We start from the raw sequence: 144,179 nt of genomic DNA on the forward strand, positions 1-144,179 counted from the left end.
CTTGGAGCGCGACCACCTCTGCCCTTTGTTTGTGGAAGAATGAAAGGGACAGTCTGCGCTTGTTGGGAGAGTTCAGTCCCTTGACATTTAGCGTTAGGAATTTAGGCATTCGAAAGGTTTAAGGGGGGTGGTAGGGAACCAGCCAGTGACTGCGTGGGGGGCATACTGTCCTGGGGGTGCTGTGGTGACGGTTTGTGCCATCCGAGTTAGGGGGGGGAGGGGGCAGGGAGGAGGGGGCAGAGAGGAAGGGAGAGAGAAGGAGAAAGGGACAGAAAAAACAAAAGGGTCCTGTATATTGGACCCGCATGACTACTGCAGGGGAGAGGAACAGGGGGGAACTCGTGCAGTAGTTTGTAGAGGTGTGGGGGAAGGTGACCTGGCTCTCGACAACGGGGGGGGGGGGAGAGCAGGGCCGCCACTTACGTATGCATAACTAGGAAGGAAGGCATAGTGGGGGGGAGTCTAGCATACTATTTAAATGTTAAACAAAAGGAGAAAAAATGCAAACATACCATATATTAGATTTTAATAAACCTAGAAAGGAAACCAGCAGCAGGTTGTATGAGATTAACCTGCCTCAAAAGTTACCAAACATGTAATATGAACAAAACAATAACACACAGTTAACTAGTGGCAGCGACAATATAATTAGTGGACTGACGTCCAACGTCCTGCTTTGCTAAATAAACAATGGGGGAAATACTTATCACAAAGTCCTCATCCCAGCGGAGAGAGAAGCAGGAGGAACGGCTGTAATGTCCACAAAGCTTCAAATATCAACAGGTGTAAAGAGTAATTGGTGTTCAGGTATCGGTCCATTCCTGACGCAGGGACTGCGGGCGTCTCGTTTCTTGGGGGTCTTTGACCGATATGTCCCACTCAAGTAGGAGTTTGATCCCTGCATCCAGGGAGGATACATTGTAGGTAGCGTCGTCATGGTATATTATCAATTTGACTGGGAACCCCCAGCGGTACCAGATATCCTTGGAGCGTAGGGCCGAGGTGATGGGGGCAAAGGCTCTCCTGTTGGCCAAGGTTGCGGGGGAGAAATCCTGAAATAGTTGGAGTCCACCCAATACATCCGTGTTCTTTCGTTCGCGAGCCGCTCTTAGTAGCTGCTCTTTCACCGTGAAGAAGTGGACTCTGAGGAGGGTATCTCTGGGTAGGTCGGCCGAGACCGTCTTCGGTCTGGGGAGGCGGTGGATGCGGTCGATCAGCAGGTCTTTGGGATCAGAGGCGGGGAGGAGTTTACGGAACAGGGAAACGGCATAGCCTTCAAGCTCAGAGTTGGCAACTGAGTCGGGAATGCCTCTGATTTTTACGTTGTTACGTCTGGACCGGTCCTCTAAATCCGCCAGCTTAGACTTGAACTGGGTGATCTCCTGTTGCTGCAAGTCGTAGGAGGATATGAGGTCATTGTGGGACGCAACTAGTTCCTCCACTTTCCGCTCTAAGTGGTCTGTTCTGTCACCAATTGCCACCAGCTCAGTCTTAACCTCCCGTATGGCGAGCTTGAGGTCCTTGGCTATCTCTGCCTGGAACGCAGAGAAAACCTGGCATAGCGATTTCACTGTTACCGGTTCATTCGAGGTAGCATCAATACCCGCCACTGCAGATGTGGGAGCCAGCTCTTCGGTTACTCCTAGGGGAGAGGGCATCTGTTTCGGAGGGCTGTTATGGGGTACCGGGATCTGGGAGGATCTTCTGGAGGACATGGATATCCTCACCGGCCCAACGGCCTTGACTTTCTTAGAGGGCATATTGGCGACACCGGTGCAGTGAAACGGGGGAGAGATGAGGGGTGGTACCGAGGGGGGTCTCAACTCCAAGTTACAATAGCATAGTGGTAGCTAGACTTTAGACGTTAGAAAGTGGCAGCCATGCCAGCAGGGCATTCACATTTAGGCAGGTAGAGAGGGAGCTTCCACGGTGCCCTCACACTCGCTGGGGGTGGTGTTACCGATACAGGCGTATGGTTGGGTGGGCAGGGGACCCGCCAGGTATTCAGAGTCAAGATGTGGCTTTGGAGGTGGTTCCAAAATTTGAGGGCAGGTATGGGACAGTGCGGGTCCACACTGCCAGGCCAGCTGAGCAGAGAAGAGGGACGTCGGGTACGGGCCCCTGGGCTCGGGCCTTGTGGTGCAGCGGAAGAGTCTGATGGGGGTGCTGGAGGCGGGGGAGGATTTATACAGGGGGCTATAAGGGAAGCAGGGATGTTGGCTGTGATGGGAGCCCTGGGTCAGGATGAAAAATGGCAGCCACAGGTGGATTAAGGGCTCATCCAAGGCCCCACCTCGTTCAGGGAGCTGTGGGTGAGGGTGTTGAATCTCCCCCAGGGGGGTACTCACTTTAGACAGGGGGGTCCACAGAGTCCTGGCCGCGTATGGGGTCGGGGCAGTCAGCAAGACACAGCCCGCCTCTCCTGGGCACAGTGTCAGCGCTGCCTGCTGTTCTCCCTTCTGGGAGTGCTGCGGGCGTCCGTTCGAGCCCAAGTGAGCCCAGGTGAACGAATCCGGGGGCTGATGAGGGTGAGGGGTGCCTCCTCAAGTGATTTCCGTCCCCCCTCGCGTTCCGGGAGGTAGGGGAACCAGGAGTCCGCCGCGCCTCCAAAATTGAGGCCCCGGCTCCGGGCGCCGGACCAGGCCGCAACCCGCAGAAGCGTTTAGAAACGCTTCCCGGCTCCGCAGCAAGGACCCGGCGTGACCGGAGGCGATGGGGCAGCTAGCGGTGTCGGTTGGAGGGGATGGGGTCCCGCGAAAAGCTGCTTTTAGACAGCAAACGGTGCCGGGCAGTGGGAGCGCTTCTGAGGCATGTCTGGTCCGTTGCGTGCCAGGCCACGCCCCCCCAAGCCAATTCATTTTTAACTACTGTGTTAGAGGATGCATTTGAAAAATGACAGTTAGTAGCTGATTTTTTTTGGTAATTTATCTCTTTTCACACTCCAAAGCTTAGTATATCTTCATCTTATGTTTGTCAGGACATCGTCAGCTTACAAGTGTGAGGACACAGAACAATCTCTAGCTAATCAGAATGTCCTAATGCTCACTGCAGTACAGAGTATTTCATGAGACAATGGCCCTTATTCTATTTCACTCAAAAAGGCAAATTCCTTCTTAAATGGACAAAACCATGTGCACTGCAGGGGGGCAGATGTAACATGTGCAGAGAGAGTTATTTATTTTTACACTGCAATATAGATCTCACTTTGAAGTAAAACCCCACCCAAATCTAACTCTCTCTGCACAAGTAACATCTGCCCCACCTGCAGTGCACATGGTTTTGTTCATTTGAGAAGAAATTTGCTTTTGCAAGTGATCCAAAATAAGGGCCAATGTTGCTAATTTTAAGGGCCTTATTCTGGTTGGAGCGGCCGGGCCGTACGCGTACGTCCCGGGTTTTTTTATGATCTGCGCATGCGTACATTCGCTAATGCGCAGGCGCGACCACTCACCCACGCTTACGGACGGGTCTCTACGTGCGAAAAAACCTGTACGCGAGTGTACGGGTATTGGGGGCGGCATAGGGGCGTGAAGAGGGGAGCGGACGAAATAATGAGGGAAAATGGGCGTAAATATGGGCGTACACGGGGGTGTGCACCAAAAATGAGCGGTGCTACTACCGCACGATCGACTAAGGCACCGTTCATTTCGGACACAAAACAGGCGGCCGCCAACCGCCAGCTCAGACCACCCCTACAGATACCGCATGCCAGCGTGCGCCTGGGTTTGCTAATTAACGCTGATTCCTACTCAAACACATACACCTGAATGTAATAAGCAATGCTGCAGTCTATTAAGTCCAAACCATGATTTCACTGCCTGCAAGCCACACACAGCACTCAAACACATTGGAAGCTTATCTTTCTATACTTCTCTACATTTAAAGGTTTGTTTAATTTAAGGTAAGAATCTTTTTAAGACCTGCTTATATATGCTAAGGTAGGTATTTGCTAAACAGTTAGACACATTCACTACGTGCTTTCATAGACTTTACACAGTAGCACACTCAATCTACACAAGTCGACATGTGTCAACGTGTTCACTCTAATACAAACATAGGTTTTGTATTTAGGATACAATAACATAAACCACATCTAACACCTACAAAGGATGTTTCAGCAATGTTTTAAGCCCATGACCACTATTTTGCACATTAATTAATTCAATCAATTAATTAATTTTCATAATTATAGTTGAAAGGCAAAATTTGCAGGTCCATATATATGAAGGGTATGTCAGCGTACACGGACGTACGCTCACTCTCACGAGCGGTGACATAAGCTGACTTTTCTATTGTAAACAATAGGGACCCGTCCGTGCAAGCTGGCGTACGCTCAGATCTCCGCAAGAAGGCGGTGGGAAGACGGACGAGAGACGTCCGTAAACGGCGGCGTACGCTCAGTTGTACGCCAGTTGACGGAGTGTAAGGGCTGGCCCGTCCGTGTACGTTGGCGTACGCTCATTTGTACGCCACTCCCCTTCTACGTTGTTTATGCCCGTACGTATACGGCTGAGTTGTGGGTGGACTTAACCCCAACGGCCGCGTGCGGCTAGCGTACGTTAATAGCGAACGTACGCACGTTTGGCCGCTCCAACCAGAATAAGGCCCTTAGAGAGAAGCGTGGAGTCCATGCTCTCAATAGTCGTGTAAAACAACAGAAAGCTGAAAACAGTATGGAATTCGGGGCCACACATGACTGCAATGCTGTGAGAAGATGCAGAATCTCCCCACACGCATGCGAATCGATGTTTTGCATAAACATCCGTACGCAGCCTGTGTGCGGGGACAAAATCATTCGATGGTTGCGACTTTGCAAGCGTTCGCAGATCTAAGATCTCTGGTGTCTTAGATCTGCGGGCTCCCTGTAAGTAAAGTGGGCGGACAGCTAACATCCGCCCCCTGTGATGTGGTCCATGACACGGGTGCCCGCCCCCTGGACCACATCTACATGGTAACGCCCAGCGTTTTCATGGGAACGCCAATGCCCCATGTCCGCACTGCTAGGTGCAAACAGGATAGCGAACAAGCAATTTGATGTGCCCGCTTGCACCAAGCGGCTGCACATGCGCCTATGTGTGTATACACATGCACAGTTGCACACCATCGCTCTCTTGTGCAAATGCGCAGGGGAGTAAATGCAACAGAATGACCTCCTATATGTAGCTGGGGGGAGGGGAGGGTGATGTCATTACTTCCTAGTGATCTCTCCAACTTCACATGCACTTTAAGAGTGGGTGGTATAAAGTTCTAAACAGTATATGGAATGGTTGGCAGCCTTGATCGTCTCTTTATCACTGTAAAGGCCCCCATACATTAGGCCGACTTGTCCTTAGGACAAGTCGGACCCAATTCTCCTGTGAGCCGCCCGGCAGCTCCCCGGGAGGCTCACATACAATCTGTCACTTGATGTGCCAAATTTACATGTGATAAATCGCTTGCGATTTACCACATGTAACGGGGAGCTGCGGGCGGTGAGGAGCAGGGGGCAGGCGGTGAGGGGCAGGGGGGGCGCCGGTGATCCTGGGGCGCAGGGAGCCGAGTAAGAAGCCACTGCCGTCAGCGGGAGCAGTGGGGGCAGCACAGAGTACCAGGGAGGGAGCCGGGCCGGGCAGGAGAAGGACTCGGGAGCAGCAGAACACTTAAAAAAAAAAAAGCCCATACAAACGCATAGGAAGCCATTGATTGGCTGAGACCTCTCTCAGCCAATTAGCGATTGGCTGAGAGAGGTCTCAGCCAATCAATGGCTTCCTATGCGTTTGTATGGGCTTTTTTTTTTAAAGTGTTCTGCTCCCGGCGCCACTCGCGCTGCCTGGCAGCGTCTTCTCCTGCCCGGCTCTCTGGTACTCTGCGCCGCCACCCTGCTACCGCTGACGGCAGCTTCTTCTCCTCCTCTGCCGGGCTCCCTGCGCCGCTCCACTGATAGCTCCGCCTGGCTCTGGTAGGTCCCCCCGCCAGCTGCAGTCCCCGCACAGCTCCGGGCAGCACATAAGATTTAGAAAATCTTATGTGCAGCCCGTCCGACCTGCCGACTCCGATCCGATGCGCACGGGGCCGCGCATCGGGTCGGAGGTCATGTCTCCATATGCGATTTGAGCCGATTTTATGGCCCGATTCATACGAATCGGGCAAAATCGTGCGCAAATCGCATAGTGTATGGGGGCCTTAAGTGACTGAACAGTGGCCCTTATTCAGATCTGATCGGAGTACAAATTTGTTTGGAAAATGGGCAAAATCATGTGCACTGCAGGTGGGGCAGATGTAACATGTGCAGAGAGAGTTAGATTTGGGTGAGTGATTTTGTTTCTGTGCAGGTAAATACTAGCTGCATTTTTTTACATTGCAATTTAGATTTCAGTTTCAACATACCCCACCCAAATCTAACTCTCTCTGCACATGTTACATCTGCCCCACCTGTAGTGCACATGGTTTTGCCCATTTTGAGAACAAATTTGTACTGCGATCAGATCTGAATAAGGGCCAGTATGTCTAAAGTTCATGTTCTGTATTTCATGGCCTTACAACAGATCAAGGACCTTATTCTGGTCCACAGGCATCTCTGCAAATTTCGTAGCATTGCGTGTGGACTAAAAGCCACCCGCCGCTCGCAGGTTCACCCCCCCCAGTATGCCGGGTTTTCCGCACAGCTGCAAAGGGATGTTGGGATGGCAAAACATCCCTTAGCAGCCTATAGGGAAACACGCACACCATTCGATGGTCAGCGACCATCGAATGGTGTGGAAGGTGCACGCAGATCTAAGTGACTCTCAGGTTACTTAGATTTGCATGCACATTTGACAGGAACTGTGCGGGCAGCAGACATTCGGTGATGTCAGCTGCCCGCGACCCGCATCGCAGGGTGATTTCCATGGGAATGCCCATGAAACGCTGGGCGTTCCCAAGGGCGGATCGCCCGGCCCGCCACCCCATGACCCCACCCACGGTCTTGGGTGCGTTTGGCTGGCGAACACTCTTTGTTTTTAAAGAAACATTGCATGCGAGTAGGGAGGCCAATCCCAGGATCGGGATCGGCGGGATCCCGGGATTCAGGCCTAAAATCGGCGGGATTTGAATCCCGGGATTGAAGCTTTCAGTCCCGGGATTTCGGGATTAGTATCCCAGTGCTAAATGAATTTTTTTTCCAAAGCCGGGCAGCGCTGAGCACTTTAGAATGGCTCAGATGCTGCCCGGCTGTCTGCTGCGTACCCCCCGGTGGCTGATTGGTCTGCTCCGCTGTCAGTGTCATGACGGCGCCCAGGCTGCGCAGCGTGACCCCTGACATCACGCCACGCTGCGAAGCCCGTCCGCCGCCATGCCTGTCAGTGCACTTCAGCACAAGCACAGTCGCTCAGCCGCCCGCCCGGCCGCTGCATGGATGGACGGACGGACATCGCTCCTGCTGCTGCCTGTCACCATACCTCTGTAAATGACAGTGCAGGGCAGGGGGATGAGGAAGAGTGGCGGGCGGGCAGGCGGGGCGAATAAGAGGGCATTTATATTGATATTTGGGGGGGGCAGTCATTTTTTTTTTTTATTAGGGAGGCCAATCCCGGGATTCCCGGGATTGAGCATTTTTCAATCCCGAATTCCGGGATTGAAAAAATGCCCCGGGATTGGCCTCCCTACATGCAAGCGTGAGGACCAAAATAAGCCCCCAATTGTGTAAACCAAAAGTAACATTCCTAGAACAGTAGCACATAGAGAAATACTTATAATCATTTTACATAAAATGGTGATGGATCACCCCACAGTTTATGATCTGATTGTTGGCGTCTAAAGTACACAGAGATAAAAGAACGTATGTTAAGGTCAATATGTGATGACATTGGGATGACAAATATCAGGTTTTACTGGGAAAGTGCCAGTGATATAACTACTTGATTACTTTTTTATCAGTATGAGTGACAATAAATAGGACACGTAGGCCTGATTCAGACCTTTGCTGCTGTTCAGAACCCAGCAAACAGGTAGCTGCCACCCCTCCTAATGCATGTTTTTGCCGCACTTCCCCGCCCCTGTGCACGGCTGCGAACGCGTACGCAGCCGTGCACACAGGGGGGAAATCATTCACCGTCTTATTATTTCCCCCCTGCTCGCAGCGATGAGTGAGCCAGGACTCACTTGGCACTTTGAAGGCTGTGGGGAGGAGGCCGCTGCTGATATCAGGGGCCCTCTCATTCTCGACTGCAGGCAAATGCCTGCGTTTTCTGGGGAACACCCACAAAATGCTGGTGGCATGCCCCCAAACGCTCATAGGTGTCATCATTCGGGTAGCTAAATATTTATTTCTACCTTCCACATGTCTTCTAAGAATGTCTCAGCGTTACAGACCTGGGCCAGATGCACTAAGTATCAAAAGTGACAAAATTGAGAGTGATAAACAACTAACTAATCAGCTTCTGCCTGATATTTTTCAAACACAGTCTGTGACATGGCAGGAGCTGATTGGCTGGCTGTTTATCACTCTCCATTTTATCACTTTTGTAGCTTATAGAATCTGGCCCTCAATCTATCAACGCCCCTGATTCAGCAGTCAATGCTAGTATCACAACGCAAGGGAATGGCAATGTGTTGGGACAAGAGTGAAGTGTAATAAGAAATAACTTTTATAAATATCTCTAAAATAAATACTAGACAGACATATACATTAAACAGACACAAATTCAAACTAAATCAGAAACACTTGTTAAGTTGGTATGCCGCAAATATAGGGTATTCTAGTGGTTCTGCCTCCAATCTCTAAGCTACTAAGTCAGTGGTTCCCAAACTATGTGCCGTGGCTCCCTGGGGTGCCTCAGGGCAATTGCAGGGGTGCCCTGGGTTGGTGGTCCAGGACCAACTAAAATTATTAATGGTTAATTATTTATGAGAAAAACCAGCGCTGGTGGCTGCCAATCATAAAATGTGTACAAACAGAAGCAAATCCTGCCCTTTACCACATAACTGACCCTAAGAATCGCATATAAACCCAATCTAATAAATAAAAAATTGGCCTAGGGGTGCCGTGAACAAATTCTGATACTCTAAGGGCGCCTTGATTAAAAAAAGATTGGGAACCCCTGTACTAAGTTATTAGCTAGCGAAAAAAAAAAAAAAAATTCCCATAGGTGTCTAGTTCAGCCTTGAAGAATGTAACAAATGTATCAAATAAAATCAGTTCTCCACAAGGTATACAGTATATAACAAATGTATCAAACAGTGGCTACCACAGAGTTTATTGTAAAGAAACACTGTGTCTGATAACAGATTGAACTCCGCCTGTTGTTTGAGCTTGAGGCAAAGATTACATATTATTTACATGTATTTATTTAAGCACAGGAAATACTTTAACCCTATATGCTCTGGTATCTACAATTAACCACGTTTAGTTTCAGAGTGTTTACAGCAGGCATGTCCAACGTTGGCCCTCCAGATGTTGTGAAACTACACATCCCAGCATGCTTTGCAATAGTTTTAGCATTCTCTAATAGCAAAACTGTGGCATAGCATGCTGGGATGTGTAGTTTCACAACATCTGGAGGGCCAACGTTGGACATGCCTGGTTTACAGGGTAACCGTAAAGGTAAACAATAAATTTAACCAGTGACATTTTTTTGGAGAGTATAACAAAGAGACAATTATAAATTAATGTCTATGGCTCTTAGAATATGCCATAATTTTGTTCCGCAGCAGAGGATAATTAAATAGTTAATATACAAACAATTTTCAGATAATTCTGGTGCAGGTACAGGTACGTAGAACTAGAATAATGCTAAAATCATAGAGTAGGGGTTGCTCTTTCTCCTCCCCTAAAGATTGTAGGCAGAAAAGAAGAAAAAAATCAGAGAAAGAAAAGAGAGAGTGGGAGAGAGATAGTTAGGAAGAGAGATAAAGTATAGGTTGAAATATCCCTGTTGGTCCTGGATGTGTGTTTTCTAACCTATTAATAAAAGTTATTTCTTATTACACTTTACTCTTATCCCAGCACATTGCCATTCCCTTGCGTTGTGATACTATCATTGACTGCTGAATCAGGGGCGTTGATAGATTGAGTCTTTCACGTCGTGCTACCTCACTCCATTTATTTCTCATAAATTAGAAATTACATCACATAATTTCCATATAAGAGTGCCCCAACAAAAAAGAGTCTTTTCTTCTTTTCCCTCAAACAAACATACTTTCCCTCCACAGACAGACCTGGTCGCGGCCGTCTTGCCTGGTGTCACCTGAAATCCCTGTCAGTCTGATTCCAGCATCATCACATGGCCAATCACCTTCCACCTGCAGGTATAAGAATGCTGGGAGAACCCCTGCAATCTGTCAGTGCTTTAATTGTCTTTCTAAAGCTGGCCATACATCTACAGATTTATTGTCCGATCTGGCTGGTTGTAACACAAAAACATGGTAATGGATGAGAGCAAATGACAGTTGACCATTTGCTTTGAAATGCTGAAAAACTGGCAAAACCTGTCATTCAGATACTACCAGGTTTTTGTGGCCAGGCCAGATCTGACAATCAATCTTTAGATGTATGGTCAGCTTTACAGTTCAATGTCTGCTGGCGCTCTCCAGGATTCCAGCTCCTGAACTAGCTACCCACCTCAAAGAGACCAGTGTCTCACTTCTTCAAAGGCACCATCTGACTTTGTCTATGCTCCAGCATTTCTTCAAATACATTGCTTCATTATCGAATGTCCTTCTGACATTGACTTTTCAGTTTTTCAGCATCGATAGTTCATTTAACATTGATTTTCTTCAGTGCTTCAACACTGATCGTTCATCTAATATTGATTATTCAGTACTTCTTCAATACAGTTCTTCAAACATCAAAAGTCCATTTAACATCTTCAATTCTTTAGTATTTATTCTTCAGCTCTTCAAGTTCTTTTACACTGATTTTTCATCCAAGATCAATGCCACAGAGTATGTATAGTCCCAGTAAATATCAAACTAAAAGTGACAGGTACCACGCTCCTTTCCCACCCATAACCACGCCCACTTTCATGCCCACATCCATGCCCCTATTGATATGTACTGGAGATGGATTGATATAGTTTAATATAAAAAAGATGGTTGTTTTGAATCGCTTGTCACAGAACGCCACGTGTCAAAACAAGAGTCCGAAAGAGTCCTATTATAACGTATTAAAACCAGGTAGTTATAGCGGTATTGATAAATATTATGAAGCGGTTAAAAATAAATTTAAAAGAAATGACGTAAGTAAATGGTTACAAGAGCAAGAGGCATACACATTGCACAAGCCGACCAGAAACAACTATTAAAGGACTATGATCTGTGTATCGGGGATAAATCAACAGTGGCAATGCAATTTGTTTTTGCTCATAGACCTGGCAAAGCACAACGATGGTATTAAATATATATTAACTATCATCGATATATTCAGTAAGAGGGCCTGGGCCGAAGTCTGCCTGCTAAGAACACTACAACAGTCGCTAAGGCTTTTGAAAAAATATTCCAGCAGGGGGATGTGCTGAAGAAGCTGCAAACCAGGGTATAGGAAAGGGGTTTTGGGAGCCGCACAAGGTTATGCCCACTTCAAGTGACAGAGGTCAAGTGAGACCCCCAGTGCATGCTCTGTTCCCCATGAACAACATGACAGCTGTGATCTAACGGCAGTGAAAGAAGCGGTCATCTATACTTCCTTACTGTCACAACGTGAAACCTTGCTCTCACTCTCATTATTGAAGTCCTCTGTAGGAACATGACTTCATAAAAGCAGAAGGCAGCACAGGTACCACTAGTGCCATATTTTCTCTCCATTCACAGCGCTGTACGCTATCCCTATCCCCATACTCTGACACTCTCTCATTGGAGATATCAGGAAACCCTCTTTATTGCAATGTTGGTTCTAACAACAGTACAGAGGGACCACCAGATTCCCCTATAGCAGAAGTGTTGCTACATCTCACTCTGACCCCACAGCACGGGAAGGACTCTCTCATCCTGAGTCCAATACACGTTTGCAAGACTCAGTGAAAGCAGCAGGTCCTCCCCGACTTGCTAGAAGGTCATTCTTAAATCACCAATACTTGGGATAGGGTGACCCAATATTACTATCGGACTGTCAACAGTTAATGGACACTTGTGAAAGTTGACACAGTTTATCCTTTAGAAAGTTTATGTGATCTAACCTAATAGTTACTGTGTATGGCGGAGAAAACATAAACTTTATTACATGCCCAAACACGATTGGCACAATGTGTTATTTCTGATTAACCAGTTTGGATTAAACTATTATTTGTGGCAAAATCATATGTAAAATGTATAGAAATTGGTGACTTACCGACCTGAGCAAACTGATTATGTTGTATGCAAATATTTGTCTTGATTAATGATTTATCCAGGCGCAACCCTACGCTGCATCTCTTGGAGACAAAGATTGATCCAATTTATTTCAGGTCTGACGCAATTGGGCACAATCTGTGGTGAAATTTATCTGACCAACCAAATTGGATAGATCAATTCCTACCGACGTACATTATTTATGCATATACTTGCCCCAATTGATGTTTTTGTTCAGCGCAACCCAGCGCAATCCATAGTTATAATCTGACCACCCAGATAAGACAAACCTTTTGCATTTCAGATATCGAAGACATAAGTGTATAGCAATAGGAACATTTTGACCCAGTCATCGGGTAACCTGCATATTTGGGAGACCATGTAGTTTTGTATACATATATGTGTTCCAATTGATGGTACGTTCAGGCACAACCCGGCACACTCCATCTCTGCACGCTTTGGTGACAGAAATTGATCCAATTTATTGCAGGCATAGTGCAATCTGGCGCAACCTATTGCTAATATCTATCTGACCAACCAGGGTGGATAGACAGATTGGTGCATTGCACCCATAATCGTTTGTTTCACTTGATTGTCTGTTTGGCGCAACTCTGTGTTATCTATTGTCTTAACCAAATCTGATCAATCAGATTGGACGAACCGAAAATTATCTGACTAATGACAGATTTATATACTGTATACATATTGGTTTGCTTTATTTATTGGATTGTCTGGTCGGCGCAATTTGGCGCAGTCTATTGTCCTAACCAAATCGGATCAATCAGATTGGACAAACTATTGGTTTGCTTTATTTGATTGTTTGGTCGGCGCATTCGGGCGCAATCTATTGTCTTAACCAAATCAGATCAATCAGATTGGACGAACTGAAAAGTATCTGACCCAACTAGATTGGACCAACCAATTTCTGCCATTTAACACTTGGTGAATATTGCAGTCAAAAAGGGAATACTACCCTCATAACATTTTTTCTTATTACTTTTTCTTATTATTTTTGCCTTCAGACCATCCCTAGTTTAGGATATTTTTAGCCAGACTAGGCACATCCTTCCTAGTCTAGGATACTTTCAGCCAGACTAGGCACATCCTCGATCGCTAGAGCCCTATAGTGTTTAATAGTCACAGCTAAGAACATATAGGTTCGAATATTGTGTTTGACACTCCAATACCACTATAGTAGAGCTCGCGCCCATATTTCGCATTGCATAGCGTATTTCTTCAAAGGCTCACTGCAATCTATACTTGTTTGTTGAACATATATGTTTGTCCTGGTTGTTTTGTTGGCAGCTAATTAGTGTGGTTACCCATTATATTTTAAAATCTAAACAGTAAAAGTTAAGTTTTAATTAACTACATATTTCCAAGAGTGCCCCACAAAGAGAGTCCACTTTCCCTCTCCTTTTCTTTTTGAAGCTGCAAACCAGTAACGGTAAAGAGTTTGTAAAAAAAGTTAGAAAAATTTGGAATTCAATATTTCTCAACCAATAATGATGTGAAAGCAGCTGTTACAGAGCGCTTCAATAGGACTTTAAAAACGCGAATGTGGCGTTATTTCACTGCAAAGAATACCTACAGATATATAGATGTTTTCCAAGATTTCATAATCAGTTATAATAGCACTTACCATAGAACAATTAAGTGCGCTCCAAGTTCTGTGAATGACTCTAACGCGCTGAGAGTCTTCAAGGTGACGTACAGCGATTACTTTAGAAGTAAGAAAACGCCCTTTTGTTTAGCAGTCCGTGACCACATCCATATTTCCAAATATTAGGACACATTTCAGAAAGGGTACGAAATTTTTTTTTCTAAGGAAATATTTGTAATATGCGGTGTAAACACTAAAGAATTTAAGCCGCTTTACAAGTTGGAGGACCTCTATGGTGAGACTATAACCGGTAGCTTGTACCCAGGGGAGTAACAAAGCATACCAAAAAACTATAATAGGGTTTACAAAGTGGAAAAGATTTAAAAAAATAAAACGGTCAGAGGCCGAAAATACGCATTAGTTAAGTGGTGCAGATACCCTGTAAAATGTAACAGTTGGGTCGCCGAATCGGAGATAAACGAAATATAAACAAAGGGGGAGATGGATGACAAACCGTTCTACATAACGTTGCCGAGTAATGCCTCAGCCGATACCTTTCCACAAAACAAGATTTCTGAGTATACGACAAAACTGGCAAAGCCGATAGACTTAAACAGCAAATGGGAAGTAGCTCTTACAGAAATACAATACCCCCACACCTGGAATACAATCAATGTACACAATTCCATGTTGAAGATAACAAGATGGGAAGGATTAATCGGCACGGCCACAAGGATATGCGTTAAACCAGGGTTCTATGAAAGTATGGAAGTCATAATCAATGCATTCAATGCTGAAATTAGACGGCATAAACTGGATGGCGTTTTAAAACTATGGTACAGTACGAACCGCTTGAACGATCCATATTCTTCGACATTAAGACTATGTATCATATCACAGCCAGCCCTAAACTGACTAGAATACTGGATTTACAACCTAAAATTAATTCTTTAAACCCGTGCGCATCAACGGCGGCCAATATACACTGTTCGTGTACACAGATATTATCGAACAACAGAGGGTCGGTGATAGTTATGTACCGCTGCTGCAGACTGGTGAAATAAACGAGATGGTCACTGTACAATACGAGAAGCCCGATTACGTGCCGTTGTGCGAAACGCATTTTGACACCATAGCCCTAGAGGTAAAGAACGATCAGAACGAGAACATTTCATTTAAGTTTGGGAAAGCATATATGAAACTACACTTCAGATGCCGCAAAGCCGAATTTGATTAAATAGCATGGTCGCCGTAAAAATTATGACAATCCAGCGTTCTACGCGCAATATTATAAAAATCAAGCCGCAACGGTTTACCCGGCTTTCACAGCAGCGTATATATGTACGGCTGCGGGCTAGTCGGCATTTTTCAAAGCCTGTTCAGAAAAGCAGTACCTCTTTTCCGAAGAGGTCTGGATTTGGCAAAACCTCACGTGAAGAATGCAGTGCGCAATATAGCGAAAGCCACAACTGCCTTTGTGAAAAGATTACACAAAGCGAATCAAGTGAAGCAAGATGGATCTGGGTTAGTTTATACGAGGAAAGGGGCGGTTAAAAGAAAACGGAAGCGTTCAACACAACTTCCGTCTTGGTGTATGCCCCTTTTAAACAAAAGCCAAAGAGAAGGGTTGGCGATGTTTTTTTAAGAATGTCTTTCATGCTCAACGAATTCATGGAATGCGCAAAATCTGAGCTTGACCTTTTTGATGTGCCCCCAACGCAAACCAGCGTATAGAAAAGTCTATACGTGGAAGTTCAACCTTTAGTGGCGTTATCCTAGACCGGACAGTCAATGTGATAATTTATGCTTTATTTGATAATATCATCGAAAGTTAATCAAAGACGTGATGAGCTGTATGATTATCTATAAATGAAATAAATGTTATATTTTTTGCATATTTTAACAATAGTCATTTCACAGCAACAAGATGAACACATTGCAGATAAACTGCAATCTGTACACAGACCCAACAACGCGATTATACTTTAAAGGAACTTATCCGTATGATATGCCACCTACCTGTAAACTGTTGCAATACCCCTGCGCTTTTGTAATCAATACGCATAACAGCAGAGAACCGCGTGAGCACTGGTTGGCCATTTAGTTTAACGAAAGGCGCTAATGTTACTTTTTTGATTCTTACGGCCCAGCCCCTGACAGCGCCCTATTCCCAAAGCCTGTAATACAGTTTTTGAATGTGAATTGAAAAAGTATTTACCATCAAAAAAGTCAGTTGCAAGATGTTAAGAGCACCGATTGCGCCCACTATTGTATATACTTTATATTTTACATGTGTAAAAATTAAAAATATTCGGATGTCCTTGCCCATTTTAACAGTGATACAAAACGTTGTTTGAGTCATTACACGTATAAATATGTACAGGCATGTTGTAACTTGTAACCAACGTTGTGTTTAAAGCATTTTTTGTACAATGCTTCATAAATATGGTGATTATAATAAACAATATTGTTTTTAACTGTATAACGTGTGATTCTTCCATGACCGTTGATTTAGAATTTCTAAATCAGAAATATATTTTATTGGTTCAAAAAAGCAAATTACAGTGGTATAAACATTGTAACAAATATTGCCCTTCATGCGTTTTATGTACAATACACCATAACTATATTGATTATAATAAACAACATTGTTTTTAAACCTAATACATAAATTATATTTACAAAGCATTTGTTTTGCAATACATTTAATATAACACAAGAGAATGACTTAACGCAATACAAACATCATAATACAAAATATTCACACAAGTTAATGTATAAAAACAGTATAAATAATTTTATAAGTTATAGGTTCATCCACTGTGATTCCTAAAAAAAATTTATGGATCTTTTCCTAGGTAACAAGTATCTGTGGGGCGATGTTAGCCCCGGGGAACTTAAAACATTTATACGGCTTTTTTGAAAGGTTTGTTTTGGGGTGGCGGTGATTAAAGAATCATCAGAGTCAGTGAAAGCCTCTGCTTTTAAACGGTTAAGCTGGTCTATTTGAGGCATTACCAAGGACTGCGGATGGTATATTCAATTCAGCCATAGCGCGCATAAACTCAGGCCAACTGTTAGGCATCTTATGACTCGATACGCTGTGATTTTGTGTGATGCCTCTGATCAAATCTATCAAATTATTAACAGACAAAAATCCCCTTCTTCCTCCCTGTCAACTGCTTATTACCAGACATAAATTCCCTTCTCCCTCCCTGCCAACCGCTTATTACAAGACCTATGTTCCCTTCTCCCTCCCTGCCAACTGCTTATTACCAAACATAAATTCCCTTCTCCCTCCCTGCCAATCACTTATTACTAGATATAAATTCCCTTCTGCCTCCTTGCCAACTGCTTATTACCAGACATAAATTCCCTCCTGCCTCCCTGCCAACCGCTTATTACCAGACATAAGTTCCCTTCTCCCTTCCTGCGCACCTATTCTTGCCATACATACATTTCCTTCTCCCTCCCTGCCAACTGCTTATTACCAAACATAAATTCCCTTCTCCCTCCCTGCCAACCTATTATTGCCATACATACATTTTCCTTCTCCCTCCCTGCCAACCGCTTATTACGAAACATAAATTCCCTTATCCCTTCCTGCCAACCGCTTATTACCAAACATAAATTCCCTTCTTCCTCCCTGCCAACCTATTATTACCATAGATAAAGTTCCTTCTCCCTCCCTGCCAACCGCTTATTACTAGACATAAGTTCCCTTCTGCCTCCCCGCCAACCGCTTATTACAAGACCTATGTTCCCTTCTCCCTCCCTGCTAACGGCTTATTACCAAACATAAATTCCCTTCTCCCTCCCTGCCAATCACTTATTACTAGACATAAATTCCCTTCTCCCTCCCTGCCGACCACTTACCGTATTTGCCGGTGTATAAGACGACTGGGCGTATAAGACGACCCCCCAACATTTCCACTCAAAATGTAGAGTTTGTTATATACTCGCCATATAAGACTACCCCCTCTTCCGCACACCTCCCTGTCACTAGCAGCTGTCTGGTCCCTTGAGTGGTGGGTTTTGCTGGGGCAGGACAAACCTATCAGGGCAGGTTTGTCCTGCCCCAGCATAACCCACCACATAAAGTTTTAATACCCCCTCATCTGCAGCTTCCCTGCAGTGATGCCGCTGTCCTCATTAAAGGGTACCTCGGTATTCATTAAAGGGTACCTCTCCTCGGCCCCCCTCCCCCCTTCTTATGCATAGGTACCGTACCTTAATAATAAAAGATAGAAGTACAGTATTTGTCTGCAGCGGTGTTTTCTTCAGCCTAACGGCCTGTCAGATTGCGCATTTGATGTCGGCGGCAGGCTCGGGTGCTTTCGGCGGGGTTCGGGGGGACTTGTGTGCCTGAGCGCTCCCGAGTCCCCCCGAGCCCCGCCGAAAATGCCCGAGCCTGCCGCCGACGTCACTGCCAATCGCTTATTACCATACAGAAATTCCCTTCTTCCTCCCTGCCAACCTATTATTACCATACATAAATTTCCTTGTCCCTCCCTGCCAACCACTTATTACCAGACATACAGTAAATTCCCTTCTGCCTCCCTGCCGACCGCTTATTACCAGACATAAATTCCCTTCTTCCTCTCTGCCGACCACTTATTACCAGACATAAATTCCCTTCTGCCTCCCTGCCAACCACTTATTACCAGACAGATTTCAATGCCATATTATAAAGTTCACCTATTGCTTACTAGCAGGTGAAGATATTTTGGTTGCTATACTTACGAACTTTACTAATGCTACTAGTGCAATGTTTCCCAACATATCTATGGGGTGGGGGTACACTGCAGATTGGTTGAGATTTGCCCAACTAGCCATCCACCGGGAGCTACAAGCGCTGCCCTCAGACATCAGCATTCATCTGCCCCATGATGACATGAGTGTAGGAAGCAGCAGCATTAATATTACGGGCATTAGCGGGAACCCTGGAGTTGATTTTATATAGTGTAGCGAGCCACCGAGTCCAAAGCGTGGCAAGCTTACTTTACATGTATTTCGCTCGCCTCGCTGCGCTCGCCACGCTATCTAAAATCAACTCCACGCCGACGTGGATAGTGGGGGTATGAAAAGGTCGGGAGGACGTCGCTCGCCACGCTTCGGGGTGGCGTGGATAGTGGGGGGGTCAGTGAAACCTCATTGTATGTCATACAAATGTATAGCTAATGGCATGGCATCGCATGCAATTTTTTGGGAGGTGCAATGCAATGCAATCCCCTAGGGCCAACAGAGCAGTGAATAAATTACATAAAAAATGGCATCGCATGGCACTATAATGGCCCATGAGATGCAATGCAATGCGATTTTGCTACGGAGAATAGCCCTGTATGCTTACAGCGTATTGGGTGCACTGCTAGTAAACAAGTACCCTGTTTTCTTCTAGAAGGTGCTAAATAAATAAGCAGAGCCTGGTTGCCCATAGCAACATCCGATGTGAAATAGAACTCCCATCTTAGTCAATTTCCCCTAACATCTCTAGCTGTCCCCTTTAGGTCAAAAACATATGAACCTCTGTGAACTCCGTGCACTCGGAACATACAGGCAGCAGCAGATGCGCAGCGTATACAGTATCACGCAAGTGGCTGCTGCCGCCTCAGCACCGCGGACAGCGCATGCGCGGAGGGTACGCCTTCCGGAGCTGGCGTGATTCCACCTGACCCCGCCCCTTAACAACGTGAGAGCGGCGGCGCGACTGTATCGTCCAGCGAGTGCATGACGTCGCGCTGTCACGTGCTCCCGTCCCGGCTCACGTGGTGAGAGACTGCTGCGACCCCGCCCACCCCTCCCCCGGGCCGCCCCTTCTCCCCGGCCAGCAGCAGTACTCTCTGTCAGTGTCTGTATTGCCGCCGGCTGCAGGCAGGAGCTGGCAGCAGGGAGAGCAGCGTGACAGTGATCACGGCGGCTGCTGCACGTGAGAGCGGTGGCCGCTGCTCAGCAATGATCCGCCATGAGGGCAGCAGGAAGGGAGCCGCAACGAGGAAGTCCACCCTGGACGGCCAGTGCTGGGAGGAAGCGGAGGCTGCGAGCGGAGGTGCCGCCAGCAAGCCCCTGGCCCGGGGGGAGACCTCCAGGAGGACCACCGAGTCCGAAGTGTTCGATGACGGCACCAACACTTTCTTCTGGTGAGGCTGCTGCTGGTCCCGGTGTCCCGGCGCCACCTGTGGCTCTCCTGCTGCTGGGGGACTACACGTCCCAGCTTGGAGGGCTGTCAGGCCTGCCTGGGACTTGTAGTACCTTGTGCTGGCTAGTCACAGTGTGCTGCCATCAGGCCTAGACCTGCTACCTGTAGAATCCAGGGCATAGGGCTGGTGCCGTACCCTAGGAGCCCACTTCAGCTGCTGAGTGACCGGTGCCGCTGCTGCATGTATGTGGCTACCTTGGCTTTAGAGCAGGCATGTCCAACGTTGGCCCTCCAGATGTTGTGAAACTACACATCCCAGCATGCTTTGCCACAGTTTTGCTATTAGAGAATGCTAAAACTATTGCAAAGCATGCTGGGATGTGTAGTTTCAAAACATCTGGAGGGCCAACGTTGGACATGCCTGCTTTAGAGCAGGCTTGTCCAACCTGCAGGCCCTCCAGATGTGCTAAAACTACACATCCCAGCATGCCTTGCCACAATTTGGCTATTAGGGAATGCTAGAATGATGGCAATGCATGCTGGGATGTGTAGTTTTAGCACATCTGGAGGGCCGCAGGTTGGACAAGCCTGCTTTAGAGCTTGCACTTCTCATACAGATGTGCATCTATCCTCTGCCATGGCTGGAGCACTGTGGACTATGCAAGTTATCCCCGGTACAATCCAGCATGAGATTTTGACTATATAGTAGATCGCACAGGTTTTTTCCCGTGGCAGCACAAATCGAAACCCAGATAGACAGGGCAGCAATGACTATATAGTGCAGATCTAATGCAGATTGTATGTAAAAAGTACAGAGATAACGAAGATTGTATAGCACTCGAATCTTAAGCCGAATAGCAAGGTAATCTCACCGTGTACACACCATAAGAGGGACTAAGTAAAAACCGGACCCGGATAAGACACCGGAACGCCGGACCAGACATCAAACTCTGCATTCCGGAGCTTATAGTGTCTGGTCCGAGGGGTGTCCCATGCGGGGGGTGTCTTGTCCGGGGGGATGCCTGTGATTGCTCACACCAGGGACATGGGGAAGGGGAGATTACAGCCTCCCCGTGTGGTCTGGACCGTTCCAGTTTTTATTACACCCCCGGACCATGCGGTGAGGCTGTATTCTCCCCCCTCTCCTCTCCCAGGTGACAGGTGCGAGAGCAGCCTCATCAGATGGAGCACCCCCGGACAGGACACCCCCGGACCGGATACTACAAGCTCCGGAATGCAGAGTTTGATGTCCAGTCCGGCATTCCGGTGTCTTATCCGATTCCGGATTTTACCCATACCCCCATAAGAGACTTCTTTTCTTAACCAGTGTCATCTGGTACACACCAGACCATTCCCGATAACGATATAGCGCATACACACTGATATCATACCCTCGCTCCTTACATGCACCACTACGACATTGAGCTGCATGTTACAGAGGATGGAAGATACATTTAACGATAGTGTCCACCCTGCCATCACTGGGACCCCCATCAAACATGCAGTCGCTAACCATATCGATCCTCAGGAGCGCGCATTCTTAACAATATTGTGGATACACACTGAACGATATGCATGACAATATCGTTCATTTAAACTAGGAAAGTGTACCCAGCTTAAGCAATCTTCCAAACAATGGGGCAGATTTATTAAGCTTGGTGAAGTGATAGTGTCTGTTTTTTTATCACCGGCCAATCCGCTCCTACCTGTAAAGTTACAGGCTTGGTTTGAAAAATGACAGGTAGGAGCTGATTGGCTGATGAGAGATTGTAGATCAATACTAGTGACCTGTGCAAAGTATCCATCAGCTCATTCTCTGACTTTATATACTGACTCCTTTGCCACGAAAATGCTTATCCTAGTAGATCGGAAACTAAGCAAATGTCTATTTGTGAGGGTAATGTACACAAAGCACAGGAATAGCTACCCATGGTGGAGCATATAGTTGTATGAGGATATATCTGTATTTCTGCAAGAAATTACCTGTCTGTGGTCCTAGTGTATAAATGAAGGCTACAGTTAATGTGTTCCCAGGGGCCCCTGAGGGCCGGAGCTGACAAGTACTGCCTTACAGCACTTTGCATCTTTATGTAAGTGCAGTTTGAAGCAATTCTATTTGCCAATAGTTCCTATATTGTTCCGGACAGTAGAAGTATTGTGCTGCACGTCTGTGGTGTTATTTATTGGTGGCTAAATAGGCTTTTCCCTGCAGCTGTCATGTAACCGTGGGGAATGTCGTTGACTGGGCTGCCAGCAAGTGCGATACATGTACTCAGCCCACAGCCTGTCGGCAATAGTGGCGAGTTTATGCTTAGGGGAAGGTAAGGAAGTGCATGCACGGTCTCTCTGCGGGCAATGGTAAAACGCAGGCCGGGCATCACCTCTGTGATATGGTACACGTGCCGCAATCCGTGCCTCATTTCTAAGCAACCTAGTCAGATTATATTGCCCCGTGTGTATGCCCTTAAATGTTGTTGGGATTTTCCTGTATTTTATCAGTTTCCTTCATTTCATGGGTATATGGTCGTTGAGTTGACACACCAAAAGTCGACATGTATTGGGTCAACCACTGAAGGTTGACATGGGTGGAAGGTCGACAATGGGTTTTTCACTTTTTTTTTTGTGCCGACAGGTGGTGTTTCATGCCCTATCATCCACTAGGGAGCGGAGGGAGGATAGATTAGTGCCGCAGCATGGCGAGCTATGTGAGGGGACGTGGTGCACAGATATGATGTCTATGTCGGCATTCAGGAGGAAAAATTAAAAACCCATGTCTACCTTTTGACTGTCGACATACCACTTGTGTCAATCTTCCACCCATGTTGACCTAAGGCATGTTGACTTATTTGAGGTGTCGACATGACATGTCGTCCATCAATGGTTGACCTAATGCATTTTGACCTTTTAGTTAGTTGACCCAATGACCCCTACCCAGTAGATGAAGTGTATTTATGTTCCAGTAGACCTATGAAAACTGTTGGGCTGTCACAAGTGCTAAGGTCATTGGCTAAGTCGAGCTGTTTGTTTTATTTGTTTGTGTTTAGTTTTTAACCACAAAGCAGCAGAAGAATGAATATAAATGTGTATCAATGATTGTGTGTGTGTGTGTGTGTGTGAGAAGTGGTTGCGTGGTTCAGTTTTTAGCAGTATTTTACTCTTACCTGTACAGCGTTGCACAGACTTGTAATGATGGCTGCTGATTACATAAATTATGTCATGAGACTAGGATTGTTTTAAAACCATTTTAAATGCACCCAGTTCATGTCTATCCCATATTTTAAGCAGTTTATCTTTGGGGTATCTCAACACAAGATCTATAGTGTATGGAGGCAGCAATGTACAATTTAGTTTTGTACTTATTTTTAGAAGCCACTGTATTCTATGAGGTGTAGACAATGCAGCGCCGAGGGGGGTTTGTATGGCAAGAATGGCTTGTTTTCAGTGAGGAAAAGCCATCCTCGCCATCCAACCCCCTCGCTGTATTCAATGTTTTCCAGAATCCTCATCAGCAAGGATCCCATTAAATGGCAAAGTGTGCCGCAAATGCAGTGAGTCCGCTGCAAATAGTGGCGAGCCACGGTGTTTTGATGTCCACACTCACCGTTTCCACCTCCACTAAAAAAGGAACCAGCGAGGTGGAAATGGCGAGCCAAGAGGAGGGCGTTGAATCCTCTGACGGCGAGCTATCGCGCTGCGCGCTTTCAGAGCATTGAATACCCCCCTATAGGTTGACACTTTGTACAGGGGATGCAGACTTCAGAAACTGTACTTTTATTTTATTTACAGAATTAGTTTTTTTCACTATGTTATGGTGTGTACACACGATCAGATCACATCAGGACTCGCATCGCACGGCATGCATGGAGTGGCACAATTTACACTATATATCTTGGCTGCCCTCTCTAGTTGGCTGCCGATTTTCGCTCACATGGAAGCGCGCATCGGCAGCGCATCGGGCTCCCAAGCCCTAAAAAAGCACGCAATCAGCATGCGATATGGCTTCCGATGTTCACTATATCGGCAACATCGGAAGCCGTATCGCACTGTGTGTACACACTATAAGATTTGATGTATTTGTGAATTATTCAATATTTAGTTTGAAGTTGTCAGTGCCGGTGGCAAGCTTTGTTTTATTAAACAGTTTGTGTGGGTGACTGTGCTTGTGCACACAGTACCAGCTGCTGGGCCGCTTATTCCCATCCCTGCCTTATACAGTCACCTTTCTTTTTTTGCAATTTTACCCGTGATAGCCAATTTAGAAAAAAAATTGGTTGCAGGATATTCTGCGGACAATATCCCGATGCTGTTTGCAGAGAGTGGGTCGTCTTTGGGTGGCTACTGATGCTGTGTGCAGAGAGTGGGTCATCTTTAAGTGGCTACCGATGCTGTGTGCAGGTGTTCTGTGGGTGACTGTCAAAGCTGTATGTTGGGATCAGATGTAGTGTATGTGTTCTGTGACCATGGTGAGTGACAGTATAGATTGTGTGGATAGTAAATGCAGTATTATCCCCTGTACACACTACGATTCCTGTGCCCACCGATATCTGCATCTCTGGGGTGCTAGCATCAACACTTGCCGATTGGGTGTTGTTGCAGGGACAATTCTGCAGCATGGCTCCCATTGAGGATGTGCTCACTTATAACGACCTGCTGGAGCCCGCGCCGGGTATTGTTGTAAGCATACACACTGGGCAATATAATGAATTACATCACACAGAAGTGTCGACATGCGCAATGTCTATGGCCCTCCAGCTGTTGTGAAACTACAAGTCCCATCATGCCTTGCCACAGTTTTGCTATTAGGGAATGCCAAAACTATGGCAAGGCATGCTGGGATGTGTAGTTTCACAACAGCTGGAGGGCCACAGTTTGGACATGTTTGACCTAGTATATACTGGGCTTTAGGGGTAGTGCAGATTAAACTAATTGAAAAATTCCAGTTGCTTAATTAGTTATTAGGGGTGCGGTTCAAAGGATTCCAGAGCAAGGTCTGACCAATTTTCCTAAATATGATTTTAGGGAAAATCAGACTTTCTCTGGGGTTGTGACAAAAAACGCTGATTTACAGTAATTCCTATAGAAATCACTGTGGCTTATGATCTCCTTCAGTTGAATAGGAAAAACCTGTGCACCACTGATTGTGCCTCAGAGTCCTGGTACGTATTACTGTATGTGTAAGCTAACATCCTGCCCGTTAGAGGTAAAGGTGCCCATACACAGTACAAATGCTGGGTGCGATGAGATGCGCGCTCCTGCGCACATCCCATCGCACAGCTCAAAAAGTATGTGCTAGATTGCATTGGAAAACATATGCGTTGCGATCTACTCCAAATTGCATACAATAATTGTACCGTGTATGGGCACCTTGAGTGTCCCTGATGGACTGAATCTGCTACATAATCCCGGAGCACAACACATTGGCTCAGTTATTTTAGACATTGTGGTTGTTTGAATCACCGGATTTCATTCGCTTTGATGAAACCTAAAGGGCACAATTATAGAAAGGGTGAGGATTTTGCATTTGCTTCTAAAAAATTCCCCCAATTGCTCCGGTGCTACCTCCATGTTGGGAAAGCATATCCCTTTCAGGCTGGTTAACACCTTGGAAGTACTGTCTATTTATTGGAGATCATCTCCAGGGTGCACAAAAAATAAAGTTTGTGCGCAAAAAGTCTGTTTCGCGAATCCAGCCTCACGATCAACAAGTCCTAGTCTACAGCAGTGATTCAGGGGACGTTTTTTGTGTGGAAATTTCCATGTCCTCCTTGCACTTTGATCCTGCCTAACAGGACCGGCTGCTCCTCTCTCAGGTAAAAACACTCTAAAATCAGTGCGCTCTATAGTGTATGAATCAGTTTCAAAAAGATTTCATTCAGACATTGAAAAAGACAAAGGCTTAAAACATGTGGTACGTACAAACCTACCAGGGCAGTGATGAATATTGCTCTTTTGCGAAGGACATTGTTTCGTCTTGATTGCCCTTCAGCCTACATTACATATTGATAATGGCTGTGGTGTATAGTTGCATCCGCACAGAATTAACTGGTATTTATGGTTTTTGCCCAACCCGGGTTGAAGCTTGGTCCTGTGTGCGGCATCCATTCACTTCCCAGGTGGGGCCTGGGGGGGGGGGGGGACACGGTGGCTGGGGGCAGCCCAGTAACTTACCTTGGTGCTGGGCTTGCCCCCAGCGCGGAGGTCCGGGGCGTGGCAATCGTTGGTCCCTGCGCTTGGAGATGATGTCATTGCTGGGCTGAAAATTGCTTAATACATACACACTAAGCGATTTTCGCCCGTCTAAGTGATTTTTCCCCGGGAGGAAGCCTTTCCATAGCAGGACGCTATAGACAGCTGTCCACCCCGTCACTCATCTGCTGGCAATACCAGCAGATGAGCTGCCGGCGACAATCCCGGAGCACTTATAAGTGATGATCACCGGGTCGTACACAATGGGCGGCTTTTGCGCTGAAACTGAAAGCTGAGCTCAAAATCGTCCAGTGTGTATGTAGTGTTCATTCTAGAACCTGCCATATTTGAAAACCCATGCAGTTCCTCTTCCCTGCCTGGGTTGTCGCTGTCTGCTGTAGTGCTTCTAGCACAGTGTGGTCTGTATATCAGCACTTATATGCAATCCAGATCTGTGCTAGAAACACCACAGCAGATAGCGACACCCCAGGCAGGGAAGAGGAACTGCATGGATTTTCAAATCTGGCGGGTGCTAGAACGAACACTATGTATGTGCCTTAAGTCAGGTGCAAATGAAGTGATTATTAAAATATTTAATGTCTGTCTATTTGAGCTGATGTCTGTCCGGCTTTGAGCTGAAAGCCGCTCAAACTTGTTGTTTTGAGCAGCTTTCAGCTCAAAATCGCCCAGTGTGTATGGGCCTTTACCAGTTTTGTTGCATAGGTTAGCGCTTAAATGCGGCTGTATCATTACAAATAATTTGGCCATAGCCAACTATGTAAACCAGCTAAGAGCGTCTGAACTTCCCTGCTCTGGTGTTTGTAGTATATACTGCTATTTGGTGCTTCATTTTGAGTAGCTGCAGCAATGTTGTGCATGTATTGCATGAGGGTAATGCTCTGCTGATGGCAAGCGTCCCTAGAGGGTAATACAGAAACTGTGTTCCTCTTGCTGTAGAAGAGTACAGTATAAACCTGTATTATGACTGTAAATCTGGTGTCCAAACCATCAATTTATTCTTTAATCTACACTTTATAAATATAACCTGTGACAGAATGTTAAACCCGGTCTGATCTAAAGACACCTATGTATGATCACGGTCTTGTAGAATAAATGCATTGATGGGGTATCATGGCAGAATTGGTCCTATTCATCATTGAGCACGAATATTGCTGCTACCATTGAAGTCACCCAGCAATTGGAAATGTTTTCCTGATATTCTCCAAAACCCCCAATTGGGGTATATTTACTATGATCAGAGTTCTATTGAAGATGGGATAATAGAATCTGGTTTGCTATGGGGAAACATCCCATCTACAATAGAACTCCCATCTTAGTAAATTGTCCCCATTGTCTCCATTTAAGGCCCCCATACATAGAGCCGACTTGTCCTAAGGACAAGTCGGACCCAATTCTCCTCCGAGCCGCCCGGCAGCTCCCCGGGAGGCTCACATACCATTAGGACTTTGATGGGCCATTTTTTACATGTGATAAATCGCATGCGATTTATCACATGTAAAAAAAAATAACGGAGCTGCAGGGCGGTGAGGAGCAGTGGGGGCGGGCGGCTGGGGAGGAAGCAGCATGTTACTAGATCAGTGCTGGGGCGGGCGGCGGTGACAGTCAGTCTCCACTGTCTACTATAGCGCTGTAGCTGGCGGGCAGCCGCGGCAATTACAACTTTAAAATAACATGTCAAATGACTGCCCGGCTAATGATTGGTTGAGATAGAGCGCTCTCAGCCAATCAGTGCCCTCCCTCCGCGGCCGCTGATTGGCTGAGAGCGCTCTATCTCAGCCAATCAAATGCCGGAGAGTCATTTGACACATTATTTTAAAGATGTAATAGCCGCCGCTGCCCGCCCGCTACAGCGCTATAGTAGACAGTGGAGACTGACTGTCACTGCCGCCCACCCCAGCACTGATCTGGTAACGCGCTGCTGCACCCCGCTGCTTCCTCCCCAGCCGCCCGCCCCCACTGCTCCTCACCGCTACGGCGCTGGACAGTGACTGACTGTCCAGCGCCAACTAATTTATTAAACATCGTATGTCCCGCCGGTCCGAACCCTGGGGCTGGGTCCGATACGCACCGGACCGCACATCGGACCCGACCCCATGTCATGAAGAACCGATTTGGTCTGATTTATCGGGCCGATTAATCGCAATCGGCCGAAATCGGTCCAAATCTGCTCGATGTATGCCCACCTTTAGTTTGTACTTATTTGTTCTCTAATGGAAAATGCCAATGTAGTTGCTTGTATGGCGGGCAGATTTGATTAGTGACATAAGCACAATGACTGCGTGGTGATGTCAGCCACTGTCCTCAGGATACCTGATTTCCACTCATTACCAGGCCCTGGGCTTCCTATTACTGTAACAGATCTTCTGTCACCAATTGTCTCCCCTCTCCGGCAGGAACTCCCCCACAGGCTTCATTAAGATCGTTCTCCAACCCGGGGAAACCTACTCATAAATGAATTAGTAGGATGAGTGCAATGCTTTCAATAGCCTGGATTAAGTGGATTGAGATTAATGTTCTGGATAAACCACATCATGTTAACATGATGCGTCCTGCAGACAGACCACAGTACATCCGTATTAAGGGCTGCTCAGAAACTCTTGTAATGCATCCCCTTTGTTTGAAATGTAATCTATGTTAATGAACTGGTTGTGGCAGTATGCTATTACTGTTTTATTGGTTATTGGCTTTTAAAATGTTAACATGTTATTATGTGGTCACAGACTTTTTGAGATTTATTTTTTTGACGAGATAGTGAATACACATTTGTAGAAGTATCTGTGCCCTTCTGCTCCACGGGAGGTTTCTGACCTACCTGAGCTTACCTAGATCCAGATGTGGACCTACTATCCAGATACCCATTTACATTTTGGAGACCCAGTGACTACATCCTCTTTATGTAAAATACTCTAATTATATTTATATATTCTACTTTTTTAAAGGAAGTTTGGTACTCTTTACCTAGAACGGCGCCCGTCGTGCTGATCGCGGGTACATTTATGTGCGTCCGCGACGCGACCGACGCGATGCCCGCGATTTCCCATTGAAACCAATGTTAAACTTTGAAATCGTGTCGGTCGCGGCCGCACATAAATGTACCCGCGATGCCCGCGACGCGATGCTCACGATTTCCCATAGGAATCAATGTTAAAAGGCGCGATGGACCCGATTTTACTGTTAAATGGCTCAATCCACCCGATTTGGCCATAGGAATCAATGTTAAATGGGCCACAGAGCCCATTAACCCTTAAATGCCCCCCCCAAATTTTTAACGCCACCCCACGATCCACGCCAACCCGAAGCGTGGCGAGCGCAGCGAGCCCGCGAGGGGCGGCGGTACGCGTCCTCCGTCCTTTTCATGCCCTACTATCCACTAGGGCGTGGTGTGAGAATATAATAGTGTGGCGAGCGCAGCGAGCCCGAAGCGTGTCGAGCGCAGCGAGCCCCGCGAGGGGACGCGGATACCTTCACAGTTATGCGCGTCCCCTCGCGGGCTTCACAGGTGTCCGTGGCGACGCGGACACCTGTGAAGCCCGCGAGGGGACGCGTCTACCTGTGAAGGTATCCGCGTCCCCTCGCGGGGCTCGCTGCGCTCGCCACGCTTCGGGCTCGGTGGCTCGCTGCGCTCGCCACACTATTATATTCTCACACCACGCCCTAGTGGATAGTAGGGCATGAAAAGGTCGGAGGACGCGTACCGCCGCCCCTCGCGGGCTCGCTGCGCTCGCCACGCTTCGGGTTGGCGTGGATCGTGGGGTGGCGTTAAAAATTGGGGGGGACATTTAACGGTTAATTGGCCCTATTTGGGCTGTGTGGCCCATTTTACATTGATTTCTATGCCCAAATCGGGTCCATTGAGGCATTTAAGTGTAAAATCGCGGTCAATCAGGCTTTTTAACATTGTTCCCTATGGGAAAATCGCGGGCATCGCGGCCATCCCGATTTACCCGCGATGCCCGCGATTACCGCGATGACCGCGATTTTTACCCACGACGACCGCGATTTCAATCGCTGGCGCCGTTCTAGGTAAAGAGTACCGGAAGTTTGAAGCATTTCATGGAAGCAACAGGACAGTGCTAGCACCACTCTCAAACGTGAGCATGGCAGATTTTTGGCACTACCCTACGTGCCTTATATGCAGGGAGTTGGGATCACAGCGATGCAAGGCTGATTATTGGGCGTGCAGTGCGCAAGTGCGTCTCATGCACAATAAAGGACGCATTTGCCAGTGCTCCGTGATACATACTGGCAAATGCCTCCATTTGAAACCCCACGCCAGCCCGAAGCGTGGTGAGCGGACACGCTACGCGTCCTCCTGACTTGTTCATACCCCCACTATCCACGTCGGCGTGGAGTCGATTTTATAAAGTGTGGCGAGCACACCGAGCCCGAAGCGTGGCGAGCGCACATGGATTACTTGACTTGTATTACGCGTCCCCCCGCGGGGCTCGATGCGCTCGCCACACTTTATAGAATCAACTCCATGCCGATAGGTATAGTGGGGGTATGAACAAGTCGGGAGGACACGTACTGCGGGGCTCGCCACGCTTCGGGCTGGTGTGGATAGTGGGGTTGTTTCAGGAACACATTCACATCTGTCATGTCAGGCAGGTTAAAATGGTCAATGGTTCCTACACATTGTAATAAGCGCTGACTGACTACGCTAACTACGTAAGCTCCGGCTAGCCGCGAACGGGCGAGAATACGAAGAGGATACTGACAGGGACACCTGACTGACTATGCTAACTACGTAAGCTCCTGCTAGCCGTGAACGGGCGGGAAAACGAAGAGGATACTGACAGGGACGCCTGACTGACTACGCTAACTACGTAAGCTCTGGCTAGCCCTGAACGGGCGGAAAAACGAAGAAGATACTGACAGGGACGCCTGGCTGACTACGCTAACTTCGTAAGCTCCGGCTAGCTGTGAATGGGCGGGAATACAAAGAGGATACTGACAGGGACGCCTGACTGACTAAGCTAACTACGTAAGCGGCTGTACGAACATGCTCTATTTACTGCACTAACTACTTAAGCGGCTGTGGGAACACTACACTGATTATGACAGGGACGCTGACTGCGCTGGCCGCGGGAACACTACACTGATTATGACAGTGACGCTGACTGCACTGGCCGCGGGAACACTACACTGATTATGACAGTGACGCTGACTGCGATGGCCGTGTGAACACTTCGCTGATTCTGACAGGGACGCTGCGCTAACTACGCAACTGCCGCCGTGAAACGGCACCAGTACCGATTATTGTGCTAAAACGGTGATGGCTAACCTTAACACTCCAGCTGTTGTTGAACTACACATCCCAGCATGCCCTGCTACAGGTTTAGCATGGCCAAATAGTAAAACTGTAGCAGGGCATGTTGGGATCTGTAGTTCAACAACAGCTGTAGTGTCAAGGTTAGCTATCACTGTGCTAAATGGAATCCCCAGTGAAATCTATGGACCTGCAGGGGCTTTTTATGTTTTGTTACTACGAAGAATTGCTTTTTTTTTTTTTGATGTTTTTGTGCTGTGAGCACCGTTAATCATTTCCATAATCTGTATGATAATCGCTTGGAGCTATTGTATCATTGGCTGATGTCAGCAGTTGTCAGTGTATGGCATCTTAGCGGTGCATCGCCATTGGATGCATATACTAAATGTGGAAATCTGTCGCACTCAAGTGCTTTACCTTACACACTAGATGCTTATTTAGGGTATGGGCCATAGGGTCAATACAATGAAGGTTGACACCGGAAATTGGTCTACAATGGGAAGGTTGACAGGATTTTTTCACTTTTTTTGTTTTTGTCATTTTGACGTTATTCGACATGGACACTATCTGTATACCGCGTGACCTACGACCTAATGCAGTGGTTCCCAACCCTGGTCCTCAAGTACCCCCAACAGTGCACGTTTTCCAGGTCACCCGGCAGGTGCACTCATTATTCAGACACATTTTAAAAGATCCACAGGTGGAGCTAATTATTTTGCCTGTGATTCTGTGAGGAGATCTGGAAAACGTGCCCTGTTGGGGGTACTTGAGGACAAGGGTGGGGAACCACTGCTCTAGTGGACGGTAGGGTATAAAATACCGCTTGTTGGCAAAGGTCGCCTCATAAAAAGTGAAAAACCCATGTGGACTTTGACTGTCGACCTTCCAGTCCTGTTGACGTCAGTACTCGACCTAATGTATGTCTAGCTATTGATCATATCCTCTTATGTCTTCAGCCCCTTTATCCATAGAAGCAGAGAATGCAGGATTCTTACTTGTGCGTGTTCAGAAATAGACGCTGGAACACTGAATATTTGCAGTGGTTGTTTATAGCCTCTGTGAGAGTTGGATGCCGGCCAGCACACGACAGCCCTTCACTTACAGCTTCTGTGACTGTACCTACGTTATAGATAATCCTGTGATTGGTGCACACTAGAAAGATATGGTTCTCTGTAGTGCAGCAGGGGTTCAGATATGTTGCAGACCTATCCAGTCGGCTGTGTGCAGCCAATGCCGCCAGCAGTGTAATCTTGTAGCAACCAGGTTCTTGCTCCTACAGTGTCATGAATGCAACCATTCTGAGGAATCCCAGAACCCAAACGTAATAACCTGCAGGGTGCTGAAAGTGCCAATGCTTCAATGGTTAACGGCCTGATTCAGGACATAGCCAGAAAGAGCACCTGGGAAAACCACTATGCAGTGGTGCAATCACTGGCGTATCTATAATAGGTGCAGAGCTGTGCACACGCTACACCACACGTCTTCAACTTGTGGCCCTCCAGATGTTGTGGAACTACATGCCCTGACAGTTTTGGCATGCTCTTATAGGAAAAAAATGTGGCAATGCATGCTGGGACATGTAGTTTCACAACATCTGGAGGGCCACAGGTTGAAGACCCGTGCGCTACACCCATTTGAATTGTGCAGTGTGGTGTATTAATCCATACACACACTATCGGCTGTATTGTAATACAGGAACCAGTCTGTGCTTTAGAGTCCAGAGAAGGGATGGCCATAGACCAGTGGTAGCCAACCCTAGCCCTCGAGAGCTACCCACAGTTCACATTTTCCAGACAACCTAGCTGCTGCACAGCTGCACTCATTAATCACTGACACATTTTAAAAGATCCACAGATGGAGCTTATTAGCTCACTTGTGATTCTGTGAGGAGACCTGCAAAACATGCACTGTTGGTAGCTCTCGAGGACTAGGGTTGGCTACCCCAGCCGTAGACCATTGATGGTTTATGGCCGAAGTCAAATACCTTTGCCATCAAGTGGAGAACAGATGGTTTTCCTCTGTCGATGGCAAAGCAAAACCCATGTTTTCCGGGGGGTGGGGGGTGTTTCAGATGTGCTGGTAGATGGACCATAGCTCCGCCTCGAAACCCCGCCCCGTGTTTTGATTGGCCCACAGGCCAATTAGTCAAACAAAATGACCATCAATAGGTAAAAATATTGATGGTCATCCATTGCATATTTTAGCACTATTGATGGCATATGGCCATCCCTAGTCCATAGATGGTCTGCGCCATTCTGGTCTCTGAATGTTACCCCAGCGTTTGTTCCTTAGTCTTTTATATACAGATGGAGCCAGTTGGGCTGCTGTAGCTGCAACAACTTTGTACGTTACCTTGTGATTTGTTTTTTGTTTGCTATGTACGGCGCTGCGGACACTTTGTGGCGCCTTATAAATAAACATACTACTACTACATGTCCGTCCTTTATCCGTTACGTTCCCCATGCTTATGTATTGTGATTGCCTAATTTTGCGTGTTACTCTGTATTGCAGCAATGTGTTTATTATGATTATGAAATCCTTTAATTATGTGTTGGCTTAGAGCATTTAAGTAATCTTTTAAATCATCTGTGCCATAATTACTACTTAAGGAGGCTTTCACGTGGATATTATTTCTGTGCTTGCAGTTTGCGATGCATAAAACGTGCAGTGGCCAGCACCCCTCTTGGCTTTCCTCCTATACATGTCAGTCCTCTGTTATTAACCCGGCGTCAGTCAGGTTGGGTCACATGACCTGGGCAGTCTTATGTAACAGAATGCGACATTGCCAAACTTCTCAGTAGCTGGAGAATTTTTTTCACCAGACTGCGGTGATCTGATCCAACAGGGAAGATACTATCAACATCAACCATACAATTAGAAGCTGATACTTTATTGAAGGCTAGAAAGCAGTCAACATCGGCCACTTATCATAGAATCTGGGAGACATACGTAGCCTTTTGTAGGTCAAGTAGTAGGAACCAAAGGTCGATACCCACAATACTTTACTTTTTACAGGCTGGGTTGGAAAAGCGTCTGTCTGCAAATTCCTTGAAAGTACAGGTGTCGACACTTGGGCCATGCTGGATATGAAAGTTGCAGACGATAAGTATGTACAAAGGTTTGTCCAAGCAATTAGGAAAATCAGGCCTACTTTTCATAATCCATTAGCTCCTTGGTACCTAAATATGGTTCTTAATATTCTGACGGAAGCCCCCTTTGAACCACTGGAGAAGGTGTGGATTATATGGCTTACGACCAAGGTGTTTCTAGTAGCTATCGCCTCAACTAGAAGAGTATCAGAGCTGCAGGCTCTTTGGGCTGAGGAGCCGTCTCTCAACTTCTTCAAAGACAAAGTCGTATTAAGGACAAAGCCACACTTCCTGCCGAAGGTGGCGTCAAATTTCCATATGAACCAGGAAATTGTACTGCCATCCTTCTGTGCTAACCCAGTCAATGCAAAGGAGGCCAGGCTTCACAGGTTGGACGTGATGAGAGCTCTTAAAATTTATCTACAAAGAGTGGAGCCATGACAAGGAACCAAAAGGCTGTTCCTGGTAACAGAAGGCAGGAATAAAGGCCTGGGGGCCACCGAAACCACCAAAGCAAGGTGGAAAAGAAATTGCATATTGGAGGCTTATAAGATTAGGAATTTAGATCCACCAAAAGGGCTCAGGGCTCATTCAACTAGAGCTATGGCAGCTTCGTGGGCTGAAAAGGAGGCGGCGACACTAGATGAACTGTGCAAAGCGGCTGGCTGGGCATCAGCACACACATTCATGAGGCACTATAGGGTAGATGTGCTTTCTTCCAGTGACACAAAATTCCGAAAAAAAATTCCGAGTGCTGTATATAGATGAGATTAAGATAAAAAAAAATCTCAACTGCAGAAGTTTAGCAGAAAAGGTGAAATATAACCTTGTATCCTTTATTTTGTATGATTTGCCAGCCCAGTAACATAACTGCTTGGGTATAACCCATATGTTGGCTGCCATGGGGAGGTAGAGGAAAGTACAGATTACCGGTTAATACGCTTTCCTGTACTCCACCATGTGGCAGCATTTATTCCCATCCCGTATTGGATATAATTGCATTGATGTATATGTATTACTTATTGGAGCTTTAAAATGGAAAGACACAGAGCCTAGAGGGGGCGGTCTTAATATAGGGGAGGTGTCTTTTCTTTCCTTTCCAGATATCTACCTATAGGGAGAAACCCATATGTTGGTTGCCATGGTGCAAACCTATTAACAGGTAATCCATACTTTATTTCACATAAATAACTTTTTTCAACTGAAATATATATTTACAAATCTTTGGAAAAAATAAGAAAATGTGGAGTTAAATATTTCAGGGTAATTTTGACCCACCCGACTGCCGGTGTAACAATTTTCTACCGTACATACGCCGGTTAAGTGATTTGCATTGGGCTGAAAGGTGTCACTACATTGCCAATTTTTTCTCTTGCTGTACTGCATCTCACTGGGTCACAGTGGAGGCGATGGCCATATTACACTTATTACCAAGCCTCTAACATTTCATTGCATGTAATCTATAGAACATTGGGTCAGCTATCTTATTTCAGGGAGTAATGTCGTAAATAGTTTTCACTGTTGTTCCCAATGTTGCTGATTTGATGCTTGGCGCTGAGTAATCACTTTAATGTTTAACGTTCAACTTGAGTACTGTGCTTTTCTTCCTAATATACAGTATAGTCTCCAGCCCGTCAGAATGACGGAACAACATTACAGTAATGTCAGTGCTAGCGGCCAAATGACACCACACTTCGGGGGCTATTCAATCACCGGCGAGCATCTCCTGTCTTCCTCGACAGTATTGATCAGGGGATCTTGCAATACGAGCCCCACATCACTTGACGGGCTCGTTCTGCCGGGAATTGCCAAGCTCCTGGCCGCGGCACGACTATTCCCGGCCACGCCCCCTTCTCGCCCCACGGCAGGTGGGACATTGAATCCGAGCCGACAGAGTACAGGACTGGGTCACGGCTGTCGAGCCAGCTCGACAGCCGTGACCCGCAGATTGAATTCCCCCCCCCCCCCCCCCCCTTAAATTACTTTCGGATGCCATCTAGTGGCCATCAGTGAGACATTCTTTAATTTCCCCCTCCCCACCATAGAGGTGAGGAGCAGCATTTTATTATGTATTATATCCACATGTACTAAGCCTTGAAATGTGGTAAAGTGGAGAGTGGTAATCTAGCAACCAGCTTTTGTCATTGTTCTCGCACAGGGTCGGATGTAATAACAGTGCGAAATACACCCTGCCAATTATTGCAACGATAATCATGGCATTAATATTAACATACGCCATTAGTATTGTAAAAGGCAGCTCTTCTGAAAGGGTCTTCATGGCGCTGTCACCTGCTACCCCTGGAAGAATCCTGCGGATGGCTGCAGTGACTCTCGGGTTCTGCCTCCTCCTCCCTGAACCCGAGAGTCACTGCAGCGACAGTGAACTCGCTGTCGCTAGGGCAGAGGTCATTGTACACAAGGAGTCTGCCTCCCTCCCCCCACAAAATAATTGAGGGATGTCCGGGCAGGGGATTGGTGGGAGGTGGAAAGAAGCCCATAGGTTTCTATAGGGCTACCCCAGAAAAAGCTGTGCATCGAAAAATGCTAAATCCTGCCCACAGCCTGTAACATGACAGTTATGAGCTGATTGGCTAGTACTTTATCCCTCTCCAGTTCATCACTTTTTCATGGCTTAGTGTGTGTGTGTGTGGTTCTCAAAGCTTTGTGTACTGTGACATACAGTTTATGCATTAGGCAGAAAGAGCAGCACCAACTAGGAGATAGTGGAAACAGCCCAGGGTAGATCCAGCGCTCCTGTGTAACTTTACCGTCAGCTCTGGGGTTTACAATAGCATCATAAAAAGGTTCTGCGGGCACTTGTCACACAGATAAGCGTTGTTTGCTCTCTGTATTGATTTAAGTTGATTACACACAGATTCTTGTCATCCTGTGTTATGTTGTATAACGTAGAATATTTGCACGCCAGTAGGGATTTATAAATGTAGGCGTGTGCTGTAAGCAGGAATATACCGCTCTCTAGCCGACAATTGGGTAAGACTGGAGAGGATTGGAGTTTATGGCAAGCACATGTGGTGTCCCCAGCAATCATGTAGGGACTGCTGTCCTGCTAGATCACATGTGATATGAGACTACTATTGGTATATACCTTCTGCAGTGGCGTAACTATAAATTTTGCTCCCCCCTGCCAAAAAGTTTTGGAGGCTCCTCTCCAGCATGTTTCCCCAGTGTGTGACGTGATGACGTCACACGCATAACGGAGAAGCTGAAGCAGGAGAGAGGAAGAGACCAGCATACACTGCTGCTTCCCTTGGCTCCGACACATTCCAGGCCGCCCTAGCACGCCCATCCGCCTGCCCATCCTGTACACAGTAGCCATTAGCTGGCTCTGTGTGCAGTTAATAGAATCCGTGGTGGACAGCAGCAGGCAGCAGCATGTCAGTGCTTTGAGCGGGTGCCGGCGCCCACACAGACCCTGCTGCTGCTTGCTCCCCCAAGCGGCTGCTGGGGCTGCCTTACAGTAGTTACGCCACTGACCTTCTGTAGTGTAGGCCGGATTCTGCCGTAGGTGCTGCACAATTTACATCATCTTCTGAGTGATCTCACTGTTCTCCTCTGTACAGAGCTCTGCATTGAGCCTTTCCAAGTATGTTCCCTGCAATGCATTATTGTCCGACCAAATGGTGCTTCCAGAAACACACATCGGCGTGTGCAGCACAGTTTGTTAGGGCGTGCGCTACTGGAGAGGAATGTCTAATTACACTTGCTATATGTTACGCCAGGTGGAGACCCTTATACAGTACATGTATGCAGTAACCCCACCACACTATACACTATAGACCCGATTCTGATTTGAAAGTAAAGCAAACATTTTGGGCAGGTACTTTCCTGCATTAGGCTCCGCTCCTTAAATCCCCCCCCCCTATTCTATACTCCTTAGAACTGCAGCCTCAGAGGAAGGGGTGGTGGTGTTCCTGAGCGAAGGAGCTGAGCTAAGGGGGTGCTTGCGTCTGTGGAAATGCATGTTAGGTAAATGAAGTTACGCAGCACTTGAGTATGGTGTCATCACTATATCCCAGCATTTACGGGTTGGTGGCATCTGTGTGGAGCAGTGATAACTCGTTTATTTGTACAAGGAACAGTAAATGGAATGACCATTAGCTCTGCTTAGACCGCTAGTCCTACCTCTTCCCATAAGCTGCTGGGCTAGTGCAGAAATCACAAGGGATCATTGCCCAGCGTTGGCGTTCTTCCTGATCACTTCCTCAGCTGTAACGGCTGTGGTCATTACCATGGTCTCTGCTATAATTGTGTTCCTAAGTCCCCCCCCCCCCCCACCCCTCCCTTTTATATCAACTGTTGGAAAAACCGCACAATTTTCATATACCTTTAAAACTGAACAAATATCTCAATCTTTGCTGCATAATTACATTTGTCTTGGTTCAATGGAAAATAAAAGTACTCATTTATGCACGCAGGTCATGGCCATTCGTTGATCAGCAGTGTACATACGGGAGCGATGTCAGGCTGATACGCTGGTTCATATTGATGAATCACCTGTGTGTACTGTCAGTAAGTATGCAGTGTTGTCGGGTTCGATGTGCTGCATATAAATCCTAGCAATTTGGGCTCTGTGATGCAGTGTGTATGGTAAATGGTATTTGCTGGCAGTGGTGTGTAGGTTGTCTACTTTATCACTTCACCAGGCTTAATACATCTTCCCCACAGTTTGGGAGCACTGGAAATAGCTTGAGTGACTTATTTCTCTAGTGCCAGTGCCTGAGCAGGGCACATCATAAACCACATGAGATCTTTTGGTTCATAGATGGACAGAATTACATTGTGTTGGCATCTTAATCTGCCCTTCGTTTCAGCATTATGTGGAAAGTCTGCCAGCCAAACACAATGCCTCACCATTGAGCTGTTTGAAAATTTTACTTTGGGGGTAGTTCGGACCTGCGACAATGGGCATGCATTGGAAACCGGGGGGATTTCTTTATCAACTCTGTGCCCCTAAAGCAGGCATGCCCAAAGTCAGGCCCGGGGGCCAATTGCAGCCCGTGCTGTCATTTCAAGCGGCCTCCAGCTGGAAGCGGGCAGAGCATCACATGTGAGAAGCACAGGACACTAAAGGTGGGGCCCCAGCGAGCGCGCCTTTACCTTGCTGTCTGCTGCAGTGAGGAGGTGCCGGCCGCCACAGTCAGATGTGTTTGGCGTCCTACCCCTGCTGTTGCAATCTTATATCACCCTACGCCACAATCACAGTGACAGTAGTGCTTGGGGAGGGGGGCAGCAAGGGGGAAGCTCCTGTAACATGCAGAGCGGAGGAGGGCAGCAGCGGGAGCCCAAACATCTCCTGTCCTTGCAGTGCCTGCTTTGCCTCTCCTTCCTCTGGCTCACACAAGGGGCTGGGAAACATACAGAGAAGGGAGGGGGCAGAGTGGGGGACATACAGTGAAGAAGGGTCAGGCTGGGGGACATAGAGTGAATGGGGGTCATACAGTGAATGGGAGTCCAGTTAAGGAGGGTCAGGCTTGGGGACATACAATGGAGGCACTGATGGACATTAAGAGAAGGGGGACAGAGTAAATGGGTGCAGAGTGGGGAACATACAGTGAAGGAGAGGGGCAGGCTGGGGGACATACAGTGAAGGAGGAGCAGGCTGGGGGAAATACAATGAAGGGGCAGGCTGGGGGACATAGAGTGAATGGGGGCAGAGTGGGGGATAATTCTGATGTGTAATGATTCAAAGAATGTCAGGCTGAATGGTCGGCCCCCACACATTTACACTTCACCAAATCTGGCCCTCATCGCAAAAAGTTTGGACACCCCTGATCTAAAGGGTGACCTGGATCATATGACCTGCCCGGTGGTCTGAATATGGTCATAGCTATTTGTAGTCACCCCAGGATATTACAGGGTACGAATGCGTAAGGGAGTGAAAAGGGGTAAAATATTCATCAATACTGTACATCCTTCCTCCCCATTACCTACACTGTTTATCCTGCTCAGGCCTGTCCTTATGATTTCCTAGTGATATTAAGGACCAGGAATGTACTTTGTGCCTTGGCTGTGCTAATGCTGCTACATTATTCATATGGCATAAATCATTCACTGAGAAAAGAAAGTTTGTCCCTTAGCACAAGATAGAAAATGAAAGCTAAAAAAGAACCCCCAGAAAATAAATTCTTTTTTTTATTTTCCTGTTGGGGACACGCTAGAACAGACCAACTGTCCGGCAGATCCCTGGACCTATCCAGGGATTGGTATTGGCATATAATTTATAAATGGCCATCTCTGTGTGTCATGCCTGACATCACAACACGATTCAGACACCGGTGGCCTCTGCAGCGAGTGTACGGGCGGTCAGCTGTTCTACAGAGATAACGGTATATATGTCTGTGAAGGAGCGAGCTGAAACGTACAAAAAGTCTGCAGTTTGGGCACTTTTTGCATCACACCCAGATTGGGCATGAAAAAACTATTGAATTGCATATACTATACCTGGACTAGCGATGTTCCTGGGATATTGTGCTCCGACCTTTTACTTCCACTTAGCGGATTATGTGAGTAGTTGCTTCATGGATCATGAATTTGTATCCTAAGGCCCCGTACACATGGTGAGATATTGGCTAATGGACAATTGTGACTAAGGAATTTTGAGTGATTTTGGCTAGATGAACACAAAGTAATGATACTCTGTATGCCCGTACACACTGGGCGACGTGTAGCTGAAAGACGCTCAACACCGCATATGCCAGAGAGATGAACAGTCAGCGCTGCTGCGCGCTCCCGCAACATCGCCGGGAAAGCCGCTCATCTGCTGGTAATACTATTAATGTACAATTTTTTTTTTGTGATCTTTTGGATGATTATCCAGTGAATATCCTACTCGCCCCTCCCAAATACCCGGCAAGAAGTGGGCTATACTGTGTGTCACCAAATGGAATAACTATTGGAAGTATTTATCCCTTGTAGCCATCTGTGCACGTTCTGCTATTTTCTGTATATTCAGTCTGGTTATGTGCTGGTGGACCCAGGCAGTCCCTATGGGGTATATTCTAGTCTCCGTGCTGTGAATAGGGCCAGAAGAAAGCGCTCTCGGTGCTATACTAGTCAGAGAATGCCGGTACTCGCAAGTGTTGAGTCGTGAGTACTGGTGTTTTTTTGACCGGGCTTGAAACCTCATATAGCTGTGAAGTTGGACTACACCTGTTGGCACTGGTGTCCCTCTGCTACACCCACAACTCTCCATCCAACATGTAGAGGGGACACTGCTCAGAGGTAGATGTGGGGAGTGGGACAGATCTGTGTGCACTCACCTTTAAATAGTGCAGTTCTGCCAACACACCCACAACTAGACCCTGCACACCTATAATACGTGTAAATGCCCAGTTTCGGAAGTGAAGTTGTGGCTGAGATTTATTCGAATCACCTATAGTTAAAGTATGTAAACAGGCTGCGCCGCGCATGCACCTTTGTTATAATCTGTCCGTGGAGCGTGTTTGCATTCAGAGACTTCATTCTAGCACTTTTCCAAAACCTGTGCAGTACCTCTCTCCTACCTGGTGTGTCACTGTTTGCTTTGGTGCGATCAGTACAGTATAGTCTGTATTGAGATACTGTGGCCTACAGTGTAATAGACACCACAGCAGAGAGTGACACCTCGTGCAGGAAAGAGGAACTGCAAGGTTTTGGAAAGTTGCAGGCTGCTAGACTGAACTCTACATGCAACTTACAGCCTTTCTTATGTGGAACTGCTGTTTTCTAGTGTATGCTGCCATAATGTAGATTATTCTATGTATTTACACCATTGATTTGAGGGTAATCTCATCATTTCAGAGCTTGGCCACATCATAATGACCGCAGAAGTAATATTATATCCGCAGATTACTTCTGTTTTTCCTCATCAGTCTGGAAGCGATGTGAAAAGCTAATGACCTTCAGTTACTTTCTAGTGTATGTTTAGAATAGTGTCAGTACAGTGTGTGTGAAGCTATAACAATTGCAGCGGAGAAGGTGCACGCCATGGAATTCAGAGAACCGGCTCTGCCAGTGTGTTTACCCCTCCCCCCTTGCCTCTCACTCAAAGGTCAAGTGACTTGCTTTACTTTGTGTGGATTCTTGCCTTTTGTGTTTGACATTCTACAGCATTGATCAATAAACGGAAGCCTAGAGAAACCGCTTAGTAACTAGGAGTTGTGTGTTGTTTACTGTAATTAGCAGCCATGTTTAAAAGTTATTCCACCACCATAGCAGGTCCTGCGTCGGCGCTTGTCATTTAATGGTAGATGAATAGAGCTGTGATAAGGGAGGAGAAGTTGCCCATGGCAACCAATCATCACTGACGTAACCATTTATCATTTTCATAATATAAAATTATACAGACTAGCTGATTGGTTGCCATTGGCCACTTCTCCTCTGGCTCTCTACTCCTCCCTTATCACTGCATCGTACATCTGCTCCTGTGTAACCTGCCGCGGAAGTACATCCATTGGCTACAAACTACCAAGTCTCAATGGTTCGCTATGAAGAACATTGGTGGTCTTCCCCAAAAATTGTGTTCACCAGTGTCTCTGACTGTCTATCCCACAGTGTGACCCTTACATCATGGTCCCAGAGCATGGGCTGCAGTGCGGAAGGGTCTCTTATAGTGGACAACCTTCTTTGTTTGTAAAAAGAACAGGAGATGTTGTGGAGAACGGACAGAGGACACTCTGATAAGGGGGGAAACTGGGAGGCAAAGGGACGTGTTGGTGAGGCAAATAGTACTCAAATACCTAGCACGATAGCTGGCAATCTGATTAATGACTGGTCCAAAACCCTAGTATATGAGCTTGACAGTGACCAGTGAGGTCTAGTATTCTGTGGGTAGTCGTTCAGGACTCAAAACGCACACTAAAGCCCAGAACGGGATGCAGTTTAAATCCCGGCGGTCAGGATCCCGGCGTACAGAATCCCGACCGCCGAAATACTGACACTTTCTCCCTCCGTGGGTGTCAACGACACCCCTGGAGGGAGAATAAATTAGCGTGGCGAGCGCAGCGAGGCACCGGGCCCGCTGCGTGGCGAGCGCAGCAAGCCCGCAAGGGGGGGGGGGCGATCCACGTCCCCCCCCCCTTGTCGGGATTTCGGCGGTCGGGATTTTGAACGCCGGGATCCCGACCGCCAGGATTTAATACTGCATCCCCCAGAACAGTGATAGATCTGTACTAAACTCTTGTATCTTTGCAGCATTTCTCCAAACTGTTATACAGTATAAACACTCATTCATCATCTCCTCTTATTGCTTGGGAATTGCAGGAATTGGAAGCTGTTGGGCAGTTCCAAAGCACAACATGTTGAACAGTGCTGAGAAGGCAGAAAACTGCAGGACATTGACACAAAGTAGTGCTAAATTCTGAGAATACATTAACTGGCTTGTTGCAGCCTCAAGAAAACAGATGGGGAAAAATTTGGCAAACAGAAACAACGCTCGTGATGCTTGTTTGTAGGTTCTAAGGATCTAGTTCTGGTCGTTACTAGCAAAACAGCTGCGCTAGTAAGTGATTGCTGGTACGGCTGTGTACCAGGCCCTATAGGTGTGAGGGCCCATGTTGCTTGCAGGACCTCAGAGTTTAAACAACTGTTTTGGCCCCCAAAACATTTCACATATACTTTGGAAAGAAGCAAACCATTCAGGGCCAGATGTGATGTGCAGGTTTGTATTTGGTAGGGGCGTGTTCAAAATCTAAACTGCCATGTAAAAATATAGCCTTTGTGGTCTACATGTAAAAGCAGCCAGTATTTACCCTGCATGCAAAAATAATGTATCTGCAACCCTTGCAGTGCAATATGGTTTGTCCTGATGCACAATTACTTTTTTTGCTTTGTTCCCAACTTCTGCAGGTTTTTAGAAGTATAGACTATAACAACCAATTAGATTCTACTTATAGTTTATCTAGCAGCTTTTAGGAGACAGTAGCGCGAATCTGGCTGATATGGGAAACATCTCCACTTCTACACCCCACACTTTATTAAATATTCCCCTTAGTATTGGCCCTTAGGGCCTAATTCAATACTGCATGCTAAGCAGTGGTCATTTGCTTAAACCACATAACCCCCCCCCCCCTCCGGCACTCAAATCCTCTCGCATGAGGACGCTGACTATCAATTGGTTTCTCTTCCCTTTGGAAAGAAGTCCGTGTGAACGGCGAGCGAGCGATAATGTCATGAGGCATCTGCCCGCCTGTGTTCCCAGGAGAGTGCCCGGCATTTTCTATAAAATGCTGGGTGTTGCCCCGTTTCTGCCCCAGCCCTCCCTTTCCGCAAACAAACTGCCCAGCGGGTGCGTAACTCGGCTCTGTGCCAGGGTTTGCACATGCGCAGGAATGCGCATGTATAGACCGCGACCTGGGCTGGAGCCTAATTCTGATCGCTACAATCCTGAATCGGTCCCTTAGTGCATTAACTGTAATATTGGTCAGGATGGAAAGGTGTTAATCCTGAAGTGCTTACAGGCTGCGTTTTCCACCCTTACCCATGATGTGTCGCCTTCACGATCTACAACTGCAGAGTGTATACACACACACATACTGTTGCAGCATATTATGCAGCTATTCTGTACACAGCTTTTCCTCTGGGCTGCCCTGGTACAAAGTGTGTGTGTGCGTGCGCCAAAGGGGGTGTGGCCTTTCACCTGGGAAGACCCTCCCCCATTACTGGCTACTTTCTTAGCACTCCAGGACCTGCTGGGTGGCACTTTGCTTTAACATGCATATTATGGATTTATTTATTTACAGTGTCTTACATAGCACAGCACATTCCATTGCGCTTTACAATTGGAAACAAGTGATTAAACAAACTGGGTAGAAACAAACCGACATGGAGGTAGGAGGGCCCTGCTTGCAAGTTTACAATCTATAGGGATAATAGGAGGGAAACATAAGGATAAAATTCCATAGCATGGCAGTTCCATCATATTACAGACAGTCCTGATGGGATGCAATTGGATATGAATGCTACTGGAGGTTGTGTGGGTTCTGGAATATGATAAGCTGCCTGAAGAGGTGAGATTTCAGGTAACGCTTGAAAGTTTGTAGGCTAGAGGAGAGTCTAGTGTGCATGGAAGGGCATTCCATAGAGTGGGTTATGCCCAACAAATATCCTGCAAGTGTAAGTGGGAGCGAGTAATTAGTGTGGATGAGAGACGTAGATCTTGTGCAGAGCGGAGAGGTCGGGTGGGGATATATTTTGACATAGGCGAAGAGATATAAGTCTGTGTAGTCCGAGTGATGGCTTTGTATGTAAGTAGAAGTATTTTATACTGAATGCGGTTAGATACAGGCAACCAATGGAGGGACTGGTAGAGCGGATCAGCAGACAACGAACTTCTAGCCAGGAAGATCAGCCTCTCAGATGCATTCAAAATGGATTGTAGTGGTGAGAGTCTTTTCTTAGGAAGACCGGTAAGGAGGCCATTGCAATAATCAATGCGGGATATAATGAGTGCATGGATTCGAGTTTTTCCAGTGTCTTGTGTAATGTACGGACAAAATGGATATGGTGCATGTGACAGATGGCTACTGCTCGCAAAAGGCTTGGTCACATGTGAGAGACTTCGGGATAGTGCCCAAAAAGTGGCACTGATCTGGACAGCTTTGAGGTATTGTGTATGGGCTGAGGTTATGTATTGATGGCTAAAGCCAATTAACTGACTAGTATATATTTAGAGTCAGGGAAAACTCCAGCAACCACGTGAAGAAACACAAACGCCACACAGACTTGGTCAAGATCTCCTGACCTCAAGGCTGTGAGGTATTAAAGCTACAACAGATGAGCTGTGTGATTACAGTACTATAATGAGGAATTGCTGTATTTGACAGCTTGGACTCTTGTATCTACTGTTCAGCTATTGCACCCAGGAACATAATGGGCAGAATTCTCATTTTCTTTGCAGAAAGGGTTCTTGCTGTCTGCATGCACTACGTGAAATATAAGTTCTCATAAAGAGTGTTGTTCAGGCTTGGACGCAGAAGTCCGAAAGTCAACATTCCTGATTTAGTTTTTCGACTTCTACCCATGTGCAGCGTTCAAGCTTTCAAAGTGCAATTGCATCCCAGAGTATGTGATTGAGGGGAAAATTTACTAAGAATACGAATACAAAAAATTGTATTCGTATTCTTACTACGACTGCATACGACTGTTTCAGCTGTATGCAAAGTCGTGTTCCGGAGGGGAATTTACAAAGCAGTCATATATGACTGCTTTGTAACCCTCCGATGTCGTATTAAGTCGTATTAGCTGGCCGTATAGACGGCCTCTAATACGAATTCGTACAGGCAGTCTGCACAGATCAGTCAGAGCCGTGCAGACTGTAGTGTGTAAAAAAAAAAAAGTGAAATAAATAAATAAAAAACCCGGCGTCTTCCTGCCGTGTATTTTCCTGCCGTATATTCGCGGCCGTATTTTCAATACGGCCGCTTAGTAAATCAGGAACCACCATTCTTTTGAATGGTGATTCCTGTCGTATTCTATTGATGGTGTACTCATTCGTATTTGTAAATACAAATACGAATGTCCCATCAATAAGAATACGAAAATTTGGTATTTTTGGCATAGTAAATGGCAAAAATACGTATACGCCCCTAAAAAAATTTTTCACAGATCTGTTAGTAAATTTCCCCCTGAGTGGCATTTTGGGGGAGTGGTCAGGACAATGCTGGCGTGTCTGGACAGTTTTCAGGGTGGCTACATGATGTCCCACACTGCTGTGGAAATAGGTTAACCCTATTTAGGGAAACTTGCATTGTCGACTACTGAAGGTCGACATGGCTAAATTTGGCAGGGTTGGAAGGTCGACATTTCGGTATGGTGTGATGGGAGAATAGTGGGAAGTGATGCTATATACACTTTGCCGGTGTCCATGACAACATTTGGGACCAAAAAAAACTGTGGAACTCGTGTCGACCCGCCCATTGTCTAACTAATGTCTATGTTGACCTTCCAACCCAGTCTACGTTAGCCATGCCGACCTATTTCATGTGTCGCCCTAAATTGGATCGATCCAATGACCCATACCCTATGGAACGTGGCCTAATAGCGGCTGTTGCTTTGATTCCGGCAATGTGCTGGCAGTTAGGTTGTGACTGCAGTGCAGGGGAGACCGTCTGATGCCGGGTAACCTTGCCCTGCGTTGGGGAGTCCCAACATGCCATAGTCGCAGAACTGAAGCTGAATAATACGGCCCTAAATCCATAAAGCCACCACTAGGTCAGAACCGCCCCGCAGCAGCAAGCATGCAGGGAAACTTCCCTGGCTTCATACAGTATGTCTTGTTAATGTGGCATACAATGTATGGTCGGGTGTGGTATGAATCACCGACAGTTAGGATCCCGACAGCCATGAACCCGACTGCCTGGTCTCAGACAGCGTGGCCAGCGCAACAAAGCCCCTTCTATTCTATTCTCCCTCTATGGGGGTCGTGGACCCCCACGGGGGAAAATAGCCGACGGCCGTCGGGAACCCAGCCGTCTGTGTTTTAACAGTCGGGATCCCAACGTCCGGTTATTGACTGTCGGGACCCCGTTCGGCACCCATATAGTCAGCCCAGAAAACGCTTGTGTTTGGTTGTCTATAAAGCAGTTGATCCTATTCCTGGCACACTTAAGGTGCCCACACACTAGAAAGATCTGCGATCATAAGATGTGCGCATAAATTAGCCTTGATATCTTTTGCCTGTCCTGGACAAAAGATTTCCGGCGAGCGCACATCTTTACCAAAGATTTTTCTTAAGGTCCCGTGTGCGTTCCTATGGATCTTTAGTTAAATCTTCTGATCAGAAGATTCAGCTAAAGATCCACAGGAGCGCGCATCGGACCGATATCTGCCGCTTTTCTACCGATTATCGATAAACATCGGACGATATAAAGTGAGCAACAAGAACTAGGATGTGATTTGCAGGAAAAGCTTTTTACCTCTTTATATATTGCAGAAAGCTGGTGAGTGTCTGTAATTTTGTACTGGCCAGTGTGACGGAACGTAACCTGGGAAAGTGATACACCAATCCCCTTCACTTTTGAAAATTGTTTAATCCAGATTTTTTTTTTCCCCTTTCTCCCCCTTGTATTACTGTTTAATCCCATTATGCTGCCATTGCTAGGAACCGAGACCCATACAAATACTAGGTAAGATTTTTAATCCCATATAACATTAGACAATTGCTACTTTAGATGCCAGAGGCGATATCAAAGATGTGATTGCATTGGTTAAAGGCTTTAGTATGCTTTGTATAGGCTTGTGCCTCTTACTAGACACTGCTCAGCCTGCTTGTCTCTACTTAGTGGAGTCTACTACAATATAAAGCTGTGATATGTAGCCACTTGTAGACACGCTTTAATGTTCTATGGGGATCTAGGCTGTGAAAGAACTGGTTTTAATGAGATGTGTTGTATACAAAACTGATATTTTGGATATATATATATATATATATATATATATATATATATATATAATTTTATTGCAAGTGATTGGCAGCGCTCATCAGATGTGTACAGTAGGTAAAATGGCCGTTTAATCCTACGTTTTCGGTATAGTTACAGTCCTATGTTTCTGGCACCGTTACGAAGTGATGATCACCACGACTTCCTCCTGCAGGAATAGGGGTGGGGTTTTTGGTAATTCGCACAAGACTAAGATAGTCAATGTTCGGACCCCTTATATAATGTCCTTTATGATGGTGAAATATCAATTATAGGAATAGCATACCTTGTCCAAAAATGTGGTTGAGTATAAAGGGGATTTGAATAGTGTTGTCATTACCAATTATAGTCCTTTTCGGATAGATATAGATATACAGTACGTATTTTTTTATTTTATTTTTCCCCAGTATGTGACTGCTAGCATACATATACCCCTTTCACACTGCCATCAATGTCCTGAGGTATTGGTCCCAATTCAGAGCCCAGCGAACACGTAAACGTCCTGCCGAGCTCCCTCCCCCCCCCCCCCCCCCCCGCTTCAGGGCACGGCTGCGATTGCGTTCCTAGCAGTGTACATGGGGAAAATCAGTCTAGGCTCATTAAGCGCTGTGAAGGCCGCGGAGAGAAGGACACTGCTGCTGACAGCATTAGCCCTCTCAACGACTGGGGAATGCCTGCGTTTTCTGGAGAACTCCGTTGTTACGCCCCCAAATGCCCGGCACCTGTCAATCACCTTGCAAGTGGCCAGCGAAGGCTAGCTTTCACATGGCCCGTTCGCGAGGGGACCCCGCATGCACAGTCTTACAATCATCTGCAGAGCTGCCAACTCATATGGGTCTGAATGGGGCCCATTGTGCACCCAGTTGAATGAGCCGAGTCCAGCACCCCTGCATGTCGACTGTGGTAGCGAGCAGGATGTACCGACTGGCAGTGCAGTGTGAGCAGCGAAGCCCGGTAGATGCACCCGGCACCATAGCAAAAGCCAGTGCTTGCTTTAATAAGCTGGGCTGGACAGCCATTCTCCTCCTGTGTACAGAATCTCAGGTGGGAAACGACACAGCGATGTGAAAGGGGTATTAGTCCTACAATATCTGAGATCCAAACTGTCCTGATCTAACTGCATTGCCCGATTTCTGGGCAAATCTGGTTGTGCTTCACATCTCATTCGGAAAACAGTGAAGTTTGTGGAAGGTGCTGAGGGAGGTGTAAACAGCAATTCCCCAAAGCCAAGTCTGTCTCTGCAATAGCTCTGGCACCCGGATGTGGGAGATACTCTGTAGATAGAACAGACTCCCTATCTCGTCCTCCTTTGTGCTGCTCCGTTTAGTCTCATGACATGTGACTTTGATCTTCCATCCATCTGATTGTACTGGGCTTGCCTGAGAGATACCAGGCAGTCATGAGGCGAGAACAGACGAGATCTAAGGGAACCATGGTCATCTTTTCTAGTAGTTTTCCTAGGGACCAGTTTGTGACTAGCCCTTGTGTATAGGAGGAATTGTTCGGTTGTAAAATTGATTTCATGGATGTGCTAGAGACGAGTTTTTGAACACGACAATCAAACTTTTTTGTTCAGAGGAAGACTTTTAAGGGGAGGGGGAAGCATTTGGGGTGCACCATTGGGAAATGAAACATTACATCCCTGTAAATGGCATCAGTCCCATGTTAACAGCTGATGTCCACTATTTTCATTCAGTGGCCAACATATCTGTATCGTACCACCAAATATTCCATGCCCACAATTTATTTATTTTATTTATTAAGTTTATTATATAGCGCATTCATATTCCGCAGTTGAACACTCACATCAGTCCCTGCCCCAGTGGAGCTAACAATCTAAATTCCCTACCACATGTACATGCACACAATTACAACCTTATGCCCACCTAATGCATCTGTCTGCATACCAGACCAATCTACCACATACATCCAGTGCCAGTGTTGATCACTTCCTGCTGCCATAGCCCAGTAGAGGTTAATGAATGCTTCTACAGCCTCACGATAGATGAAGACTACATGCCCAATGCCAACAAAATACACCCCAAGGGGCAGATGTATTAAGCATTAACAAATGATAAAGTGGAGAGTGATATAATCAGCTACTAACTGTCATTTTCCACATGGCAGTTAAGAGTTGATTGGCTGGTCCTTTATTTCTGATTACTTTCTACTTTATCACTTATTAAGGCTTAGAACATTTGGTCCATTGTTCCCTAACTAGTACTAGCTCTTTGGACAGCTTTACCCACAATTCCTTTTACCATTCACTGAACACTCCTCGTACTATTCATGGTGGACAAACCGATGAAAGCTCACTGCCAGTGTGGAGAGCTAGGTAGGTCTAGTCGGGGCATAAAGTGGTCATGCAGAGGTGGGGGGGACCTCATTTCTCTATGCCACCTAATTACACCCCCTCCCCTACCCCCATCAGGCAGAGACAGGGCCAGTGGTAGAGTTTTTGGCATCCCCCTGCAAACAAGAATGCTTTTCTGTGAGAATTACTGTTCAGGGCCAATGTGGAGGTTAAAATGTTCCACCTCACCATTAGAGGTGGTGGAACTCTGTTCCCCCCCCGTTCCCCCTCACTTTAACCACTGGGTATAATGTGTAAGGTGCTTACTCATTGGTTTCATTGGCCAGAAGGAAGCTGTAGAGTCTTGTGAAAACGATCTCCTCTGTTTCCAACATCCGTGTTATCTAGTCCTCCATGCCACACAGTACCTCCGTATGGGTCATAGGGTCGACTCAATGAAGGTTGACAACCACTGTCAATACGAGCATTAGGTCGATAATGGGAAGGTCGACATGCGTTTTTCGTGGGGTTTTTTGTCCCGAATGTCGACATGGACACAATCTGCGTCCCCTCGCACGGTATTATTCTCCCACCACGCTGTAGTATGAAATACCGCCTGTCATACCAAGTTGGCTCGAAATAACTGAAACTCATGTCGATTAAATGCTTGTCGACCTTTCGAACCGGTCAACCTCTCACATGGTGGAGATGGCTTTTTTGGGTACTGAAGCGATGTCCTTGAGAATGCTTCTTTTATTTGTATTGTGCCCTGAGCTTTGGCTACATTCACTGTCACTTCAAGATAAGATGATGTTGGATGAAGCGCAGTGTTTCCAAAACAGCAGCCCCCTGGAGTGTCAGTATATTGTTGCAGCCCCCTGGAGTATCAGAATATTGTTACAGCCCCCTGTAGTATCAGGATATTGTTACAGCCCCCTGGAGTATCAGGATATTGTTACAGCCCCCTGGAGTATCAGGATATTGTTACGACCCCCTGGAGTATCAGGATATTGTTACGACCCCCTGGAGTATCAGGATATTGTTACAGGCCCCCTGGAGTATCAGAATATTGTTACAGGCCCCCTGGAGTATCAGAATATTGTTACGGCCCCCTGGAGTATCAGAATATTGTTACGGCCCCCTGGAGTATCAGAATATTGTTACGGCCCCCTGGAGTATCAGAATATTGTTACGGCCCCCTGGAGTATCAGAATATTGTTACAGCACCTCTATACTAAAAGTTTCTTGTTGAGAATTGTAGACTCAAACTAAGTATATTGGGTTTGTCCACCTTAGGGAACTCATGTGCTGATGGACGAGATTTGGGTCCACATGGGTGAAAGTCTGTGATAATTGAAGTCCTAGGTTACCGAGGGTCTGCAGATTTTGGTAATATGTATTGTGTGGAGGGGGTAGGGGGTAATTACACCTATATATAAGTATCCCGGCACATAGTACACATGTACCACGTTGTTCTGATTGGTCACTATTTAGGAGCGTATTCCTGTTGATGAGTTTCCAAGAGATGTGTATGGGTCATCACCACGGAACCTTGTTTACAGCCCCCTGACGGCTGATCGTTTATAATAATTAGCTGAAGCCTGCCGGGTTAATTACCTACACAATGGTGAAAATCGCTTTGCAACCTGTCCAGGGGTTTTGGCATTTAGAACTATCGGACAAACAGAAGTTCTCATTTAGAACACGTAGAAGATGCATGACCTCTGCTGGTGGTGGTTATCCACGGAACAATCCTTTGGTCTCCCTATGTCCGCACAAAGGCTGTAGCTGTGTTCTTGCAGTAATCCCGTCCACGTGTGTCTTCATTTACCATCCGATGTTCCAGAGAATGAAGCGGTCGCCTTTAATGTTCATAGCTGATTGTAAAAACCAATAAAACCATGTTTCCGGGAGACTTGTTGGAGCCTTGGAGAATTTTCTCAATGCCTGTGTATTACTAAGCTAGAACCGGAATTTAAATCTCCCCGCTTCCCTTGTGTTCTCCTACAGGAGGTTGCGATGCTAGGAGTGACTGACTGCTATGGATAGTTAGGGCTACAAGTTCTAGTTCAACAGTCGTTATGTTGACCGCTATTGGTAGATAGATTGTAGGTCGACACATGAGAAAATTCAACACTGTATAAGTGTGCAATGTCCCCTGGCTTCGGGCATGAGACCTTGCTGCGCTCGGTACACTTTGCTATTACACGTCCACTGGGATGGACCTCATGCATGTCAACTTTTTCATGTGTCCAGATTCTGCCTGTTGACCAGTAGTGGTCGACCTAGACACTATTGACCCAACAACAGCATTCCTGACTGACCGCTTTGCAGACTTGCTCTGCATAAATCAAGTTTGTGTATTGGTGGATTCTCGAGCAGGCGGAGTTAGTGATGTCACAGCCCAATATGTAGTGTCTGCTGTTATCTGCCCCTCTGTTACGGGCACATGCTTAGATCTCAAAGATAAATAGGACTGGTACAAGAAATCTAGTCAGTCCTGCAGTATACTTAACCCTTACATTGCCTATGTCTCATGACCTGTACACTGTTGGATTTTACTTATATAAGCAAAATCAAATTTTATTTATTAACAGTTTCTTATATAGCGCATACATATACCGCATCGCTGTACAGAGAATATTTGAACATTCACATCAGGCCCTGCCCCAGTGGAGCTTACACTCTATATTCCCTACCACATGTACACGCACACAGGCATTTTAGGGTTAATTTTGTAGGGCAATGGTGGGGATAGAACCCATGACCTCAGTGCTGTGAGGCAGTAATACTATAACCATTACACCGTCCGTACTGCCCCGTATATATAACACATGGTGGGGATAGAACCCATGACCTAGGAGTACACAGTGGACTATGCGGAAGGACATAGGAGTACACGGTGGACTATGCGGAAGGACATAGAAGTACACGGTGGACTATGCGGAAGGACATAGGCGTACACGGTGGACTATGCGGAAGGACATAGGCGTACACGGTGGACTATGCGGAAGGACATAGGCGTACATGGTGGACTATGCGGAAGGACATAGGCGTACACGGTGGACTATGCGGAAGGACACAGGCGTACACGGTGGACTATGCGGAAGGACACAGGCGTACACGGTGGACTATGCGGAAGGACACAGGCGTACACGGTGGACTATGCGGAAGGACAGAGGCGTACACGGTGGACTATGCGGAAGGACACAGGCGTACACGGTGGACTATGCGGAAGGACACAGGCGTACACGGTGGACTATGCGGAAGGACACAGGCGTACACGGTGGACTATGCGGAAGGACACAGGCGTACACGGTGGACTATGCGGAAGGACACAGGCGTGCACGGTGGACTATGCGGAAGGACACAGGCGTGCACGGTGGACTATGCGGAACCACACAGGCGTGCACGGTGGACTATGCGGAACCACACAGGCGTGCACGGTGGACTATGCGGAACCACACAGGCGTGCACGGTGGACTATGCGGAACCACACAGGCGTGCACGGTGGACTATGCGGAACCACACAGGCGTGCACGGTGGACTATGCGGAACCACACAGGCGTGCACGGTGGACTATGCGGAACCACACAGGCGTGCACGGTGGACTATGCGGAACCACACAGGCGTGCACGGTGGACTATGCGGAACCACACAGGCGTGCACGGTGGACTATGCAGTGCCCTTGTCAGCTGATATGTTCTTGTACGCACGCCTGTGTAGGTAAAAGGCTGTGCTTACCAGATTAGTACAGTTGTACGGTGACAGTCCTATATAATGTAAGTGCTCTTTATGCTGGCTACAAAATTCTGTGGTATGGCTTGAACATGACCAGTGACCAGTTATGGTGCTGCCCTAACCAAACACTTATGTTTTCTCTTTTCTCTCTCCTTGTGATGTTTCTAGGAGAGCCCACACACTAACCGTACTCTTCATCCTCACGTGTTCCTTGGTATATGTCACATTACTTGAAGAAACACCCCAAGACACGGCCTACAATGCAAAAAGGTACAGTCTTCTATGGTCATACTATAAATGTGTCTTCTAAGTTTGCCTTGTAAGATGTCTGGTGTCATTAGAACCAAACTTGTATAACCAATATTTCCATGAACAAAGAGAAATCCTATAGATTTGCTGACGTGAATAAGGCCCCATCTATTTTGCTTTTATTTGCATAGATTTCAGACTGATTTTTCTGTTTCAAAAATAATTATTTCCCAATCCCCCCTCTCCAGGACCACTTTAAGCCCGGGATGGGCCTATTTTTATGTTGAGGTAGCTTTATCTGGCTCATTGTTAATCTGGCTCTACAAATACGCTGATCACCTTCTACTATATTGTAAGTAGGGTCATGCTGCACGATGCAGCATGTCCCCCGCAGCCACCGAAACCGGCAGCGGCCGTATCGCACCGTGTGTACACACCCTAAGAATCCGCAGTGCGCTCTGATGGTGTATGGCTGCCACACAATGGGTAATGCTTCGCTTGTCTTTTTATAGTACGGTTTGGTTTGTTTGCAGATAAGAGCTCTCCTTTCTGAAAATGTAAATATGTTCAATGTCAAAGTACTGGCAAGTCTTCCGCATACCTATTGCAAAACCGGTACACAGGAACTGAAGGTGACCTGTAGGCGTCTGTTTCCCCCTGATCATGGGGCTGTGACATGGAACGGCAACTTTCCTAATATACCGATCCTCCGTTCTGTGTCTGTAAGGGATACGGTCACTAGGTTCAGTGCATTGGGTCAGCCACTGAAGGTCGACACCTGAAATAGGTAGACATGGCTAAGGTTGGAAGGTCGGCAATGGCAAGGATAACTGTGAAAAGGTTGACATGTTTATTTTTTATTATTTTTTTTCAAGCCAACCTGTGCCGACAGGCGGTATCTCCTACCATGCACAACAGCGCGGTGAGAGAATAAGACCGTGTGCCAAGCGAGGCACCATGCCCAAAGCATGGTGAGTGCGAGGGAACGCGGTTCACAGTGAAGCTCATGGCCGACCTTTTTTAGCTGACGACCTAATGGTTGTGTCGACCTTCAAACATGTCAACCTTAGTCATGTTGACCTTCTGTGGTAGCTGTTCGTTTAGGATACATTACACCAGGGAACAGGGTTAAATTACCCCAAATGGGGTAAAAATGTAATTCCTGAGGGTACTGGACAGTCGCACTGTCGAGACACAGCCTATCCATCTATATGCATGCCCGGCTGCGTCTCGGCAGAGTGACGGTCCGTTACTGCCAGGAATTTAATTTCATTGCATATAGAATCTATACATAGTTTCTATATACATGTCCGGCTGTGTGTTACAGTACAAGGACCTGACTCAGTACAGTGCGGGCTGTGTGTTACAGTAGTGTACAAGGACCTGACGCAGTGCGGGCTGTGTGTTACAGTACTGTACTATAGAAGTACCTGATGCAGTACAGTGCGGGCTGTGTTACAGTACAGTACTGTACAAGGACCTGATGCAGTACAGTGCGGGCTGTGTTACAGTACAGTACTGTACAAGGACCTGATGCAGTACAGTGCGGGCTGTGTTACAGTACAGTACTGTACAAGGACCTGATGCAGTACAGTGCGGGCTGTGTTACAGTACAGTACTGTACAAGGACCTGATGCAGTACAGTGCGGGCTGTGTTACAGTACAGTACTGTACAAGGACCTGATGCAGTACAGTGCGGGCTGTGTGGTACTTTACTGTACAAGGACCTGGTGCAGTACAGTGCGGGCCGTGTGTAAAGTACTGTACAAGGACCTGATGCAGTGCAGGCTGTGTTACAGTAGTGTACTGTACAAGGACCTGATGCAGTACAGTGTGCGCTGTGTGTTACAGTACTGTACAAGGACCTGACGCAGCACAGTGTGGGCTGTGTGTTACAGTACTGTACTGTACAAGGACCTGATGCAGTACAGTGCGGGCCGTGTGTGTGTTACAGTAGTGTACAAGGACCTGACGCAGTGTGTGTTACAGTACAGTACTGTACAGTACAAGGACCTGATGCAGTACAGTGCGGGCCGTGTGTGTTACAGTACTGTAGTGTACAAGGACCTGACGTAGTACGGACAGTGTGTGATACAGTACTGTACAAGGACTTGATGCAGTACAGTGTGGGATGTTTGTGTTACAGTACTGTACTGTACAAGGACCTAGTGCAGTGCGTATAACACGCTTCCCTGTGTGATGCCCCCGGCCCCGCTTCCAAGTCCGCTTGCTTCTTCAGTAGAGTCGACTATTCCCTGCGCCCTCTCTACAGTGCACAGTCTGTATTCCTGCTGCGGCGCTGTTTCTTTGCCTGGGTATAGGCTCCTGTCAAAGTATACCCATCACTAGTCTATGGGGAAAAACATTGCACAGACTGTCACTATATCCTCTTGTAATACTGACACTAATAGTTACCGGGACGTCACATTATCAATGGCTATAGCACACACGGCCTGGCAGCCATTGATGATTACCATGTTGTACGACACACACCCATACATGGTCATCATCATCATCAATGGCTGCCAGGCTGTGTACCATACAAGATACTTATGATTTCCTTTCATTCAAATCAAGGGGGTAACGTCGGCGCATCTAGATATATTTTGGGTAAAAAGATAACGTTCCCTGACCCCTGCATTACACAATGAGCAGTTAATATTTTTGTTGGCCTTTGCAGTGCATTCTATCCTAGCAACACACTGAGGTTAATCATACTCTTACACAGAGATAGAACACTGCCACCTTGTGTCCACATTACTATGGGAGGCAGAAAGCACTTAGCTTTGCAGCTACAGAGGTCGTTGCTGAATGACACACACCTTGCTTTGCGTATTTAGTACCATCCCAAGCAAACTATGAGCAGGAACCTGCCCTGACCCGAGCTGTATTACAGGGTATTATTATGGTATAATCTGACTGATAACATGGTTGTTATGGATACTGTACATCTGTCGTAAGGCTTACAATGTTCATTAAGTGTTAATTCCAGCCGAATCTAAAAATCTAGTCAAGAGTGCAACTGCTAGACAGACTTTTAAGCCCATTTTATTATAACAGACTTATTATAGAGCTCCGGGATTACCTCTATGTACACTGTCACACAATGTAACAAAGGTATGACTTTGTATGGTACTTTAAGGCGGCACTCGGGTGTAACAATGTTATGTGGAAAGGTAGATAAAACTCTAGATGACCGCTGAACACCGCACTCTTATATAGGATCGCAGCATGCACACTACGCTCCAATCTGCAGGCGTCCTTTGTCTGCAATAGGCCCTTATACTAAACGGTGTTTGTTCTCACTCCTGCGAATCTGTATATGCAGCAAAATAAGTGACGTTGGGTCATATTTGAACACTGATATCCTGCTTCATAGTAATAGTGAAATGCCATTAAAATCACAGTGTACGCCGGTCAGTCACGGAACCTTGCGAGCAGGGCCTAATTAACCATATAGTTTATTAGGCTGGAACACTGGGTCCTTGGTGGGGGTGGAGCGCCGTTGTGGCTGAGCAAGGTCTCCTGAGATCTCCCCAGGGAACAGTGGTACCTGCTGGGATTGCCAGTAAAAGGAAATCTAACGAGAGCGATGGCTGGCTCCGCCGCCAAGACTGTGATTGATGCCACTGCCACCACTGCAGCACTGCTAGGGCGGTATGTGGCAATATGAATGGAGTTGAGGCTTAAGCCTGTTACAGATTTTTTGCTGAATATGAGCAATAAAATTGGTGGTGGGGAAAGGGGGGGGCGCAGGGATTTAAGCGGACACTTCTCTCTTGGCCTAGGGCAGCTGGAACCCTTAATTAGGTCCTGCTTGCGAGCAAGGCCTTACATAGGCATCCTATACTGCAGCATACGCCACATTAGCCACTATTTTGAAACACAAGCAGAAAAGTAATAAGCCATCCCACAATAAAACCCTCTGTTTGGTATATGTAGTCCACTATCACAACGTTGTCATGCAACCTGTAGACACTGATGAAATGTCATATGATTGGAATGTCCACGAAACGTTCCTGTAGGTCCAGTGATTGCCTTGCTTTGTGTGCCTGACGGCTCCAGCAGGTCTGATGGTCCGCTTCTGGTTAGTTCAGCTGATGGCTGGACCTGTGGCGGTTCCGGTGGGGAATAACGCTTAAGCTTACTAGACAAGTCTTGATTTTGCCAACTGTGAAGGGTTGGAAAGACAAATACAGAATGACATCAAGTGTGTCCTTTCTATGTTGCTGACCATGCATGCTCCCGCATGTCGTCAGCCACATCCTCTGTCCACCTGTACATACCCTCTACCCCACCCGCCATCGCTCAATGAGGCGATCTTTCTGGGTACACAAATTGTCTAGTGTGTACCCAGCTTTACCCTCCCCTACTGCAGCCTAACCCATACTCCCCTCCCACACCTTAACCATATCTGTTGGCAATCTGCACAATGTAAATTCTCAATAATGATACAAAACAAAAGGGCAATTGTCAGCTCTGCATCTATAGATAAAGGCCATTACCCATTTTAGCTTAAAGCAGTTTTCAAAAGACAATGCAAGGTTTTGTCCTTGAGGCCAGTGAGTAGGGTTTGAGTGTACTGTAGTATATTCATCCAAGCAAGAGGAGACCTTTCCCTCATGTAGGAGCCACAATGTCCCTTCATTGACGGAATCCTTTCATTTGTTTTGCCCCTGTTCTCACCTAATCTACTTGTTACTTGGTTGTAGGGCCTATACAGCTGCATGGTCTACACCAGGCATGTCCAAACTATGGCCCTCCAGCTGTTGTGAAACTACACGTCCAATCATGCCACAGTTTTATTAGGGAATGCTAGAACTATGGCAAGGCATGCTGGGATGTGTAGTTTCACAACAGCTGGAGGGCCGCAGTTTTAACGTGCATGGTCTATACACTCTGAAGATTTCTCAGTTCCAATGCTGATACCAGCTGGTATAAAGCTCTAGCACCCACATCCCATTAATAAAACTTGGGATTTGTGTCCTTATCAGGAGATTTCCTGTTTTTTGCTAGTGTTCAAGGAACCAGAGGAAGTTTATATACTCGTATCCTACCCTAACCTCTATCAACCCTTCCTGTCCGTTGAACTTCTGTAGCTGTAAGTGCTTTTTTATGGTGTTAAGTCAGAGTTCCTCTTATATTCCGTCACCACCTGCTGTATATTTAAAGTAGATGAGGTTTCTAAATGTAGCCTATCGGTTCATAAGAATGCTCAGATCAGCACATAATATTTTAGCGTTTTCCCGCTCTTTTTGGAACGGGATACAGACAATATCCCAGCGGATTGGATGGCGGCGGTCTAAAGACACACACCGACATACCGATGCGGTGGATCTTGAAAGGGGCTCTGTAAGTACCCTACACCCCCTAACCCACCCAGCTCACAGCCTAACCCCACCTTTACTCCACTCCGCAGCCTAAACATCCCCATTAGTGGAGGTATACAATTATTGCCAGATTTGTCGCCAGACAAAAATAACGTAAATTGTCAGCAGTTTTTTACGGCAACTTGAATTCGCCTTATTCAATGCCCGTGATAATTTTTCGATGAAATTTGCTGCCGATCCACGTGTTTTGAACACTTTTTTTGATTGAATTTGCAGGTGTTTTCTACCTGTTTGGGTCACTTCCATGGTGATTTTCCCCCAAAAAGTTGAAAAGGTATTGGAGAAAAGTACTCCAGGCGAAAACACCTGGAATTGAGTTCTATAAAAGTGAATTGGTGCCATTTTGACAGCACTTAATTGAATACCTCTCTAAACCTTGATAGTTGATGAATGAGAGGCCACTTCAGTTATGTGGTGTCACTGTAGGCTTATACTATAGTAATTTTTATACAGATCTGGGTCAAGAAAGTAGAATGAACTTTTTAAATCGGTTACCACGCTACATTTATTTCCGTTTGACCCCAGGTTTTCGAACTGTCCCTTTTATTTTTTTTCTTTATAATCCTTTCAATGGAAAATGAACATTGTCTGTAGCTTCTAATGGGTTCCTCCGCCTCTACAGTTGAGTTTTTAGTGTCCATGCATACACGCACTGTTAGCATAAAGCTTGTAATATACAAAACAACCGGTAGACTTGTTTTCTTTGCTTTAATAGCAGTTTTTAGGTTCTTAATGTTTTTGTTTCCTTTTCATTTTTAGAGGCATTGTTGCCAGCATATTGGTATTTTTGTGTTTCGGGGTCACACAAGCTAAAGATGGACCATTTTCCAGACCTCATCCAGGTAATCTTTGTATACCGTGTACCACCCTGGAGCAGAGACCCCGACGTTGTGGACAAATTTACACATTAATTTATAAAAATAAAGAAAACGACGTCACGAAGGGTTGTGGTTCCTGCTATAGTTCTCGGTCATTACTTTATGATCAGCCACCGTTTGTTGTTGTCCCCACGGGATGTGACCTACAGTAAACCTATCTAGATTCAGTTGCTGGGATGTATGCCAAGGTAGCACGAATGGAATGTGACTGATGAAATCATGTTTGAAGGGTTCGCAATTAATGAGTAGACAACTGGAACAAGCTGCGTGCGGGTATGAGTCATAACACTATGAATGTCGACATACATTAGGTCAACCACTAAAGGTCCACACATGAAAAAAGCTTGACACAAGCATTGGGACGACAGTCAAAATGTCGACATGAGTTTGGTTGGGGTTTTTTTTGTCCCAAATTTCGATACACCGTATCGGTGTACTGCGTCCCCCTCGCATTACACCAGGGCTGGGCAACACCGGCCCTCCAGATGTTAATGAACTACACATCCCAGGATGCTTTGCATTAGTTTTGCTATGTGGCCATGCTGAAACTGATGCAAGGCATGCTGGGATGTGTAGTTCATCAAATCTGGAGGGCCGGTGTTGCCCAGCCCTGCATTACACGCTGCGCTTGCCATGCTATTATATTCTCCCTCCACGTCCAGGTGGATGGTAGGGTATGAGATACCGCCTGTCGGCCGGAAAAAAAACACATGAAAAACTCATTTTGACCTTTTGACTGTGGACCTTCTCATTGTGGACCTAACGCTTGACTGTCGACCTACCGACCCTGTTGACTTTAGCCACGTCAACACATTTCATATGGCGACCTCTACTGGTGTTGTATGTTGACCTTGCAGCCGTACCCCTGTCGGCATGGTACAGAAATCTATGTAAAGCAAATCTTTTGTCATTGTTACGGCACTGAACTCTCCAACCCAGTACCGAAGGATGTCCTGTCCCTCCAGCCATGATGTAACATATGGGGAGGGGGGACTGATCATCAGCTGATCTCTGCACTGTTCCCCTCCTAGCACTTCTAGTTCTGGTGCATTCAGGATTAGTGTCTGCAGCCGTAGAACACACCAGCAGGGCCGCACGGACCTATATGATACTACCTGGCCAGGTAACGCTCCTGGCTGCTGTGCAGAGATGACCGGTAATAGCTGGTCGGACGATATAACTCTCATATATGTGCTAAGGCACAAGTATTAGTAATCCATCGCTCAGGTTATCTGGATCCTGGTGATTAGATTTTAGTGGCATTAACCGTGGCATAAAATGTTTCTGATGACGAGATGACTCCTACTCTGTGCTGTTATCCGGTACAGGTGGCTATAGTCCCAACAAGGCCCACACATGCCAGAGATTACACAGATTGGGTAGAACAAGCCAGGGGAAATAACAATATACAGGATCAACCGATGTAGACGGTTCAGATTTTTCTCCTTTTTGCAGCTGTCCACACAGTGTAGTTATGAAAGGATTCAAAATGCACAAAATGTCATGAGACTTGGGGCATAGTGAATGTAACCTTTATGATAAACTGACCTCTTTAAATCTGTTACAATTCTTAAAATGTATAAAACAGAAACGGAAACTGTATGGACATGACATTAGTCACCTTACATGGCAGGAACCTTCTAGGCCCACTCAATGGGCTGGGAGAACTTCTAGCACTCCTCCTCTCTATACCAGAGATTCTCCAGCAAATGTTACAAGCGGTCTGATAGGTTCGTTTTCCTATTACTTCCGTCCTGTGGCTGAGTTGCAAGAATACATGACCTTGTAATGCGTGCGATGTTCTAGAGAAAGGCAGCAAGAATACTGTGTAATGACTTGGTGATAACGCTGTGCAATCCTGTGTCTTTCAGCTTATTGGAGGTTCTGGCTGTGTGTCAGTGTGGTGTACGAGCTGTTCCTTATCTTCATTCTTTTTCAGGTAACTATTCAACTGGTGTCACGCTACTCCATAGGGGTCCCTGGTTGCTACTTGGGTCCTTATGCCCACTAGTTAGCACAAAATAAATGAACTAAACCGTAAGGTCCGCATGGGGGGCGGTACGCGCCCTAACTGAGCAACACCTGAATTGCTGCGTTGGACGCACGCATCTTGTGGCAGCTGGCCCACACAACACAATTCCTGCCATAGTGGTGAGAGCAGAATTTGCCTTTTATTATATAGGATAAGTAGACCAGCATATTAGACAAAATAAGATTATTTTCTGTCCTGGATTTATAGATTACCACTCATGTTACCAAGATAGATAAATGGTCTGACAGTCTCCAATCTGTAATAAGAAGAATCCCATTTCGGACTCCTTGCACTGGAAGGTTCAGAACCTTTTTTAATCCGTACACATGAGGTGCTGAGAGCAGATTAAGATTCGCCAGGGTTTATAGGGGCAGTGGGAGGGAGTTGCGGTGTGGAAGAAGCGTCACTGCTGGCAGAGGGAGTTCCACTGCGGGAGGAGGAGAAGCAGCAGCGCTGCTGGCAAAAAGAGGGCGTTGCGCTGGAGGGGAAGGGGGGCGGAGATTGACTGCAAGAGGGAGTCACTAGCTGGAGAACGGTGTTGGAGTGAGATTGTGAGTGGTGGAATCTCCCTGCTGGGACACCACTAATCTGTCAAAACGGTGATGCGCGCACACTGCTTTCTGGAACCCAAGGTACCAGATTATTTGTGTATTACCTATATCTAATAAATTACATTTTTCTTTTCTTTTGCAGACTGTACATGACGGAAGGCAGTTCATGAAATTTATTGACCCCAAATTGGGGGTTCCTCTGCCAGAACGAGGATATGGTGGAAATTGTCTGATCTATGATCCTGGCAATAAGACTGATCCTTATCACAACTTATGGGTAAGTGTTTCCGCCCTGCTGGAGGTTTCGACATGCAGCCGATAAAGGTATGCATTAAGATCGCCAACTTCGTAGGCTTGTTGTGAACACTTGACATCAAAAAGAAATAAATTGCACGTGTGCTATAGATGTTGTGTGTATTCACCTTCCCTGCAGGTTCATACACCTTAAATTTAACATTTAATAGCGGTGGCAGCCTTTTCGGCATGATATAGATTACCGGCTGCACTTCATTACTAATAGACGCACTGCTTCATAATGAATTGATCAGATGGTCTCAATCTTTCATACAGACCACATAATTGTTTCCTCTGCTGCGTTTTTGCCACAGACACCCTATAACCTGCACACACACGAGAGGCTCTTAGCCATGAATAATTCTCCTTACATGAAAGTTATATAAGCAATTAAAGCACTTTGCCATCTGGTACAAATGGAAGCAGGTTTTCCCTGTTCAGCAATAAGAGCCCATTTTCTGAAGACATTACGAAGGGCTGCACCCTTCCACTTAATAGAGATCGGTTTGTTTTTGCAAGTGGGAGTACCTGGCACTAACCTTTTTGTGATGTTTAACATTGGCTGCTGACTCTGCAGATTGCCGGACAGTGTGGGAAATAGACTGCAGCATATCACAGTTGTGCTTACTGTATATCCTAGCAATGACCCTGCACTGGGAGACTGACAATCACTCCTATCCCACAAGCTCGCTGCCTAGGTGTTATCCTTGGCTCTGAACTTTCCTCTGTTCCCCACATTCGATCTGTCTCGAAATTATGCCACATGCACCTAAACAAAAAAAAAAATTTGTCCTTGCCTTACACAAGACACTGCAAAAACTCTAATCCATGCTCTCATCTTACGCATTGATTATTGCAATGGTCTCCTTATTGGCCTTCCCCAACACAGACTCTCACCACTACATCCATCATGAATGCAGCTGCGAGGCTAATCTTCCTAACCAGACATTCATCGTCTGCAAAGCTACTCTGTCAGTCACTTCATTGGTTACCTGTATTCTACCGTACTCAATACAAAATTATTTTACTTGCACACAAAGCCATAAACCCAAACTACACCAACATACATATCTTCTCTTATCTAAAAGTATCTTCCAACACGACCTCTACGCTCCTCCCAAGATTTGCGTGTCTCTCATCCACACTCATTACTCGCTCCCATTCCCGACTGCAGGACTTTCTTCCAGCTGCACCCACTCTGTGGAATGCCCTCCCAAGCACAATAAGACTCTCTCCTCCAGTCTCCAAACCTATAAGCGTTCCCTCTTCACCTCTCAGGCAAGCGTATCAAATTCCAGAACCAGCCACATAACCTTCATATACCGTTCCTGTCTAATCACATCCCCACTGTACAGGCCACATATCCTCCTTCTTTTTCACACTTTCCATCCTCCCAACCCCTGGGTCACTGTATAATACAGCGCACCAGGAACCTTTGCATTCTGGTGGACTTAATGCAATAAAGAATATCTATCGTTGTGTATCCATGCCTATTTCCCTATAGATTGTAAGCTTGCGTGCAGGGCCCTCCTACCTTTTGACTGTATTTAAATACCCAGTTTGTTGTATAACAATAAACAAACTGGGTATTTACAGACTCCTATTGTAAAGCACAACAGAATATGCTGCGATTTTATAAGACACTGTTGGCAAATAAATGAGAGAGTCCCTGAATTAAAGGCATACACTGCCACATCCATACACTACCATATGACACGTGCTTTAAGGGTGTTTTAGGAAGGGAATTCAATTTATCACTCTCTTGTATGACTTGATTGTGAACTGCGATCTACAGTCCATGTCCTCTGTCCTTTCCCAGGCATTTAAATGACAATCCAGAGTTCATGCATGACATTCCTCACCTGGAACCTTTAGCAGACAGTGCAAGCCTGGCTTACAAAGGATTGCATGGGATTTGTCATCTCTAGCCTCCAGTGACAATGACAAGCAATATAAAGACAAGTTGTCTGGGCAAAGGGCACATTTGGTGCTAATTGCAGGGATCGCTTACCAGCATGGCGCACCACATGCGGTTTGCCAGCCTCCTTACTAGGGAAACACACCTATGGCATACCCGTGTACACTGCTTAGTTACATGAGCCCAGTTCCACATCTACTAGTAGGGCTTACTCCTAAATACACTGTGTCTGAGATTAAAAAGTCTTACCCATGTCCCACTCTGTTTAGAAAACACATGGTCAGATTAAAGGTATTATAGCCTGCATTAAACAGACTGCTACATAGATGTATGTATGCTATACAATAAAACAACAAGGATTATTTTATTAACTACACAAATATTGCAGTAATGCACGTGTTGCGTTTGAAATGCAGCAAGTGTAAGGCCCGTACACACTGGGCAATTTTGAGCTGAAAGCAGATCAATTTTGTTGTTTGAGCTGCTTTCAGCGCCAAAGCTGCCGGAAGGGTACGGTGCAGTGATGAGAGGTGATACGCGCACAGTGATTTGGTGAATAGCCCTTAAGTTCACACCCAGGCTGGTACTGCAGTTTATCCCAATCACATTGGTGGTTGTGACTAACTTCTACCTGCTCCCAAAGCGGAAAGATTCATTGGTTTGGGTTGCTAATAACAGGGCTAGTTCATTCTGTCTAGATGTATAAATGTGCTCTGCACAACAGCTGAACCTCTGGCTTTTTTTGTATTGAGTTGCTGCAACATGATTGGCTGTTTAGATATTTGCATTATTGACTAAGTGTTTCTTCCCAGTTGCGAAGTCTGTCCCCACTGCACTTCCTCACACCATAATCTATGATCCTTTTTATCCGCTCTTGTCGGGGCACTAGGCCATTGATACTGAAGGGGAATTCAAGTAGGTGCAGGAAAAGCTCACCCCGCAGAGAGATTCGGTATATTCCCTGCACTGTAGATGTTGTATTAACATGCGCTAACCATAGAGTCTCTGAGTTTTCCTGCACATTAAATGCAGAAGTCTGCACATACTGGGTCTTAGCATGTGGTGTTCCCGCAGCTCATTGATTAATAGTGCAGCAATCTATGGCAGGCATGTCCAAACTGGCCCTCCAGCTGTTGTGAAACTACACATCCCACCATGCCTTGCCATAGTATTAGCATTCCCTAATAGCAAAACTGTGGCAAGGCATGATGGGACTTGTAGTTTCATGACCGCCGGAGGGCCGTAGTTTGGACATGGCTGATATATGGGTTAAACTCTGCACCTAATTGAATCTCCCACGAGGTGGTACCGTATAATAAAGGTGTATTTACGACAGTAGCCGTTGAGCGCATGCTGCAAATATCTTTCTAGGTAGCCGTGTGGTTAGCTGTGGTATTGCAGGTTTATAACTTGGCTCCGTGTTTGATAATCTTGCACTACTGTCCGAATAGCCAGCAACGCACTATGATTTGATGCTTTTCTACACAAGTAGTATACGGTAAGAGACCGATATTCCTTAAGCCGGGGTTTCCCAACCACAGTCCTCAAGGCTCAGGAGCCGTCCAGGTTTCAAGGTTACCCATACTTAAGCGCAGATGACTACATTGGAATCTGTCATTTTGATTTTACCATCGTTGGATATCACAAAACCTATTTTTAATGTCCCTTGAGCCCTGAGGGTTAGAAACTGTCTTAAGCTAGGTACACACTGATAGATATATCTGCAGATCAATTGATCTGCAGATATATCTACAGACTGATGGGGCAGTATGTGCCCGATCCATCGGAACGGACATCAGGAGTGGGCCGGTGCATTTGCATGCGCCCACCCACTCACCTGTCAGTCACTGCAGGCTGCCGGCGCAGCTGTGTGGGGGAGCGATAAACTGCACACGCAGTACGATGTGCCGATATATCTGAACGATGCCGCTCAGATATATCGCTTGTACACACTGGCCGATGTAGCACCTTAAAACTACAACACATTTTAAATTATTTTAATGCACGTAGTTATTTTATACGTGGCAAATATATTCTTTGTTTGTTTGTGATGCTTTGGAACTGTAGCTCTGTCATGCTAAACAAATATTTTGGCTTATCCGTTTCATATTGTGATTGTTTTTTTTTTTTAGTCCACTATACACCTCACGTGTGTGTTTTTTTGTGTGTGTATATTTATAGATTTTAACTCTGATTTAACTCAGTTTACAAACTAGACAAAGTAATTTAGCCCTAATATGGAGAGACCTGTGTTATTTCCCTTTACAAATGAAGTCTACTCACAAGTCGGGTGGATACTATACAATTCTGTACCGGTCTCTTCCAGTTATCCTGGGTCTTTGCTGTTTATGTGCTTTTTATGTTTGTCTTATACAGTGGACAGAATAACGCCTAAGTTTGTATTGCTTTCACATTAACTAAACATTTATTTTATTATTTAGGATAAAATGGATGGCTTCGTACCTGCACACTTTCTTGGTTGGTATATAAAAGTGAGTGGTGATCAGACTTAATTCGTTCTATATATATGTATTTAAATTGAGTTGATTTTACTTGTGTGAGAATCTATTTTTATAATTTTATGCATTTTCTAAGATGCTTAACCTGGAATCCTGTTTCTTGTCCACCTAGACACTAGTGATAAGGGACTGGTGGATGTGTATGATCATCAGCGTTATGTTTGAGTTCCTGGAGTACAGCTTAGAGCACCAGCTGCCCAATTTCAGTGAATGTTGGTGGGATCATGTAAGTTGCTACTTCACCACTCCATGTGCCATCTAGTTCTGTCTTGTGTACTTGACAGTTAATATAAGAGTTCCCAGCTGTGCGCCCTGGGGTACCTGCACAGTATGGGTCTTAGGGTGGACGATTAGAAATTTGACACTCGTTAGGTCTACCACTATTGGTCAACAGGCATATTGGGGTCAATGCATTAAAATGGTCAACATGGCTTAGGTCAACAGGGTTAAAAGGTTGACCTCATGTGGACCTATTGACAACCTATTTAATGCCGACCCCATCCCATCCTGGATTGGTGGACCAGGACCAATCCAAATGACTGTTTTGTTTGCTGTGGCTTGCAGAAAAGTACAGTGTCATCTCCTCTCTTATGAATATACAGAGATGTCCTCATACGTGTTTCCTGCAGCCTTCACAAGTGACACATCTTATACCCCTTTTACACTGCACTTGTTAAACGGTATATTGCCGTCTTCCCCCCATTTCTAAACGTTTAAGGCTGCAGCGGGAAAGCACCAGTGTTGATTTACCGGTTAAAGATAACCGGTATTTCAACACGTTTAAAAAGTCCTACACGTTTCAGAGCCGTTTTTTATGCAGTGAGAATGGCTCTCAAACGGTATTTAGTAAAAACAACAGACTACAGACCTGTGATAGGCTGTCCCCTGCATTCTGCCTTGAAACGTGTTCAGGGGATTAAACGGGTTGACTGATGTGAATGGTACTTAAACGGTACTTAAAACGGCAATCTACTGTGAAGGCTCAGACCTGTTTTAAATACTATAAATGTTTTGGCAGTGTGAAAGCGGTATTTGAGTCCTGAAGAGGGTTGTACAGCTATAGCCATGCTCGTTGTTGCTGCACCATTGACTCTCATACTGTTTTGGCGCTTCATTGTTGGGGCGTGGAATCACTACTCAGATCCAACGCAACGCAGTGTGTCTGAGCCGCGGGAGCAAATTAGTCGCACACGCATGGCAACGGGATCACGCCACATATGTTGCATGTGGTAATGACGCGCAACGATAAGCGTGGCTACATCTGTATGTTGGTCCAGCTCATAGAACACACACTTGTTGGCTTGAAGTTGGGCGATTACTCTTAATTCCATCGTCCTTATGCAGCTTTAGCCCATAACCCCCTTTGTAGCAAAGTTGCCTGATTTTTAGGAGAAGCTCAATCTCCGTGCTGGTTTTGGCCTTTGACTAAAAAAAAAAAAAAAAATGAATAATAAAAAAAAAAAAAGCGTGGAAATCCCAATCCAAGTCACTTTGTCTTTAGGTATAGTGCGACAATGCTTCTGGAATGTTCTGTTTCATGAGTGGGGCGTCAGGATTTACCTGCTGCAGTCCAGTTAAACTGAGTATTTGAGCATACCCAGTACTGCCTGCTACGGCAACTTGCCTAATGTAATTCTTACCAATAGTCTAGTATTTACAGTTCATGCACGAACATTGCATGTTTTCCATGTTTCCTCACAGTATCACATAAGTGTCATAATAACCAACTGTGGATCTTTTGAAATGTCAAGTCCGTAATGAATTTGCCTGTGCTAAAACAAGGAGATATGCAAAACATGCACTTTTATACCCCTTTCAGACTGCAAATGCAGGGTCGCACCAGGACTTTTAAAGTGTTCAGTCCCGGTGTGACCCTGCATGTGCGGTCTGTTCAGGTTGCAGCAGCGAAGCGGCAATATTGCCGGTTCGCAGACTTCATGTGGGGGAGCGTTGGCGCATCATCGGGGAAGGAGGCAGCGCTTAGAGCTGGTGCTGCTCCAAGTGCTGCCGCCTCCACAGTGTGAACGGGAAACATGGCAACGAACCGGTAAGAACTCTGCACTTTACACAGTTCGGATTGCCGTGTTGCTACTGGTTAGCTGTAACCAGTAACCCCTTTCACATTGCACTAATTACCGGGTCGAACCATCAAGAAACCGGCTTATACCCGGTAATTAGGTGCGATGTATTTGTGAAACCCTTTGCTTATTTATCCCCCACCACAACCTCATCCAGGGCCCTTGTCTCCCCAAGTGTTACATTGAATATTGACAGACATTATTTTCCGTTGTTTTTTATTTTATTGTCTTTACTGTATTTGCATTTCGTGTCAATGTTGTTTCGAAATAATGCATATTATGCAGAATATTGTGTTTAATTACTCCTATTTAAACGCATTAAGCCTGGTGCACATTAGACGATGCTGCAAACGATATGATGTCATTCATGGTTTCCTGTGAACTCCTTTTTGTTCAGTTATCTACAGCAAAGTTCCCAAAAAAAATAAATAGTACATAGGTAATCCTTTTTTAGAACAATAGTCTTAGTGGGGTATTGAATCTGGGTTTCCGAATTTCGGAATGTCCCTACAATCAGATACCCGGGCCATTTTTTATTTTCACAATTCAATGTTTCGGCTGTGGAGAGTCAGAAAGTCAGAGGATTGATGAAAGCACAGCCCTTTTATCGGAAAAACAGCCATGGATTCGACAATCCACGGTCGTTTCCTTAACCGTTCTTCTATGCCTTGTAAAAAAAAAAAAAGTAAACAACCCCCCCTCTCTTAACCGAAGGTTAGATAAAATTGGATATGGTGTGACTACTGTTGTGACACTTCTATGCATATATCAGATATATGTATATAGAGAGATTTTGTATCATTTATATTTTTAGCTTCATAAATGCTATTTAATTCCTTTTATCTTAATAACTTAATATGTATCTGGTTCTATGGCTTTCAGTTTAGCTCATAAATAGCAATTAAAAGGGATTTTCACTTTGAAAAGTGACTATATATAGATACCGGGTGGAACAAGTGATCGGGGGGCACTAGTCCTAAATAAAAAAAAACAAAACAATTTGTTCTAGCCTACACCGTGACGCCTAATTCTATTAGATGTGATCATTGTTCATTTTTTGTTTTTACATCTGTTGCCTTTCCAGTGATATAAGTGACCCTGAAACTGAAAATTGAAATACTATCTTCTTTTATTTTACAGTGGATAATGGATGTCCTAGTGTGTAATGGTTTTGGAATTTATTGTGGTATGAAGACACTTAAATGGCTATCGATGAAACCCTATCAATGGCAGGGCCTTTGGAACATTCCCACATACAGGTATGCTGAGACTGCAGCTACATATTATGTTACTAGTATGCGCGCTCAAAGCAAATGTTTTGAAAGCTAGTCTACTATCTTGTGATTGCCTCTGTGTTTGTGTAGGTGTGAGAAAGATGTAGTTTCTCTTGCTGCCAACAGATGGCAGTCTTTTGGAGACACCCAAATGGACAATAGGAAATGTAAAGGATGGTCAACTACTATTCTTGCTGTCTTTGCAACACCCCGAAAATGTGAGAGTCTTAATTGCATATGCTAGGTTCCAGAACATGCACAGTGCAAAAATACGCAGCATATGCTTACCCCACAGGATCACATTTAACAATACATCAGTCCTTGTATAAGGACTCCTATTCTAGAAAGATAATGTGTTTAGACAAAATGCCGGACTGCTGCGGTTTTGTAGCCATTTGATACAGGTTGAGAATCCCTTATCCAAATTATTCCGAAAACCATACATTCCAGAAACTGAAAAAGTTTCCTTGCTAAAAGCATTACTGGGGACATCTGCAACAGCACTACCGAGGACATGATATGTAACTGGCATTACTGCGGACATCTGCAACAGGACTACCGAGGACATGATATGTAACTGGCACTACGTGGACATCTGCAACAGGACTACTTAGGACATGATATGTAACTGGCACAACTGGGGACATGATATGTAACTGGCACAACTGGGGACATCTGTAACTGGCATTACTGCGGACATCTGCAGCAGGACTTCCGAGGACATATGTAACTGGCTCTACCGCGGACATCTGCAACAGGACTATTGAGGACATGATATGTAACTGGCACTACCGCGGACATCTGCAACAGGACTACCCAGGACATGATATGTAACTGGCACTACCGCGGACATCTGCAACAGGACTACCCAGGACATGATATGTAACTGGCACTACCACGGACATCTGCAACAGGACTACCGAGGACATGATATGTAACTGGCACTACCGCGGACATCTGCAACAGGACTACCCAGGACATGATATGTAACTGGCACTACCGCGGACATCTGCAACAGGACTACCGAGGACATGATATGTAACTGGCACTACGTGGACATCTGCAACAGGACTACTTAGGACATGATATGTAACTGGCACAACTGGGGACATCTGTAACTGGCATTACTGCGGACATCTGCAGCAGGACTTCCGAGGACATATGTAACTGGCTCTACCGCGGACATCTGCAACAGGACTATTGAGGACATGATATGTAACTGGCACTACAGCGGACATCTGCAACAGGACTACCCAGGACATGATATGTAACTGGCACTACCGCGGACATCTGCAACAGGACTACCCAGGACATGATATGTAACTGGCACTACCACGGACATCTGCAACAGGACTACCGAGGACATGATATGTAACTGGCACTACCGCGGACATCTGCAACAGGACTACCCAGGACATGATATGTAACTGGCACTACCGCGGACATCTGCAACAGGACTACTGAGGACATAATATGTAACTGGCACTACCGCGGACATCTGCAACAGGACTACCCAGGACATGATATGTAACTGGCACTACCGCGGACATCTGCAACAGGACTACCCAGGACATGATATGTAACTGGCACTACTGCGGACATCTGCAACAGGACTACCCAGGACATGATATGTAACTGGCACTACCGCGGACATCTGCAACAGGACTACTGAGGACATAATATGTAACTGGCACTAAACATCTGCAAGACAATGATTGCTTGGCAATAAAATTCAATATCTGAGATCGTACAAATATTTTGTCATGTTTTGAAACCTTGTTTTATGCACAAATTTAAATATATTTGTGTATTTCATGTGGTGTGTGTGTGTGTGTGTGTGTGTGTGTGTATATCTCTATCTCATAGGTTATGGCTTGTGTAGATGCCACTTGAAGTAGGGTTAAAATGTCCCCACTATTGTGTTCGGGATTATAAACTATGTAATTATTGCCAATTCTGTTTTCTGTATCCAGAGGGAAAATGAAGAGAATTGCCTTCCAGTTCACACCGTACAGCTGGGTGAAGTTTGAATGGAAGCCAGCCTCAAATCTTCGCAGATGGTTAGCAGTGTGTGGAATTATATTTGTAGTAAGTAACTTTAGATGAATCTACTAATTACAATCCGCTTTAATTTTATTTTATTTTTTTCAATCTTAAAACTGAGCAACCGTGTCGGAGGCCACCCAGTGCTTGTTATGCTCCGTGTCCGTTTGGACATGTATGTATGTATGTATGTATGTATGGGACTAATATGGAGGTTTTGCTGAAGCACAGATCTTCTGTACCTTTATTGTGGAGTCACAAGACTGCCGTCATTCTTCAATACTCTCAAAGGGACAATGCTATGTGTAATATCAAGAGAAACCTCTCCTTGGCAGAAGCTGTCAGTGTGGTTGCCTAATTTCCATTGCAATGTTGTAGGATGTTGAGGTGTTGCACCTACATAAGGGCTTCATTCTGCAGCAGCTTGCGAGAAGGCATGCCATTGGGAAATGTATCCTGCATCAAAGGTGGGGAATCTTGTGTCATTCATGTGACTTATCACCCCTGTTCCCCGATGCCGTGAGGGGGGTCCAAGTCGCAGGTCAGACCCTCCCACTCAGGTCCAATGTGAGCCGGACCGTGAATTGGACCCAATGGCATGTCATATACATCCAGTTTGGCCAGATTTCTCAGCCTGATCTATCGGGAACGGGTGAAATCGGCCCAAATCGCTGTAGCGTATGGGGGCACTTACAGAAATCTCAAATTAAATAGTCAGCATTGACTAAATCTGTATTGTTCGTCTCATGCGTACAACTGGCACAAGCTGCTAAACAGTGTTTCTCTTGGAAATTCCCTTAAGTGATATTGAACCAATGTTAACTAAGCGCTAAGACATTTTTTTTATGTTGTATACTTAAAATGATATTGTGGTACCTGAATTTGGGTATATTGCGCTCTACCTGATTTATGTGCGTGGTGCTGCTTATCCTAAGGGTTGTCCAGAACCCTTTACTTACAGTTTTGATTAGGTGGATGGATAGCGCACTCTATGGTTTGCTTGTAGTGAGAATCAGTTGGGGAAGAGGGGAGGGGGAGGGGGGGAAGAGAGGTGAGGGTGGAGGTGGGATGGGCGAAGAGAAGTTTAAGGTGTGGGGGGTGGGAAAGAGGTTGGATGGGTAACTATGGTTACTAAATAACAGTCAGGATGGTAGTGGTAAAATAAGGAATTTTTATTTGTTTAAGATAACAATAATGGGTGGATGCTCCAATGGAGCTGGTGTCGACACAGTCCAATAAGGGGTGTCGATAAATGTCGGAGGACACCTTGCTGTCCCTATGGGAGCCCTTGCGGGGATTGGGATGCCAACAGGTTCCCTTTTACCAAATGTCCTAACAGGACCTACCCTTTTACCATATGTTAGGACATATGGTAAAAGGGAACCTGTTGGCATCCTAATCCCCGCAAGGGCTACCATAGGGGACAGCAAGGTGTCCTCCGACATTTATCGACACCCCTTATTGGACTGTGTCGACACCAGCTCCATTGGAGCATCCACCCATTATTGTTATCTTAAACAAATAAAAATTCCTTATTTTACCACTACCATCCTGACTGTTATTTAGTAACCATAGTTACCCATCCAACCTCTTTCCCACCCCCCACACCTTAAACTTCTCTTCCCCCATCCCACCTCCACCCTCACCTCTCTTCCCCCCCCCCTCCCCCTCCCCTCTTCCCCAACTGATTCTCACTACAAGCAATTGTGGTACCTGAGCCATAATCCTATGTAAATCGGCGCTGACATTACTGTTCTGTCATTTTGATGGATCTATAATATTTGATGTACATTTGATAAATGTATAATATTCATAATATAGGTTTAGAACAATGTTTATCGAATAAACGATATTGTATTCTATAAACGCAATGAATTGACACTTTCCCAGTTCTAGAATTAGACTAATACACCAAGGTATTAAGATGGCACTCTTCAGTGATGGAACCGGAAAGTGTCTGTTCACATGTAGTGACACTTCCCTTTCTGCCCTGAGGAATATGCACATTACACACAATCTGTACTATCCTTTAATAGTTTTGTGCACAGACCACCATCACAAAGCAAAGACGTCACAATCTCTGTCATACTCAAATGTTTGTTGGATTATGGAATATTTTGGATTTTTCCAATATGGGAGGCTCAGCCTGTATTATCTAGCGAGCCTTATACTAACTTATGTTGGCGTTACTGGTGACTTAATAGATGGTCTAACGACACCACTCTCTCGCTGGTCTTTATTTGCCATAACTGTTACTTGTATTCTGAGCCGCTGATGTATATAGCCAGCTCCGCACCCATTGCACTGCGTGGAACAGTCTGACTAGCGTATGACTGTAATTCATGCACCAAATACATTTTCAGCACTTTAAAGGATCTAGGAGTAGATTTATTAAGCTCGGTGAAGTGATAAAGTGTCTGTTTTTTATCACCGGCCAATCAGCTCCTACCTGTCATTTTTCAAACCAAGCCTGTAAGTTCACAGTTAGGAGCTGATTGGCCGGTGATAAAAAAAAACCCAGACACTTTATCACTTCACCGAGCTTAATAAATCTGCTCCCTAGTGTGTCCACTTGTTTATAAGGATCTTGTAGTGATAGCGAGTGACAACCCTTGCTCACATTTCTCCTGGGGAATGTCCCAGTTATGTCCTAGGGCCTCACACTGAGTGATGTGTTGTAGCAGCCACTCTTGGACCGTGACAGAAGCTAAGTGTTCTATTTCTTCTGTATGGGCACTACTTCTTGCTTGGCTCACACATGTTCTAATATACTGAATCTTAAGGTGTCAATACACTAGTGCGGTGTGGCTTTTTTCACACGATTTTGACCCTTTGGACCTATAAATCGTGTGTAAAGTGCCATATCGTATGTATTTTACCTCAGATTCTGGTCTGTGGATGGGATCCAGAGAGTCATGGCTGTCACAAGGATCCGTTGTATCCCGCAGTCATGACTGTGATGGGATACGATACATTGTATGTAATAGGACCGCATACGATGTATCATATGCAATCCTAGCTGCCGGCGGGTAGTTTTCTGAGGTATAGTATGTGATGGTTCATGCACGGTACCTCTCAAGTGTATGGGGGCCTTTACTTTGGTGGCTCGTTACGTAAAATGGCGAGACTGGACCTTATTCTGGTCCTCATGCAACACTGCAAATGTCACAGCGTTGTGTGTGGACCAAGTGCCGGCCGCCCACACCCTCCCCTCACACGAGCCGATCCCCCACATGGCTGCGAATGTCACAGCGTTGTGTGTGGACCAAGTACCGGCCGCCCACACCCTCCCCTCACACGAGCCGATCCCCCCACATGGCCGTGAATGTCACAGCGTTGTGTGTGGACCAAGTGCCGGCCGCCCACACCCTCCCCTCACACGAGCCGATCCCCCACATGGCTGTGAATGTCACAGCGTTGTGTGTGGACCATGTACCGGCCGCCCACACCCTCCCCTCACACGAGCCGATCCCCCACATGGCCGTGAATGTCACAGCGTTGTGTGTGGACCAAGTGCCGGCCACCCACACCCTCTCCTCACACAAGCCGATCCCCCACATGGCTGTGACTGTCACAGCGTTGTGTGTGGACCAAGTACCGGCCACCCACACCCTCCCCTCACACGAGCCGATCCCCCACATGGCCGTGAATGTCACAGCGTTGTGTGTGGACCAAGTGCCGGCCACCCACACCCTCTCTTCACACGAGCCGATCCCCCACATGGCCGTGAATGTCACAGCGTTGTGTGTGGACCAAGTATCGGCCGCCCACACCCTCCCCTCACACGAGCCGATCCCCCACATGGCCGTGAATGTCACAGCGTTGTGTGTGGACCAAGTGCCGGCCGCCCACACCCTCCCCTCACACAAGCCGATCCCCCACATGGCAGTGAATGGATGAGTTGCATAATCATTCATTCACAGCCGAGGAGAAATCATTCAATGATTGTCAATCATCAAATGATTTCTCCAGCGCTCACAGATCAGACACCTCTATTACCGCTTTCACACTGCCTAAACGTTTTAAAAAACGGTATTTATAACTGGTCTGAGCCTTCACATTGCAGTAGATTACCGTTTAAGTACCATTCACATCAGTCAACCCGTTTAATCCCCTGATCACGTTTCAAGGCAGAATGCAGGGGCCGGCCTATCACAGGTCTGTAATCTGTTGTTTTTACTAAATACCGTTTCAGAGCCATTCTCACTGCATAAAAAACGGCTCTGAAACGTGTAGGACTCTGCTAAACGTGTTGAAATACCGGTTATCTTTAACCGGTAAATGAACTCTGGCTGTTTCCCACTGCAGCCTTAAACATTTTAAAATGGAAAAAAATGGCAATATACTGTTTAACAAGTGCGGTGTGAAAGGGGTATCGGATGTCTCTGATCCGCGAGCGCTCTGCGATAAGTAGGCGGGCAGCTGACGTCAGTTGCCCGCCCACACCAGCCGATTACCATGGGAACACCCAGCGGTTTCACGGGAACGCCCATGAATGATTGCTGCCTTAAAAGAAATGAGAACTCGCTCAAAGTATCACATTTCTCACAGGTTATTATAAAAGTATAAGATTGATTGTGCATATACTGTGAATACCATAGCGCAGGTCTCCAGCTATACTTTAATATACTGTATATCTAGCAGAAAACACCTTTCCTATATATTCCTAACCATGCTTTCTCCTCCTTAGTTTTTACTGGCAGAACTCAACACATTTTACCTCAAATTTGTCCTGTGGATGCCTCCAGAACACTACCTGGTTTTATTGCGGTTGGTGTTTTTCGTCAACGTGGGTGGTGTGGCCATGAGAGAAATCTACGATTTCATGGACGACTTGTAAGTTGTGCTTCTGCATTGTAGTGGTTTTTTTTTGGTGTGTCCAAGCTTTACATTATGGCCGGTCCATCTGGCATGTGTCTCCTTAGCGCCAAGTAGCCATTACCACCTGCCTCGACGAGCACATTACTGGAGCTGCTGGGGGATCCACTGGGAACACAATCTGTATCCCCAGTGGATGGGTCCGTAGGTGCAGTAATGTGCGTGTCCCCTTGTTCGCCCAGCGCCCTCTCCAACGTTCACATTCCAGCAGACAGTGATGGTGGACAGAGCACCGGATGTGATATTGGCTTCAGTCACATGATCTCTAGTGCTCCATTTGGCTGCCAGTGTCACACTGTGACACTGATGGAGGGCAGAGATCCCTCCCACAGTGCTGAAAAAGAGGTGCGCAGTCTTGGCGGGGAACAGTCGTCTGAGGATAGTCATTATGGTCATGATTTACACATTATTGTGACGGCACCTGCCCGGTTACTTTTTGATGCCACTCAGCTGAAAAAATTCTGAGAACACCTCCGTTATTGTTAATCTGTCGCTTTGAGTGCAGGTTTTCAGAGCGTGTGAATGTAGCAATCGCGTTAGAGATTTACCGGCTAACCGACACTAGATGGCAGCATAATGTGCACTGTGTGAATCTTCCATTAATGCTGCACTACAACATAGGAATATACAGTGTACTGTGGCCTCCTCTGGAACCCTGGGGTTACACATGCAACAGGGTTTTTTGTTGTTTTTAGGGATTTTAATGATTTTCTTTTTTCACAAATATTAAATGGGAGGATGAGAGAGGGAAGATTTAATTGCAAACCATAATTTCTTGGTTTCAAACGTTTTTAGCGTTTTAACATAGGTTTGTTAGTACATTGTGCTTTCCTGCTCTTGTGGAACTACACTTCCCAGCATGCCCTGCCAGTGTTAACATGTTGGAAGGCCACATGTTGAAATCCACCTGTCCTAGAGGATCTGAGAGTCAGTCCTTTGTTGCTGTAAGGTGGAATGCACACGGGATGATTTTATCCCATTTTCTAAGCGATCTGTCCAGATCACTTAGATAAGGCATGTCCAAAGTCAGGCCCGTGATGTCATTTCAAGCGGCCCGCAGCCTCCAGCTGGAAGTGGGCAGAGCATCAGATGTGGGAAGCACAGGACACTAAAGGTGGGTCCCCGGCGAGCGCACCTTTACCTTGCTGTCTGCTGCAGTGAGGAGGTGCCGGCCGCCACAGTCAGATGTGTTTGGCGTCCTACCCCTGCTGCTGCAATCGTATATCACCCTACTCCACAATCAGTGACAGCAGTGTTTGGGGAGGGGGTGCAGCAAGGGGGAAGCTTGCTCCCGAAACATGCAGAACGAAGGAGGGCGGCAGCAGAGGGGGGGCCCAAGCATCTCCTGTCCTTGCAGTGCCTGCTTTGCCTCTCCTTCCGCTCGCTCACACAAGGGGCTGGGAAACATACAGAGAAGGAAGGGGGCAGAGTGGGGGACATACAGTGAAGGAGGGTCAGGCTGGGGGACATACAGTGAATGGGGGCAGTGATGGCTATTCAGAGAAGGGGGAGCAGGGGCAGGCTGGGGGACATACAGTGAATGGGGGCAGTGATGGCTATTCAGAGAAGGGGGAGCAGGGCCAGGCTGGGGGACATACAGTAAATGGGGGCAGAGTGGGGTACATAGTGAATGGGGGTCATACAGTGAAGGAGGGTCAGGCTTGGGGACTTACAATGAATGGAGGCACTGATGGACATTAAGAGAAGAGGGGCAGAGTGAATGGGTGCAGAGTGGGGGACATACAGTGAAGGAGGAGCAGGCTGGGGGAAATACAGTGAAGGGGCAGGCTGGGGGACATAGAGTGAATGGGGGCAGAGTGGGGGATCATTCTGATGTGTAATGATTCAAAGAATGTCAGGCTGAATGGTCGGCCCCCACACATTTACACTTCACCAAATCTGGCCCTCGTCGCAAAAAGTTTGGACACCCCTGGCTTAGATAGTAAGCCTGGATCCCTTTTTGTGTATGCCCCCCAAGCAACTGCGATGCATTGTCGCGTATCGTAATCTCCCACTCAGATCTTGTGGTCAAGATTTAGTCAGATCGCGATACATGTGGGTCAAGAAACTTAGCACAGATCACTCCGCACACATCGCTGGTGCATACCATGTGTGTCAGGGGTGTGTGCTGAGCGATCTATGCTAAACTATATCACTCAGCACACATCGCTGGTGCATACCATGTGTGTCAGGGGGGTGTGCTGAGCGATCTATGCTAAACTATATCACTCAGCACACATCGCTGGTGCATACCATGTGTGTCAGTGGTGTGTGCTGAGCGATCTATGCTAAACTATATCACTCCGCACACATCGCTGGTGCATACCATGTGTGTCAGGGGTGTGTCCTGAGCGATCTATGCTAAACTATATCACTCCGCACACATCGCTGGTGCATACCATGTGTGTCAGGGGTGTGTCCTGAGCGATCTATGCTAAACTATATCACTCCGCACACATCGCTGGTGCATACCATGTGTGTCAGGGGTGTGTGCTGAGGGATCTATGCTAAACTATATCACTCCGCACACATCGCTGGTGCATACCATGTGTGTCAGGGGTGTGTCCTGAGCGATCTATGCTAAACTATATCACTCCGCACACATCGCTGGTGCATACCATGTGTGTCAGGGGTGTGTGCTGAGCGGTCTATGCTAAACTATATCACTCAGCACACATCGCTGGTGCATACCGTGTGTGCTGAGGGATCTATGCTAAACTATATCACTCCGCACACATCGCTGGTGCATACCATGTGTGTCAGGGGTGTGTTCTGAGCGATCTATGCTAAACTATATCACTCAGCACACATCGCTGGTGCATACCATGTGTGTCAGGGGTGTGTTCTGAGCGATCTATGCTAAACTATATCACTCAGCACACATCGCTGGTGCATACCATGTATGTCAGGGGTGTGTGCTGAGCGATCTATGCTAAACTATATCACTCCGCACACATCGCTGGTGCATACCATGTGTGTCAGGGGTGTGTTCTGAGCGATCTATGCTAAACTATATCACTCAGCACACATCGCTGGTGCATACCATGTGTGTCAGGGGGGTGTGCTGAGCGATCTATGCTAAACTATATCACTCAGCACACATCGCTGGTGCATACCATGTGTGTCAGGGGTGTGTCCTGAGCGATCTATGCTAAGCTATATCACTCAGCACACATCGCTGGTGCATACCATGTGTGTCAGGGGTGTGTCCTGAGCGATCTATGCTAAACTATATCACTCAGCACACACCGCTGGTGCATACCATGTGTGTCAGGGGTGTGCCCTGAGCGATCTATGCTTAACTATATCACTCAGCACACACCGCTGGTGCATACCATGTGTGTCAGGGGTGTGTGCTGAGCGATCTATGCTAAACTATATCACTCAGCACACACCGCTGGTGCATACCATGTGTGTCAGGGGTGTGTGCTGAGCGGTCTATGCTAAACTATATCACTCCGCACACATCGCTGGTGCATACCATGTGTGTCAGGGGTGTGTGCTGAGCGATGTATGCTAAACTATATCACTCAGCATGGTGTTGAAGTCGCCTGGTGTAGGCTTTCGCTGACCAATTCTGCTTTAGGGTTGGCTTAAGTGTTACATCATACACTACATCAGGCTTGTCCAACCCGCGGCCCTCCAGATGTGCTAAAACTACACATCCCAGCATGCCTTGCCACAATTTGGCTATTAGGGAATGCTAGAATGATGGCAATGCATGCTGGGATGTGTAGTTTTAGCACATCTGGAGGGCCGCAGGTTGGACGTGCCTGCACTACATCATACACTTGTCTTTCCTACAGAGATGTGACATATATTTTGCTGTGAAAGTAATTTATGTACTGAGTGATATCCTCTTCTTCACTCGTACATGTCTGCAGTTATAATTGTGTTTAAACAAATGATAAACCATTTAATTCCCAGTAATTGGATTTTTCTTTTCTTCTTTAGACATTTCTACAAAAAACTGGGCCAGCAAGCATGGATGGTAGCGGCGATCACCGTGACAGAGTTCCTGATTGTTGTAAAATACGACCCTTACACCCTAACGCTACCTATACCGTTCTATGTCACGCAGTGTTGGATCCTGGGTATAGTCCTTGTACTCCTGTGGACAGCATGGCGTTTCTTTATCAGGTATGAGCACCGAAGCAGATGATGCAAGTAGTAAGGCAGCCCATCAAAACGGCAGAACAGCATAACCTTTAATAACTGCCACTGCACTCCCGAACAGCGCAACACTTGCAGTTCCATCTAGTAGCCTCCATTGCGCAAAACCTTTGAATCCCCCCATAGAGGTGAAGTGCAGTGTTTGCCTTTTGTTATATGGGATTATGACACTTTAAATGATAGCCGAAAATGAGCAGCTTGTATTTTTTTTATGCAGTCTGAGAGCCAGATGCACTAAACTTCAAAAGTGATAAAATGGACAGTGATAAACAACCAACCAATCAGCTCCTGCCTGTCATTTTTCAAACACAGCCTGTGGCATAACGGGTAGGAGCTGATTGGCTGGCTGTTTATGAACTCCATTTTATCACTTTTTAAGCTTAGTGGATCATGTGGTACTGCTATTATGTAGATGTTCTAACAACCACTAGTGCATCCCTGAGAGTAGCCGTGATAATTGCTTACATGGTCTTTTTTCTGGGTAAAAGGCCCAGATATCACTATACACATCTGTAAGTAAGCCACCATTGCTTCTCTATCACTGTTAATCACCAACTTGACCACAATGCATTCTAATTAAACATGAACTATGGAGCCCTCATTTTGCTGTTATGACACATAAATAACTAGACCGAATATCTTCAAGAAACAGAAATGTAATATATAAAGAGGGAGCAAATTATACATGAGACATATATATTTTTTATGATGTATGGTAGGGTGGTGGGAAGATTTAATTATTTAAATATCAGGGATTTCAGACCCTATAACGTTTCCATTACTCTGAATTCTTTGGGGTTTGTTTACTAAGATGGGAGTTCTATTAAAGATTGGATGTTGCTACGGGCAACCCATTCAAATTCTATTTTTCTTGAAGGTGCTAAAGAAGTCGATTGGTTGTTATGGGGAACATCCCATTTTCATAAATTCATTGTTTACTTTCCTCATGCATGAGCACAACCTGGATTTGGTTCTAGGTCTGTGGTTGCCCATAAGGGGTTTCCCATTAGTAAGTTGGAAGGATGGAAATACTTTTTCTATCAGTATGTTAGAGAGATTGGATGGTACTTCCTCATCTTTGTGGCCAACGCTTACGCCAGTTACATAAGCTACTTTCAGAATAGCATCATCGTCCCATCGTGGGCTCGCCACGCTTCGGGCTCGGTTGCGGGCTTCCCTCGTGACCACTTTACTAAAGGTAATAGATGGTGGTGTGCCGTACGCTACGTAAGTTCCATAGCGTAGGCAGTGGCTGCAAAGATGAGGAAGTAACAATTGGACTGCCAGGGGAATGCCCCATTATACTTCATATATACATGATGATCACTCACACTTGTCACTGTATTGTTGTATATGTCTGCAGTAACCCGTGAGAACTAGGAGTCAGGTCACCACTCTAGGCCCATGACTGAGGAGCTGTTATAGGGGTGGACACTATTCACAGAGCTGCTGAGTGCTTTTACCGATTTACCCTGAGGAAGTTCTGCGAAGTTCTGTGATGTGCGCGGGAGCCGACATCTGTAAGCCCAAACCGCTCCATGTGTGGGAACCTTGAGGATTCCGAACATACTATAGGACTTTCATTTCTGCTTCCATAAAACTTTCACAGTTTATTTTTCCTTTTTTTTACTTGCAGAGACATCACATTGCGTTATAAAGAAATTCACCGGCGGAAACAGGAGTACAGACCGGCTGAAGCGGTACAGCAGAATGGGGAAGCAAATTCTGAAAGCAAACCGAAAACTCTTTGAGGTTTGCAAAACCAACCTTGCAAGTGGTCTTTCTGCCTGACCCACCGTTACTGAACATGAATTGTACTTTTTGTATTTTAATGTATTGGATACTACTGCTATTTAATATTGAAATCCATAAAACTTTGTGCGTCACACTTTTTTTTTCCTTTTTACCCTTGTGGAATGGAAACTGGAACTTGAAGGTCAAACCTGCTGTTTTGCACCAGACACAAGAGGGGCCCCTGCCTCGTAGGACTTACAGCTTTTGTTTAGTAGCAAAGTATTTCAAGTTATAACTAGTGTGGTCCTGTATTTTTCGTTTAGGTATTTCTGAAAACTGATATATTTTTGAGACTTTTAATAGCATTCCATATTAATAGTTAATGTTTTAATTGATGGATAAAAAAAAAACAAAATACAGTTTGAGCACTTGATGAAAATGAGTTTAAGGATAAATGTGCTTATTTCTCTGAAGACGTGTCCTCTACATACAGTGGAGGCAATTTAATAGATTGTCTCCCTTCCATGATCATACTTTACTGACATGAGGCCCCATGATTACACTTGGGAACTGTCAATCTGTTGGATTTAAGAGTCTATCTTTGATTAATTTTGTGCTCCCAAGTATGGCGTATGCCATCCTTATTTTTTAATTGGCTCTAGTTTTTGAGATATGCTTATTTCTCCTCCCAGCGTTAGAGAGGAGATATTAATGTTTTTGTGTCTCAAACTTGACTACCAGCTACGTTATCACAAATAAAAGTAATTTTTGTTACGTTAATGTTTTTGTAGTTTTTATTTTAAACAAGAAAATCTAAGTGCTAACCTTTTGCAGTCCAATTTTGCAGTCTGGTCTAAATTAATAGTACTTTTTTTTTTGTTATAAAAAAATGGGCTACATTGAATGTTGAACGTTGTTAAAGTTATTTTAAAGTAGCTCACCATTGGCTCTGCTACTAGCGCTAGGGCTGTTGAGCCTGACCAGACTTTGGACTTGAAAGGGTTAAGTAAAGCGGGCTAGACTAGTAAGCTACTTCAAATTGAGCAAATTAAATTTTACAAGTAAGTCTGTTTTGAAGCAAATTCTTATAAATGTATAGAGGTCCTGTGACTGCCTCTGTGCATATGTGAGAGAAAGCTGTGACTCGCTGCCAACAGATGTACACACAAACTGTCACTGTGTATGTATATGTGTGTAATATATATATATGTGTGTGTGTGTGTATGTATGTATGTGTGTGTGTGTGTGTGTATGTATATATATATATATATGTGTATATATATATGTGTGTATGTATATGTGTATATATATATATATATATATATGTGTGTGTGTATATATATATATGTGTGTGTGTGTGTGTGTGTGTGTGTGTGTGTATATATATATATATATATGTATATATATATATATATATATATATATATATATATATATATTTTCATCGATTTCACTGGAAAAAAATATTTTTCTTGCGAAAGGATTTAATATTGGTTGGCAAGTACTCGCAGGTCCTGTTTTCGCATTAGAGCTTCACTATGGCTGAATTGGTTTCAGTTTCTAACAATAAGGATCATTTGTTTTGTTTGTGATAACGTAGCTGGTAGTCACGTTTTGAGATGCAAAACACATTCATATCTCCTCTCTAACCCAATTGAAAAATAAACAAGGTATATTCATGATTAGGAGAACAAAATGAATCGAGAAGTAGATTGACTGTTCCCCAGTGTTCTTTCCCATCTAGCACCTCCATAATGGAAGTGTTTTTAGTGAATGTAAAGCTATTTTATGCCAGTATTTAATGTACTGTAGCCCTAACTGCGACCTACGAGGTGTTTTGAAGGTTAATTGAGTAATGTTGAGCGTGCACTGATATATGTGCAGGCTTATCTGTGTGGACAAGCTTTACTTGGGTTCTAGATTTTGCTGATTTCGGTCTTGAAAATACAGACAACCAAACTTTGGTCCATTCCACTGTTCTTACTAAGCTAGCAAAGTGCAGTCCCCCATGACAGAGCAGGCTGGTTTGGCTGTGGTAGTGATGTCTTCTCAGCAGTAGCCAGCCGTAGATTATCTTTCTGCGTGTGTAGTACGTACTGCTCTGAGTTTGTAATGTCATCTTATGTTCTAAAAAGGTAATCCATCTCTCCTGCCAGATCTTTTATGGACACCTGAAAAATGACTTTGCATAGCACTGGTTGTGATGTAGTTGTCTTGGCAGTTAGTGTACAGTGTGTTTGTCCTTGCAATGACTGACAAACTGGAGAAACTTCTCAAGATTTTTGGTCCCCAATCATTTACAGCTGTGTCCACATCCACGCATCCTTATATATCCTATTAATGCAAACTTTTCAACTAAGCCACACCAAAACACTAATTCTAAGGGGTACATTTACGAAAGTGTAAGTTATTATGCCAATAGCAACAGATTCTAGCTATATTTGGTGCTAGATAATAAATTCAAAGCTGATTGGTTGCTATGGGCAACATATTTCACTCTAGGGTAAAAGATATGCGTAATCTGCACTCTGTTAATTCTTTTGCTACAGGAAGACTCTAGTACGAAGTTTAATGTACGCTAACTTTGCGGCAAGATTAAGGAACTTGGACAGACTTGCATCCATGTAGTGCAGTCAGGAGAGTTGTCCCAGGATACAGCTGTACATTATCCTTCTGCATGTGCAGTACGTACTGTTCATCACCACAAGGGGGCAGATGTATTCAGCTTTAAAAAGCAATAAACGCAAGGGTGATGTCCAGCCAATCAGCTCCTACCTGTTATTATTCAAATACAGCCCATAACATGACAGCAAGGAGCTGATTGGCTGGACGGGTGTGGTATAATTACCTGACAGTCGGGATTCCGACAGTCATTACTCAGACGTCGGAATCCCGACTGCACAGCGTGGGGAGCGCAATGAAGCCCCTTACGGGCTCGCTGCGCTCGACACGCTGCGGGCACGGGGGCGAGCTGTGCTCGCCACCTATTTTATTCTCCCTCTATGGTGGTTGTGGACCCCCACGAGGGAGCAGTCAGGATTCCGACGTCGGAGTATTGACTGTCGGAATCCCGACTGTCGGGGAGCCGTCCGGCACCCGGCTGGACAGTAATCCCTTTTAACCGCAAGGGTGATCTTTTTAAAGCTGAATACATCTGCCCCCAATAGGTTGATCTACAAAGGTAATTTATCCATCTTGCCAGACGCTTTGTTCTCCCTGAAAACCTCTTTTCCCAGCACTGGTTTGAAGGTAGGTGTGTGGGCAGTTTGTCAGTGACGGTCCCAATGTTTATGTAGTTTATTGCTAGACGCATATTAGGATTTTTGATCAGTTTGATAAAAGGTGTATAGGATTGTTTAGGCAGATAACCAATTCATTATTAATACAAGGTCATGTAACTACTTTATTGTAGATAAATTCGTTTTTAATAAAAGCATGAAATGTAATCTAATTATTTGATGATGAGCAGACACCTAAAGCAGTTGGGCAGCATTCTGGTTTTCCCACCTTATCAGTGGCTCTATGCACCGAGGGTCTGATGCAAATCACACTAGTAGCCGGTAATTCTGGTAACGCTGCAGACAGGTTATGTGCGCATATAGGCACTGCCGTAACCTGTCCTCCTGGCATTGTCCTGTACAGCTGTCCGTAACCCACAGCCTGTCATGTTCGACACATATGCAGAATGCATGCACAGTCCTCGCACCATCGGAAATTAACCCATTGGGTGCCACCCTCTCTGTGGGAGACGTTCAAGATATCCAATAAAAATGGCAGTGTCCCACGTTTGTTATATACGTGTAAATATTACAGGTAATTACGATGAATAAAAATGTTTGGCAATTTCCGCACCTATTTTGACAGCTACACTTGGCACTCAAAGGGTTAAGTGTCAATGATGGATCCTGGCACAAGAGCAGAATTGATTAGTGCACGGCTGCCAACGTCTACATATGATTTACCTACGGGCTGGAGTCTTACATGCGGTCTTACAGCAACAGTTCCGATATCTGTGCTTAGACACAGGTGGCTTAAGTATTTGAGTCAGGTTGAGTACATCTCTGCCCAAACACTGCTATCGATAAAACCTGGATTGCTGAGGTGCCTTTAGAAACCACTGCATTTCGATCAATGTAGTGACTGCAGAACATTGCTCTAGCCTCTGTATATGGTCTTACCCAGTATTGTGTGCAGACTTGGGGCGCTCGGCCTGTTGGATTAATAAAGTAGGTAGAGCAAGAATAAATCTCTATTTTGATGAAATTGTGGAATTCTGTGAAATGCAGGGAGTCCATTATTCATGTCCGACTCTGAATACACTCAGCTGGAACATGATATAACATAACTGGCTGAATAAGTGTGTCTCCAAGGCATTGGTGAACAGCAGACGCATACTCTACATAAAGTGGATGAAGCTAGTTTTCTCACCTATTGCCCTTACTTGAGCAATCCTTTGTTCTGCACAGTATCCAATCCTACTGGCCTGCCCAGTCGTTGTGGCATAATGTGTTTACATTATATGACTAATGTTGGATTGTTTAACAGATATGGAAAAATGGATGTACTGTAGGAGGCAGCAATCCTATATTCTGCACCAGAAAGCATCGCTGTGTTAGCATTGGGTAAACAGGTCCTGAAAGGGAAAATACATTATGTGGATTACACATAGGCCCAGTACAATAATTTTTTGTCCTACGTGTAAGAGTATAATGAAAGAAAATTACAATAAAATCTGGAAATATAGACCTGGTTTAAAGTAAAATCTGGAAATATAGGCCAACAGGATCTATAGTAAAAATACTTCTGTAACACTATATAAAAAAGGAAATACATTATTTGATTGATTGTCCTTTAATACAAAGGGAAGTATATGCTGTGTGTAGTTGTATAGGCTGAGGTTCCGGTTTGCCTCTTAACTGGCAGCTCCGTTCCGAAGCTGGATAATGTTTGGGTAGATGGACTATTGCGACTAGATCACATGTATATGACTGAGGTGGTAGTTAAAGGGCAGAGACATGAAGAATGACAGGCAACTGAAAAGGAAGCTCATTGTGCAGAGCTGGTAACAAATTCATGGATAAGGGGAATGAGCAGCTCTCACCCTCAAGTAAATGCGACTGTGCAGACTTGTAGGACTCTGAGAATGTCCTTCACTAGGAGGGGGGCCAAGGGGATGGGTTTGGGTGATGTTTTTGGTTTTTATAGGCAGTCGCAACCACACCACAGCGAGGTTCTCGCACCTATTTAGATTCCCCACACTATGTAAGAAGACAGGGTGTGGATCATGTCCGTGATCCCAAAAGGTTGCGGCTGGAAAAAAGGTTGAAACACCACCCCCCCACCCCCCCTCCTAAGGGGCTATTTTGACGCATGAGCACTTGGACCCCGATTTAGTGTATCGCTTCACTCACCAGTTTGGGACACTTCCCTAATCTGCGTCCAAGTGGCTGGTAAAGTATAGAAAAGTCCCCCTAAAAAATGGAGAAAAAAAAATCACAAAATACATGTCAACCTTCATTTGTTAACCATAGCCGTGTCAAATATTTGCTTATGTCAACATGTTGTCTGTCAACTTTGTGCATGTCGGCCTTGACCTTGTTGACATATCGTTCAGATTCCAAGGAAACCAGCGTAGATGAAGACCTAAGGATATTGCATCAATCTGTAGCTAATTCCTTAGGACAAATAGAAAGAGGAACTGACTGGAGGGGGTTGGAATGCCTTTAATGTTATGAATGACTGCCCAGGTCCATCATTTCTGAAGGCATGTGTGGTTCTAAGACTGAGATCCTCTACATACATCCGTACATGCGGTGTCATTCATAAAACAAGGGCTGCATTTTGCACGTTTGTACAGCCATCAGTGGAACTACCTCTTGATGTATATTAAAGCATCACCGATCCTACTGACCTCTACTTGATTTCCTGCACAGAACACTTGACCTATGTTTGCTTCATGTGGCAGATTACTGTATCGGCTGTCTCTACATTCAGAACATAACACTAATAATATCCTCTGGCTTCGTTTTTTTTCTTTTGAGTAAATGACTGGACCGCTAATTAACCAGAATGCTTGGTTAGTACATTCTCAAGTTGGAGCAGCTGATTACATTTATTAAATGGGCTCTTGTAAATGACTCCATATTGGTTCTGTAAGCTGGTCTCCAGGCGCACGGACGGGCAAAGCTGCTGAATGCATCAATTAAGTTAAATATTTCTGCAATCCTTAGTTGAGAAGACAACACTGAGCAGTAGCCTATCAAGGTCCAAGTTGTGCCAGGATTGTGGTGGTAACTTCCTGTTCCTTGAACCAAAGCCTTTAAATAACCGCGGTCACATGTTTTTGCAGTGTACTTCGATTTAAACCAATGTTTTGTATCAAAGACTTGTGCTGTGTAATAATAAATGTTAATACTAGTGAATTCGCTCTATGAGTAAAGGTATATGGTGGTATTACAAAAATCTTGTCTGGTGTCATTTACTCCCCCCACCTCCTAATCCTGTAATGAGTTTGGATTCATATGAATGCATTAAGGTGTGTGTACTTGAAGTTGCATCCTGCCATCCGGAATTGGTTGGTTGATACCGATCAGAAATTATACTGCCTGGGGTACATCGTAAGGAGTGGGTAACAATGTAATGGGCATTGCCTGTTCCACTGTGTGAACACAATAGACATTTGTAATAAGGCTCGTTCAATTTTATGGTGTAATCATGTGGATAATATATGTAGAACAGGAGAAATAGCATACCTCCCAACATGACCCTCTCCAGGAGGGACACACTGCTCTGTATCTGGACTTCCCTCATAATGTATGATTGCCATCACCTGTTTTACAGAGGTTAATTGATAAGAAAGGTGCTTCAACACAGGTGATGGCAATCATTAAGGGAGAAGTCCAGAAACAGATCAATGTGTCCCTCCTGGAGATGGTCATGTTGGGAGGTATGAAAGAACTCCCGTATATTTTACATTCACAATTCATAGTTACATAGTAGGTAAGGCTGAAAAAAGACTTGCGTCCATCTAGTTCAACCTGGTATAGATATCCATTGCTGATTTGGTAGGTTCTGGTATTTTACAGACAAATTATGTTTCTTATTTGTACCCATGGATGTTTTTCTCCAGTAAATGTTTGTCCAACTTTGCCTTGAACGCACAATTCCTTTCATTGGATTATATGCTGAAATGACTACTGGGGTATATGTCATCAGGGGTAGTCTTTTTTTTGTAAATCATTTAATTTGTGTGTACAGATGTATAAGGATGCATCCTTTTGTGTGCTATAAATTACGTGCATTTATGTCTGTTACAATGAATCTTATGCACAAATCTGTGCGAGTAGGATGCACAAGCAACTTACTTTGATTAAAATGATATAAGGCATGTCTATATTCTGTGTGTGATCGCAGCTGTATCTGCATACAAAATGCTATGTTACTGTTTTCCAGTAAAACACTAACATAGCTTTTAGTAAACAGAATATAGGCATGATGCATATCATTTTAATTGACACAAGCTGCTTGTGCGTTCTTTTTACACCTCTTTGCAAATGAGGCACATTGTAATGGAAAAATGTTGCATAAAAAGACACTCGGTGCTACCGAGTGGGACTGTTTTACAAGCAAGGAGGCTAGATGTATGTTGATGTATCTTTAGCTCAATTTATGTAATATGGTCGTATTTGTGACATAGAAATGTGGATGGCGTTGCAGGGTAGTTGCTAAATTCTCCCTGCAGCTCCGTCTCTCCCCCATCCCCTCTCTCCCCCGCGCTGCTGCTGTAGATGTCAATATACAATACAGAACACTACAGCAGAACTTGGAGCACAGACACCCTGTTTATCTGTACAGGGGAGAGATGAAGCTGCAGGAATCTCCCCTATACTGTGCACGGAAGCATGTAGGCAGACTAGTACTAAGGTCTCTTTATTCCCCTGAGTATTATACACACAAATAGGGGAGGGAGGAGGAGGAGGGGGCTGCTATATAACAGGCTGTTAGAGCAGCCTGATCACACGTAGAAACACAAACATGGATAACGCCACTAAAAAGTGGCGTTATTATCACTTCCGAATTCATTTTACAATTCAAGTTTATTAAATCTGAGTAGCTCACATTTCCCATTATAATTATGGGAACCGCTAACTAAAAGATTGCGATAATTAGGTTTGTGGGAATAAATTGGCGAAAAGGCTGACAATTCAAAGTTAATACATTTAGGTGATACTAAAATAATGCGAAAAGGGTGCGAAAACACCCGTTATGACGTTATTTTAGTAAAAATAATGTTAATAAATGAGCCCCTAGATGAGAATGACCAGACTAGTTAAAGCTGACCGTAACTCCAACCACCATGCATTATGGTATTGCACAGTGCATTGTATCGGGAAGCGGTGGATGGACTGCACTTGGTTCCTCTCCCAGCGGCCAGGAAACTAATGGGGGTATGCAATCTGAGTCGTGCTCCCGCAGCCATCTCCCGACGGGGGAGATGGCTGCGGGGACCTATTCAATGCTGTCTTCCCCGACAGCATTGAACAGGGGTTCTCCGCAGAACGAGCCCGACATCACAAGCTGTTGGGCTCGTTCTGCCGAGAAAAGCCGGAAATAGGCGAGCTCCCGGCCGGAGCTCGTCTATTTCCGTCCTCAACTCGCGGCCACGCCCCTTTCTCGCCGCCCGGGACATTGAATCCCGACCGCCGAGCTCAAGTCGAGCAAAGCGAGAACGGGACAGGGGCACGGCTACCCCCTAATACCCCCCGAAGGCTTCAGTGTTTGCAGGCTCATCAAATTGCTGAAGCTAGATTAATCTGATCTCTGCTTTAAGGTGTAAGATGAAAAGATTTAGATTTTAATGTAAAGAATATTAATCCGTGGATCAGTTCTGCACTGTATCTTAGATGGGGATATAAGGTGACAAGAAGACCGTCTACACTCTACATCCCACAACGTACTAAAGAAGTATTTCTGCTGGACTTATCAATCCCAATTAGAACTACAGGCTCCCCATCTTCATATGGCTACTTTCAGCATGAGAATGGACCATGGGGTTTTTATTCTGGTTCACTCCTTCTGGCATATTCCTTCTTAGATGGGCAAAACCATGTGCACTGCAAGGGGGGGGGGAGGCGGGACAGATTTAACTTGTGCAGAGAGTTAGATTTGGGTGGGGTTTTACTCCAAAGTGAGATCTATATTGCAGTGTAAAAATGAAGCTGTCAGTGTTTTCCCTGCACAGAAACAAAATAACGCCTAGTTCTCTCTGCACATTTTACATCTGCCCCCCTGCACTGCACATGGTTTTGTCCATCTAATAAGTAATTTGCCAGAAAGAGTGAACCAAAACAACCCCCATGTCATAAAGCAAATGTCATTTCAAATGGTTCCCAAGAGCACGAACTGTTCCATGGTCTCCACCATCAGCAGATCTTGTGCTAGGAGTAAAGCTATATTGGTGGTACTGCTGGTGAAATAAGGCCTGTACACACTGAACAATATTGGTTAAGGATATCGTTCAGTGATGGCTAAAGCTGTGCAGGCAGTTGCTGATGATGTAGTCAGATTCGGGGTGGTGTTAATGATCCGCAGGCACATGCATCGTTAATGGCAGTAAGCATATACACTAGAGATTTTGCTCAGAGGGTTCTTTTATATGTTGGGGATTAAAAGCATTTGGTGATGTTTCTCAAACACTTTTTCACAGCCGTGCTGGTCATGTGCCATGGGCGGCTCTGCCTTGGCATTCCAGGGGTAGGTGCATGCCGCAGTGTAGTTTATGCACAGAGCTGTGACGCCGGTACTGCACTATGGGGTAGGACACCATCATTCTGTAAAATGTTTTTGGGGATGATATTTACATTACAGTCCTGTCCTTTCTTTTGTGATTCCCAGTGCCTTCAATGAACCTTTCACTGTGATTGCTTGGGTACAATATGTCGACTGGCAGTGGCATAACTCCCGGAGCCGGGCATTCGCCATTAGGGGGCACAACTGAGCCGGCCCTAAGACCCTGATGATGCAACGCTGCAGTGGATGCGACACACAAATGACCAGTTCCTGGGCCTTTGCAACAACTGAAGCAGCGGCAGAAGTTACACAAACAATCCATCTACTGCAAACATGTCCAAACTGTGGCCCTCCAGCTGTGATGAAATTACACATCCCAGCATGCCTTGCCATAGCTTTAGCATTCCTTAATAGCAAAACTGTGGCAAGGCATGATGGGACTTGTAGTTTCACAACAGCTGGAGGGCTGCAGTTTGGACATACATAATCTACTGCATAACCTATGGATCTCCAGATGTTGTGATACTACAAATTCCATCATGCCTTGCCACAGTTTTGCTATAAGGGAGTGTTAAAACTGTGGCAAGGCATGCTGGGATTTGTAGTTTCACAACATCTGGAGAGCTACAGGTTGGCCTGTCCTGATCTGCATAACCGCAGTTTTTGTAACTTCTGCAGTAAGCGATAGTGCACCTGCTGCTGCTGCATTTCTTACAGAAGAGTCCCGGGAATGTGTCCCCTAATCCACTGCAAATCTGCACCACACGTTCACCTTCCTCTCTGCTTCTGAATGGATCCCCGCTGCACGTCCACGTATGGTGGTTCGGCTCTCCTGCCACCGCCACTGGGTCACCGCTGCATACCACCACTTGACCCCTGCGCATAAGTAACCTATATTTGGCATGCTGTCCCTCTCCCCGTCCACATATCACATTGTCCTTATGTCCTTGGCTCATACTATGGGGGGTTATGCAATGTGTCACCGCTTTTTCCAACGTGGGAAATAGTGGCGGCTCCCTATTCAATGCTGTTGATGCGGGATTATGGCGGAACTGACTTTAGAAGCTGACGGCCTGTTCTGCCGATAACGGCCGTTAATTGTCGCAATCCCGACCGCAGATCGACAATCCACGGCCATGTCCCCTTTGCGTCTTAAGGACACCTTCTTTTCAATGGCCACACCTCCTTTGCCGGAGGGGGCACTACCATCTATGTCTACATCATCCCTAGTGACTTACCTTCTCCTGGCAACAGCTCTGGGGTACTCAAACTCATGGTGTTCCAGTAAGTATTTTTCCTATATTCCTACCCTCCAGAGCAGGGGTCTGCTGAAAGGCTGCCTGCTCTCCACCCATGCTCTAGCACAGGCCTGTCCACACTGGCCCTCCATCTGTCCCAGCATGCCTTGCCATAGTGTTAGCATTCCCTAATAGTAAACCTGTGGCAAGGAATGATGGGACTTGTAGTTTCCCAACAGCTGGAGGGCCATAGTTTGGACAATGCCTGCTCTAGTACCAAACCCTAACACACACTTCCTCCCCTGCAGTCTAACCAGAACAACCCCAACCCTATAGCCGACAAAGCAAACATTCTGTGGTTAAGTATGAATGTTGGCATTGACAACCTTTTGACTACTTACCTGTTTCTTTGCTATGATGTCCCTCAAGATTGTGCAAGGGTTGGGTGCATACATATGGGGAGCCATCACAAGCTGTTCTCCATCTGGCACATGGAATGGATTCCTAGGAAACCTTACCCAGTGTATTATGTGCGGGAATGGAAGGAAGGGCATCTGCTTTTAATATTTTACTAGGTTAACACCATACCGGCAATGTAAAGGTTCTCCAGGATCCCTGTAGATCCAGTAACTGAACGGTCTCATCTTCTGTTTCTCCTTTTACTGCACGTCTAGCTTTCTGACATTTGGGTCAGTCGTAGAACTTAGGAATGTTCTTCACTTGTCAGGAGACCTTGAAGTATCTTTCTACGCCTGCTCATTACTATTGTAAGGCTCTTGAATGGTACCTGTTCCTTCAATGATAACAAAAACCATCAATATATATATTTCTAATACATTGACACGAGCAGGTACACTGCAAGTGACTAGCATCATAAATCGGGCTCAGGGCCTGACTAACCAATAGGCTGATTACGCTGTAGGCTAGGGGGCCAGGACTGGGCAAATAGCACTGACAAATATTTCCTGGGTTACTGCACATGAACGCGCAACAACCTGAGAAATTGGTCAGTGTGAAAGGGTCCTGAAAAATTGCTTCCATGTCCAGCGACCTGGTATTTCAAACCTGGTCTTTTGACCAGGGTTGGACCCGGGACCATCACCGGTCCAGGGGCAGTGTGAACAGGTAACCCAGGTCGACTCGACCAGGGTCACGTTCACTGTACTGTAAAGGTGCTGCTGGGAGATGCTGTCATCTCCCAGCGCCGTCACGGCCTGGCCTCCCTTTGACGTCACCCGCCCGACTTTATGTCGGGTTCGGTGAAAATCTGAAAGCGCTGACAAGCCGGCTCTAAAATCCCTGGTGCGACCCGGCTTGCCAGTGTGAATGTGGTATTAATAGGCAAAACACTGCAATCTAAGCAGGATTGACAGAGGATGCACTGTCTATCTCTGTGGGCGATGGCAACGTGCGCGACGGCGCATCACCATCTCTATAGTGTGTACTTACGGAGTGATTTGTGCTTCATTTCTAAGTGATCAAGTCAGATCGCTTAGAAATAGGGCTTTAATCGCCCCGTGTGCATGCCCCTTAAGATGCCTAGAGATGAGAGGGACCCAACAACGCTGTCACAGTTACACATGTTATATATAAATGTCACAGCTGGCTGGTACAGAGGGCCCGGTGTAAATGTTTGCCATGGGGCTGCAATATGAAGGAACTAGGGGAAATTATAATGTTACATATTGAAAGGAAGTGCAAGCACTATAGTGTGGCATAATGAGAACTGGCATAACACTGCCAGCGGCTGCAGAGAACATGATGAGGTTGTACCACCCAGAGGCAGCCAGCCAGCGGCTGCAGAGAGCATGATGAGGTTGTACCACCCAGAAGCAGCCAGCGGCTGCAGAGAACATGATGAGGTTGTACCACCCAGAAGCAGCCAGCCAGTGGCTGCAGAGAGCATGATGAGGTTGTACCACCCAGAAGCAGCCAGCCAGCGGCTGCAGAGAGCATGATGAGGTTGTACCACCCAGAAGCAGCCAGCGGCTGCAGAGAACATGATGAGGTTGTACCACCCAGAAGCAGCCAGCCAGTGGCTGCAGAGAGCATGATGAGGTTGTACCACCCAGAAGCAGCCAGCCAGCGGCTGCAGAGAGCATGATGAGGTCGTACCACCCAGAAGCAGCCAGCCAGCGGCTGCAGAGAACACGATGAGGTTGTACCACCCAGAAGCAGCCAGCAAGTCGCTGCAGAGAGCATGATGAGGTTGTACCACCCAGAAGCAGCCAGCCAGCGGCTGCAGAGAGCATGATGAGGTCGTACCACCCAGAAGCAGCCAGCCAGTGGCTGCAGAGAACATGATGAGGTTATACCACCCAGAAGCAGCCAGCAAGTCGCTGCAGAGAGCATGATGAGGTTGTACCACCCAGAAGCAGCCAGCCAGCGGCTGCAGAGAACATGATGAGGTTGTACCACCCAGAAGCAGCCAGCCAGCGGCTGCAGAGAACATGATGAGGTTGTGCCACCCAGAAGCAGCCAGCCAGCGGCTGCAGAGAGCATGATGAGGTTATACCACCCAGAAGCAGCCAGCCAGTGGCTGCAGAGAACATGATGAGGTTGTGCCACCCAGAAGCAGCCAGCCAGTGGCTGCAGAGAACATGATGAGGTTGTACCACCCAGAAGCAGCCAGCCAGCGGCTGCAGAGAACATGATGAGGTTGTACCACCCAGAAGCAGCCAACCAGCGGCTGCAGAGAACATGATGAGGTTGTACCACCCAGAAGCAGCCAGCCAGCGGCTGCAGAGAACATGATGAGGTTGTACCACCCAGAAGCAGCCAGCCAGCGGCTGCAGAGAACATGATGAGGTTATACCACCCAGAAGCAGCCAGCCAGCGGCTGCAGAGAACATGATGAGGTTGTACCACCCAGAAGCAGCCAGCCAGCAGCTGCAGAGAACATGATGAGGTTGTGCCACCCAGAAGCAGCCAGCCAGCGGCTGCAGAGAACATGATGAGGTTATACCACCCAGAAGCAGCCAGCCAGCGGCTGCAGAGAACATGATGAGGTTGTACCACCCAGTAGCAGCCAGCCAGCGGCTGCAGAGTACATGAAGAGGTTGTACCACCCAGAAGCAGCCAGCCAGTGGCTGCAGAGAACATGATGAGGTTGTACCACCCAGAAGCAGCCAGCCAGCGGCTGCAGAGAACATGATGAGGTTGTACCACCCAGAGGCAGCCAGCCAGCGGCTGCAGAGAGCATGATGAGGTTGTACCACCCAGAAGCAGCCAGCCAGCGGCTGCAGAGAACATGATGAGGTTGTACCACCCAGAAGCAGCCAGCGGCTGCAGAGAACATGATGAGGTTGTGCCACCCAGAAGCAGCCAGCCAGCGGCTGCAGAGAGCATGATGAGGTTATACCACCCAGAAGCAGCCAGCCAGTGGCTGCAGAGAACATGATGAGGTTGTACCACCCAGAAGCAGCCAGACAGCGGCTGCAGAGAACATGATGAGGTTGTACCACCCAGAAGCAGCCAGCCAGCGGCTGCAGAGAGCATGATGAGGTTGTACCACCCAGAAGCAGCCAGACAGCGGCTGCAGAGAACATGATGAGGTTGTGCCGCCCAGAAGCAGCCAGCCAGTGGCTGCAGAGAACATGATGAGGTTGTTCGTCTGTCTGTAAGTTCGCAATGGTGCGTATGCAGGATACAACTCATGCAAAAAAATACAACTGCACTCGGGGTCTAATTCCTGTCTGTACGCCCATGCGTATGCAGCTGCGATTTATCATGCTACGGACTTACTCGCTGCTGCCCAGAAAACAATACAGATCCCTGCGGCAGCCATTACACAGTCCATAGCAACTACAACGCAGCATCAATTTAGTAAGAGGGAACATCCACTCTTTGAGTGTGTCTATGGCCATGTAGACTCTCCGCAGCAGTAGCAGTGCTGGTGCCGTGGTTCTTTATGTACCTGACTGCAGCTGAAGGCAGGTACATGCCCCAAAAACTGTCAGCACACTCCTGAAGATACCTCACCCCTTCCTGTCAATCACTCTGCATTCCAAATCTCACAACAAACCATCACAAAGGTGCCTTGGGGTGTGTGCAGTGCATGGCATTGCGTAGAAACGGGACTTGGGCCCTCAGAATTGCATGTGACTCAGAACCGATGTTCTCATTCATATACCTTATCCCAGCAGTGACCACATTTGCCTCCGCACAAGATCTCTTCTGTTGGAGTTGTGCAATTCTAGATTTCAAAACACCAACTTCTTGTTTTCTTTTTTGTTCATTGTTTCTTGCAAGGAACAAGTTATTCTCTGAAGATGTAGAAAGGGATATTGGTGTTGTTTACTTCTCCAGAATCCAGACCGGCTATACTAGAATTACATTTATAGTCCTCCTGCATTTATCACCACAATAAGAATGGGCCAGCGTCTGTAGGGTAACAGGGTGTTCTCTGATATATGAATAGAGGATGCTGGGAAGTATGTTAATCACTAGCAGTGGAAGGCCCGCTATCCTTGAATGAGATTCACTCATTAGGTCGACAGTCAAAAGGTCAACCTGTATTAGTCAACATAGTGAAACCGTCATCACAAACAAAAGACCGACATGGAAAAAGGTTGACATGAGTTACTCATAATTTTATTTTTAAATTACTTTTTCATACTTTACAATCCCAGTGGGCATAGAGGGAGAATAAAATGTACCCAAAGCATGGCGAATGCAGCTATGGGATACGGGAGACTTATACGGTGTTCAAGTTGACTTGTCGACATAGACACAAAAAAGTGAAAAGCTCATGTCGACTATTTTCCATGTCAGGTTTTGTATGCCGAGCCAGCAGTCTGGATTCCGACAGTCAGTATAAGGACATCCGAATCCCAACTGCTGGTACTCCGACTGGGGAGCGAGACCAACGAGGCCCCTTGCAGGCTCGCTGCGCTCCCCTCAGGTTCTATTCTCCTTTTATGGACCCCCACGAGGTAGAATAGTCTGGATCCAGATTGTCGGCCATTTTACAGTCGAGATTCCGTTGTCGGTGTACTGCCCGTGGGAATTCTGCCTGTCACTAAGTCATCCGGAACCCTTTCATGTAGACTTTATGTGTGTCGACTTTTTGACCATGTTGATGTGTCGAACCTTCTGACTGTCGACCAATAGTCTGTAATACCGTTTGAATGTATTAAAGGAGGATTATAACCCTTGGTAAGAATGAGCAGCTCCACCAACATATAAGGGAGAAGATTGCTGCAGTGACTCCCCAGCTAGACACAGGATTGCACAGGACACAATGGGGAGTGTATTCCCTGAAGCAATGCAGAACCTAGGACCCAGCCTACTGTGTAATGAACAATACGTAAGCCCCCATTTCATCACTTTTGCCTCCATGTCTTTCAACACAAAGTTCACTGAGATCTGCAAGGGTAAAAGAGATGGAAATGTAGATTACGGGAAGGACAAATATTAGAATAATGCAGAATAGGAGTGGCCAACAGTACAGGACACAGATAAGAAGGTAGAATACCAATAGCTGTGCCTGCTGCAGGGTTCTAGCCATAATGAGACAGCAAGATGTGTCCTGCTAACCTGGTATCTCCTTCAGCTATTTTGTAGCCTGGTTTGGTACCACTTATAAATAAAGTGCAGCGCTTGTAAAAACAAACCGAGATATGCCGCCACCATTTATGCGGGAGGGAAGAGGTCAGGGGTCTTTGTTGTTGCATGCAGGGCTGAATTAAGGCGCAAAGGAGGGGGGGGGGGCAATTAAGACAGGGGGCTGTATATTATATTGTAAACATGACCCACTCTAGGAGACGCACAATGCTTGATACCTGGACTGCATTCTTTATATATGATCAGTATTACATTTGTCAAACTTTATAATAAAGGAATTTCAACACTGGTGATTGCATTTATAGGTTGAGGGAAGTCCAGGTAGAGAGGATATTGTCCACCTATGCTGGGAGGAATGGATTATGTATATTACATTTAAACAAATAGTTTATTAATGTCTGGGTACTGTTTATGGCTCCACATAATTGAGAGACAATCCGTTTATTACGTTTCCCCCATAGGCCTTTATTCAGATCTGATCGCAGTACAGATTTTTTTGGAAAATGGGCAAAACCATGTGCACTGCAGGTGGGGCAGATGTAACAGGTGCAGAGAGAGTTAGATTTGGGTGGGGTGTGTTGAAACTGAAATCTAAATTGCAGTGTCAAAATAATGCAGCCAGTATTTACCCTGCACAGAAACAAAATAACTCACTCAAATCTAACTCTCTCTGCACATGTTACATCTGCCCCACCTGCAGTGCACATGGTTTTGCCCATTTTTCAAAAAAATCTGTGCTGCAATCAGATCTGAATAAAGGCCATTGTGTCACTCCTGGTATAATCTGAAGAAAACGGGAGATTAGGCGGTCAATGCCATGCAGCAGGAGATTTATGAGTACAATGGGAGCCTACTGCAGGATGCAATGATCAGAGCATCCTGGCGTTTTCATGGGGACACTCCCATGTCGCAGGACGTCAGCCGCCTGCCCCGCCTTCGCCCAGGCGCACGGAAATAAAAGCCACTGACGTTTATTTGTGGAGGCAGGAGAAATCATTGGATGATGGTGACCACGGAATCATTTCTCCTGCAGCGGAGGAATGCGAGGGGATGTGTTTGCTATTTTAACGAGCGGAATCAGCGGTGGCAGGGGGGAGGTGGCATTTGGATGGGCGGGGTCTCAGGCACTCGGTAAGTTGCGATCTTCGCTTACCAAGCCAAATTGGTCCTAAAGTCAGGATTTGCAGGTAAAGCGCATTGAGTCCTGTTGGAGAACGTGTGCTGTATACATATGAGGGTGGGCACAAATGGGCACATATGAGGGTGGGCACAAATGGGCACATATGAGGGTGGGTACATATGAGGGTGGGCACAAATGGGCACATATGAGGGTGGGCACAAATGTACACATGAGGGTGGGCACAAATGGGCACATATGAGGGTGGGCACAAATAGTCACATATGAGGATGGGCACATATGAGGGTGGGCACAAATGTGTACATATGAGGGTGGGCACAAATGTACACATATGAGGGTGGGCACATATGAGGATGGGCACAAGTGTGCACATATGAGGGTGGGCAGAAATGTGCACATATGAGGGTGGGCAGAAATGTGCACATATGAGGGTGGGCACATATGAGGGTGGGCAGAAATGTGCACATATGAGGGTGGGCACAAATGTGCACAGATGAGGGTAGGCAGAAATGGGCATAGATGAGGGTGGGCAGAAATGGGCATAGATGAGGGTGGGCAGAAATGGGCATAGATGAGGGTGGGCAGAAATGGGCACAGATGAGGGTGGGCACATATGAGGGTGGGCACAAATGTACACATATGAGGGTGGGCACAAATGGGCACATATGAGGGTGGGCACAAATGTACAAATATGAGGGTAGGCACAAATGGGCACATATGAGGGTGGGCACAAATAAGCACTTAAGCTACGTTTTACATAAACTATATATGCTGTATATTAATAACTGGTATGAACCTTTTTCATTTTTCACTAGATTGTAAATAAATCTGTTCTAATGACATTACATTTTCCAGATCTCCAGTATAACGTCAGTGACACATTGAAGTGGTTACACTGTGCTGATGGACACAATAATGATTGAATTATAATTCAGACACAGACAGCTACAAGTGCTTCACATAAGCTGTTGCATAAGTATAAACCAGGTGCATTTATACTTCTGTCCGCCAGCAGTGCCTCGCACCTCGCACCTCGGGCTTCTCTCAATTCACTGTGAGGTTTGTTCAGCTTTCCTTCGTGTCTATTCATTCAGCCAGATTACAGTGCAGCCGTACTAACATCTATTGTAATTGTACAACTGAAGGAAAAGCCTACAGGGCCTGATTCAGACCCATTGGCCAGGTAAACGCCACTTTGCCGACACCCTCCTATCAGGCGAATCCCCGCACTAGCATGTGAGAGGATGCATTTGCATACACATCCGGCCGCAAGAAGGAGAAAACATTCAATAGGCGCTCACCATCGAATTAACACTGAAAAGTCCATACTTACGGTACAGATGGCCACTACCCGACAAATTGGGGCGGGGCCTGACATCATGTGACAAGCAGGGATCAACATGCCTGCGTTCGCAGGGGTACGCCCAGCGTTGGTTGGATCCCGGCATCTGCCCACTATTGAGTGAACACTCCAGAAAATGTGAAACTCACCGAAGGCGTTCGCTCTGGGGGTTAGCACATGCGCAAACCCCAATCATCGGCCAGGTAGCGAATTTGGCCCACACCCAGTGGGTCTGAATTGCCCCCATGGTTTAGGGAAAGGGGGCTGGATGCTCGCCCTAATAATAAACATAAGAGGTCCTACCATGCTGAGACTTGTAGTGCTTCAAAGATTAAAAAGGGAAAATGCAGGTGCACACTGTAAACACTAAAGGCCCCCATACACTGGTCCGACTGTCAGACCCAATTTCCCCTGAGTTCCCCCGGCAGCCCCTCGGGAGGCTCACTTACGATTTATCCCATGTAAGCTCCCAGGGAGCTGCGGGTGTCACGGCTAAAGGGCTGGATGGAGTCGTGTGGTGCACAGGAACTGGAGACGGACCAGGAGGAGTAGGATTGAAACGTGCCGGTTTAATAACGGATTTCATAAATGATAAACTTCACTCAAATACTTCTTTAAGTGACAGTTGGATAACTTAAATAGAGTCCAGCACCATACTAATAACGGGCAGGTAAATCTGGAAACGTATACTTGATGAGCCAGAGTACATAGAGGAAGATCCGGAAAGAGGTTGATTTGATGATAGAAGAAATGGATCCGGATGACTGAAAGATGATGGAATGAATGAGTTGAATGAAGAAGGACAGCGGAAAGCTGAGCAGGGTAATTCTGGGACACAAGCAGGAACAAGCACTAGGTAGGACTTGCAGCATTGGTGTCAGGAGAAAACTTCCTTGTAGAAAGATGCAGGGAGCAAGGCACCAGAGTCAGGAGAGAAAGAGCCAGGATCCAGGAAACAGCTAGGAGTTGTGAATGACTCCAAAGACTCATTGCACTGACACTGAACAGCCTAGGCAGATCCCCTATATCCCCAGGGGGCGGCTGCCATTGGCTGACAGCGCAGGAAGAGGAGGGAACTTCCACTCTGGGCCAATCTGTCTCCTGCCCTCAACCAAGATGGCGACGCCGGCCTCCCCTGCTGCCATCCCTACCTGGAGCTGCCCCTACTTGCACGCCGCAGCCTGGGACCTGCACACGCTAGCCGGCGGCGGGCGCGGACGGGTGAGTACTGTACCCGCCGCGCTCCGTCGCGGCTACGTGTGACAGTACCCCCCCTTTTCAGGGTGACCCCAGGGCGCCTATGGGCCTTGTGAGGATTTCTCTGAAGAAATTGCTTTATCAGCTTCGGAGCGTGAAGATCAATGGAATCCACCCAAGAGTTCTCTTCGGGACCAAACCCAACCCATTCCACCAGATACTGGGTACGAGATTTGCGGCAGCGAGAGTCTATAATGCGTCTTACCTCGAATTCAGCCCCACTCTCGGAGTTAATCTTGGGCGGTTTGGGAATCCTATTTTGATAAGAGTTCAACCTTAAAGGCTTGAGGAGGGACACATGGAAGGAATTCGAAATCCTTAGGGAAGGAGGAAGTTGAAGTCTATAAGCGACCGGATTAATGACTTGGATGATAGGGTATGGCCCAATGAACCGAGGAGCCAGCTTCATAGAGGGCAGACGGAGGCGTATATGGCGGGTAGACAGCCATACCCGGTCTCCGACTTTCAATCGGGGCGCTGCCCTTCTTTTTCTGTCTGCCATCCTCTTGTATCGGGCGGAAGATTTAAGAAGAGCGGTGTGGACTTCTGACCAGATTTTAGCAAAGCGTTGTAATGAAGTGGTTGCTGCAGGAACTTCGGAAGAGGATAATTCTGAGAAATCCGGAGACCGTGGATGTTTGCCGAATACTGTAAAGAAGGGAGTGGTTCCGGAGGAAGAGTGATAGGAGTTGTTATGCATATATTCTGCCCACGGGAGAAGATCCACCCAGTCATCTTGGGAAGACGAGACAAACAGTCGGATAAAGGCCTCCAAGTCTTGATTCACCCGTTCTGTCTGGCCGTTGGTCTGGGGGTGAAAGGCAGTGGAAAACTTGAGTTTGACCTGTACCGCGGCACAGAGAGCTCTCCAGAACTTTGCAACGAACTGTACTCCGCGGTCGGATACAATCTCTTTGGGCAGTCCGTGGAGTTTAAAAATGGTTGAGATAAACAGCTGGGCCAGTACTGGAGCAGAGGGGAGACCTTTTAGTGGGAAAAAATGGACCATTTTAGAGAATCGGTCAACCACTACCCAGATTGCAGTATGACCTTTTGAGGGAGGTAGTTCACAAATGAAGTCCATTGACAGATGGGTCCATGGTTCTGTGGGAATGGTTAGAGGGCGGAGAGGACCAGCGGGAGTTGTTCTGGGCACCTTATGCTGAGCACATCTCACACAAGAGGCGACGAAGTTGGTTACGTCGTGGCGGATGGTTGGCCACCAATAAGAACGTGACAGGAACATCAAGGTCTTTTGTGCTCCTGCGTGCCCTGCGAAGCGGGAAGAATGTGCCCATGTCAATATTTTCTTGCGGAGTTCGGGGGGAACAAACGTTTTACCTGGAGGAGGAGATGGCTGTATGGTTACTTGGGCGAAGACCACCGGATCGAGGATTGGACGAGGAGGTGTCTCTAGGTCAGAAGTCGTCTCAAAGGAGCGGGATAGAGCGTCCGCCTTAGTATTCGTGGTTCCAGGTCGGAATTTAATTTGGAAATCAAAGCGTTCAAAAAACATCGCCCAACGGGCTTGGCGGGCAGTAAGGCACTGAGCCTGTTTAAGAAAGGACAGATTTTTGTGGTCTGAATACACGGTGATCTTATGCCGTGCCCCCTCCAGAAGGTATCGCCACTCCTCTAACGCAGCCTTGACTGCAAGCAACTCCTGTTCCCCGATGGGGTAATTCCTCTCTGCCGGAAGGAATTTTTTGGAGAGGAAGGCACAAGGGTGTAATTCTTGATCCTCACCTTTTTGTGACAAGATGGCCCCGATCCCTTCCGAGGATGCGTCCACCTCGAGAATGAAGGGCCTGTCGAGGTCTGGTTGGAGGAGGATTGGTGCCGTCACGAATGCTCTTTTTAACTGCTGGAAGGCAGAGGATGCTTCGGGCGACCATCGGCTTGGATCAGCTCCTTTGCAAGTGAGAGCAGTGAGGGGAGCAGCGATAGTAGAGAAGTTCCGGATAAATCGCCGGTAATAGTTTGAGAACCCTAGGAATCTCTGAATTCCTTTGAGCGTTGTGGGGGCTGCCCAGTCTTGGATGGCTCTCACCTTCTCTGGGTCCATCTCTATCCCAGTGGCGGAGAGAATGTGACCCAAGAATGGAATGGACGTGACCTCAAAAACGCACTTCTCCAACTTACAGAACAGTTGATTTTGGCGAAGACGTCGTAGGACTTCGGACACTGTCTGTCTGTGAAGTTGAAGATTTGGAGAGAAGATGAGTATATCGTCTAGATAGACTACGATGGAGTGGTACAGCAAGTCCCGAAAGATATCATTTACAAACTGTTGGAAGACGGCGGGGGCGTTACAAAGGCCGAAGGGCATCACCAGGTATTCATAGTGACCGTCGCGCGTATTAAAAGCCGTCTTCCACTCGTCACCTGGACGGATCCGGATCAAATTGTAGGCCCCTCGCAGGTCCAATTTAGTAAAGATTGCCGCCCCTCTGATCTTGTCGAATAGTTCTGCGATAAGGGGTAAGGGATAGCGGTTTTTAATGGTGATGTCGTTCAGGCCCCTATAGTCGATACATGGCCGAAGACCGCCATCCTTCTTTTTCACAAAGAAAAACCCGGCCCCGGCCGGAGAAGTAGATGGTCGAATGAAACCTTTGTTTAAGTTCTCTTGAATGTACGAGGACATGGCCTCAGTCTCGGGTAGCGACAGAGGATAGATGCGGCCACGAGGAGGGAATTTCCCGGCCACCAGTTCTATCGGGCAGTCCCAAGGACGGTGAGGAGGCAGGGTGTCGGCACCTCCTTTACTGAAGACATCTGTAAATGAACGGTATGGTGCGGGTATAGACAAGGGTGGAGCTGAAGAGGATGAAGGACAGTTATCCTCATGTTGTGGATGGGTCTGGTAGACCGGAAGGATCTGAGGAATGCAGGTAGACTGGCAATCTGTTCCCCAGGCCTTGACCTCCATATTGGTCCAATCGATGTGTGGGTTATGTTTAGAGAGCCAGGGAAGGCCCAGGACCATTGGATGTGAGGACTGTGGAAGAATGAAGAATTCGAGGGTCTCTTGATGTAGAGCTCCTATGAGCAGTGTCACCGGGGTGGTCTGATGGGTGATTTGTCCACTACGAATTCGACTCCCATCCACTGCAGTGAGGACCAGCGAATGATCCAGGGGTTGCACCGGCAGGGCATGTTGGGTGACAAAAGAAGACGAAAGGAAATTTCCCGCTGCCCCAGAGTCCAATAGGGCCTGAACTCTTTTTCTCCCTTGGGGACACACAAGGGTAACCGGAATGGTGGAATCAGAAGAAGAGGGAGATGGAAGCAAGACTCCTAATCGGACCTCCCTCGTGGAGATTAGGAGCGGTCGTTTCCCGGCCGCAGCGGGCAGGAAGCCAACAGGTGAGCTGAGGAGCCACAGTACATGCACAGATTCTCTCGCCGTCTTCGGGACTTCTCTTCGAGAGAAAGACGAGAGCGGTTGATTTGCATGGGCTCATCTGTTGACACCGCAGGAGGCGGGGTTGGTCTGGAAGCGGGTGCGACATTGGAAGGGAATCGAGGGCGAAGGCGATCAGAGCGATTCCTCTCAAGTTGGCGTTCTTGGAGTCGCAGATCGACCTTGTTACATAATGAAATGAGTTCAGCCAGGGTGGAAGGAGAATCGCGAGTTGCTAACTCGTCCTTGATGCGGCCGGCTAGGCCGTTCCAGAAGGCAGAGACGAGAGCCTCTTCGTTCCATCTGAGTTCGGAAGCCAGGGTTTGAAATTGCACAACATATTGTCCCACTGGGCGACTGCCCTGACGTATTCTTAGGATCTCCGTGGCTGCGGAGGACACTCTGCCAGGCTCGTCGAAGATGCGACGGAAGGAAGCCACAAATTCTTCATAGTTGTTGAGGATGGGATCCGCACGCTCCCAGAGGGGGGACACCCACTCCAGGGCTGGGCCCGCCAGTAGGGACACGATGTAAGCCACCCGAGTCTTGGGAGAGGGGAAATTGGAAGGCTGGAGGGTAAAATGGACGTCACATTGATTCAGGAATCCTCGACACCCCCTTGGGGACCCGTCATATTTACTGGGGGTTGACAGCTGCAGATGGTGAGGAGCAGCTGGCCCCGGAGAAGCAGCAGAGGCCGAAGCTCCGGAGGTAGGTGCTGCCGAAACTGAGGGAGCCGCCTGAGGTGGTGACAAGGTCTGGAGGAATTGAGCCACTTGACGCTGGGTAGCCTCTACTTGTTCCAAGCGAGCCATGATGCCTTGAAGAACATCCGTCATGGAGGCCTGTGCTTCACCCGATTCCATCGGGTCAGTGCAAACTGTCACGGCTAAAGGGCTGGATGGAGTCGTGTGGTGCACAGGAACTGGAGACGGACCAGGAGGAGTAGGATTGAAACGTGCCGGTTTAATAACGGATTTCATAAATGATAAACTTCACTCAAATACTTCTTTAAGTGACAGTTGGATAACTTAAATAGAGTCCAGCACCATACTAATAACGGGCAGGTAAATCTGGAAACGTATACTTGATGAGCCAGAGTACATAGAGGAAGATCCGGAAAGAGGTTGATTTGATGATAGAAGAAATGGATCCGGATGACTGAAAGATGATGGAATGAATGAGTTGAATGAAGAAGGACAGCGGAAAGCTGAGCAGGGTAATTCTGGGACACAAGCAGGAACAAGCACTAGGTAGGACTTGCAGCATTGGTGTCAGGAGAAAACTTCCTTGTAGAAAGATGCAGGGAGCAAGGCACCAGAGTCAGGAGAGAAAGAGCCAGGATCCAGGAAACAGCTAGGAGTTGTGAATGACTCCAAAGACTCATTGCACTGACACTGAACAGCCTAGGCAGATCCCCTATATCCCCAGGGGGCGGCTGCCATTGGCTGACAGCGCAGGAAGAGGAGGGAACTTCCACTCTGGGCCAATCTGTCTCCTGCCCTCAACCAAGATGGCGACGCCGGCCTCCCCTGCTGCCATCCCTACCTGGAGCTGCCCCTACTCGCACGCCGCAGCCTGGGACCTGCACACGCTAGCCGGCGGCGGGCGCGGACGGGTGAGTACTGTACCCGCCGCGCTCCGTCGCGGCTACGTGTGACAGCGGGGGCAAAAGAAACCCTGGACAGCGGCCGTGTGGTGTCGGTGACCGTGCAGTGTCGCAGAGGACAGTGTCCGAAATTCAAATGACAGGCTGGCCATTGATTGGTATTCTGCCGCCGTTGGCCGCAGATCCGCTCTGCACTTCCCGGACACTGCCCACACTACCATTGCACGGCCACACCTGGGTGTTCAGCGCAGCCCGAACCCTGCCACTGCCCGCCCCTGCACATAGGTGTGTGCCATGCTAAAAAGCACCCGCAATGTGCCACTGATGGGTCCGAATGCGACACATCTTATGTCCTGCCGGTATGACCACAGGGTCCGATTTCACAGTCCGATGCTGCAATTGGACCGGTGTATTTGGGCCTTAACAGCAGTAATCAGAACGATTATGATTATTCTGCAATTTACCATGGTGTAAAATGAGGATGTTAGCATCATTTTTGGCTTCAAATTATTTGTTTATCACGGTCAGATGACCTCATCAGTTGAGTCCCTAATATCCCCAAAGTTCACGCCCAGAGCATGGAACCCACCCCCCAACCCCCCCAGGCCAGCACATCCTGACCACCCAAGTCATCGCCCTAGTGAGAAGTAGCAGCTGCACCCTGTCTGCATCTGACTCCAGTCCCTACTTTATATGTTTATGAAGCTTTATTTGCATAGCACACAGGGCCGGCTCTACCACTAGGCAGCTTTAGGCAGCTGCCTAGGGCGCCGGGATTTAGGTGTGCGCCACAAATTCTGCCTATCAAAAAATCAAGGATGTCTGTGAGGATCCTTGTTGTACTTAATGCTGTGGAACCTCTACGACCTCACCTCCATACTTCCTCTTGAGGCATACTTCCCTATTGTGCTGCCCTCTCTTCCTGTACTCTGTTGTGGGTGGCAAAGGGGAGGGTTCTAGGGCCTCCAGACAAATCAGGGGTCTTTCCCACTTACCTGGGGGGCAGAATGTTAGACAAGTGTGCATTAAGGGGTTGGAAAATGGTTATTGGTGGCAGTATGGGGGGTGGGGGGTGGGGGGGGGCGGCAGTAGGTTGAAGTTTTGCCTAGGGTGCTGAGGAGCCTTACACCGGCCCTGATAGCATATCGATATTACATTGTAATTATTATTATTATTTACTATTATTTAGAAGGTGCCCCAACTTTCCACAGCACCGCACATAGTACAGGTACAAAACAGTGTAAACAAGGCAACAAAGGAACATATTGTATGTAAAGTAACACATTTACAAATACGTAGGCATGTTTAAAAGGCTATAGAGAGCATTAAACCCATGTTGGGATCCCGACATGTAAAGTCGACATACTCACTGCCCGTTCCCCTAAGTGAATGATGTAATCATGTATCACAAAGGGAGTGGGCAGCCAGCTCCAGAAACATCCAGAAGGAGGGAATCCTGACAGGGGTCAGGTAGTATACTTAACCTCCTCTGTCCCCCTAACCCTTGTAGCCTGCAGCCTAAACCTAAACTCCCCTTGTAAGGGGCCCATTTATTATGGAATCACATATGCAATGCGATATGGGCGGCATTTACCACCCAGGATCGCATTGCAATATGCGATCCTTTCTCCCAAATGTATTACCCCCCAGACGCAGGGACAGGGGATTCGAAAGGAGCCCATCCCTGCACTCTGCTTTGCCAGGTGCTGGTGGGTCTGTCCATGTGCGGTTAGCGCTGAGCCTCGGCTGACCCCGCCTCCACAATAAGGCGTTAGCCTATGTTAGAACTGACCTCCATCTACTATGGAGTCTCCCAAGACTCAGGCAAGCATGAGTCCAGGGACTGAGCAGTAGATACAGATGTGTTTATGTATCACCCATGAGCATAGTTGCCTACCCTCCTGCATTCTGCAGGAGACTCCCTGAAATAAAAGCAATCTCCCTCTCTCCCTCATTAGTCTAGCAATCTCCCTCATGTCACCTAGCCCACATTACACGGTTACATTTTTGGTTAAAAAAGGATTGAGAGACGGATACATTTACATTGAATCATCAGCACCATTTCCCAGCACTTTACCAAGTACAGTAGCTCTTACTAACTGCTTTGGGGCTCATCTATATTTGGATATAAGTCATTTTAAAATATTTTTCTCCGATTGAGCAGTACACACCCACGCTTCTAGGTGCCACGTTCACAATCTCTTTTCACAATCTCTCCATATATGGAACTAGACACGCCCTGTGGTAGGAGCATGACACGCCCCCTCAATGGGGCGCTGTGCAAATTTCTGCTACCAACTATAATCTCCCTGAAAATAGTTTCCAAAAGTAGGCAAGTATGCCCATGAGTCAGTGCACAGCGCTACATGTGCATTTCTTGTATCTGTGTTGTGTCACTGGCAGCTCAGTACATTGTGAGGCACAAGTGATGCTTTCCTGCTAATTGTGTAATTGAAGACCGTGAGAAGCCTTGTCCATGGACACAAAATGTGTAATGTCATATGCTGCTAGCATGCCTGACTGTGTCCTTAAAACATAAGACAGGTCTGAGCGGTGGAGTCAGTGACATAGGTGGTTAGGAATGCCTACTGAGTGCACTGGAGCATGCTGAATTACAGGATAGCCAATACCGGCAGGTGTCACACTAAGGTCATCACCGCACCAAAGGCTGGATGGAAGACAACATATACCACAAATGGGGAAATGGAACAATGAGCACGGAACATAGAATTAATATAGGTTCATCCACTCGGGAGAATTGTATATAATTCAACTAAATAAATGATTCCTGATTAGCCAATGTTCCCAGCATTAACACTGAAAAGCAGTGGCGTAACTATCGTCCCGCAGCCCCCGCGGTGGCGGGGAGGCGCTGAGGGTTATGTGGGCGCCGGGGGGGCTGCGGGACGATAGTTACTCACTGGTTGCCTTCTGCCGCCGGTGGTTTTATTTGCACCGGGTCCCAGCTCTCCCGATTCCCGGCAGCCGCAGCGCTTCTAATACAAAAAGGTGACACTTGGAAAATGGCTGCCCCCATACCGCAGACAGTTTTTCGTCTGCAGTATGGGGGCAGCCATTTTCCAAGTGTCACTTTTTTTCATTAGCAGCAGTAACGGGAGAGCCGCCCGGGACCCGGCGCAGACGGATGCGGCCACGCCGGCCAGAGGTAACACACACAAACACATACACACAAACACGTCACACATACATACAAACACACACAAACACAACCCCCCCCCCCCCTCCCCTCCGCTCCGTTTTTTCTTACCGGGGGGGCGCCTCCTGCATTGTCAGCAGGGGGGCGCAGAAAATCTAGTTACGCCGCTGCTGAAAAGTCCATACTTACGGTACAGATAGCCACTACCCGCCCCACCGAATGCCCTCCGCCTCCGCTGCCGAAAGCCCACTTTAGGATGCGAGGGAATGTGTAACGAAGACACATCCCCTCTCATATCTCCGCTTCGCAAATACAAGTCGGTGGGAACGCTGGGATGAAAACATAGCGGGCAGCTGACCTCTTGTGATGTCAGCCACCTGTCCCGGCACACATAGTCCCGCCCGCATACCCGTGGAAATGCCCATGAAATGGTGCACGTTCCTACGAGCGACCGCCATCCACCCCTGGCCCCGCTGATCCCTGTGAACAGCTCGTGACTATGCAAGTCGACCAAAGCTGTTGACAAAGGGGAGCTGACATCGGGGCGGGGCCGAACTCACAAGAATGCGAGTAAACCAGAATGACCCCCTAAGCCGTCAGTTTGACAGGCTTTTACGTTGTGGCCAGGGCCGGCGCCACCACTAGGCAAATCTAGGCATTTGCCTAGGGCGCCAGCCACTAGAGGGCGGCACTTCGCCTCTCGCATGGAGGCTGCAGGGGTGTCCGTGCCGGGTACCTGCGGCGCTGTGTGATCTGGCGGCGGGGTCCCTGCAGTGATGCGCGCTATCCGGCAGCCAGGCAGCGGCGCGGGAAGCGCTGCTGGGTTTGAAAACATTCCGCATGCTGATTGGCTGAGATTCAGCCAATCAGCGTGCGGCGAGTTTTCAAACCCATCAGTGCTTCCCGCACCGCCGCCTGGCTGCCGGATAGCGCGCATCACTGCAGGGATCACACAGCGCCGCAGGTACCCCCCCCCCCGCGTAGGCACCGGGGCGCCCCACCCCCCCTCGCCTGGGGCGCTCCGGTGCCTTGCACCGGACCTGCTTCTGGCCCATTAATGTACCAGCTAAGAGTTCTGTGATCACTTTCTACATACACAGTACCAGCAACTTATGTAGCTCAATAGTGATTGCAATACGCATGACCCCTGGCACCACTCATGCACTAAGGTGCTAATCCTAATGTTGGCAAACACAAGCTTTAATACCATTAAGTCTATTTACTTTACTATCGAATTTTGCATATGAGACATTGCCAGAAAAGCCAGGTAATAAACTATTATCAGTGTTCGAAATAATAGTCAAATTATAATATCCTTATATACAGTATGCTGTTTCCTGTGACAAAGGAACATTAAACCCGTATTTGCACATTTCAAGGTGAATTAATTTGTAGCTGCAGGAAAATGAAGTTTAAACATTTTCATTTTTATTAACAGTACATTACGCAATACAGTTGCAACAACTGAGGTGAAAGGAGGTAATGTCCGGTACTCACGCTGCGATTCAGGGTACAATTTGATTCAATTTAGTCCAAATTGACTCAAAAGTGACCCGCACAGTGGTAGCTGCAGATTTGATCCCGATGTGCAGCCCGTTGCGGTGGGATGTGGACAGTGGAGGGGAGCAGACGGGCGATAGGCGGCAGGGAGCAGCCATGCGGGTGATGCTGCTATAGGTGGGCGATAGGCAGAAGGGCCCTCCTACCTCCATGTCATCTGTCGTTACACAGTTTGTTCTACAAATGTAAAGTGCAACGGAATCTCCTGAGCTATATAAGACGCTGTAACGGAATCTGCTGCGCTATATAAGACGCTGTAACGGAATCTGCTGCACTATATAAGACGCTGTAACGGAATCTGCTGCGCTATATAAGACACTGTAACGGAATCTGCTGCACTATATAAGACACTAACGGAATCTGCTGCGCTATTTAATACACTGTAACGGAATCTGCTGCGCTATATAAGACACTGTAACGGAATCTGCTGCGCTATATAAGACGCTGTAACGGAATCTGCTGCGCTATATAAGACACTGTAACGGAATCTGCTGCGTTGTATAAGACCCTGTAACGGAATCTGCTGCTCTCTATAAGACACTGTAACGGAATCTGCTGCGCTATATAAGACACTGTAACGGAATCTGCTGCGCTATATAAGACACTGTAACGGAATCTGCTGCGCTATATAAGACACTGTAACGGAATCTGCTGCGCTATATAAGACGCTGTAACGGAATCTGCTGCACTATATAAGACGCTGTAACGGAATCTGCTGCGCTATATAAGACACTGTAACGGAATCTGCTGCGCTATATAAGACACTGTAACGGAATCTGCTGTGCTATATAAGACGCTGTAACAGAATCTGCTGCGCTATATAAGACGCTGTAGCGGAATCTGCTGCACTATATAAGACGCTGTAACGGAATCTGCTGCACTATATAAGACGCTGTAGCGGAATCTGCTGCGCTATATAAGACGCTGTAGCGGAATCTGCTGCGCTATATAAGACACTGTAACGGAATCTGCCACGCTATATAAGACACTGTAACGGAATCTGCCGCGCTATATAAGACGCTGTAACGGAATCTGCCCCGCTATATAAGACGCTGTAACGGAATCTGCTGCGCTATATAAGACGCTGTAACGGAATCTGCTGCGCAGTGGCGTAGCTACAGGGGTCGCAGCGGTCGCACCTGCGACCGGGCCCCTGAGCCAGGGGGGCCCAGCCCCCGCCACTGTCCGGCCTGGTTACTCAGAGGTCATACCTCCGCTCCGAGTCCTCATCTCAGCTCTCACTAGGCTGCCGGCAGCACTGCAATAGCTGCCGGTGCGCCTATGTTTCCGGCCACCAGCCCGTCAGCTACCGCTGCCCCTGCCTTCCCCTGCACACAGAGACAGACGCTAGAAGTCATAATTCACCTCTAGCATCTGACAGGAAGCGCAGCTCTGCACTTCCTGGTAACGCGGCTGCAGAGCTGTGCTCCCTGTCAGAGACGCTGGAAGTGAAAAATGACTCTAGCGTCTGTCTCTCTCTGCGCAGGGTAAGGCAGGGGCAGCAACAGCAGCGTACGGGCGGGTGGCTGGGGTGGGCACATACGTATTAACCCCTTGGCAACGAGCTAGAACCCCTGGCAACGGGAATAAACCCCCCTTGGCAAGGAGCATTAACCCCTGATAAAAAAAAATTTAACCACTTGGCAACATCCAATAACCCCTGGCAACACATATTAACCCCTTGGCAACGAGCAAGAACCCATGGCAACGGACATTAACCCCCCTTGGCAATGATGTATTAAAATATAAACAGACCGAGATTTTAATTTTGTTGTATGTAGGGGGGCCCCAAGGTGACCTTTCGCACCAGGGCCCATTAACCCTTAGCTACGCCCCTGCTGCTGCGCTATATAAGACGCTGTAAAGGAATCTGCTGCGCTATATAAGACACTGTAATGGAATCTGCCGCGCTATATAAGAGACTGTAACGGAATCTGCCGCGCTATATAAGAAGCTGTAACGGAATCTGCTGCGCTATATAAGACACTGTAACGGAATCTGCTGCGTTATATAAGAGACTGTAACGGAATCTGCTGTGCTATATAAGAAGCTGTAACGGAATCTGCTGCGCTATATAAGACACTGTAACGGAATCTGCTGCGTTATATAAGAGACTGTAACGGAATCTGCTGCGCTATATAAGACGCTATAACGGAAACTGCTGCGCTATATAAGAGACTGTAACGGAATCTGCTGCGCTATATAAGACGCTATAACGGAATCTGCCGCGCAATATAAGACACTGTAATGGAATCTGCCGCGCTATATAAGACACTGTAACTGAATCTGCTGCGCTATATAAGAAGCTGTAACGGAATCTGCTGCGCTATATAAGACACTGTAACGGAATCTGCTGCGCTATATAAGACACTGTAACGGAATCTGCCGCGCTATATAAGAAGCTGTAACGGAATCTGCCGCGCTAAATAAGACACTGTAATGGAATCTGCCGCACTATATAAGACGCTGTAACGGAATCTGCTGCGCTATATAAGACACTGTAACGGAATCTGCTGCACTATATAAGACACTGTAGCGGAATCTGCTGCGCTATATAAGACACTGTAACGGAATCTGCTGCGCTATATAAGACACTGTAATGGAATCTGCTGCACTATATAAGAAGCTGTAACGGAATCTGCTGCGCTATATAAGACACTGTAACAGAATCTGTTGCACTATATAAGACACTAACGGAATCTGCTGCGCTATATAAGACACTGTAACAGAATCTGTTGCGCTATATAAGACACTAACGGAATCTGCTGCGCTATATAAGACACTGTAACGGAATCTGCTGCGCTATATAAGACACTGTAACGGAATCTGCTGCACTATATAAGACACTGTAACGGAATCTGCTGCACAATATAAGACACTAACGGAATCTGCTGCGCTATATAAGACGCTGTAGCGGAATCTGCTGCACTATATAAGACACTGTAACGGAATCTGCTGCCCTATATAAGACACTGTAACGGAATCTGCTGCGCTATATAAGACACTGTAACGGAATCTGCTGCGCTATATAAGACGCTGTAACGGAATCTGCTGCGCTATATAACACTCTATAATGGAATCTGCTGCGCTATATAAGACGCTGTAACGGAATCTGCTGCACTATATAAGACGCTGTAATGGAATCTGCTGCGCTATACAATATAATACACTGTAACGGAATCTGCTGCGCTATATAAGAGACTGAAACGGAATCTGCCGCACTATATAAGACACTAACGGAATCTGCTGCGCTATATAAGAAGCTGTAACGGAATCTACTGTGCTATATAAGACGCTGTAACAGAATCTGCTGCGCTATATAAGACGCTGTAACGGAATATGCCGCGCAATATAAGACACTGTAATGGAATCTGCCGCGCTATATAAGACACTGTAACTGAATCTGCTGCGCTATATAAGAAGCTGTAACGGAATCTGCTGCGCTATATAAGACACTGTAACTGAATCTGCTGCGCTATATAAGAAGCTGTAACGGAATCTGCTGCGCTATATAAGACACTGTAACGGAATCTGCTGCGCTATATAAGACACTGTAACGGAATCTGCCGCGCTATATAAGAAGCTGTAACGGAATCTGCCGCGCTAAATAAGACACTGTAATGGAATCTGCCGCACTATATAAGACGCTGTAACGGAATCTGCTGCGCTATATAAGACACTGTAACGGAATCTGCTGCACTATATAAGACACTGTAACGGAATCTGCTGCGCTATATAAGACACTGTAACGGAATCTGCTGCGCTATATAAGACACTGTAATGGAATCTGCTGCACTATATAAGAAGCTGTAACGGAATCTGCTGCGCTATATAAGACGCTGTAACGGAATCTGCTGCGATATATAAGACACTGTAACGGAATCTGCTGCGCTATATAAGACACTGTAACAGAATCTGTTGCACTATATAAGACACTAACGGAATCTGCTGCGCTATATAAGACACTGTAACAGAATCTGTTGCGCTATATAAGACACTAACGGAATCTGCTGCGCTATATAAGACACTGTAACGGAATCTGCTGCACAATATAAGACACTAACGGAATCTGCTGCGCTATATAAGACGCTGTAGCGGAATCTGCTGCGCTGTATAAGACACTGTAACGGAATCTGCTGGGCTATATAAGAACCTGTAACGGAATCTGCTGCGCTATATAAGACACAGTAACGGAATCTGCTGCGCTATATAAGACGCTGTAACGGAATCTGCTGCGCTATATAAGACGCTGTAACGGAATCTGCTGTGCTATATAAGACACTGTAATGGATTCTGCTGTGCTGTATAAGACACTGTAACGGAATCTGCTGCGCTATATAAAAAAACTGTAACGGAATCTGCTGCCCTATATAAGACACTGTAACGGAATCTGCTGCGCTATATAAGACACTGTAACGGAATCTGCTGCGCTATATAAGACGCTGTAACGGAATCTGCTGCGCTATATAAGACGCTGTAACGGAATCTGCTGCACTATATAAGACGCTGTAATGGAATCTGCTGCGCTATATAAGAGACTGAAACGGAATCTGCCGCACTATATAAGACACTAACGGAATCTGCTGCGCTATATAAGAAGCTGTAACGGAATCTACTGCGCTATATAAGACGCTGTAACGGAATATGCTGCGCTATATAAGAAACTGTAAACATATATAGATTGTGCACCCGCAGTGCAGATGGGCTGTGAGCAAGGCACCGCTGGCACCTATAACTAGGAATGGCCATTGATGGTGATACTCATAGGTGAATCTAATGCTGTGTACACACGGTCCGATTTCCTTTCCGATGTTGACGATATAGTCAACATCGGATCGGCATCGGATCAACATCGATCCCGATGCGCGTTCACGTATTGGAAGCCAGAAAGTCTTGGCTGCCTTGTCTATATAGTGCAGATCTGCACTATATAGTCAAGATTGGATGCAAATCGGATGTGCCTTAAGATCCTATCTACGATCCTATCTGATCAGATCGTGGATAGGATCTTAAGGCACATCTAACGTGTGAACACACCATAAGGGGTGGTTCGGGGGTGCACCTGACCACTCATTAGACTGCCCGGCCGTTCTGTACCTTTAAATAGAATCATCGCCGCTGCCCGGATTTTTACACCAATAAAGATGGCCACGGGATGGCTGCGCGCATGCCCGACTGCACGCAGCTCTTCCCATGATCCTTTTCGGAGTGTAAGCACCGGGCGGATCCATCCGTCTCTCTCCTCCTTGTGCTGCTGCAGGCTAGCGTGTGCAGGGTCTGGGTCTCACGCGGCGGGGATTGACAGTCCCGGGCACCGGGCAGCACAGAAACAGTCTGTCTCCCTGCCCTGCCTTAAGAAAAAAAAACAATGCAGTAATCTGTCCCCCCCCCCCCCCCTGGCCCTGATTATATATATATATAATCAGGGCCAAGTGAAATGAGAGCTGCATACGGGTATGGGTGAAAACCGGACCAGGACAAAACACCTCTAGCATCTGACAGGAAGCGCAGCTCTGCACTTCCTGGTAACGCGGCTGCAGAGCTGTGCTCCCTGTCAGAGACGCTGGAAGTGAAAAATGACTCTAGCGTCTGTCTCTCTCTGCGCAGGGTAAGGCAGGGGCAGCAACAGCAGCGTACGGGCGGGTGGCTGGGGTGGGCACATACGTATTAACCCCTTGGCAACGAGCTAGAACCCCTGGCAACGGGAATAAACCCCCCTTGGCAAGGAGCATTAACCCCTGATAAAAAAAAATTTAACCACTTGGCAACATCCAATAACCCCTGGCAACACATATTAACCCCTTGGCAACGAGCAAGAACCCATGGCAACGGACATTAACCCCCCTTGGCAATGATGTATTAAAATATAAACAGACCGAGATTTTAATTTTGTTGTATGTAGGGGGGCCCCAAGGTGACCTTTCGCACCAGGGCCCATTAACCCTTAGCTACGCCCCTGCTGCTGCGCTATATAAGACGCTGTAAAGGAATCTGCTGCGCTATATAAGACACTGTAATGGAATCTGCCGCGCTATATAAGAGACTGTAACGGAATCTGCCGCGCTATATAAGAAGCTGTAACGGAATCTGCTGCGCTATATAAGACACTGTAACGGAATCTGCTGCGTTATATAAGAGACTGTAACGGAATCTGCTGTGCTATATAAGAAGCTGTAACGGAATCTGCTGCGCTATATAAGACACTGTAACGGAATCTGCTGCGTTATATAAGAGACTGTAACGGAATCTGCTGCGCTATATAAGACGCTATAACGGAAACTGCTGCGCTATATAAGAGACTGTAACGGAATCTGCTGCGCTATATAAGACGCTATAACGGAATCTGCCGCGCAATATAAGACACTGTAATGGAATCTGCCGCGCTATATAAGACACTGTAACTGAATCTGCTGCGCTATATAAGAAGCTGTAACGGAATCTGCTGCGCTATATAAGACACTGTAACGGAATCTGCTGCGCTATATAAGACACTGTAACGGAATCTGCCGCGCTATATAAGAAGCTGTAACGGAATCTGCCGCGCTAAATAAGACACTGTAATGGAATCTGCCGCACTATATAAGACGCTGTAACGGAATCTGCTGCGCTATATAAGACACTGTAACGGAATCTGCTGCACTATATAAGACACTGTAGCGGAATCTGCTGCGCTATATAAGACACTGTAACGGAATCTGCTGCGCTATATAAGACACTGTAATGGAATCTGCTGCACTATATAAGAAGCTGTAACGGAATCTGCTGCGCTATATAAGACACTGTAACAGAATCTGTTGCACTATATAAGACACTAACGGAATCTGCTGCGCTATATAAGACACTGTAACAGAATCTGTTGCGCTATATAAGACACTAACGGAATCTGCTGCGCTATATAAGACACTGTAACGGAATCTGCTGCGCTATATAAGACACTGTAACGGAATCTGCTGCACTATATAAGACACTGTAACGGAATCTGCTGCACAATATAAGACACTAACGGAATCTGCTGCGCTATATAAGACGCTGTAGCGGAATCTGCTGCACTATATAAGACACTGTAACGGAATCTGCTGCCCTATATAAGACACTGTAACGGAATCTGCTGCGCTATATAAGACACTGTAACGGAATCTGCTGCGCTATATAAGACGCTGTAACGGAATCTGCTGCGCTATATAACACTCTATAATGGAATCTGCTGCGCTATATAAGACGCTGTAACGGAATCTGCTGCACTATATAAGACGCTGTAATGGAATCTGCTGCGCTATACAATATAATACACTGTAACGGAATCTGCTGCGCTATATAAGAGACTGAAACGGAATCTGCCGCACTATATAAGACACTAACGGAATCTGCTGCGCTATATAAGAAGCTGTAACGGAATCTACTGTGCTATATAAGACGCTGTAACAGAATCTGCTGCGCTATATAAGACGCTGTAACGGAATATGCCGCGCAATATAAGACACTGTAATGGAATCTGCCGCGCTATATAAGACACTGTAACTGAATCTGCTGCGCTATATAAGAAGCTGTAACGGAATCTGCTGCGCTATATAAGACACTGTAACTGAATCTGCTGCGCTATATAAGAAGCTGTAACGGAATCTGCTGCGCTATATAAGACACTGTAACGGAATCTGCTGCGCTATATAAGACACTGTAACGGAATCTGCCGCGCTATATAAGAAGCTGTAACGGAATCTGCCGCGCTAAATAAGACACTGTAATGGAATCTGCCGCACTATATAAGACGCTGTAACGGAATCTGCTGCGCTATATAAGACACTGTAACGGAATCTGCTGCACTATATAAGACACTGTAACGGAATCTGCTGCGCTATATAAGACACTGTAACGGAATCTGCTGCGCTATATAAGACACTGTAATGGAATCTGCTGCACTATATAAGAAGCTGTAACGGAATCTGCTGCGCTATATAAGACGCTGTAACGGAATCTGCTGCGATATATAAGACACTGTAACGGAATCTGCTGCGCTATATAAGACACTGTAACAGAATCTGTTGCACTATATAAGACACTAACGGAATCTGCTGCGCTATATAAGACACTGTAACAGAATCTGTTGCGCTATATAAGACACTAACGGAATCTGCTGCGCTATATAAGACACTGTAACGGAATCTGCTGCACAATATAAGACACTAACGGAATCTGCTGCGCTATATAAGACGCTGTAGCGGAATCTGCTGCGCTGTATAAGACACTGTAACGGAATCTGCTGGGCTATATAAGAACCTGTAACGGAATCTGCTGCGCTATATAAGACACAGTAACGGAATCTGCTGCGCTATATAAGACGCTGTAACGGAATCTGCTGCGCTATATAAGACGCTGTAACGGAATCTGCTGTGCTATATAAGACACTGTAATGGATTCTGCTGTGCTGTATAAGACACTGTAACGGAATCTGCTGCGCTATATAAGAAACTGTAACGGAATCTGCTGCCCTATATAAGACACTGTAACGGAATCTGCTGCGCTATATAAGACACTGTAACGGAATCTGCTGCGCTATATAAGACGCTGTAACGGAATCTGCTGCGCTATATAAGACGCTGTAACGGAATCTGCTGCACTATATAAGACGCTGTAATGGAATCTGCTGCGCTATATAAGAGACTGAAACGGAATCTGCCGCACTATATAAGACACTAACGGAATCTGCTGCGCTATATAAGAAGCTGTAACGGAATCTACTGCGCTATATAAGACGCTGTAACGGAATATGCTGCGCTATATAAGAAACTGTAAACATATATAGATTGTGCACCCGCAGTGCAGATGGGCTGTGAGCAAGGCACCGCTGGCACCTATAACTAGGAATGGCCATTGATGGTGATACTCATAGGTGAATCTAATGCTGTGTACACACGGTCCGATTTCCTTTCCGATGTTGACGATATAGTCAACATCGGATCGGCATCGGATCAACATCGATCCCGATGCGCGTTCACGTATTGGAAGCCAGAAAGTCTTGGCTGCCTTGTCTATATAGTGCAGATCTGCACTATATAGTCAAGATTGGATGCAAATCGGATGTGCCTTAAGATCCTATCTACGATCCTATCTGATCAGATCGTGGATAGGATCTTAAGGCACATCTAACGTGTGAACACACCATAAGGGGTGGTTCGGGGGTGCACCTGACCACTCATTAGACTGCCCGGCCGTTCTGTACCTTTAAATAGAATCATCGCCGCTGCCCGGATTTTTACACCAATAAAGATGGCCACGGGATGGCTGCGCGCATGCCCGACTGCACGCAGCTCTTCCCATGATCCTTTTCGGAGTGTAAGCACCGGGCGGATCCATCCGTCTCTCTCCTCCTTGTGCTGCTGCAGGCTAGCGTGTGCAGGGTCTGGGTCTCACGCGGCGGGGATTGACAGTCCCGGGCACCGGGCAGCACAGAAACAGTCTGTCTCCCTGCCCTGCCTTAAGAAAAAAAAACAATGCAGTAATCTGTCCCCCCCCCCCCCCCTGGCCCTGATTATATATATATATAATCAGGGCCAAGTGAAATGAGAGCTGCATACGGGTATGGGTGAAAACCGGACCAGGACAAAACACCTCTAGCATCTGACAGGAAGCGCAGCTCTGCACTTCCTGGTAACGCGGCTGCAGAGCTGTGCTCCCTGTCAGAGACGCTGGAAGTGAAAAATGACTCTAGCGTCTGTCTCTCTCTGCGCAGGGTAAGGCAGGGGCAGCAACAGCAGCGTACGGGCGGGTGGCTGGGGTGGGCACATACGTATTAACCCCTTGGCAACGAGCTAGAACCCCTGGCAACGGGAATAAACCCCCCTTGGCAAGGAGCATTAACCCCTGATAAAAAAAAATTTAACCACTTGGCAACATCCAATAACCCCTGGCAACACATATTAACCCCTTGGCAACGAGCAAGAACCCATGGCAACGGACATTAACCCCCCTTGGCAATGATGTATTAAAATATAAACAGACCGAGATTTTAATTTTGTTGTATGTAGGGGGGCCCCAAGGTGACCTTTCGCACCAGGGCCCATTAACCCTTAGCTACGCCCCTGCTGCTGCGCTATATAAGACGCTGTAAAGGAATCTGCTGCGCTATATAAGACACTGTAATGGAATCTGCCGCGCTATATAAGAGACTGTAACGGAATCTGCCGCGCTATATAAGAAGCTGTAACGGAATCTGCTGCGCTATATAAGACACTGTAACGGAATCTGCTGCGTTATATAAGAGACTGTAACGGAATCTGCTGTGCTATATAAGAAGCTGTAACGGAATCTGCTGCGCTATATAAGACACTGTAACGGAATCTGCTGCGTTATATAAGAGACTGTAACGGAATCTGCTGCGCTATATAAGACGCTATAACGGAAACTGCTGCGCTATATAAGAGACTGTAACGGAATCTGCTGCGCTATATAAGACGCTATAACGGAATCTGCCGCGCAATATAAGACACTGTAATGGAATCTGCCGCGCTATATAAGACACTGTAACTGAATCTGCTGCGCTATATAAGAAGCTGTAACGGAATCTGCTGCGCTATATAAGACACTGTAACGGAATCTGCTGCGCTATATAAGACACTGTAACGGAATCTGCCGCGCTATATAAGAAGCTGTAACGGAATCTGCCGCGCTAAATAAGACACTGTAATGGAATCTGCCGCACTATATAAGACGCTGTAACGGAATCTGCTGCGCTATATAAGACACTGTAACGGAATCTGCTGCACTATATAAGACACTGTAGCGGAATCTGCTGCGCTATATAAGACACTGTAACGGAATCTGCTGCGCTATATAAGACACTGTAATGGAATCTGCTGCACTATATAAGAAGCTGTAACGGAATCTGCTGCGCTATATAAGACACTGTAACAGAATCTGTTGCACTATATAAGACACTAACGGAATCTGCTGCGCTATATAAGACACTGTAACAGAATCTGTTGCGCTATATAAGACACTAACGGAATCTGCTGCGCTATATAAGACACTGTAACGGAATCTGCTGCGCTATATAAGACACTGTAATGGAATCTGCTGCACTATATAAGACACTGTAACGGAATCTGCTGCACAATATAAGACACTAACGGAATCTGCTGCGCTATATAAGACGCTGTAGCGGAATCTGCTGCACTATATAAGACACTGTAACGGAATCTGCTGCCCTATATAAGACACTGTAACGGAATCTGCTGCGCTATATAAGACACTGTAACGGAATCTGCTGCGCTATATAAGACGCTGTAACGGAATCTGCTGCGCTATATAACACTCTATAATGGAATCTGCTGCGCTATATAAGACGCTGTAACGGAATCTGCTGCACTATATAAGACGCTGTAATGGAATCTGCTGCGCTATACAATATAATACACTGTAACGGAATCTGCTGCGCTATATAAGAGACTGAAACGGAATCTGCCGCACTATATAAGACACTAACGGAATCTGCTGCGCTATATAAGAAGCTGTAACGGAATCTACTGTGCTATATAAGACGCTGTAACAGAATCTGCTGCGCTATATAAGACGCTGTAACGGAATATGCCGCGCAATATAAGACACTGTAATGGAATCTGCCGCGCTATATAAGACACTGTAACTGAATCTGCTGCGCTATATAAGAAGCTGTAACGGAATCTGCTGCGCTATATAAGACACTGTAACTGAATCTGCTGCGCTATATAAGAAGCTGTAACGGAATCTGCTGCGCTATATAAGACACTGTAACGGAATCTGCTGCGCTATATAAGACACTGTAACGGAATCTGCCGCGCTATATAAGAAGCTGTAACGGAATCTGCCGCGCTAAATAAGACACTGTAATGGAATCTGCCGCACTATATAAGACGCTGTAACGGAATCTGCTGCGCTATATAAGACACTGTAACGGAATCTGCTGCACTATATAAGACACTGTAACGGAATCTGCTGCGCTATATAAGACACTGTAACGGAATCTGCTGCGCTATATAAGACACTGTAATGGAATCTGCTGCACTATATAAGAAGCTGTAACGGAATCTGCTGCGCTATATAAGACGCTGTAACGGAATCTGCTGCGATATATAAGACACTGTAACGGAATCTGCTGCGCTATATAAGACACTGTAACAGAATCTGTTGCACTATATAAGACACTAACGGAATCTGCTGCGCTATATAAGACACTGTAACAGAATCTGTTGCGCTATATAAGACACTAACGGAATCTGCTGCGCTATATAAGACACTGTAACGGAATCTGCTGCACAATATAAGACACTAACGGAATCTGCTGCGCTATATAAGACGCTGTAGCGGAATCTGCTGCGCTGTATAAGACACTGTAACGGAATCTGCTGGGCTATATAAGAACCTGTAACGGAATCTGCTGCGCTATATAAGACACAGTAACGGAATCTGCTGCGCTATATAAGACGCTGTAACGGAATCTGCTGCGCTATATAAGACGCTGTAACGGAATCTGCTGTGCTATATAAGACACTGTAATGGATTCTGCTGCGCTGTATAAGACACTGTAACGGAATCTGCTGCGCTATATAAGAAACTGTAACGGAATCTGCTGCCCTATATAAGACACTGTAACGGAATCTGCTGCGCTATATAAGACACTGTAACGGAATCTGCTGCGCTATATAAGACGCTGTAACGGAATCTGCTGCGCTATATAAGACGCTGTAACGGAATCTGCTGCACTATATAAGACGCTGTAATGGAATCTGCTGCGCTATATAAGAGACTGAAACGGAATCTGCCGCACTATATAAGACACTAACGGAATCTGCTGCGCTATATAAGAAGCTGTAACGGAATCTACTGCGCTATATAAGACGCTGTAACGGAATATGCTGCGCTATATAAGAAACTGTAAACATATATAGATTGTGCACCCGCAGTGCAGATGGGCTGTGAGCAAGGCACCGCTGGCACCTATAACTAGGAATGGCCATTGATGGTGATACTCATAGGTGAATCTAATGCTGTGTACACACGGTCCGATTTCCTTTCCGATGTTGACGATATAGTCAACATCGGATCGGCATCGGATCAACATCGATCCCGATGCGCGTTCACGTATTGGAAGCCAGAAAGTCTTGGCTGCCTTGTCTATATAGTGCAGATCTGCACTATATAGTCAAGATTGGATGCAAATCGGATGTGCCTTAAGATCCTATCTACGATCCTATCTGATCAGATCGTGGATAGGATCTTAAGGCACATCTAACGTGTGAACACACCATAAGGGGTGGTTCGGGGGTGCACCTGACCACTCATTAGACTGCCCGGCCGTTCTGTACCTTTAAATAGAATCATCGCCGCTGCCCGGATTTTTACACCAATAAAGATGGCCACGGGATGGCTGCGCGCATGCCCGACTGCACGCAGCTCTTCCCATGATCCTTTTCGGAGTGTAAGCACCGGGCGGATCCATCCGTCTCTCTCCTCCTTGTGCTGCTGCAGGCTAGCGTGTGCAGGGTCTGGGTCTCACGCGGCGGGGATTGACAGTCCCGGGCACCGGGCAGCACAGAAACAGTCTGTCTCCCTGCCCTGCCTTAAGAAAAAAAAACAATGCAGTAATCTGTCCCCCCCCCCCCCCCCCTGGCCCTGATTATATATATATATAATCAGGGCCAAGTGAAATGAGAGCTGCATACGGGTATGGGTGAAAACCGGACCAGGACAAAACACCCGGATCAGACAACAAACTCTGCATTTTGGAGCTTGTAGCCTCCGGTCCGGGGGGTGTCCTGTTCGGGGGTGTCCTGTCCGGGGGGCTGCCTGTGACACCTGTCACCAAGTAGAGGAGGAGGGGTAAAATAAAGCCTCCCTGTATGGTCCGGACAAGTAGCAAAAACAGGACGGTCCGGACCACACGGGGAGGCTGTAATCTCCCCTCCACCACGTCCCTGGTGATAGCTATAACAGGGACTCCCCCCGGTCAAGACACCCCCCGGACAGGACCCTACAAGCTCCGGACTGCAGATTTTGATGTCCTATACGGCGGTCCGGAGTTTAGTCCGGGTCCGGTTTTTACATAGTCCTGCTGCATACTGGTTCTTTTCGCAAAAGGAATGGATGCACTTTAATCCCTACATAAATATTGATGTGATCCTATTTTAATGGAATTCAGTAAAAGCATACTTGCCTACTTTTGAAAACTAGTTTCAGGGAGATTATAGTCGATAGTAGAATTTGGTACTCTTTACCTAGCACGGCGCCCACGATTTTGATCGTGGGCATCGCAGGTAAAAAAAATCGCGGGCATCGCGGCCATTGAATGCACTAAAAATCGGGTGCGACGCGATGCCCGCGATTTCCCATAGGGAACAATGTTAAATGTCTCAATTGACCCGATTTTCATGTTCAATGCCTCAATTGACCCGATTTTTCCATAGGAAACAATGTTAAATGGCCCACAGAGGCCAAATAGCCACCCTGAAGTGTGAAATGGCCCCCACAATTGTTAACGCCACCCCACGATCAACGTCAACCCGAAGCGTGGCGAGCGCAGCGAAGCGTCGGTCGCGTCGCACCCGATTTTTTAGTGCATGCGATGGCCGCGATGGCCGCCGTGATAAGTAAAGAGTACCTAGAATTTTCCACAGCGCCCCAATGAGGGGGTGTGTCATGCTCCACCCAAAGGGTGTGTCTATGTCCATATATGGAGAGACTGTGAAAAGAGACTGTGAACGTGGCACCTAGAAGCGTGGGTTTGTACTGCTACATCTGAGAGGAATCTTTTAAAATGACTTATATCCAAATGTAGATGATCCCCAAAGCAGTTAGTAAGAGATACTATACTTGGTAAAGTGCTGGGAAATGGTGCTGATGATTCAATGTAAATGTATCTATCTCTCATTCCTTTTTTTCCCCAAAATGTAACAGTGTAATGTGGGCTAGGTGAAATGAGGGAGATTGCTAGACTAATGAGGGAGAGAGGGAGATTGCTGCTATGTCAGGGAGACTCCTGCAGAATGCAGGAGGGGAGGTAACTATGATGTAACAGTGTAATGTGGGCTAGGTGACATGAGGGAAATTGCTAGACTAATGAGGGAGAGAGGGAGATTGTTGCTATGTCAGGGAGACTCCTGCAGAATGCAGGAGGGGAGGTAACTATGGTGTAACAGTGTAATGTGGGCTAGGTGACATGAGGGAGATTGCTAGACTAATTAGGGAGAGAGGGAGATTGCTGCTATGTCAGGGAGTCTCCTGCAGAATGCAGGAGGGGAGGTAACTTATGTAACAGTATAATGTGGGCTAGGTGACATGAGGGAGATTGCTAGACTAATGAGGGAGAGAGGGAGATTGCTGCTATGTCAGGGAGTATCCTGCAGAATGCAGGAGGGGAGGTAACTATGATGTAACAGTGTAATGTGGGCTAGGTGACATGAGGGAGATTGCTAGACTAATGAGGGAGAGAGAGAGATTGCTGCTTTGTCAGGGAGTATCCTGCAGAATGCAGGAGGGGAGGTAACTATGATGTAACAGTGTAATGTGGGCTAGGTGACATGAGGGAGATTGCTAGACTAATGAGGGAGAGAGGGAGAGTGCTGCTATATCAGGGAGTCTCCTGCAGAATGCAGGAGGGGAGGTAACTATGAGTAAAAGTGCAATATTGTAATTAGCAGATAATGGTATCCACAACAAAACATTGGCAGCAATGCCCCCAAAGCTGTAAATAATGTGATGTATGGCTGACAAGACCTTGCAGTGTGGTGCATGCCCAGCCCCTCAGCTGCAGCAGGTCAGGGATACAAGGGTTAACCAAGTGAAGGAGTCAAGGACGGGTTTTTTTTTTTAACAAGAAGTATCAGGTTACAATAACTTTAATGGCTGCCAGCAGCATGATCTCCTTTGTGCTAATGAACATGTTTCCTGTATCACTGCTCACACACACATCTTGTCAGCACTGAGCACTGGAGCCTGAAATTCCATTTTGAGGAAGATAAACTTTTTTTTCAATTAGAACTGCAGCAGTGAGTGAGTGAGAGCAGCTAGGAAGTGAGTGGTGGCAGTGACTGTGTGTACAAGCTGAGATCCAGGAGGAAACCTTGGAACTTCCTAGATCTCTTTCCTCTCCAGGCTTCCCTGGGATCTGCAAGAAGCCAGCAGTGTGGAGCAATGCTGGGGAAATAGGTATGGTTCTCCCCCCGCCTGGGCTTCCAGGCAGGGCTCAGGCTGAAGCACAAACTGTCTGCTAAGTTGCATCATAGTTGGGTGTTGCAGTTGTTTGGAGGCTACAACGATAAATCAGGGGTTTTAGTAATAATATATAATACAGGATCGATCTATCCTTGAAGATGTTGACTGGTTCCTTTTCATGCAGCTGTATATAATAATGTGTCCTGGTGGATCCTCAGCTACCAGTGAGTTAGATAAGAGATGTAACAATGTGTTTACATACTATTCCTATAGCCTAAGTCCCCATCACTACCCCTGATGTAACACTGGGCTGTACATGTGGCCAAACACTGGAAGCTGCAACTTGTCCTTTACATTTCTTTATCCGTTTGCTGATATCAGATCCTGCACTTTCCCTGGGTTTGTTTTCTGCTTCTATCAGGGCTTCTGCTGTCACTGTGCTGCTTATTTGGTTGTTATTTGTGCTGCTTCAATGTGGTATTTTGCATATATATATATATATATATATATATATATATATATATATATATATATATATATATATATATATATATATATATATATATATATATCTTAGGTGATTCATCGCGCCCTACGGGCGCTCTTCACACCGTCGTAAGGGGCTGCGCCCCCTTAATTTGTGAACGTTTGTATATGAGAAATATGGTTAGAATTGTATGAAAGATGCCCTGTATTGCAACTTAGGTGTCCGCGAATCGCGGGAGGGGGGGGTCGCGGAGGGTGCCGCGAATTGCAGGAGGGGGGGTCGCGGGGGGTGCCGCGAATTGCAGGAGGGGGGGTTGTGGGGGGGTGGATGCTGCGAATCGCGGGAGAGGAGGGATTGCAGAGAATCGCGGGAGGGGGGTCGCGGGGTGGGTTGCCGCAAATCGCGGGAGGGGGGTTACGGGGGCGGGGGTTGCGGCGAATCATGGTAGGGGGGGTCGCGGGGGGTGTGCCGTGAATCACGGGAGGGGGGGGTCACGGGGTGGGGTGCCGAGAATCGCGGGGGGGTGTGTGTGTGTGCCGTGAATCGCGGGAGTGGGGGTTGTGGGGGGGGTGTGACGCAAATCGCCACAAGAAAAAATCAACACAGAAAGGTCAACACATGTAAATGTTGACATAAGTGTGGCACTTCATTGGTGTCCATGTCGACACATGAGAATGAATATGAAAACATTCAAAAAATGAAAAAAAAAAACTTCAAAAACTCATATCAACCTTTTTCATTGTCGACCATAGCCATGTCAGTGTTTTCCATGTGCAATTTAATTCTGGAGCTGCCGAGAATCGCGGGGGGGTGCCGCGAATTGCGGGAGGGGGGGTCGCGGGGGTGGGTGCCGCGAATCGCGGGAGGGGGGGGTTACGGGGCGGGGGTTGAGGCGAATCATGGGAGGGGGGGTCGCAGGGGTGTGCCGTGAATCACGGGAGGGGGGGTCACGGGGTGGGGTGCCGAGAATCGCGGGGGAGGTGTGTGTGTGTGTGTGTGTGCCGTGAATCGCGGGAGTGGGGGTTGTGGGGGGTGGGGGGGGGGTGGGGGGGGTGTGACGCAAATCGCCACAAGAAAAAATCAACACAGAAAGGTCAACACATGTAAATGTTGACATAAGTGTGGCACTTCATTGGTGTCCATGTCGACACATGAGAATGAATATGAAAATATTCAGAAAATGAAAAAAAAACTTCAAAAACTCATATCAACCTTTTTCATTGTCGACCATAGCCATGTCAGTGTTTTCCATGTGCAATTTAATCCTGGGGCTGCCGCGAATCGCGGGGGGTGCCGCGAATTGCGGGAGGGGGGGGGTCGCGGGGTTGGGTGCCGCGAATCGCGGGAGGGCGGGGTTCACAGGGGTTCCGGTGGGGGGTTGCCGCGAATTGCGGGAGGTGGGGGGTCACGGGGGGTGCCGCGAATCGCGGGAGGGGGGGTGCGGGGGGGTGTGACGCGAATCGCCACAAGAAAAAATCAACACAGAAAGGTCAACACATGTAAATGTTGACATAAGTGTGCCACTTCATTGGTGTCCATGTTGACACATGACAATGAATATGAAAACATTCAAAAAATGAAATAAATCTTCAAAAACTCATGTCAACCTTTTTCATTGTCGACCATAGCCGTGCCAGTGTTTTGCATGTGCCATTTAATCCTGGGGCTGCCGCGAATCGCGGGGGGTGCCGCGATTTGCGGGAGGGGGGGGTTGCGGGGGGTGGGTGCCGCGAATCGCGGGAGAGCGGGGTTCATGGGGGTTCCGGTGGGGGGTTGCCGCGAATTGCGGGAGGGGGGGGGTCGCGGGGGGGTGCCGCGAATCGCCGGAGGGGGGGTTGCGGGGGGTGTGACGCGAATCGCCACAAGAAAAAAATCAACACAGAAAGGTCAACACATGTAAATGTTGACATAAGTGTGGCACTTCATTGGTGTCCATGTCGACACATGAGAATGAATATGAAAATATTCAAAAAATGCCAAAAAAACTTCAAAAACTCATGTCAACCTTTTTCATTGTCGACCATAGCCATGTCAGTGTTTTCCATGTGCAATTTAATTCTGGAGCTGCCGCGAATCACGGGGGGGGGGTCGCGGGGGTGGGTGCCACGAATCGCGGGAGGGCGGGGTTCACAGGGGTTCCGGTGGGGGGTTGCCGCGAATTGCGGGAGGTGGGGGGTCACGGGGGGTGCCGCGAATCGCGGGAGGGGGGGTTGCGGGGGGGTGTGACGCGAATCGCCACAAGAAAAAATCAACACAGAAAGGTCAACACATGTAAATGTTGACATAAGTGTGCCACTTCATTGGTGTCCATGTCGACACATGACAATGAATATGAAAAAATTAAAAATAAATCTTCAAAAACTCATGTCAACCTTTTTCATTGTCGACCATAGCCATGTCAGTGTTTTGCATGTGCCATTTAATCCTGGGGCTGCTGCGAATTGCGGGGGGGGGGGGTGCCGCGAATCGCGGGAGGGGGGTCGCAGGGGGGGTGCCGCCAATCGTGCAAGGGGGGCTCGCGGGGGGGTTCTTTTTGCCGCGAATCGCGGGAGGGAGGTCGTGGGGGGGGTGTTTTTTCCGCGAATCGGGGGGGGGTGGTCACGGGGAGGGTTTGCCGCGATTCGCGGGAGGGGGGGGTCGCGGGGTGGTGGTTATGCCGCGAATTGCGGGAGGGGTCGTGGGGGGGTTCTTTTTGCAGCGAATCGCTGGAGGGGGGGTCGCGGGGGTGTTTTTGTTGCGAATCGCGGTAGGGGGGGTCGCGGGAGAGCGGGTGTTTTTGCCGCGAATCGCGGGAGGGGGGGCGCGCGCGGGGGGGGGGGAGGTTTTGCCGCAAATCGCGGGAGGGGGGCGCTCACCTGGTGGCTGTGGAGTAGCAGTGCTGGGCAACATGGGAAGGCAGTGGGTGTCTGGCACTGTCTGTGGGCTCACTGGGCTGGTTCTCTGTCACATACCTCCCAACATGACCCTCTCCAGGAGGGACACAATGCTCTGTTTCTAGACTTCCCCTTAATGTATGATTGCCATCACCTGTTTTAAACAGGTTAATTTCTCAGAAAGGTGTTCAGCACAGATGAAGGCAATCACACATTAAGAGGAAAGTCCAGGAACAGAGCGTTATAGACACAGACACCCACTTTGAGTGACAGATGTAGCCGGATATATATATATATCTCTTTTAAGGGTAAATATACCAAAGCAGTGGTTGCCTATAGCAACCAGTCAGTCTAATTTTTTTCTTGAATGCAATAGAGAAATGATAGACAGAATCTCATTGTTGCAATGGGGAGTGTCATCTCGGCAGGTCAGTATTAAAGGTGTTCATAGACGGTCCGTTCCCGGACCGTCCGTTCTGTACTATGAGTTGCGCGCTCCCGCGCATCTCATCGTACGGTACAAAAAGTATGTACTGCACATACTTTTTGTACTAGCTGTTCATCGCATCGCATTGCATGCACAAGGCATGCGATGCGATGTGTACTATTTAAGTCCTGAACGGATCCGTTAAACGGACCGTGTATGGGCACCTTCAAACCTGGTCCGGACTCTCCTGCTACGTAGGGAAGTGGGTCTCACTTCCCTACGGAGGCGAGTCTGTATTGTCGGAAATGGACGTGGATTGTCAAATCCGTGGCAGTTTTTTCCAACAAAACGTCTGTGTTTTCTCCAATCCACGGTCTTTCCGACACTCGACAGCCGGAATTCAATGTTGGAAAAACTGGAAACGGCCCAGGATTCTGATTGTCGGAACAATCCGAAAGTCGGAATCCTGGATTGAATATCCCCTTACTAAATTTACCCCTTAGCGGGTTTAATTCATTATGATTTTGAAAAAATTGAACTAATTTGCCCCGTCATTATTCAATTGTGGTCGTTTTCACCACTATTGATGGCATTTTTTAACACCGTTTCACCTATTTGTTCTTTGTTTGTTTTGGGGGGGCGCATCAGTGAAAAATACCTCAAGTAGTTAAGACTGATGCAATTTTGACGAAAACATCCTGGATCAGCGACTAATTTGAGATCCATGTTTTTTTCGTCACCGTTGTATTTTTTACCTAGGTGAAAAATTGGCCATCATATTGAATAGTTGGAAGCCATGTTTTACCTAAAAAGTGTCAAAGTGTTGATTTATTTGCCTAGGTGAATAAATGCCCCCCCCCCCCCAAAAAAAAAAAAAAAGCTGGGCTTTTTGGGGTCACAGTGCTGCTGATAGCTGGGCTTTTTGGGGTCATGGTGCTGCTAAGATGTGGTACAGCATGTACTCCTTTGTCCATCCACACACACATGTGCAAAGTGTTGTGACAATAATATTATAAATTAAATAATGATACTGTTTTCCATACAAATATGACACTACTGGCAATCGAAAAGCATTCCCACATCTAGTGCAGGGGAAGCACTCTGTTTTGTGCCTCACTCTGTATCAGTAGCACTTACCTGCTGGTTGTATTGTCAGTGCTCCCCAAACGCACTGCTCTGTAGATATCCTGTGCCTTCCCCTCCAATAAGCTTCTCTGCAGGGGTGTATTCACAGAGGAGGAGGTCCGGGTGCAGCCCCCTCCTCTATAGCCAACAGCTGGGCGGCACAGACTTTATTGTGCATGGCGTAGACAGAGGTTAACGTTTGCAGGGGGGTGCCAAAAACATTACCACTGGGGGAAGGGGAATAATTAGGTGGGAGAGGTAAATGAGTTCCACCACCTCCCTAGGACTACTTTTTAATGTGGTCATACACTACCGTGATTTCTCGCAGCAGTGTATTGCCACCCGATCCCCTGGGATCCCATGCCATATATATCGCATTCGGTTCTTTTGGCATGTCATGTATCGTAATTGACCCGATTACCTGCCTGCCTGGAGGCGGGTCCAACCTCCAATTCCGATCCAGTGAACACGGGAGTTGCACATCAGATTATACATTAATGTGTAGTAATTTAGTACCATTGCTGGTTGCAGTATCGCCATCAATGGCAACAGTCGATGGTGACTGCACTGATGGCTATCCTTAGCAGTGGATGATGCAATTAAATCATTGTGCCACCTCCCTCCACTTCACAATGCCAGTTATTGGGACAATGTCTAGCAGCAGTGGGGTCACGATGATAGACGTGAATCACTATGCCTCCAGCCTCGCACACATGTATCCAGCTGTTTTCCAAATGTTGGATTACATCATCTCAAAGCTTCACTACCACAAGGAAAATTATGTAACGAAAATGCACCCTGCCCTTCCCACAGCCCCTGTGGCTGCTACATGTATCTGTATTACAAATGAGTCAAGATTACTGTCGCTACATCAACGATGGGTGAACTGGAGGACCAATCCCAAGATACATTCTATTACCAAATAACAAACACCCTTACACTATAGGCTCATAGATTTCAACTTTTCAGATGACCAATGAACTTAATGCTGCAATTCCACCTAGGATTTGTTTATACCCAGGCCAAAGCCTCAGTGACTGGCTCCACCCAGTGCTCATGCAAGATTCAGTCGTTTTTCTGCAACAAACAGAATATCCCGGAAAAACATTTGAATAATCTTGTTCTGCCAATTGAAATATCTTGTTTACATTGCCCCCGACCTTGCGCTCTGCACCTACTTCATACTTTGAAGGAGATTTATTAAAGCTTGGAGAGAGAAGCTGATTGGCTGGTACTGTGAAGCAGATTTAACAATGAGTAATATTCTTATCAGTAATAAATGGTGCTTCACCCAATCGGCTCCTAACTGTCACATGTTAGAAAAATTACAATTACAAGAATATCGCTCGTTGATAAATCTGCCCCTTTCATTTTCTCCCGCTTTATCTATATCCCTTGTTACAGGCTGAGTTTTAAAATATGTCAGAGACTGATTGGTTTGAAATTTGGGGCATATACATGGATGCTTGGAGAATGATGACATACCAACCAATCAGCTCCCAACTGTACTTTTCAAGCTGTTTTTGGTAAATTTTTAGTTAGCTACCAACCAATCAGCTCCTATCTCTGTTATCTCTATCCAAGGGAGTTCCGTGCTGAGGTGCTGGGAGGGGATCAATTGGATCCCTCCCCGAGTACAAAGCGAAATGTAGCCCATAGACTTCTATATGGTATACCTGCTGCTGTTACTCTCCGCTGCTGATGACCGGTATTAACACATGGGAAATGTGGCCAAAGCTAAAAAACAAACTGGCTTTTGGACTCACTTTGGGCCAGGGTTGCCGACCCTCCTGGAATTACCGGGAGGATCCAGAAAATCGGGTCCTCCTCCCGGCCCCCCGGAAAGGTGGGCAGCCCTCCCGGATTCCGGGGGATCCCCACGCCACCCCCGATTGCGGGGTCTTCCCCTATACCTTTGGATTGAATTGCATCAATTCCCGGGTCTCAGACGAGGGTCGGAGCTAAAAGCGCATCATTTTAGCCCCGCCCCTCCACGGAGATCCGTGAATTGGGTTTTTTAGCATCATGGGGGCGGGGCTTAATGATGTAAAGCTCAAGCCCCGCCCCCCGAACTGCAGCTTCTCCCGGAGAGGAGACAGAAAAAGTCGGCAACCCTGCTTTGGGCCAGATTCTCTAATCTTCAAAATTGATAAAATGGAGAGTGATAAACATCCAGCCAATCAGCTCTTACCTGCCATGTCACAGACTGTATTTGAAAGATGTCAGGCAGGAGCGGATTGGTTGGTTGGTTATCACTCTCCATTTTATCACTTTTGAAGCTTAGTGCATTTGGCCCTTTACCTTTAGAACAATTCCACCCTGTGTTTTAAAAATGACAGTTATGGGTAGAGGGAGCCTGAATTTCGGACCAATCAATTAGCCGTGGCAGTTAATGTGTATTTATTCTCCATTAAAAAAAAATCTAACGCCAATTCCAAGTACCCTGCAAAGGTGCCGATTGAGCAACCTGTGTCCCGCTTAGGGAGGAGTCCTTGTCGGCTCAAAGTGTTGGCTCCTCCCTCGCCCCCTGATGACGTGCCACCGCTCCACCCTCATGTTACATCAGCTTCACCTCGCAAATGCCAGGTCACCTCCGGTACAGACCCATGTCCAAATCCCAGGGCGATGTGGCATTGTGATGTGAAAGGGGTTGTAATGTGTGATGTCCAGTTGAAGGGTTAATTATTTGTCTGAGAAGATATTAGGTGAAGATGAGGCTGGTAGACTTGTGTAAGGATTATTGGGCTTGCCAGCAAATGATGCAACAGACAGGTAAATGTAACATTACCCCCATCTCAGCGCCAAAAGAATATTATGTTGACAGTAGGATCTTGGCTCATTTGCATGGAAACAAAAAAGCCAAGAAAAGGGGAGGGGCAACATGACGCTCCCATGGGGATAAATGCTATATCACTTGCCGCACACTAGCATCTCAAGATCCTGTAACATTTTATGGGGGCTGCTGTGCTGGTGGTCTCCAGCGATTATCTCTGATAATTGCTGTTAAACCTTTTTTGTACCTCTGGCAAGCTATAAGTATTGTGGTAAACCCATATTTACCCATGACTCCCCACGTTCTAATTCTGAAATTTGGGGCCCATTCGCAGAACCAAAACGGGGTGTGGCTTCAGTTAGCCAACACCCATTGTATGATGCTGTTTTAGGGGTCCCCCAGCCTTCTCTCTGCACTAAATGGATTCCTCACCTTTTACCATTCCCCTGGTTATCCACAGCATGTCCCCCAATCACCAGTTTACACTGTGATCCTCAAAGTGCCACTGTCCTGCTAACACGCCCAGAGAGGGGAAACCTAGCATTAGCTAGTACGGCTAGTCCTCTGCTGTTGCCTTTTACATTGATGTGCTATTATACTGTATGTATAATTTTTATATGTTCCGTATACTACATTTATGTATTTTGGCATATGTAGCACATAAGCGATCATTCCTGCCTGTGCTATGTCTCCCATAGATTTACTACTACTGCTGTTACGAGGCCTACACACCGGGAGATGTGCTGAGCGATACTAGACCACTCAGCACACAGCGATACGTCAGCGATATGCGCTGAGCCATCTGTTAGGGCCAATGTTCTCCAGTGACTGGCCCTGTGCGATTTAATATCCAGCATGCTGGATATTAATTCCCGGGCGATATTGACACGCAGGGCCGGCTATCGCTATGGCACCTACACACGCAGCGATGTAAGGGCATGTTCTAAGAAATCTGGTGAGATCGCTTATAAAAGTCCCCTAAATTGCCGCATGTGTAGGCCCCATAAGCCTAACTTCTGCAAAGGGTTTGATAAATCACTTATTGTTTGACAAGTCTCTCCTATACTTATCCTTATACATTGTTTAGTTAATCAGTGCTGCATCTACACTGTCCTCCCTCCACACATATTAACCAGCTTATCTGGAAACGTTCTCTCTTCAATGACCAAAATCTTTCTCCTTTTAAAAAGCAAGATAAGGAGCAAAAATGATAAATGAGGAGCACACAATAATTTACCTATTGCTCACTCTAGGGCAGATGTATTAAGCCTGGTGAAGTGATAAAGTGGAAGGTGATAATGCACCAGCCAATCAGCTCCTAACTTTCAAGTTACAGGTTGGGTTTGAAAAATGACAGGAGCTTACTGGCTGTTGCGATTTCACCTTCCACTTTATCACTTCATCTGCTTTATCACATTCCACTTTATCACTTCCCCAGGTTTATTACATCTGCCCCATTGTGAGCAGCATGGATCCCTGTGTCAGTATTTTACACTGTAGCCAAGAAATCCATTTGCTACTGTCATTTTTGAGGTGTATCTGTGTAGAATGGAAACACAGTTATGGATTGCATCTTCTTGTCTCCGCCTTTATCATACAAGAATTGTTCTTTCTGCTCTTGCCCCAACCGCTATATCCGTTTACCCTAAGGCCCCCATGCATTATGGTGATTTGTCCCCTCTGAGAAGTCACACGCATGGTTCCCTTTAGCCGCCCAGCACTTTTCTGGGCAGCAGGATTGAATGTGGTCCTTCCTTTTGCATGCGGTATATTACATGCAATCCCAGCCAAGCCTACCTGGCTCAGAAGCAATCCTAGCCGAATTCAGCGCTTCCATACTAAACCTGGGTCACCCATTATACAGAGACGAACCTGTTATACCCCTTTCATACCGCACAAATAACCAGAGTCCGACCCAGGTTGTTGCCGTGTCAACACGGGTCTCTGTGCAATGTGAAAGCACCATTTGGTAAAACCCGGGTCCAGCAACCCGGCATTCTGTCCTGGGTTAAAAGAAGGGTTTTACCCGAGTTGGACCCAGGTTACTAGGCAGTCTAAATGGTTAATCAGGGTTGACCAATCCATGCCTTCTCCACTGCCCTCCAATGATGCTCTGCCCTGCCCCCTTGTTGCCCGGTTGCCGAGGGGCGCAACACCTCGCAAATGATTGGCATTTACGTTGTGAAAGGGGTATTAGGGGGCCGATACACCGCACTACAGCATACTTATTGCACAGTTGCATGTGCTGCAGTTTTAGATATCATTCTTATTTTCAAGCCTGGATATGATTGTTCCTTTTTACCACAAGATGGCAATGTAAAACTACCTACCATACTTGGAAAAGGTCATGTAAGTGACAAAAGCTGGTATCCAATTATCGTGGGAAAATGGTTGGGTGGGAAAATGTTTTTTACGATTGTCCCCCACTGTTTCAATGATCTTTTTTTCCCCTGGCAATCCTATTAGGTCACTTAAAAAAACATTATATTGTAAAAACACAAGTTCAGTGAACAACAACCAACCAATCAGCTCCTGTCTGACATCTTTCAAACACAGTCTGTGACATGGCAGGTAGGAGCTGATTGGCTGGCTGTTTTATCCATTTGATCACTTTTGAAGTTTAGTGCATCTGGACCATAATCTATAGGGTAAATATACTAAAGTTTCCAAAAATGAAATGAAGTGAAGTTGCAGCCAATCCAATTATGTCTATCATTTCTTCATTGCATCCTAGAAAATTATAGACACATCTGGTTGGTTGCTATTGGAATCGGATGTCTTCATTTTTAAAAGCAATAGTACATTTACCTCCTACATTTCTAAGCAGCAGCATCTTTGCTTGAAAAACCAACCTGGGTACTTGTTTCCTAGCACGGCCACACCGATTTACATCGGGGTGGTCGTGTCGGAAAAATCGGGTCGATCGCATCGCATGCGATGCGATCGACGCGACCGACCGATTTTGGACCCGATTTTTTTTTTTTAATGAAATGTAAATCGGGTCCCTGGGACCCGATTTTACATTGGATTCAATGTAAAATATTCCCAACCCCCCCAAATGTCACGGCGTACACCCCACCCCACGATAGACGCCAACCCGAAGCGTGGCGAGCGCAGCGAGCCCGCGAGCGGCGGCGGTGCGCGTCCTCCGACCTTTTCATTCCCCTACTATCCACGTCGGCGTGGAGTTGAGAATAGAATAGTGTGGCGAGCCCGAAGCGTGGCGAGCCCCGCGAGGGGACGCGGATACCTTCACAGGTAAACGCGTCCCTTCGCAGACTTCACAGGTGTCCGCGTCGCCACGGACACCTGTAAAGCCCGCGAGGGGACGCGTATAACTGTGAAGGTATCCGCGTCCCCTCGCGGGGCTCGCTGCGCTCGCCACGCTTCAGGCTCGGTGGCTCGCTGCGCTCGCCACACTATTCTATTCTCAACTCCACGCCGACGTGGATAGTAGGGGAATGAAAAGGTCGGAGGACGCGCACCGCCGCCCCTCGCGGGCTCGCTGCGCTCGCCACGCTTCGGGTTGGCGTCTATCGTGGGGTGACGACGGGGACATCTAAAATGTGAAATGGGTCATATTGGCCCATTTCACATTTTTCACATTTTTTCAGGATTTCAATGTTAAAAAATCTTTTAACATTGAAGCCTATGTAAAAATCGGGGGCATCGCGTCGGGACCTATGTTAATGGTCCCGACCGACGCGATGCCCCCGATATTTTACCTTTCCCGACACGATTTCAATGTTAAAATATTTTTTAACATTGAAGCCTATGGGGAAATCGCGGGCATCGCGTCGGTCGCGTCGGGACCATTGTTAACGGTCCCGACCGACGCGATGCCCCCGATATTTTGTCCTAGCCGGCCAAATGGACCTGATTTCAAAGGAAATCGGGTCCATCGTATGGATCGTGTACCTTAACTAAAGGTACACGATCCATAAGATTTGTGGCCGTGCTAGGAAACCAGTACCCCAACCTGCAAGCAAACTGCTAGTGTGATATAGTCATCACTATATATAAAAGGCTAAATTCTCCTCACCTTTTTGAGGTGAAGTACCATCAGTGTCCACAAGAGGCCACTCGACAGATCACATTACTTCTATATTACATGTTTAAAAATTTCTGGATATGGAGAGAGGGAGCTGTGAAGACAGAGATTGGCTGTAGGTGCAGATAGGGACTAAGCCGTCATTTTGCTGGGCTGTTAACTGGTAAGAAATCTATAATTTCATAACCTTAAAGAAAAGCACAAAAGGAAGGTTACAAAATACATTATTGTGTAATTGACTACAGTTGAGTAGCAATTTAATCAGTGAAAATACGTTTACACCACTTTTGATCAAATTAAAAAAGGAGAATTTTTATGATCGTTTGTAAAAAAAAAAAAAAAGTATTAGCTATCCAGAGGGGGTTCCCAGACTGCCCATTTATTAATATTGCAAAGTAAAATGCTGTCTCGAGACCTAAATATGAAAAATGCAACAAAAAATAAAATGGTGAATTTACAGTCTGTGAGAGGGAGGTCCTAACGCAACGCCAAAAAGCAGTGTAGAATAGTGACAGACATCCATCCATTCGGTAGAAATGTGAAAACCATCGATTGTGTGGCATCGATGGCAGAAACACTTGCTCTCACCCACAGACCAGGATGTACAGAGGGCAGTAATTAATGCTTTTTGCGAGTTGTGACAGCGAGCAGTGCTGACTGCTCGCTGTCACAGCTCGCGCGGTCAGTATTTAATTGACCCCCCTGCACACGTTGTTTTTACAGGGACATGGAAACAGCGTGTGCGGCCACAAAACCAGCGAGGTTAGCGGCTAAATGCAGAGGGCTCCCTATATTAGCTGCGAAACCTCGCAATTTGGGGGAATCCTCGCTGTTCTCTGACAGTGAGGATTCCCACGGACCATTGAATACGGTAAGTTTCTGGCGCTGGGGTTAAATGACAAGGGTAGCTTGTTTTCGGTGATCCTCACCATTTGACCCCCCTTGCCGGCTGCCAAAAAAGGAATTTGCATCCCTTTGCATCACAACACGGTTGGCCCTGTGAAAATGTAAACTTCTTCATTAGATTCTGTCCTCGCTACATGGAGGACAGATAAAAGTTACTTAAGATAATGAAGGTGACATTTCCAAGGTACAGTTTCCAGAGGACAGTGCTAGGAAATCACACCTCTAAAACCAACAACTGTAATTGACATC

General features: G+C 46.6%; 2 protein-coding genes across 3 annotated transcripts in view; both read left to right on the top strand.

Annotated features, from left to right (window-relative positions):
* Positions 1–19,668: 19,668 nt before the first annotated feature.
* Positions 19,669–90,378, top strand: PTDSS2 (phosphatidylserine synthase 2). Of its 2 annotated transcripts, XM_083164150.1 has the most exons (12): positions 19,669–20,019; positions 55,203–55,304; positions 61,433–61,515; positions 63,423–63,490; positions 64,277–64,411; positions 68,788–68,838; positions 68,978–69,091; positions 72,084–72,202; positions 74,191–74,305; positions 78,951–79,096; positions 83,093–83,278; positions 84,948–90,378. In XM_083164150.1, the coding sequence occupies exons 1-12, from the start codon at positions 19,835–19,837 to the stop codon at positions 85,060–85,062; spliced, it is 1,419 nt and encodes a 472-aa protein (XP_083020276.1). In that variant the 5' UTR covers positions 19,669–19,834; the 3' UTR covers positions 85,063–90,378. The 2 variants fall into 2 exon arrangements, with proteins under 2 accessions (XP_083020276.1, XP_083020277.1); XM_083164151.1 differs by lacking the exons at positions 55,203–55,304; positions 61,433–61,515 and having other exon boundaries at positions 19,880–20,019.
* Positions 90,379–130,953: 40,575 nt separating this feature from the next.
* The window catches only part of LOC146045375 (potassium voltage-gated channel subfamily KQT member 1-like), a 131,424-nt gene continuing 118,198 nt past the window's right edge, over positions 130,954–144,179 (top strand). Inside the window, exon 1 of the mRNA XM_083164154.1 lies at positions 130,954–131,282. The gene's annotated coding sequence lies outside the window, so the exon portion shown is untranslated. The remainder of the gene's footprint in view (positions 131,283–144,179) is intronic.

The sequence above is a fragment of the Crinia signifera genome, chromosome 11, assembly GCF_055691185.1.
Source record: "Crinia signifera chromosome 11, ASM5569118v1, whole genome shotgun sequence".
NCBI classification, from domain to species: domain Eukaryota; kingdom Metazoa; phylum Chordata; class Amphibia; order Anura; family Myobatrachidae; genus Crinia; species Crinia signifera.

Coding starts and splice junctions, on each gene's coding strand:
- PTDSS2 (XM_083164150.1), top strand. CDS start 19,835: ATGATCCGCCATGAGGGCAGCAGGAAGGGAGCCGCAACGAGGAAGTCC. Junction 61,516..63,422: donor ATTTTCCAGACCTCATCCAG/GTAATCTTTGTA, acceptor TGTGTCTTTCAG/CTTATTGGAGGTTCTGGCTG. Junction 63,491..64,276: donor TTATCTTCATTCTTTTTCAG/GTAACTATTCAA, acceptor TTTCTTTTGCAG/ACTGTACATGACGGAAGGCA.